At 47.2% G+C, this 128,884-nt stretch overlaps 5 protein-coding genes and 1 pseudogene across 7 annotated transcripts; 2 read left to right on the forward strand and 4 right to left on the reverse strand.

Annotated features, from left to right (window-relative positions):
• The window catches only part of LOC111175411 (hypoxanthine-guanine phosphoribosyltransferase pseudogene), a 6,588-nt pseudogene extending 4,971 nt beyond the window's left edge, over positions 1-1,617 (reverse strand).
• On the forward strand, positions 885-5,409 carry C1H1orf210 (chromosome 1 C1orf210 homolog). Of its 2 annotated transcripts, XM_089894760.1 has the most exons (4): positions 886-1,790; positions 2,993-3,070; positions 3,905-4,021; positions 4,168-5,409. In XM_089894760.1, exons 3-4 carry the CDS (start codon positions 4,003-4,005, stop codon positions 4,485-4,487), a joined length of 339 nt encoding a protein of 112 aa, XP_089750886.1. In that variant the 5' UTR covers positions 886-1,790; positions 2,993-3,070; positions 3,905-4,002; the 3' UTR covers positions 4,488-5,409. The 2 variants fall into 2 exon arrangements, with proteins under 2 accessions (XP_089750892.1, XP_089750886.1); XM_089894766.1 differs by lacking the exon at positions 2,993-3,070 and having other exon boundaries at positions 885-1,790.
• Positions 5,410-12,369: 6,960 nt separating this feature from the next.
• TMEM125 (transmembrane protein 125) lies at positions 12,370-15,669 on the reverse strand. 2 transcript variants are annotated; one of them, XM_089894775.1, is made up of 3 exons: positions 15,525-15,669; positions 14,069-14,218; positions 12,370-13,828 (listed from the first exon to the last, which is right to left on the reverse strand). In XM_089894775.1, exon 3 carries the CDS (start codon positions 13,684-13,686, stop codon positions 13,027-13,029), a length of 660 nt encoding a protein of 219 aa, XP_089750901.1. In that variant the 5' UTR covers positions 13,687-13,828; positions 14,069-14,218; positions 15,525-15,669; the 3' UTR covers positions 12,370-13,026. The 2 variants fall into 2 exon arrangements, with proteins under 2 accessions (XP_089750901.1, XP_030615804.2); XM_030759944.2 differs by lacking the exon at positions 14,069-14,218.
• Positions 15,670-20,975: 5,306 nt separating this feature from the next.
• Positions 20,976-98,973, reverse strand: CFAP57 (cilia and flagella associated protein 57). The gene is made up of 21 exons (XM_089894796.1): positions 98,534-98,973; positions 90,522-90,838; positions 88,539-88,825; positions 86,372-86,579; positions 83,200-83,352; positions 72,821-72,960; positions 71,868-72,033; positions 71,058-71,171; positions 62,002-62,214; positions 60,544-60,717; positions 57,686-57,847; positions 54,079-54,234; positions 52,503-52,596; positions 51,682-51,872; positions 47,935-48,108; positions 46,750-46,908; positions 43,557-43,700; positions 37,169-37,285; positions 35,488-35,886; positions 27,267-27,399; positions 20,976-21,207 (listed from the first exon to the last, which is right to left on the reverse strand). The coding sequence occupies exons 1-21, from the start codon at positions 98,688-98,690 to the stop codon at positions 20,993-20,995; spliced, it is 3,873 nt and encodes a 1,290-aa protein (XP_089750922.1). The 5' UTR covers positions 98,691-98,973; the 3' UTR covers positions 20,976-20,992.
• A 142-nt stretch (positions 98,974-99,115) lies between these two features.
• On the forward strand, positions 99,116-105,904 carry EBNA1BP2 (EBNA1 binding protein 2). The gene is made up of 9 exons (XM_022575464.3): positions 99,116-99,339; positions 99,423-99,506; positions 99,710-99,879; positions 100,479-100,602; positions 101,689-101,778; positions 103,437-103,512; positions 103,747-103,840; positions 105,409-105,571; positions 105,718-105,904. Exons 1-9 carry the CDS (start codon positions 99,274-99,276, stop codon positions 105,766-105,768), a joined length of 918 nt encoding a protein of 305 aa, XP_022431172.1. The 5' UTR covers positions 99,116-99,273; the 3' UTR covers positions 105,769-105,904.
• Positions 105,905-109,217: 3,313 nt separating this feature from the next.
• Positions 109,218-118,144, reverse strand: CFAP144 (cilia and flagella associated protein 144). Its single transcript, XM_022574975.2, has 4 exons — positions 117,809-118,144; positions 115,026-115,085; positions 112,924-113,027; positions 109,218-109,564 (listed from the first exon to the last, which is right to left on the reverse strand). Exons 1-4 carry the CDS (start codon positions 117,939-117,941, stop codon positions 109,457-109,459), a joined length of 405 nt encoding a protein of 134 aa, XP_022430683.1. The 5' UTR covers positions 117,942-118,144; the 3' UTR covers positions 109,218-109,456.
• Between the last annotated feature and the right edge of the window lie 10,740 nt (positions 118,145-128,884).

Raw genomic sequence — 128,884 nt, forward strand, 5'->3', positions numbered from 1 at the left:
ATTAAAACAACAACAACAAAACCACCTGGCACAGTGCCCAGGACATGGTAGGTGTTCAACGAATATCTTTTGAATCCTGTGATTTCCTTGCTTCAAAATCAAACCAAAACCCTAAAACTTCCTTGGCTCTTCACTGCCCCATCCAGGATAATCTCCACTTTCGTCTCATTTATTTCAAGAGTATTTATTGTTGTCATTTTAGACATTAGGGATTTGAAGGGGAACAAGACAGACACAGACCCTACCTCCAGAGTTTACAGGCTCATAGGGCACTGTGACAAGTAAAGAGAAAATCACAATGCTGTGTGGTCAGGGCTATGGGGGAGAAGGGCCAGGGTCTTCAGGGGGCACAGAGCGGGGAGGAGGGATCCAGGCTAGGGTGCATCTAGATAAAGAGGACCTAAGCTGGGGCCCATGTGATGGGAGGAACAGTCAGCCAGGTGGGAGGTGGACATGTGGTGGGGAGAGGATGAGGTTAAGGTTGGAGGAAAGCAGGGGTCCCAGGAAGCGCGCATGCAGAACCTGGGAGATGAGAGCATGGCGGGTTCTAGGAATAGGGGACGGTTTGGTTGTGACCGCAGCAGAGTGTGAGGTGCAGGTGGGAGAGTTAGGAAGGGGCCATCGGCGGCAGGAGCTCAGACTGGGAGCCAAGATCTTCGAGGTCCTGCATGAACTGGCCTCCACTTTCCAGCCACAGTTCTACCGTGCCCCACTTGCAAGCCTTGGCAGCAGCCCTTGCTCCGCTGTGCCCTGCGGGTTCCTGTGAACTCCTGTGCCAGCATGGCTTAGCTCATGGAACCCTTCCCCCCTTATTTATTTACTGAGAGCCTGCCCTGTGGCAGGTGCTGGGAACCCAGAGACTGTCAAACTTGGCTCCACCCTGGGAGAGCTCCCCTGCTAGTCCAGGTGGGGAGGCAGCACAGGAAGAAACAATTACGAGATCGTGAAAGCAATGCTGTGACAGACGGTGCTCTGAGGATGGAGGAGGCGGGGCTTGCCAAGTGGAGGCGGGGCTTGCCAGGGTGGAGGCGGGGCTTACTGGGCTAGACGGAGGGCTCTGGGAGCGTGACTCCATGAGGGTCTGAAAGGACAAGGAGGCGCTCGGCCTGGGGAAGAGGAGTAAGGCAAAAGGTAGAGGTTCAGAGCCTAGCTTTGTGGGGTCACAGGATCCTTGAGATCCAGATAGAGGCTTGTACCCTGTCCAGGTAAACACACATACACACAATAACCCCCCAAGGGCACATACACACTCCTCAAAAGGCCTCTGAACTCACACTCCGCATTGACCTACACACACACACAGACTCGCTTACATACTCTTGCAGGCAGTTTTGCGTCTTCTTGGTCCCTCTGGCTTTGCCTGGAGAATGCCTACCCCCCTCCCGTCTGGTTCCGGCCGGCCGCCTACACAGGCGGTCCCTCTTCAACTCTGGACTTCGTACCTGTCACCGGAAATTCCCTTGTTTATCAGGGCCGCCAGCTTGAGCGGCTGCCTGCTGAAGCCTGCCCCCTCTCTGGATCCCAGCGGCACTAAACCCCCAACCGCCCCCGCCCCCGGCACTGGGGGTGGGGGTGAGGCCTGCGCCAGAAGGTTCTCCGCAATTCTTGGGAAGGTGTAGCATAGGTCCTCCCTATTGGAGGCTCTGCTCTCCGCCCTCATCTGCGGCTTCGGCCCCGCCTGGCTGCTGCGCCCACAGGTGAGTCGAGCTGCAGTTCTGGCCCGCCCACCTGGCCGGGTCCTGCCGGCTCTAACTGGAAGCTCCTCCGCGGACTGTGCACAGTTCCTACAGGTGGGGAGCAGAGGGAAAGACACTCGGGGGGCCTGGGGTGGGGAACCCACAGATCCCCGAGGGCTCCTGGGAGCAGGAAAGGAGCTACAAATCAGGGTGGGGTGTGTTTCTGTCGGTGGAAGAAATGTGACCAGAAGGGGTGGGGTGACAGCCTGAGGGTGTGTGTGTGTGTGTGTGTGTGTGTGTGTGTGTGTGTGTGTGTGTGTCCTTGGGAAGAATTCACCGGGACAGGGCAGGAAGGAAAGGAGTAGGAGTAAAATCTTAAAAACGTCAGGTTGAATTCAACTCATTTCAATTTAACAAAATCCTTCTTTTTTTTTGAGGACCCAGTGCCTACTGCCGGGCTCGTGGTAGGCACCCAATGAATGTTTGCTGATGAATGGATGAGTGAATGATTTACTCCTCCTTTCTAATGACCCCCCGCCCTACCCCCATGTCCACTCATCTCACAAACATGTACGGAGCAGCTGACTACTAAGCTCTCTGCCAGCGCCAGGACGCACGTTATTCAGCCCAGTCCCTGACCAGGGAGCTGCCCATCTAGTAACTGGCCAGTTCTGACTGGTGGCTGACTGGGCAGGGCAGTGAAGGGGGTGATGAGAGGGGCCCTGGGATAACCTCACAGTCAGGTATGGTCTGATTTGACCTTGAGGGATGGGGGACTCAAAAAACAGGAGGGGGTGGCTGGGAAACAAGAGGGCAAGGCAGGGTGTGTGTGTGTGTGTGTGTGTGTGTGTGTGTGTGTGTGCGTGCCTGCGTGTAGGTGCGTGTGTGTGTGTGCGCGCATGTAGGTGTGTGTGTGTAGCACGGGGAGGGAACTGGAGGCTGTGTGCTGGATTGCGAGGACTTGAAGGATGTGCTGAGGAATCTGCACTCAGCCTTGCGGGCCTGGGGAGCTTGTGCAGGATTTTTAAGCAGGGGAGTAATGGGGTCAGATTTGAGCCATAGGCCCATCACTCTGAGGAATGGATGAGAGGTGAGGAGGAGGTTATTGCAAGAGTTGAGGTACAAGATGAAGGTGGCTTGGACTGGGGCAGTGGCGGCGGGGTGCAGAGGAGGGGCATAGGCATTCTAGGGATATTGAGAGCAAGAACTCATGGGGCTTGGTGGCAATGTGGAGTTGAGGAGCGAGGGCATCATTACAGTATTGATATTAAGGAGTATGGCCGGGTACTCCCCTAAACTAGGTGCTTCTCTCTTAGGTGCTTTCCTAGCCTGGACACTCCTCCCAGGTCCTCCTCTGATTCAGATACCTCCAGCCCCAGCTGTTCCTCCTCCAGGTACTTCTGTAACCCAGATGCTCCCCAGAATCAGGTGCTGCTCCCCCAGACCCTCCTCTGGCCCAGATGCTCTTCCTCCTCTAGGTCCTTCCCAGCCCCTAGTGATTCTCAGCCAGATATTTTCCTGATCCAGTTGATTTACATTTGGCTACTCCTAGAATACAGCTCACCACCCCCTGGGGCAGAGGTGAAAGGACAAGGAATGTGCCTGAAGGGCTGAGGGTAGCGGTGGTGGGTGTGGACGCAGGGCTTCTGACTCAGGAGCAGAGGGGCCAGGCTGTGTCTGGAGTTTCCTGTCCTGGGTGGAGCCCAGCACCGTCCTCCATGCGTGGTCTCCACTTTGCCCATTAGCTCCCAGCAGTTGCTGTTGCCCAACCTCTGGAAGCCAGGACTGCCTCTGCCCCACCTACCATCCTCAGCTTACCAAGCAGGGGAGCAGCCTGGGTCTGGGCCCTGGCATCAGAGACCTGGGTTCAAGTCCTGGGACTTTGGCTGAGTTAATTCACCTTTCTGGGCCTCAGAGTCCTTACCTGGAGAGTGGGGATAATGTTTATGCCCTCATTACAAGGTTCTATAAGCACGTTGCCTGGTGACTGAATCATAAGTTGTGCTCAGTAAATTCCAGCATTGAGTTATTTTTCCAGCCGCTTCCAGGTGTTCCCTTACAAACAGCCAATTCCCGTGGCTCGGCTTGTTTTTCTCCTGCGGGCAACTGGTTATGGTCAATTTTCCAGTCTCCGGAGTTTGTGCAGCGCCCTCACACAGCTGTGAGTGTGGCCTGGAACATGCACCCTGTGGCCATCCCTGACATCCAAACGTGTGTGTTTGTTCCAGGACTCTGTGCCCTGGGGCTGCCTGGCGTCTGGGAGTCTCCTTAGAGCCAGGGCTCTTCTGGCAGAGGCTGAAGCTCACCAGTGTCTTCCGGCCCCTCAATGAGTGAGGCAAACCAAAGTGAGTGACAGTGGGAGGGAGGCTGAGGAGGGGATTGGGTACCCCTTAGGTGCTGAGGTTGCGGGGAGGAACTTGCCCCACGCCTCTCAGTTTCCCCAGGGAGCCAATCGGGGGCCCCATCCCTAACACTTTCCCTTTCTCCGCAGCCACTGTGGAGCCCTCGGAGCTCCCCACAGCATCGGCCGTATCCCCTGGACTGGGCAGCGGGGCCCGGGCATGGCCTGTGCTGGTAGGGGTCGTGCTGGGGGCTGTGGTCCTTTCTCTCCTCATCGCACTTGCTGCCAAATGCCACCTCTGCCGCAAATACCGTGCCAGCTACCAGCACCGCCCGCTGTCTGGGACAGTGAAAGGGGTCCGCCCCGAGGTGGGCGAAGACGATGATGATGGTTTCATCGAGGACAATTACATTCACCCTGGGGTTGGTGGGCTGGGGACGGAGGCCAGTAGGGACCACTTCTCCCTCTGAGCCCTCATCTTCGGACCCCCCCACCCCTATGCCCGACAGCTTAAGGACAGGAGATACTTTGTGGGAACCACAAGCCTCAGGGACTTGGTGGCTAGGGCTTAAGGGCGGAGCAGGGGTAGATCAATCCCCCCTCCCTTGACACTAGCCACCAAAGTGAAACACCCTCTCTTGCTCAGTAACCCTCAATGGCTCCCTCCTGTTCTTGGGATAAAGCCTACCAAGGCCCTGGCTGTGAAATCAGGTCTCTGTCAGCCTTTGGCTTCCTTTCCTGCCTTTCCCGACTTTACTCCCTGCTTAACCAATTATTTGTTATTCCTCCCCCACCTACCATGCTGCTTCTCCATGGACCTTTGCTCACACTCTTCCCTTGTCTCCCTGCCCTTCTCTTCTCCCAAGTCCTTTATGACAGTGATGAGAATCCCTGGCCAGTAGACCCCATGTGGGCTGCCTACCTGCCAGCATTTCACATGTGCCCAGGTGATAACGTCTTAGCAGGTGAAAATCACTGTGCCAAGTTTCTCAGGGAGATTTTTTTCCTATCAATCAAGTGGTAATCTAAATAGTTATAATATATTATGTTTTTCACAGATACTAATAAATCTATTTTCATTTTAAATAAAAATAGGAAGAAGTCACTCATTTTTTATTTTCCTGAACTGAAACTTGTGCACAAACATGTCCCTGTCACTCAAAGCCATGACAGTGCTCGGACATCCCCTCCCTGGGACACCTTCCCGGAGCCCCTCCCTTCCATAACACCTGTGAGTTTCCCTACCAGTCTCTTACCACGTTTAAATTTAATCTTTATTACAATTTGCACTAACCCCTTACTGGGCTAGACTGTGAATTCTCTTGAGGCCACAGTCTGCGCCTTGTTCTGTGTCAGAGTCTCTCACACGGAAGATGCTAAATAAATATTTGTTGACTTTGTAGAACTCCCGTGGGCTGACAGGCGAGTGGATGAAAGGTGAGGGCGTGGAGTCTACTGTGGAAGACTTTATCAAGAACCTTGGCAGAGAGAAGGACAGAGTCATGGTTGCTGGGGGGGGAGTTTGGGGCAAGGGAGGCAGTTTCAAGACGGCAGAGACTTGAGTTAAGCTTCTTTGGTTGCAAGCAGTGGAAAGGAGTTTTGGGGGTGAATTAAAGGGACAGCTGACTCAGGAGGGCAGGAAGCAGGTGGTCCCAGCCGCCTGAGGTCAGGCATGGGACCTCTAGTGCTTTGTCATTTATCGGCACTTATGAGGCTCCATGCCTGGGACTGCCAAACTCTTGATTCTGGGTCTCAAGCATTCAGGTGCTAGAATCTGATTGGTCCAGCTTGAGTCAAGTATCTACTACTGTGGGGCTTCCCTGGTGGTGCAGTGGTTGAGAATCCACCTGCCAATGCGGGGGACACGAGTTCGAGCCTTGGTCCGGGAAGATCCCACATGCCGCGGGGCAACTAAGCCCGTGCGCCACAACTACTGAGCCTGCGTGCCACGGCTGCTGAAGCCCGCATGCCTGGAGCCCGTGCTTCACAAGAGAGGCCACCGCAATGAGAAGCCCATGCACCGCAACCAGAGACAAACCCACGCACAGCAACAAAGACCCAACAAAGCCAAAAAAAAAAAAAAAAAAAAGTATCTACTACTGGTGCAACCAGTTCTGACCAGTGGGGGCAGGCTCCTGTAGTCCACTTGTGATTTGGGGATCCCACCTGTTTGTTCCAGGTCAGTCCCAGCCAGAAACGGGGAAGTCGTCGGGAACCAGGCAGCCACTCACATGTGTCCACCGGATGCAGTGTTAGCCTTTGAGGAGAGAGCCAGTGGAGAAAGAAAGTGATGGCTGACTAATATAGGGGGGTTCTTGAGGAAAAGGCAGGGGGTCCAGGAGGGCTGCAGTGTAGGGTCCAGGGTGCCCGCGCCAGTGATGAAGCTGAAGAGGGGGATGCCGTGCGTGGGGATGGATTGCAGGGGAGAGACCCAGACATGACGAAGGTGTGGTACAGGGAACAGAGAGATTCCAGAGGTGTGACAGAGGCAGGGTCACATCTGGAAGGGATGGGGGCGGATGGCAGGTGTGGTTGGCAGAACTTTCGGCTGCTGGACGTGGGGAGTAGGGAATCAACGAAGCCACCCTGGTTTCTGACCGGCTGGCTGGGCACTTGAGGAAGAGCAGGTTTGGGGGGAGTGAGGGTTCAATGCCAGACATGGGATTTCCAGGGGAGAGATGCCTGGGGCAGCTGGATTCACAGGGCGAAGGCTGGTCTGTAGATGTGGGCTAGGGAATCATTGACAGTAGGTTCCCTGAGTCCCAGGGAGTGAATGAGATCACCAGGGAGGGGCCGGGGTAGCGGAGGCGCTGAAGACTGAGCAGGGAAACACTGGCAGAAGAGGGTTCGACTGCAGAGGAGCACGTGGCAGGAGAGCTTGGCGAGAAGCCGCCAGGGAGGAGGGGAGCCCAGCCGCAGCCATTGTTCCTCAGTCCCGAGACAGCTGACCCCCTCGCAGGCCCGGGAAGGCCCTGTGTGGGCCCCAGCCCGAGAGCCCGCAGAGGAGGCTGAGTAGCAGAGCATGTCCTGGCCTCTGGGGGAGGAGCTGCTGGGAACCCAGGTGGGTCTGTCCCCTGCCCTCATGCGTTCCCAAGGTCCACCTGGAGGGGCTGCCCTGCCTGAAGTTCGGGGCTAGGAAAGAGCTCGGCCGTCCCCATTTTCACATCTTCTAGGGGACTTGAGTGAGAACCTCTGAGGGATCCAGGAGAAGGTAAGGGCCCAACCCCAGATTAGAAGTCACTTTTCTGAGCCCAGCACCAAGAAGAGTTGGAAGGGAAGGCTTCCTCTCAGAACCAGCTGTGGGTGGCAGGAAACTTGGACCCTGAGAGCGGCCCTGCTGGATTCCCCTGAGGAATGGTTCCCACTGAGCTCCGCATGCCTGGCCCCAGGCACGAAGAGGGAGCACCACCTGGGTCCACAGGTTCAAAGGCCCGGGGATGCTGGAACTGCTGGGAGGCCTCCCTCTGGTCTGCCCTCCTCTGGCTTCAGACCCTGATCCCAGCCCGTCTCTGCCCCCGGCCCTGCACCCTGTCCTTACCCCTCAGCAGCTGGTATCACCTTCTCTTCCCAGGGAGCCCCAACCCAGACCTGACTGCAGAGGACAGCCTAGCTTCCTGGCTGCCTCATCCTGCTGCCCCCAGAGTAAGGCCACATCCATGGTCCTTGTGTGGAGGCCAAAGACAGGGGTCACACAAGCCACGGACATGAAGTTGAAGAAGCCCAGCAGAGCAGTAAACTGAGTTGAGAGCACAGACTATCTGGATTCAAATCCCAGTTCTGCCATCTACCTGCTGTGTGACCTTGGGCAAGTTACTTACCTCCTCAGCGCTCCAATTTCTTCTCAGTAAAATGAGGATGATAATAGTACTTGCCTCACACAGTTTTAGAAGGATTGAATGAGTGACGTGTAAAGTAGAACCGAGCATCTGCAGGTATTAGCCATATCTGTATGGGCACCGCTGGGGCAGTTGCTCCGCGGGACAGGTGATCAGTCTTAATCCTGAAGGAGGAGCTTGCCATGCCTCCTCCTCCTCATTCTCTCCAGGCTGGGATTTGAACTTCTCTGTTTCCCAGGACTCAGGTCAGAAGATCCAGTTCAGAACAGCAAAGGACTTGAATTAGAAGTTCTGATGCCGTAGAATATAAAAATCACGACAACAATAACAATAATAATACTGATGTGTTAGCACTTCCTGACAACCTCCCTGCTGGGCAGGCATCCCATTTTATAGACTGAGAAGTTGAGGCTCAAACATGTTAACTGCAACTTGCCTGCTTCACTCAGCAATAACGCCCTCATCTCACCTCTAAGTCATGATCAAACAGACCCAGCGAAGGAATCTCCTGGTAGCTGGACTTGTTCCCACCCTCCCTGGGCTGGAGCCCCTCTGCCCCGTGTGAATGGGGGCCAGGAAGTTCCAGGTTTGGGAGAGCAGGCTGTGAGGGTAGAAGTGGTATGTCCCATCCCTGGCTGGGGAGGGGACCAGAGTGGGCCGGTCTCTGCCATGCCCAGGGCAGTCTCACATGTCCCGGGGAGCAGTCCGGAAGGCAACCCAGTCAGTGTGCAAGAACTGAGCTTGTGTTGGTCCCCCGAGGCCCGGAGGAAGCTCCTCGAGGGGGGCCTGAGGTCTCAGGTGGGGTGTGACTGGATATGATGGAAGGACCGCCTGGACTGGAACACATTTGGAAATTTCAGGAACATGTTCTTCCAGGATCCAGCATCCAGGTGGCCCAGGAGGAACATGTGGCAGGTCTCTCTCCCTCCACCTCGCCTGCCGCCCAGTGGGAGCTTCTAGGAGATCCAGACCTCTCTGTGCCGTCTCCAACAGCTCCTCTTGTCTTTTCCCCCAACATCAGTTTAGATTACAGGGCCCTTTATGTCAGCCTCCCTCTTGCTAGTATCCTCAGCTTACCTGCCCTGTCATGTCACCATTACACACTCCAGGTGACACTCCAACCTGAGGCCTGCATCCCGCCCTCCGCGTGCTGTGGAGGAACGCCCCCCTCGCCGCCCGCCTTGCCCAGGCCGTGCTTGTGCTTCCGTTCCTGCCTGTTCTTCAGCCTCCCGCGGGCTCTCAAAGCCTTCAGCAACCTCGCTGTTTTCTTGGTCATTCTCGGCAGCAGCTCCTTAAAATGGCCTCTGCCTCACAAAGAGAGTAGTCGTCAGTTTCCTGCTACAAAACCCACAAACATTCCTGTCCACATTCTTCCTTCTCTCCTATCAAAATAGCATTGTGAGCCCAATCCCTCCACTGTGGGCTCGATCCACCCTCCCCGCCTCCCCGCTCAGGGACTTGAAGACTGGCCTCTTCTCTGCCTTGTGTCTTCAACTTCTCTTTCAATCATCATGGACCCATCACATCTGTCCCATCCTAAAACTCCTCCCGGTAGTTAGTCACAAAGACCTGTCGGTCCCACCTTCTGAGCATCCATCGAACCTGTCCTGTCTGACTCTGTCCCAGCAGCCACCCCCACCCTTGTCCGAGCCGCATCATCTCGCATCTGGAGGTGGCATCAATCCACCAACTGATTTCCCTGCCTCCATTTTTACCTCTTCCAATTAATTCTAATTGTCTTAAAATACAATTCCGGCCAGGCCATCCCTCTCCTTAAAATCCTTCACTGGATTCCTCTTGGCCTTAAGAAACTGTGCTACCTGCTAGGGAGCCTCTGAAACCCGGGAGGGGCCCAGGGATCCCCCCAGCTTCACCCTTGCCTCTTGCCAGCTGATACTCCATGTTCCCACCACCCAAACCTTCTGTGGTTCCTCGAAGGAACCAATTCTTTTGTCTCTGGGCCCTTCTGCGATTCCTTCTTTCTGGGATTCTCTTCCCAACCTTCTTGACCAGCTGCTTCTCATCCCTCAGGGGCCAGCTGAGATGGCATTTCTGGGGCTCTTTGGTCATTTTTTTTTTTTTTTTCTGCTAAGACCAATCCCAGCTTCACACTGCAGCCAGCGAGTCCCCAATCCTGTTCTGCTCAGAGTACCCCCCTAATTAAAATCTTTCCATGTTTCTCAGTGTCCCGAGGACAAAGTCCGAATTCCTCAGCTGGGCTGACAAGACCGTTTGACAGACAGGAGTAAAGGAGGTGTGATTTCGCAGGAGCAAGGTGGAGGCTTTCCTCCCCACGACTCTTATTTTCTCATGGCGAGCGAGGGAGGCCAAGTCATCTGCAGAGAGCAGTGTTGGGGGCTGTGAGGGGGTGATGTTGTGGTGTGAAGGGAGTGGAGAGAACTTGAGGGCGCTGTGGGAGCAGCAGCTGGCCAGGGAAACAGTGTAACTGGTAAGCTGAGTTTCAGACCTGGTTGAGGTTGGTGATGGGGAATCACGGTGACACCAGGCTGCCCGGCTGTGCAGATTTCTCTCATAGCTGGTTGGTGTGAGGGTTCATCCACGGAGGGGATTTTGCTGGGAGGGTGGGACCAAAGGTCAGGGGGCTAAGTTGTTGAGGACTCTGTCAAGGAGTGGGTGACACGATGGGTCACAGGATCTGAGCCAGATGGGAGATGAAAACAGAATGCGCTGCTTTAGAGGGACAGAGAGAGAGCAGAGGGGCCAGTGGATGACTGGTTGCCATGGGGACCAAGATGGGGTTTCGTGCACAGCTTTGAGCACTCAAGCTGGAGGTGGGAGGTTGTGGGGGTCAGCTTTAGTGAATCAGGAAGTATTAGCATTTCCGCCCCACCTGGGCCTCCACCCAGCTCCTACCATCCTTCTCATGTTGTAGTTGGGTGTGTACATGCCGACTTCCACTGCCCTTTGGAATAGGTCCACAGTGTCCTCTGTGGGCACTAACCATGCTCTTCATCTGGCATCCTTCCCAGGAGAGCCTGACACGGGCCTGGCCTACAGTAGCTGCTCATCTAGACATTTTCCTGTGTAACTCTTCCCCCCCCCAATTTTCTGTGTTTCTGTTTTCCTTTAGTTTCTTAAAAGAAATATCGTGAAAGAGTCTAACCCCGTCTTAGCTGAAAAGAAACAGGATTTATCCCTGTTTAACAGGAGGAAGAGGCATTCTGTGGTCCTCTAATGGCCCAGGAATTGGGTGATAGTGAGAGCTCCCTCTTGGGAGCCCAGGAAGAATGAGAGTTTCTAGAGAAGACAGTGCGGGGCCTCAGGAGGGAAAGATTCAGGGCCAACAGCGGACAATGGGCTAACTTCCCTACCCTTCCCAGTTATAGGTGGGTCTCACCAAGCCGAGTCCTTCATCCGCCCATCCACACCTTACTATGTGCCCAGGCCCGTGCCAGGACCGCCCGTGGTGGAGTCACGACAATGGTGCAGCGTGGCTGGCTCGTGGGTGTGTTGAGGAAAGAGGGAGGCCTGTCGTGTTGGGGAGTCTGCACACTAGCCTGCAAAAGCAAGGCGGAACCTCGGCACCTGAGGTCTCTAACCTGGATGCTGGGTGGAGGGTGAGACGGGGACCTAGTTCAGGGTAGAGAGGAGAGGGGCTCACATTTGAATATGTGGAGTCTGAGGTGCACGGAATTCCCGGGGCACCTGGACTTGCCCTACTCTCTGCTCACGTTTCTCCCTCCCAGGCCTGGCAACACCCTTTCCCTCATCCATTGGCTTAGTGTTTTCTCCAGGAAACTGCCTTGATCTCGGCAAGCCGAAAGCAATCTTCTCCTGTCAGAGCCTCTGTAGCTCCGCATTTAACACCTGTTAGGCAACACGTCTGTCTGGCTTCCCGGCCTCTCTCGGTGCCCCCCGTGGGGCTTCCTATAACCTTCACTTTGTGAAGCAGCAAGTGATGGAACAGTAACTGGCGCTCCTGGGCATTCCTCCAGTGGACCTCTGTCCTCGTCACACAGGAAGTGCCCCTGCCTCCAGAAAGGGAGAGCCCTTCCAGGGCTGACCCCAAGCAGGCAGGTACTCTCATGCCCAAGCGGGCGTCCAACACCCCTCCCGTGCCTGGAAACCCAGAGGCGGGTCCGCCAGTGCTGCAACTACACAGAAGAGGATGTCCTGGTTTCAGAGGTGGGGTTAGGAGCTGCAGCCTCCAGAGAAACCAGGCGATAAAACCCCAATACTTCAGGCTTCATCTGGAACCAGCACATAAGCAAATGAGGACTCACCATCCTCCCTGCCCACAACACCCTCTCCCTGGGACCAGAGACGCACTACCTTCCTGAAGCTAAGCATCCCCTCATCCCGTCTCCCCTCAGGCTTCCTAGTACCTATGAGGAGAGACCACAGGTCTGGCTGAGGATACCTTCAAGGCACCTTAGGTCAGCCTGAGGTAGGCACGATGTGTTCCCTTTGGGAGGGGTGGCTGGGGGTGGGGAGGGGAGGGGGAGGGGAGGGAAGGTCTCTTGGTGAGATGGTGAGATAAAGACAATACCACTAATAGCAGCCACCACTTTTATTGCACATCTGCCGTGTGCCCGGTCCTTCTATACGTAAATAATATCATTTGATCCTAACAATTGATGACCGTGACCATGACGCTCAAGAAACCGTGGCTCAGAGAGGTTAAGCCACTTGCCCAAGGCCCCCACCTGGTGAGTGGTAGGGGGGGGACTGCAGCCCAGGCCTGTCATGCCGGAGCCTGTGCTCTGTCCACTCTATCACCATTCAGTCTCCTTGATAAAAGGGCTCACTGGCGCAGTCTCTGGGGCAGGCAGCAGCCTCTCCTGGGGAAATCCCTGACAGGTGTTACAGGGCAGAGTTGCCTTTGAGGGGTGTTAGGGATAGGGGCCAGGGATCTTCAGGGATCCCAGACCCTTCTCTGCCTAGAGGCCCCGGACACAGACAGGCAGACTGACGGTTCCCCGAGCTCCAAGGAGAAGCAGTTCCCGCCTTGTGACGTGGGTGTGTGGGTGCAAATCGGCCCCTCATCACAGTCACACAGTCACTCAGAGGGCTGAGCAGTCCTGGGGACACCCATGCAGTCACTCTCCCCTTGGTGCGTGTGCACACACGTGTGTGCACACACCCTCACTCGCGCCCGGGCACGGCTCTGTGGAGGCTGAGGCAGGTCACAGGAAGGAGGGCCCGGGCTCCGTCAGATGAGGCTGGCGATGCTGGACGTGGTCTCGTGATGCTGGCCAGCGGACAACCGTCCTGAGATGCTGAAGACGCTGCCATTCCCACTGTGGTCGCTGCGGGCGGAGGGGGCGGCCGCACGGGTAGGGGGACAGTGCCCGCTCACGGCCACCTGATACAGCAGCAGGCCCAGCAGCAAGAGCGCACCTGAGGCAGCCAGGGTGACGCCCACGGACAGCATGGCGGCCAGCGGCCGGGCGGGGGCAGGGGCGGCGGCCAGCCCTGCCAGCGTCAAGCCGGTGACCAGCAGCACCAGGCCGCTGAGCAGCACCACCAGGGCGTCGGCCCCGCCGCCGCTGCGGAGCAGGGCCACGTGGCGGGGCTGGCGGATGCAGTTCATGTCCTGCACGGCCGAGCTCATCAGCTGTTTAACCAGGACCAGCAGGGCCAGCAGGCAGAGAACTGTGCCCACCGCCAGACGCCACTCGCCCGAGCGGCTGCTGGTGGAGGACAGCAGGGCCACGCCACCCGCCCCACAGCCCGCCACGAGGCCCACGGCCACGGCGAAGCAGAGCACTGAGCGCCGCGGCTGCTGGGACCACCACAGCTCCACCTGCTCTGCCAGCACATCCGGCGGCAGCCCCCGGCCCGGCGGGGCCCGAGCCTCTCCCTCAGACATGGCTGATCCGGCACGAGTAAGGGCAGAGGGCCGCGTCAGGGGGCAGAGGTACGGATCATAGCCTGGAGCCCCCACTACCTGCGCGGCGGCCAGAGGCCCAGAGTCCTGTTCCTCGCACGGTCCAGGGGATGGTCACCATCACCTGCAGGGGGGAGAATCACACTTGCTATCTCCCTGGCCCACCTGCCCCTTATGGTCTCTCCTGGGAGCCTTGGGGATGGTCCCTGGGAATCTTCCCATGTCCCCTGCAACCAACACCCCCCCAGGGAAACCTCCTCCCTAGCACTGCCCCCTCGGGAATGCGTCTCCAGAGATCTCAGGAGAGCTCCCTCCACCCAAAGCATCCTCACCCATCCAGGGAACCCCCTGCCCAGTCCCTGACCTCTCTGGCTCTGGCTGTCTCAGTTGCCTGTCCCATCCCGGCTGGCCGAGGGAGCTGGTGCCACGGTGGACGATGGGACTGGATGGAGACCCGGAGATAAAGCCCCATTCAGGATCCGACTCACATGGCCTCAGCTGTCACCGCTGGCTCCTGGGGGGAGGGTTGTGGGGAGGGAGGGGGCTTATGACTTAACCCTTCTGCAACCAGCTGCCTGACCCTGAATCTTCTCTCTTTGGGCTGCGACTCCTTCTCCGTGAGTCAGGATCTGACCCCCAACACCCCATCCCACCTCACAGGCATGGCTGCTGGTTCCCAAATCCCTCTCTCTCTCAAACCCAGATCTCCCTCCCAAGCTCCAAGACCCATAGGCAATTGTCACCTTGATGTCCCACAGGTACCTCTGATGCAACGGCTTCCAACCCAAGCTCGTCATCTTACCGCAAACCCACTCCTCCTCTTGTGTCCCTCCCTTGTGCGTGTCACCTCTAAACATGTCTCCGTCCCACTCCCTGCCCTCGTCCTCCTGCTTCTGCGTTTCAACCTCCCTCCCCCCAACTTCCTCACCGGTCTTCCTGCTTCCCCCACTCTTCTCCCTCTCACCGCACTCCCATGCCATCCTCCTCCACGATTTCTCTAAAGTGGTACAAAGAGAAGGAGGGCTTTGGACTGGACCCCCAGCTGCAGTCCCTGCCACCGTGGGTATGTGGACGAGGGACCTCGCAGTGTTTCCTCATTGAACACATCCTCCAGAGGCCAGTGAGCATGACTCCCACTGGGCAAAGTATAGCAGCCCGGCCCCTGCCCTCAGGGAGCCCCAGTTTATAGCAGGTGTGTTCCTGTGATGAGTGCTGCCTGTGGGTTAGTCAGAAGAGGGGCTTGGGGGAGGTCAGAGAAGCCCCCAGTAAGTTCACCTCTTGGAGCTCAGGACCCTTATCTGAAAAGTGAGGATGATAACTTTTATCTTGAGGGGTGGGGGCATTAAAATCTCCAGGTCAGAATTCCAATGGGAATAGATGCCCAGAGCATGCTTAGATGCCCAGAGCATGCTTTCTGAATAAAAGAACACAACATTCTCTCCTCCCGTTTAGGACGGGACTCCTGCTTTATATATAGGACGCAGGTCCTGGATCATTCGGGACTATGACTTCATGGCTGTACGTGGGTTACACCTCTGATGAGGTATCCGTCCTCCACGATCCCTCAGCAGGGGTTGCCCCGCACACGAGGTAGGACGGGCAGCTGCAGGTGCCCCCAAGAGAGGTGGGGGAGGGGCCGAGGGAGGGGCCCTGGAATCAGTCCCAGCATTCCCCAGGGCTGTGACTTCACGGGTCTGAAAGTGCTTGCACAGGTGTGCCGGGACCATGGAGCCAGGCTGGGGGTGGGGTGGAGGCTCTCAGGGGAAAAGCCAGTGGGAGACGGTGAATGGTGGGGGTAGGGGGGACCACGGGGCACTCACAAGAAGCCTGGAGGTGCTGGATCCGATCTGAGCAGGCAGGGTGGGCAGGTGGGGCGCTCCAGCTCTGTTTCCGGGGAGGCGCTTCACCTGCCTGACCTGCACCTGGGTGAGCTCAGGCGGGGGTGGGGGGTAGGGGGGGAGGATCAACAGGTGTTTCCAAGGCAGGGCCTGAGACGATTGGCTGACGTGGCGCTGCTCCTTCTGCTGGGCTGAGGCATTCCTGGGAAGGGAGGGGCTTCTGTCCCTTGCTGTTAGGGCACGAAGACAATTTCCAGACCCGGGCAGCAGTAGGAATGTTGTCCATCTGCCCCAGAGCCCGGGCCGGGGCCCATCCCCCAGCTCCAACCCAATTTAGCTTTAGTTCCAGCCTTAAACCCAACCCCAGCCCCAGCTGCAGTTTCAAACCCTAACTAGAACTCCTAGCTCCAACCGAGGCCCCTACCCCACATCTCAGCCCCAACCCTGAATCTCAAATCCCAACCCTGACCCCCCAGCCCCATTTCTAAATCCAATTCCAGTCCCAGCCCGAGATCCCAACCCCAAATCTGGCTTGAAACCTCAGCTCCAAATGCTGGAATTAGATCTTAGATGGCAGCCTCAGCCTTGGCCCCAACCTTGACCCATGTTCCTGAATCCAGCCCCCAAATCCCGACTCCAAGCTCAAATCCTGCCTCAGCCCCAAACTCCAACACCAGCTGGCCCCCAAACCCAGCCCCAGTACCTCCATCCCTTGGCGCTTTCCCCTGGGCCGGAGCCCCACAAGCCCCTTGCCCATTCTCCTTCAAAGCCTCAAGGGCCTGACCAAGGGAGGTTTGTCCCACGTTTTGGCCCCCCTGAGGAGGCAGGATTTGAGTGCACAGGGAGGAGGGGGTAAAGGCTTTTCAGGTGGGAAACAGGAGCTCCCTAGCTTAAAACACTTGCAGAATAAACACTTCGGGATAAATGCCATATTCCTTTACAAGGCTCACAGAACCCCTGCTATCCACCGCAGGCCAGTCATTTGCCCCTGGCCCCTGCCCTCCAGCCAGAATGCCTGTCTTTCAGTTATGTATGCTCTGCACTGCTCTGCCCTTCCGCTTGGTTTTTGAACTCAGAGTTCTCTCTCCCTGGGATATTTACCACGCCCCACCCCCAGCCTTGGTCTGGCTAACTCAACTTCTTCAACTGAGATGTCACCTCCTCAAGGAAGCCCTCCTTGACCTCTAGGCTGGTTCAGGTTCCTCTTTGGGGCACCTATGGCCCCCATGCTTCCCCCACAACTGCTCTTACTGCATGTGCTGTGATTGCCCTATTTATTCACCTGTCATCGCCCACTAGATGTGTGGTTCCCAGTGGGTGCAGGTTTAGTGGCTGTTTCGCTAACCCTCGTGACCTCAGCAGCCAGCACTGTGCCTGGCACATGGGAAGTATTCAGTAAACATGTGTTGAATGAATGAACTGTGAACTGCCAGATGTGGGGCTACACAGGGAGCTTGTGAGATGTAGCTGGAAAGGCAAGTTTGGCTCAGGTGGCACAGGGCCTTGAATGCCTTGGTGAGGCATTCGGACTCATCTGAGGTACTCATGGAGGGTTCCAAAGTATAATGAGGACATGGCCAGGGCTCTGCTTCTAACAAGTGAATCTGGCACCACACGCTACACGATGGGCGGCGGCGGGTGGGGGGGGCTAGTTGGAGGTAGTTGTCGGCTGGATTGAACCCCTTGTAATGCCTCCTGCTGTCTCTCCTTTTGGTGTGTATGAAATAGACAAGAAAAACAAAATCAAAGTTATCTTTCCATTATGAGCTCACAAAATAATTTTGCGGGACCTGTCCATGCTTCTCTTTGCTTTGCTCGGTGGAGATGACTGGGGACCTGGTCATAACTCTAGAGCAGCACGGTCCAGTAGAAATATAATACGAGCCACATATGTAATTTAAAATGTAAAATCGTCTAATAATCATGTGAAAAAAGGAAAGAGAAACAGGTGAAATTAATACAGTGAAATTTTAATTTAAGCCCCAAATATTTTCATTTTAATACACAGGTGATTGAGCTCTTTCAGTCTTTTATTTCGTCTTGAAAATTCACTGCGTATTTTATGCTTACAGTATGTCTCAGCTCAGACTAGCCACATGTCTAAAGCTCGCCACGTGTGGCTTGCAGATCCCTTGCTAGATGGTTCTTCCCCTCAAGGAAAGGTTAGGGCAGGTTGGATCTTGGGGACAAACATGTGGGTTTGCCACTTTGCAAAGCATTATAAAGGAGTTCCCTGCCCTGGGGTGAGCGGGGAAGAAAGGGCCTGGCAGGGCTCAGTGGCTTTGTATTCCTCTTGCCCCTCTGACATTTATTTTCCTCCTGGTCCCAAGGAGGGGCTGGTCCCAGCCAGACCCATCCATGTCCAGCTGTCCTGGATAGAGCTGGGCAGGGGAAGTCATGAGATCCACGCCCCCCTGCCCTCCACCGGCTTCCCTTGGGGGTTTGAAGGGAATTTTTTGGATGGAGGGAACAAAGCCTAAAAGCTTCCAGTTTAAACATTGATTGGGGCTTCCCTGGTGGCGCAGTGGTTGGGAGTCCGCCTGCCGATGCAGGGGACGCGGGTTCGTGCCCCAGTCCGGGAGGATCCCACATGCCGCGGAGCGGCTAGGCCCGTGAGCCATGACCGCTGAGCCTGCGCGTCCGGAGCCTGTGCTCCGCAATGGGAGAGGCCACAACAGTGAGAGGCCTGTGTACCGCAAAAAAAAAAAAAAACAAAACATTGATTGGGTGAGACTTTGTTCTCATTCTGGGTCTTATCGAATAACTTGGAGTTAAAGTGGACAGCAGGCTCCTTGCAGGGCTGTTGGACTCTGTCCCCAAAGCAGAGGCTGTTGAGGCAGCTCAGATGGGCGGTACTGAAGGCGGGGGAGGAGGTGGCAGTGGGCAGAGAGCCTGAGGTGTGGATTCTAACTGATCCCTTAGAACAGCGGTCCCCAACCTTTTTGGCACCAGGGACTGCTTTTGTGGAAGACAATTTTTCCACGGATTGAGGGGTGGGGCGGGGGATGGTTCCGGCGGTAATGCAAGCGATGGGGAGCGATGGGGAGTGGTGGGGAGCGGTAGGGAGCAATGGAGAGCGGCGGGGAGCAGTGGGGAGCGGTGGGGGGCGGTGGGGGGCGGTGGGGGGCGGTGGGGGGCAGCAGATGAGGCTTCGCTCGCTCTCCCACTGCTCACCTCCTGCTGTGCGGCCGGTTCCTAACAGGCCTTGGATATGGCCTGGGGGTTGGGGACCCCTGTGTTAGACGGTGGGAGGACCCAGGAGAAGGGAGAGCTGTAGCCCAGCCTGTAGCCCAGCCTCCCTGCTTTGGCCAAGTTCCCACCTCAGGCTATTCTCCACCCGGTAGCTAGAGTGATCCTGTTATAAGGTAGAGCAGGTAAAGTCCTCCAATGGCCTGTCTTACCCAGAGAAACAGCCAGAGTCTTCCCACAGTCTCTAAGGCCTTCTCCGACTTCACCTCCTGCCTCGCTGTCCCTCTTCTGCTTGTGCTTGCTCAGAGCCTTTGCACTGGCTGTTCCCTCCGCCTGGAGCTCTTTCCTCCCACGTGGCTCCCTCCCTCACCTTTCTTCAGGAAGGTGCTCAAATGTCACCGCCTCAGTGAGGCTTCCTTCCTGTGTCTAAAATCACAGCCTTCCCCCTACTTCCTACCTCTCTGCCCTTCATCCTTTGATTTTCTTTATTCTCTCATGTTTCTCCTTAGCACTTGTTGCTGTCAAATATGCTATATATTCTTATCTGTCTGGAATATTGTCTGTCCACTGCCCTGGAAGATAAGCTTCATGAACGGAGTGATTTATGCATCCTGGCTCCTAGAACAGGCCTGGCATATAATAGGTGTTCAAGGAATGCTTGTGAATGAAAGCATGAACAGTGGAGAGAATATTGGTTTTGGAACTAGATTGACGTTGAAGGTCCCAGTCCCAGCTCTAGCCCTGCAACCTTAGAAAAATGGCTTAAACTCCGTGTGTCCCAGTCTATTCATCTGTAAAATGGGGACAATAATACTTAGTCTAAATAGTTGGCGGGGGGGCGATAAGTAATATAATTCATCCAGCAAACATTTACTGTTTCCTTCCTCTGGACCAGGGATTGTGCAGGTGCTGGAGACGGTGGTGAGCGAAAGAGGTCCCATCCTTGCCACCCTGAAAGGCAGTTGGAGAATAAAGGGCTTAAAGCACAGGTGCAACACCAGGTCTTCAATGGCTCCAGGTCCCCTGCCCCCACCCCATGTTCCATGACTGACAGCTGCCCCACACAGACATCTTTTGGAATATCTGCTCCACTCACAATGACCAACTTCACTACAGGGATGAACCCCAGTAACCAGCATTCTGTCCTGTGACCCACCCCTATGGGTACAGTTGATTGGATAGTGGTAAGCTCCAGATTCAAGCTAGGCCCCAAATATTCTCCTTGGGCAATTTAAAGTTAGACTAGAGACTCCATGTCAGCCTTGGGGCATCTACTCATGGGATGCTAAGGGTCCCCTTCTGCCAACTTACTGGCAATGGGAGGCTGGTCTGTAGAGAGGCAAGAATAAGAGAGGGAGAGGGGGTTCCAGCCATGTCCCAGGTCTTAGTTCAAGTCCTTCTCGAGCTCTGGTTGTATCTCAGCCCTGAGATTCCATGACACACCAGGAGAGATCGGGGGCTTAATATTTGTTATTTGGGTATTAGAAGGGTGTCTGGCTTCTGCAAGTGGGAAAAGACAGGCACATCTGGGTTCTTAGTGCATAAAAAACCACCTCTCCTGGTATGTGTGGCTGGGCCACCCAGTATGGGGTCTAGAGAAAGAGGTGGCCCCCAGAAATTGAGGAGCAGGACAGGGCCCTGCAGACCGAGGATGACAAGTCTAGAGAGGCATGGAGGTAAGAGAAAGAAGGGCAGAGTTCTGCTTATAGTCCTGACACCAGGGTCTGCAGATAATGGAAGATGTGGGGGAACTCTACCGACTTTGCCATGTTCATGATTTTACTCTCACCTTCACACAGCTGTGAAAATTCTCAGAAAACCTCATTATGTTTCATAAGTAAGAAGAAAACGTAGGAGGCTTTGTCTGGTCCTGACGTGGCTGGCAGAGGAGCAGGCAGGTCAGAAGCGACAGGCAGCCCTGCCCTTGAGGTCCAGAAAAGAGTGGGGAGGGGCGTGGGATCTCTGCAGTGACAGGCAGCCCTGTGCCTGGACAGGGACTAGCAGTGGTGGCTTTGGATGAGCAGGAGCCCCCCGGGCCTCAGGGCCCCTCTTCCCTTCCTCCCTCCCCAGCTCCCTGGCTAAGCAGAGAGTTGGATGTGATTGTGGGAGAACACCTTTATTCTGCCCGTGTCCCAGGTTCCCCAGGGCAGGAGGGAGAGGCTGGTGTGTTCAGGGCTGCAGGAGCTGCAGCCCAGAGTCAGGCTGGGGATGGGAGCACCGTGCTTCTTCCGGCGTGGCTGGAGACGGCTCACCAGAGTGGGTCACTTGGTCTGCAGTTTTAAGTCTGCTTCTGCCCCCAGGAGGGAAGGCAGCCGCATCCCAGTGAAGGGGTGGAAGCCTGGGACCTGCTCTTGCTCTTGGATCTGGTCTCTGAGGCGCTGGATCTCCAGGCGCTGCATCTCAATGATTCTCCCAGTTTCTTCTTGTTCATTCAGTCTCATGGTGGGAGGCAAGCCTGGTAAGTCTTTGCCGGACACTGTAGGGGACAGAGCAGGACTAGTGTGGGCCTGTTACTGGGCTGCTGCAAAGCTTATCCTCCCTTCCCCCTCTAACCTCCATCCCCGCACACATTTATGGAGCACCTGCTATGGGGTAGACACTCCAACCCAGATGCTAGGGAGATGGAGATGAGCCATTTCACTGTCTAGCAGAGAAGGAGAAATGAAGAGACATGCTTTGGAGCGATAAGGCAAATGCTAAACCTGACCTCAGCCCGGCCCCTCTCCTGAGCCCGGCAGTGTGCCTGCCCCGAGCCCCCTCCACTGGGGGCTGCTCAGTCCCCACACCCCAAGCAGAGTGGCACTCTCCTATTGACCCGGGTTGGCCTCCAAGCTGCCAGTCCTCCTCCTCACATAAACCTGCTCCCGGAGACCCCTCTCTAGCCCTCCTGCTGTGGCCATTCACTCATGTTCCCTGGGGACGCCCCTCGAGACTCTCAGCCATCCTCCTGTCTCAGTGCTGTCCTGGGTGATGCTGGTGTCCACGAAGGTCCACGGCTCACCCCACTTCCCGGCCTCACGAGGCTAAACTGTCAGCATTAATTGTTTGGCCTGCACGTCAGCTCCACACCCACTCTGTGGCTTCCCCTCGTCACGCCCAGGATCTTTCACTCTAGTGCTCCATTCACCTCTTCTTAGACTGAATTTAGACCTCATCTTCCTGGACAACTCCATTTTTTACCTACTAAATGGGTTCCTCTTAGATTCACTCCTTTTCTGACCAGGTAGACCCACAGTGAGTTTCTTCTCCCATCTAGATGCCTCATCCCTCTGCCCCAGGTACCCTGCCCAGCCTACATCCAAGATAATCTGAGCATCCAGGGTCGCCACTTTCACATCTGGCCTGCTGTGCATTACCGATAAAAGTAACACACGAGATTCAAGTTCTTGGTTTCCAACCCCAGACGGACTTTATGTCCATAGTCAGCAAACTCTCATTCCCCACAGAAGCACTTAGGAACTTCAATCTTTACTCCAACTCCTCTGCCCTACTTAGAAAAAAAAAATTGTGGTAAAATCTATATAGCATTTACTAACTTAACCATTAAAAAAAAATTTATGTACTTATTTATTTATTTGGCCGCACGGGTCTTAGTTGCAGCACTCGGGATCTTCGTTGCTGCGTGTGGGATCTTTTAGTTGTGGCATGCGAACTCTTAGTTGCAGCATGTGGGATCTTTAGTTGTGGCATGCGAACTCTTAGTTGCGGCATGTGGGATCTTTAGTTGCGGCATGAGCACTCTTAGTTGCGGCATGTGGGATCTAGTTCCCTGATCAGGGATCGAACCTGGGCCCCCTGCATTGGGAGCGCAGAGTCTTAGCGACCGGACCACCAGGGAAGTCCCTTAACCATTTTTAAGTGCATGGTTTAGTAGTGTTAAGTACATTCACACTGTTGTGCAACTAATCTCCAGAACTCTTCTCATCTCGAAAAACTCAAACCCCATCCCCATTAAACAGCTCCCCAGTCCCCCCACCCCCAGCCCCTGGTAGCCACCATTCTGCGTTCTGTCTTTATGAATTTGATGACTCTAGGTATCTCAGATAAGTGGAATCACACGGTATTTGTCCTTTTGTGTCTGGCTTAGCATAATGTCCTTAAGGCTCATCTATATTGTATCATATGTCAGAATTTCCTTCCTTTTAAAGGTTGAATAATATTTCATTGCATATATAGACCACATTTTGTTTATCCATTCATCTATTGTTGGAAATTTGGGTTGCTTCCACCTTTTGGCTACTGTGAATAATGTTGCTATGAACATGAGTGTACAAATATCCTCTTTGAGACCCTGCTTTCACTTCTTTTGGGTATAAACCCAGAAATGCAATTTCTGGTTCATATGGTAACTCTGTTATTAATTTTTTGAGGAAACACCTTACTGTTTTCCATAGTGGCTGTACTGTTTTACATTCCAATCAGCAGTGCACCAGGGTTCCAATTTCTCCAGACCCTTGTCAACACTCGTTACTTTCTGGGTTTTTTGTTTGTTTGTTTGTTTTTGTTTTTTCTTTTTGGTTTGGTTTATTTTGATAGTAGCCATCCTAATGAGTGTGACGCAGTATCTCATTGTGGCTTTGATTTCATTTCCCTAATTGTTAGTAATACTGAGCATTTTTCATGTGCTTCTTGGACATCTGTGTATCTTCTTGGAGAAGTGTCTATAGTCCTTTGCCCATTTTTAAATCAGGTTTGTTTGTTTGTTTTGGAGTTGTAGGAGTTCTTTATATGTTCTGGACATTGACCCCTTATTAGCTGTATGATTTCTCTCATTCCCTAGGTTGCCTTTTCACTCTGTTGATTCTGTTCTTTGATGCACAGAAGTGTTAAATTTTGACAGTCTAATTTATTATATATTTTCTTTTGTTGCCTGTGCTTTTGATATCATATCCAAGAAGTTATTGCCAAACCCATCCTCTCCTCTTCTCTTAATGGATGACATTGCCACCCTCTTCACTGAGGAATGGTGTCCCCAACTCCCTCACCACAGTCAATCTTCTCTCAGTGGAAGAGGGGTCTCTTTCCTATCTGCTGCCAACCCCTTCCCTGGAGGAAAAACTAGAAAAGAACAGATGATGGTGGCCAAGGAAGAGAGTATTTTAAAGAGGAAGTGGTCAGCAGTGGCCAGTGGCCAGCTTGCCTTGGCCTCTAATTGACCTGATGAGGCCAGCATTCAGAGTACTCAACTTATCCCATCCTTCCCAGGAGAAGTCTGGATCCTTCTCTGTCTGCCTTTGCTCCTTGCCTCTTCTCCTTTACTGCAATTTCTAGACTCTTGATCTTTCTAGGCTCTTGATTTCTTCTCTTTTCTAGGTCTTGACCCTTCATCCACCTTCTGCTACTGGTTGTCCCTGGTAACCATCTCCTCAGTCAAGCTGTGGCCTAGCCATGGAGCCCTGGGAAAAGTAGCACCCCTGGGAAGGTATAGCACACAAAAGCCTACCAGCCCATCCACCTACCAGCCCATCCACCTTCTTGGGCCTGCATCACTCGCCTCTGCCTAGTTTCTGTTTACCTCCCCACCTGCTTTTTTCATATACTTATTATAGGCATCTGTATATTTTCTTTGGAGAAATGTCTATTCAAGTCCTTTGCTTATTAAAAAAATTTTTTTTGTTGTTGTTGTAGTTAAGTTGTAAGAGTTCCTTATATATTCTGGATGTCAACCCTTTATCAGATATGTGATTTTCAAGTATCTTCTCCCATACCATGGGTTGCCTTTTCACACTTTGCGATAGTGTTCTTTGATGCACAAAAGCTTTAAATTTGGATGTAGTCCAATTTATCTACTTTCTTTTTGTTGTCTGTACTTTTGATGTCATATCTAAGAAATCACTGCAAAATCTAATATAATGAAGTTTCCCCCTATATTTTCTTCTATGAGCTTTATAGTTTTAGCTCTTATGTTTAAGTCTTTGGTCCACTTTGAGTTAAATTTTGTATATGATGTAAGGTAAGGGTCCAACTTCATTCCTTTGCATGTGGGTATCCAGTTTTCCCAGCACCGTTTGTTGAAAAGATTGTCCTTTCCTCATTGAATAGTCTTGACACCCACATTGAAAATCATTTGACCATATATGTGAGTGTTTATTTCTGGGCTCTGTATTCTATTCCATTGGTCTATATGTCTATATTTATGTCAGTATCATACTGTTTTGATTACTATAGCTTTGCTGTAAATTTTGAAATAGGAAGTGTGAGGCCTCCAACTTTGTTCTTTTTCAAGAGTTTTGGCTATTTGGGGTACCTTGAAACTCCCAATGAATTTTAGAATGGATGTTCTATTTCTGCAAAAAAATATCATTGGGATTTTGATAGGGATTACATTGAATGTGTAGATCACTTTAGATAGTATTGACATTTTAATAAATCTTCCAGTCCATGAACAAAAGATGTCTTTCCATTTGCTGGTCCTAAGCCAGACTTAGGTTCTTCATGATCAAGGCAGACAATTGGTAATACCTGTCTTCAGCCACTACTGATGAAACCTCCCTTGAGTAAAGCTCTATGACACAAGTGGCATGATATTTGGTTTGCTTCAGAATAATCTGCTATGGGTGTGGGAGGGAATAATTGGTGCGGGGGGGGCGTGGCGATAGCGATGAAACAAGAGCGACCGTTGCTCAAGTCAGGGAATGAATTCATGGGGATTCATTAGAATTTCTCTCAATTTTTGTCTATGCCTGATAGTTTCCAACACAGTAATAAGAAGAACCTGGCTATATCATACAGCATCCTGAGGAGGTCTCAACTGGTTATTTGCTAGGCCACTGGGGCATATTTGAAATAATTTTTTAAAAGAGAAGTTTTGTGATTGTTCACAGACACATCTATGCTTCACCTCCAACTGAAGATGGTTTCACCTCCAAGAAGTCAAGTTCTGTCTTTTTTTTTTTTTAACAGATTGATTAATTAAATTAATTTATTTATTTGGCTGTGCCACGCGTCTTGTGGGATCTTAGTTCCCCGACGAGGGATTGGACCCTGGCCCTCGGCAGTGAAAGCGCAGAGTCCTAACCATTGGGCCGCCAGGGAAGCCCCCAAGTTCTCAGTCTTTTTAACACATGCTGTGCTCTTATGTCAGTTCTTCAGAGTTAATATTGTTCTTCGGGTACTACTCACAGAGTTTACCCTCTCAACTTCAACTCTAACGACAATGGCGTATGAGACAACAATTTTATATATATATATATATATATATATATATATATATATATATATATATATATATATAAAATTTGTAACAGTTCAAGGCTCACAAGCAGTTATGAAAATAGTGCAGAGAGTTCCTGTGTATCCTTCAGCTACCCTCCGCCAATGATAATACCTTGCATAACCACAGTACCTGAGGTGGTGATATTTGAACGACCCAGTCCACAGCTGTGGAATGTTTCAGTTCATTAGGGTTTCTAAGCTTTATTCCTGAAGGTAAACCACCAGAAAACAATATACTTGAACTATGTTGGCTTAATTTCCCACAGTAATACCTTATGCTCTTGTTTTTTTATTGACTGTCCAGATAAGAAATGGACACCTGAAGAATGTTTTTTTATTGTCTGAAAACCTACCGTTAAAGACTGTCAATTACGTTGTTCAATATCCCTTTTTTCTTTTTCTTTGTTTTTTTTGTTTTTGCAGTACACGGGCATCTCACTGCTGTGGCCTCTCCGGTTGCAGAGCACAGGCTCTGGACGCGCAGGCTCAGCGGCCATGGCTCACGGGCCTAGCTGCTCCGCGGCATGTGGGATCTTCCCAGACCGGGGCACGAACCCGTGTGCCCTGCATCGGCAGGCGGGCTCTCAACCACTGCGCCACCAGGGAAGTCCCCAATATCCCTTTTGTAAGGCTCCATGTATTTAGTTTCTCACAGAACTTAGTACCAGGGAAAGGTTTTTTTCCCCCAGAAAAAAACTTCCTTTCCCCATATGAGAGCTATGTAAACCATCATATTTTTTCCCTTTTCGTCTTGGCTATCAGAAATTCAGAGGAATTTTATAACTGCAATAACTAACTCATTTAACAGTTTTAATGTAATTCTTTCCCCTCTCCCTTTAAATTGTTTCTGGTCCTTATTTTTGCCTTTATTTTCATCATACAGGTCCACAATCCTTGATCCACAATTGTAAAATGCAAAAAGCTTTAAAAATGGAAAGCATTTTTAAATTCATGAAGTTTAGTGCGAATATTCATATGTTTCACTACAGAAATACTAATGTGTTTGATTTCAGGGCACTGCCCCAGACAGTATATATAGTATGTTCCTCCTAAGATCTGAAAGATTCTGAATTCCGAAACCTTTGCTAACCCCAAGAATTCTGGATTTGCAAGTGTTTGAATGTGGTAGGGTCCTCACAAATCCTTTGAAGAGCAGGCGCGTGGCATGCAGAGGTGCCCAGGAGGCCATAGGGTGGATGTGAGCTGATACAGGAGGAAACTCAGGAGAGGCAGCTTTGAAAGCCAAAAGGAGACCTGCTCGCGGCTGCCATTGGTCCCTGGATCCCAGTGCCCATCTTTCTTGACCACTGGTGACATTACCTGTCTCTGGAACGTCTTGTGGTTGAATTTTCTTGGTCAGTTTCAGGGCTGCTTCAAGGTCATAGACTTGGGAGCGGGTGAACTTCAGCTCTCTGCGGAGCTCATTAAGCTCCTTGATCAGGGAGACATTTTCCTGTAGAGGAGGAGGAGGAGGAGAGAGTGAGTGTCGATGGATGAGTGGTCAGTGGGCACAGGACCTGCTCTGGCCTCTGGGGCTAAGGGTGTGGGGAAGAGTCAGGGCTGGTCCTGGACCCAGATTATATCTCTGGTGCCTCTACTGTGGCATGAGTCTCTATCCTGGCTCATGGATCAGCCTCTTGAGGTACCAGCTGACTTACCTTCAGGTGGACTCTGGCAAAGTTAGCTACAGGCAGTGTGCACCATTCCCATCCAACCAGGCTCTTCCCATCCGTAGCAACAACAATGCTTTTCTAAGCACTTTTCATGAACTTAACGCATTGAAGTTGCATAATAACCCTATGCATAGATTCTATTACAACCACGGTTTTAAAGTAGAGAAAACTGAGGCACAGAGAGGTGATGTAACTTACCCAAATTACATAGATAGCAAGTGGCAGAGCCAGGATTCTGACCCAGTCTGGCTCCAGAGCTCTGAGCTCTTAAGTACTGTGCTACACTTTGTTTTTTCCATTCATTTGTTGAACCTACATTTACGTGGTATCTGCTGCATGCCCCGGATGCAGACAGAAATAAGACGTGGTTTCTGCTCTCAGCAGCATACAGCTTACTGAGGAATAAAGAAAAGTAAATGGATAATTAGCATTTGCTACATCCACTGCAAGTTCACTTCTCTCAGTGTTTGATGAATATCCATCCATCCATCCAATATTTATTGAGTACTTATTTTGTGCCAGGCACTGTGCTGATCCTGAGGTGTATATATAGAGAAAGTAAGACTTGGCCTCTGTTCTTGAGGAGTTTAGGGTTTAGTGAGGGGTCTGGGCACACTTTAGTGAGGTGGCCACCTTGCTGGGATGGAGGAGTGGGACACAGAGGAAAGGCACTTAGCTCTGCCTGAATGACCAGGGTGGATTCCTAGGAACTGACCCCTGGGCTGAGGCTTGACAGAGTTAGCAAGGAGAGGGTAAAGGGGGTCCCAGATAACTGGAATGGCAGGAGAAAGGCACAGAATGACACGGCAGGTGTGTGGGGTGACCTGCAGCAGTTCTGTGTCACGGGAATACGAGGTGAGAGGAGTAGAGAGGCATGCAGGGCAGAGCCTGCTGCAGGCCAGGTGGAGGGGCTCTGCGCTCTGGGACCAAGCAGTCTCTTCTCTCTTGCCTTGCCTTCCTTTTCACACTCAGCACAGGAGCCCCAAGGGAGGCGTCCCTCTCACCATGGACCGCTCTGCTCTTGGAGCCCACGGCCTCAGTACTCAGCACGTCCGCCACAGCACCTCTCATAGGACTGTGCAGGAATCGCCTGAGGATCCTGTTTAAATGTGGCTTCTGACTCAGCAGGCCTGGAGCTGCTCCTGAGATTCTGCATTTCTAACCAGGTCCCAGGAGATGCTGCTGTGGGTAGTAGCAAGGCCCTCGAGGGTCTGAGTACCAACAAAGGCAAACACGGACCAAATCTATATAAGACGAACCTGTGCTGGAAACAAACTGTGCTTCCCCTTGGGACACTGGCTCTGGGGTGGTGAGTGTGGAGTCTGAGCCCAGAGGACAGGGTGATCCCAAGCACTGCTGTCAGCGAGCAGGACAAGCCTTCTCTGTCATGGGAATGTGAACTGCAGACACCCCGATAATCCTTCCCTCCAGAGCCTTTTTAATTAGGCAGATCAGATCTACCTTCAGATTTTTGTATTTCACTTAATTTCACTCTTCCTCATTAAAAAAAAATGTTCTCTGGATGAAATGCCCAATTATTACCAGTCCCACATTGGATGAAATGCCCAATTATTACCAGTCCCACATTGGATGAAATGCCCAATTATTACCAGTCCCACATTGGATGAAATGCCCAATTATTACCAGTCCCACATTGGATGAAATGCCCAATTATTACCAGTCCCACATTGGATGAAATGCCCAATTATTACCAGTCCCTCATTGGATGAAATGCCCAATTATTACCAGTCCCTCATTCGCAGGCTCGGCTTTGCGCCTGTTTTTCTATAAAGTCAGCAGGTTTTCTCCTTCTGATTTTTGACCCTTTTAACCAGCCCAGGCCTTGGTGATACATAGCCCACATTTTCTTTCCAGATGCTCTGTTTCCTCCCCCTGGAATTTCTCCATGCTGACTTTATATCATGACATAATCACTTAAGTGCGTATTTATTGGATTCTAAGACCTTGGACTCTGCCTGGCCTGTAAGAGGTGCTCAATAAATATTTGTGGAAGGGATAAGCAAATGAATAACTAGCACAGTGGATACCAAGTTGAATAAGATGAATCCTGTAAACCAGCAAATTACAAACCAGGGGGTAAATGTTGAGCAGGGGAGACCAGCCAGAAGGGAGTCTTAGGAGAGCCACAGGGAACTCCTGGGCACACCAGCCCACTCAGGGGCTCTCTCCACTCCTCCGCTTAGCTGGCATCACTTAGGTTCACTTCCCCTGCTTCATTCAATAAAATAATCGTAATCAGAATAAAGATTAGAGACTGACTGTCATACAGAGTGAAGTAAGTCAGAAAGAAAAAGACAAATACCGTATGCTAACACATATATATGGAATTTAAGGGGAAAAAAAATGTCATGAAGAACCTAGGGGTAAGACAGGAATAAAGACGCAGACCTACTGGAGAATGGACTTGAGGATATGGGGAGGGGGAAGGGTGAGCTTTGACAGGGCGAGAGAGAGTCATGGACATATACACACTAACAAACGTAGTAAGGTAGATAGCTAGGGGGAAGCAGCCGCAAGGCACAGGGATATTAGCTCGGTGCTTTGTGACAGCCTGGAGGGGTGGGATAGGGAGAGTGGGAGGGAGGGAGACGCAAGAGGGAAGACATATGGGAACATATGTATATGTATAACTGATTCACTTTGTTATGAAGCAGAAACTAACACACCATTGTAAAGCAATTATACCCCAATAAAGATGTTTAAAAAAAAAAAAAAAGATTAGAGACTGAAAGTGCCATTTCCCCAGTTCTCTCCAGAAACTTCTTCCCGGTCAACCTCCATTCATTTTGTCACTCAATCCTGTCGACTTTGTGTCTGGACTGAATCTCATGTTCATTCATAACCAGCTCTCAGCATCTTTCACCTCTACTACTGTAATGGCCCCACGTGGAGCCCCCGCCATTCTCTCCACCCTGACAACCCTGTCGCCATGATTGGGACTTCAGGCTCCTAGTACCTTTTGATATGCATGTTTCTGACGCCACTGCCAGCCCTGGACACCTTCACGAGGCTGGTCACCTAAGACATGTCTCCAGAACACGACTCAGGCCCCACTAGAGTGTGATTGAGGCCCAGGACTCAATGCAGCCTGATTCCTCTGCTCCGTTGGTTCATTCATAAAAACAGAAACCCTATTAGGTGCTTATTGTGCCAGACGTGGGAGGCCAGCTTGGATCCAGTGCAGAGAGATGCCCCGCAGGGCGGTCACGTGAGGAAGCCTCCCTGTGGAGCCTGGGGGAGGGGCGGTGCAGGGAAGAGTGTTTCAGGCCCCGAGCCAAGAGGGAGCAAGCAGGGTCTGAGCCGCCAAATGCTTGATGACGATGATAATAACAAGATAACAACTCCAAGCGTGGACCGGATTCCTGCACTGTGTCAGACACTTTGCATACCCAACCTCGTTTAATCCCTACAACCACCTCAGGAGGAAGGTATTATGGGATTCAGCTGCCTATGAGGAAGCCGAGGCCGTGCATGGGTGGCAGAGCTGGGATTCGAACCTGGTGGCGTCCGCCCCCAGGTGCCTAGATGCCTCTGACTGCTGCCTCCCAGACTCCACTCTCACCTCTGCTGTACGTCACCTCCGTCAACACCTCACATATGGAGGACGAGGGAGCCCCTGAAAAGTACAAGTGGGGCTGCCTTAAGAGGGCTTTCTGGGGTGGTCCGTGTTCTGAGGGGTCCAGAGGCCACACTGAGGTCGACTGTAAGTGCCTTGGGTAGTTTTGTGAAGTCAAAACGTGAATGCAGCAGGTTTGCTGAGCTTTTCTGTTCTTGATCCCCCCTTGGTCAGAACGGTCTACAAAGGCCCCTCTGATCCTCCAGACCCCCAGCCAGCTCCTCTGCAGGGAAGATCTGACCTGAGTCCATCGAGCGCCAGGACTTGGGGCATGTGAGAGAGGCTGGCTCGGGGATACTAAGGTCTGTTTATATAGAAAGGCTTCTGAACAAAGAGGCTACGCCAAGCTGTCCAGCACTGCCTTTGGTTGAGGGGCAATGCCAGAGAGCCTCACACGGGAACCTGCTGACAGAACTTCAGACTCCGAGGGAGAAGGCCGCAGAAAGGAAATGCCTAGAGCACCCCCTGCTGGCCTACCTTGAGTTGACACCTTTAAGAATACAGCAGGGTCTGGTTAGTGTGGAAAAAGCAGGCAAAGGATTTATTCCGATAACTTGGGAGCCCCACTCAGTGGCGTCTTTCCGGAGCCCACAGTTGGTGGGATCGCCATCTGCCTAACTGCACAAATGAACCATTTCTCCACTCCTCTTTCAGCCTTCCTCTCACATCTAACCACCCACTTCTATTCATCACCTCTACTCTGAAACATCTTCTGACATCACAACTTTCCCCTCCCAAGGCCTGTCATCTCCCTTTAACATGGGAGTCATCTTCGAAAGGGTTTTCCTGCCACTTGCCTTTCCCCACTGGTTTTTCCCCCCTGCCCACTGAAGTAACCTTTCCGGAACAGATAACACCCCTACCTACATAAGAAACCTTAGGGGGCACCAGCTAATAAAATAAACTTCATGCTTCTTGTGTGACACGGAAAGCCTTTTCAACGTGACCCTAAGCTACCTACCGTTCCAAAGGGCCCTTCCTCCTTGCCCCCATGCTCTGCAATAAAGTTACGTTGGGGGATTTCTGGGTCCCCAAACGCCCCACGGGCCTCTCTGTTCTCTGACTGTTCTCAGGTTTTGTCCTCGGCTTGGAAGGCTCTTCCCCCATTGCTCCCTGACCCCCTCTACTCACCCTTCAAGGCCCAGCTCAAGTGCCATGCCCCCTAGCTGAAGCCCCCCTCTCCGGTGAGCTTACCACCCTGGATGCCCTGCACGGAGCAGTGCTTATCTGTGTCTGGCTCAAGTTCCCTAGGTGAGCTTGCTGAGAGTAGGCAAGCCATCACATTAATCTGGGAATCCTCCACGGCCAGCTCGCAGCTTGGCATGTAAGAAGCCCGCAAAATACGTGTCCTGAATGAATAAAGTACGTGTCCTAGATGTTTGTATTCCATTGCAACTCTTCTTTTAGTATTGGCAGTCATGCTGGAGAATGAACGAGGAGGCCCCGTGCTCCTATCTGAACATATAAATGAGACAGTGACCTCATTTTCTGTGTTTTCTAACAAGTTTCTCTCAGATGCCATGTCTGCCCCAGCCTTCCTCAGCCTTTTGAAACTTAAGTGTCAGGGCCTTGGTACCTGCAGATGCAGCTCCTTACCAACGCACACCAAAGCAATGGGCACCCCGGGCCACCAGCTGGGGGGCCTGGGATCAGCTGTACTGTCCCGTCTTCTGTGCCTCAAGCCCATGGGCACTCCCAGTCTGTGCTGTGATGGCCTTTCAGGCTCTCCTACTAGATCTTGCCTTGGTTCTTTTTTTAATTTTATTTATTTATTTTTGGCTGCATTGGGTCTTCGTTTCTGTGCGAGGGCTTTCTCTAGTTGCGGCGAGCGGGGGCCACTCTTCATCGCGGTGCGCGGGCCTCTCACTGTCGCGGCCTCTCTTGTTGTGGAGCACAAGCTCCAGACGCACAGGCTCAGTAGTTGTGGCTCACGGGCCTAGTTGCTCCGCGGCACGTGGGATCTTCCCAGACCAGGGCTCAGAACCCGTGTCCCCTGCATTAGCAGGCAGATTCTCAACCACTGCGCCACCAGGGAAGCCCTGCCTTGGTTCTTGAGTAAGTCTTTTGCTCGGAAGAAGGGAAGGAAAATAGCATTTTTGGAGCACCTTTTCTGTACAGGGCCAGTGGCCAATGCTTGACATTAGTTAGCTCACTCAGTCCTTGCAGTAACTGGCTGAGGTCGGTGTTTTCTTCCTCTCTTACAGATAGGAAGGCAGCTCCTGGACAAGTTCAGGACCGCCCCCCCCCCCGCCCCTCCCCTAGCAAGACTGGCCAGCAGGAGGGTAAACTGGGTCTGTACAAAGACAGGGCTGTGCTCTTCTCTCCAGGCCCGCCACCTTGCCTGGCCCTTAAGACCAAAGAAGGAAACAATTTTTATCATCCAGAACAGTAGTTTTGAAAGTTTTTCTTTTTTTAAGTCTTCCAAACAAAATCTTACACAGAGCCCACCGCAATAAGCAAGGAGTCTCCCTGGTTGAGCAGGTGCTGGGAACCCAGAGCCCTGCGTCCTGACACCCCTCTGGCCCCCTGCAGTTGTCTGTGGCACTTCTGTGCATCCACAGGGCTCCGCAGCACACAGGTTTACAATGCTGCTTGAGCAAACACTCTCCGGATTCTCCCTGTTGATGGCTCCCTCTGCCAGCCACCAGGGAGTGGTAGCGTTGGGCAGAAGCCCTGCTTGGGTCTCCTCTGCTCCCGCTACCCCAACTCTCACCCTGGCCCAGCAGGAGTGCGCATGTGGCCCCTGGGGAATGGGGGAGCAAACGAGGCCCTTCTGCCTGTCCTGAGCAGCCTCATGCTGACGCTTACACCCTCACCTAGGCTGTGGTCTTTACTCTCTTTCCTTTTCCTTCTTCTCCTAGGATTGACATTTGCTTTGGGAGTCTGGTTGGCATGGAGAGAGGGACCCAGCCCTTGGAGGACCCCTCAGGCCTGTGCCCTGGTGGCAAGTCACAGATGAGAGCTCAGCAATGTCACCAGTTGACAACCACTCCTACAGTCTCCCTGGTCCCCCTGCCCCGCAGGCTGCACTGCAGTGCCCCCAGGGACTCTCCATGCTCAGGAGCACTCGAGACCCTTAGCAATGGCTCTGTGTATCAGCTGCTGGTGCCTAAGTGTCCCAGCAATTGAATCTACTCCTATCTCTGGGCCTCTGACTGCTTTCATGGCTCAGGAGCTGGGCAGTGGGCTGCTTGATGGTGTGGGCTGCTTTTAAGCAGGGGCTGGTTGTAAGGTGGCATGAGACCTGCCGTGCCTGGGGCTGGCCTGAATTGCAGTGTGCTCTGCCCAGCTGTGTTCAGAACTGATTTGTTTCAATCCAACTGCAGCCCATCCCCATTCCAGCATTTTAATTACAGCATTAAAGAAATAGGAACATAAAAAGGTACATGCCTTATAAATGTGATTCGGACGTTCTCTTTTGATATTAATTCACATTAACTGCCTCAGGTGAGACTGATACCCAAAGAGAAATTGGCAGCAGAACCCTGCCTGGGAGTCCGACAGTGTGTAAGTGGAGGTGGCAGTAATGGGGTTAGGCTCTCTGAACGGCCCTAGGAAGAGTCCGGGGAGGTGGGCGTGGAGAGAGCTCATTAAAGTGAGGGGAGGCCAACACTTAGGGTGGGTGTGGTTGGCTCTGGACCCGAGAGATAAGAGTAGGGACCTGAGGCACCAGAAAAGCCGGAGGAGGTGGGAGGAGATGGGCATGTTCCCAGGAGAGAACTTGGCCAGCAGGGACCATGTGATAACAGGTAGCAGAATAAAAAGCAGCAAAACAAAGTAAGGTGAAACAGAAGCTGGAAACAGAAAAGAGGAGAAGGAAGAGAGTAACTGGGAGAGCTAAAGTCACGTGGCCAAAGTCCAGAGGGGACAGGGGTCAAGGAGAGGAGTGAGGCAGGATGCAGGAGTGCTTTGGATAAAGATGGGAGTAGAAAAAAGAAACGGGTGGCTGGTGAAGTGAGATGGGGCAGAAATGAACGAACCTTGGAGGGGCAGGAGTGGGCACGGAAGTGCCTAGAAAACCTCCTTGGCGGGCCTCTGGGCCATGGTCACCGCCAGGATGAGCTCTGAGGGGGACAGAGGAGACAGGTCAAAGAAGGAGCTTTGGAGAAAGCTAGTGGGTCCCTTGGACATTTGGGGAACCCTGAGGACAGTGGTCTTGGAGGGGCCCTTGACAGGCTCTCTTGTCTCTGACGGCCCAGCCTCGAGGGAGCTGAGGGGCGCATGCAGGTACCTGCATGATGCGGACGTAATCCGCGCGGTGCAGCTCACTCTCCTTGACCACCTTCTTCTTGAGGGTGGCCAGGCTCCTCTCCAGGTGCTCCCGCTGACGGGTGTACTCCTGCTGCAGGTCCGAGTTCAGCCCTGTGATCTCTACCTGATGGGGCAGGAGGGGCTCATCGTGAGGGAGGGGAGAGCCTGGAGGGCAGGGGAGGGCGGAAAGGGAGGCAGAGCTCACCATGTCTGCCCGCTGCACGTACTTCTCAAAGAGAGCGCGAAACTTCTCCTTCAGCTGCCGGGGTTCTTGGATGTAGGCCACACAGTTGTGAAGGTCCATCTTAAACCGTTTGACCAGAGCCTCCAAGTTCCGCTCCTGCAAGCAGAGGCATTTACTTCTAGCCCCATAGGGACTCTCCAGGGTCAGGGGCTGCAGCCTTGTGACTGCATAAAGGGACAAGAGACACCTCATCTAGGACTTCACCGTTGACCACCAGGGGCCACACAGGGCCCAGAGGCCTAGATGGGCACCTAGCCCAGAGGGAGAGGCCCTAAAACTCCTGTGTCCCTGGCCTGAACAGTTGCATTTTTAGGAGGCAGCACACACTGATTCCTTTATTGGCTCTAGATTCCTTCCAGGACCACAGGCCTTAAAAGGCTAAAAGAGGCGCAAGTGGTCACCTACTCCTTTCGGAGCCAAGATGGAGAGCATCGATTCTTTCTTGCAGATCCCCGCGCCAGGGCTTCCCTGCCCCTTTGTTAGCTCATCCAGTGTTTCTCCTTCCTGAGGGCTGCTGTGAGTGGGTAGGGAAGATAATGACAAAATCGAGCAGACTGGTTCATCTGCAAACTTGGGCTACGTCCTCCCTCTTCCATCATGCTTTCTCAGATACCCATCTTCCCCTACCCCTGACCTAGAGAGACTCTCCTTTTTCTTCACTCTCACAGCTCTTTATTCACGTTCCATAATTTTCAGCCTTGGCTGGCTGATAATTACTATGCACATGCCACAAATCACCTGTCAGTTTGTGAAGGGCAGGATCTGTATCAGTTCATGTTGATAGCTCTGCAGCTTCTAGTATTACCTAGTACAGAGTCAATCCTTAATGTGAGGGGTGGAAAAATTCAATCTGATTCTACCAACATTACGAGGTGCTCTGTGCCAGGGGGTGAGGGTGCAGCCAAGTCCTGGCCCAGGACCAGAAGACTGGGTTCCCAGCCCTGGCTCTGTATGTGCTCACTAGCTGTGGGTGCTGGGTGAGGTTTCTAACTTCCTAATCTCTCTGACCTTGCTTTCCTTGTTTATTACATAGAGAGACCGGAATACGCGATTTCTGAGGTCCTCTTAGCTCAGTATTGTTTTGGCAGTCAAGCCTTTAACCACTGACTACAGATGATCTCTCTGAACATGTTCCTTCCCAGGCCACACAAGCCAATGTTGTGAGCATTCCTATAACACTGGCTTCCCACCTCCTTGATCACTATACTCAAAGTCATTTTATAGTCTCAGATGGATTCAGCTACATAAATTTACATGAGCCTGAAATAGGGCAGGGCTGTGAACAAGTAAAGAATGCGAGTTAAAATAGGTGTATCTTAGCTACGGGCTGGCTCTGTCTCTTGAAAGCCAGCTGCCCATTGCAGACAGGCACCGGCTCCTGAATCCAAGAGCTGCCAGACTCTGAAAATCCTCACACCTTTTGTCTCTCTCTGCGCATCTCCTGATCAGTAGCTCTTAATTTCTGCCACAATTCTGTGATGTTCAGCTCCAGCTGTGTGTTCTGCTTATGGAAATGCTCCAGTTCAGTTTCCATCTACAGACAACAGGGGAAAAAGAGTCAAGAATAAGAAAGTAAGCCAAGGAAGTCATGCAGATGGCCAATGGGCACATGAAAAGATGTTCAACATCACTAATTATTAGGGAAAGGGAAATCAAAACCACAATGAGATATCACCTCCTGCTTGTTAGAATGGCTATTATCAAAAAGGCAAGAAATAATAAGGGTTAGAGAAGATGTGGAGAAAAGGAAATTCTTGTGTACTATTGGTGGGAATGTAAATTGGTGCAGCCACTATGGAGAACAGTACGGAGAGTCCTCAAAAAATTAAGAATAGCTGTATAACAGAGGATCCAGCTATCCCACTTCTGTGTATTTATCCAAAGAATGCAAAAACACTAATTTGAAAAGATATATGCACCCCTATGTTTATCGCAGCATTATTTACAATAGCCAAGATATGGAAGCAACCTAAGTGCCCATCAGTGGAGGAATGGATAAAGAAACTTTGGTACACACACACACACACACACACACACACACAAATGGAATACTATTCAGCCATAAAAAAGAATGAAATCTTGCCATCTGCAACAAGATGGATGGGTCCCTTTAGGGTATTATGCTAAGTGAAATAAGCCCAACAGAGAAACACAAATACGGTATGATTTCATTCACCTTTGGGATATAAAAGACATGGAAGGAACTTAAATGTCCATCGACAGATGAATGGATAAAGAAGATGTGGTACATATATACAATGGAATATTACTCAGCCATAAAAAAGAATGAAATAATGCCATTTGCAGCAACATGGATGGACCTAGAGATTATCATACTAAGTGAAGTAAGTCAGACAGAGAAAGACAAATATCATATCATATTACTTATATGTGGAATCTAAAAAATAGTACAAATAAACTTATTTACAAAACAGAAACAGACTCACAGACATAGAAAACAAACTTATGGTTACCAAAGGAGATAGAGGGGGTGGAGTGGGGGGAGATAAATTAGGAGTTTGGGATTAACATCGACACACTACTATATATAAAACAGGTAAATAAGGATAGCACAGGGAACTATATTCAATATCTTATAATAACCTATAATGGAAAAGAATCTGAGAAATATATACATGTATGTATAACTGAATCACTTTGCTGTACACTTGAAACTAACACAACATTGTAAATTAACTGTACTTCAATTAAAAAAACAACAAAAAACAAACAAAATAAATGAACAAACCAAACAAACCAAAGCACATAGATACAGAGAACAGAGTAGTGGCTACCAGAGGGAAAAGGGCGGGGCAAGGGCAACATGGGTAAAGGGGAGAAACTGTACGGCGACGGATGGAAACTGTACACGCTGGAAGTGGAAGTATAATGCTGTTGGGTGGGAGGGAGGGAGATGCAAGAGGGAGGAGATATGGGAACATATGTATATGTATAACTGATTCACTTTGTTATGAAGCAGAAACTAACACGCCATTGTAAAGCAATTATACTCCAATAAAGTAGTAAAAAATAAATAAATAAAAGAACAACAACAACAAAAGAAATATAATGCTGCACACATGAAACTTACATAACATTATAAACCAATGGTACCTCAATGAAGAAAGTCAGAGAATGAAAATTATATTTGAGAACTGAAGTCTTTTAGTGGGAATGTTTCCTCTGCTACCAGGGCACTTCCCTTCTAGTTCCCACACTGGAAGGAACATTTCTTCTTACGCCTCGCCGTCCCCAAAGCTCCCCACCCCTTGGCTGATATGTTAACCCAGATATGTGTTTCTATAGCCCGGCTATGAACTTTTTGCCCTTAGTTTTCCTGTTCCTTCCTTCTTTTCTTGAATTCCTTATAAATTGACTGGAACCTGTAACCTGAGGCAAGGTTCTGCAGAAAAGCAGCTTCCTCGTTCTACTTTGTGAAGTTGTGTGAGTGAATCTTGACCCTCTGGGGCCACAAACCATCAGGGCCGACCCTCAAGCAGAAAGTTTTGAGGGACCAGCATGTAGGTGTCTCCAGTCTAAGGCATAAAACAGAAAAGAGGAGGCTGAGAAGGAATCTTTGCCTCATCATTCTGTTGAAAAGGTCTGAAAAGTACAACTTCAGAGGGCCTCATCTTCAAAAGAAAAAAATAAAAGCTACCCACGAGCTTCTGACTCTTTATTCATTGTTACATGGGTATCAACCAAGGACATGTGAGTAACAATCGGAGTTTCTGATTAGAATGTCAGCTGTAGGTGAGCTCGCCTTTGATTTAACTCCTGCCAAAAGCAAAGGAGTGCAGTCTGACTGACACGCCAGATCTGGTGGATCTGGGGGATAGAGAGGTTTGCTGACTATTTTGACGGGGATGGGGAGTTCACGGGGTTTTTTCCTGGCTGGATGGAGTAGCACCTCTAGCTTAACGCAGGCCCTTCGGCCAGATTTCAAGGCTCCCGGCCAGCTTCTCAGGTACCAGGAGGCCCTAGGGAGCCGTATCCTGGACAGGAAGGGGCAGCGTTTGGAAGAATGTTAGCCTAATTAGTGGAAGCGTTTTGTACGAACAGAGTAGCCCTTTGACCCAACGCCTGGCATAAAAGCGGCTCTCAATAAATATTCATATGAATAAATGAATGCATCACAGGTATAGAAGGCCAAGGGAAGCAAGACTGAGGGAAGGGAGGAGAGCCTGAAACAACCTGCCTCTGGAAGAATGATAAGATAAACATGCAATGTTGGCAGAGCTATGTGGAGCCACCTGGTAGAGGACACAGAGCAAGTGTGGATGTTTACACAGCTAACGAAAGAATGTATCCCTTAGAAAGGACGGGCAGGCTGAAGCCCCAGGTCTAGAGGGATTAGAGGGAAGTAAATGAGAAGTTCACGTGCAGTAGGATCAACACCATCAGCAGTCAGGGCGGAAAGGCCCCTGTGTGTGCACAGTGGAGCTGAGGGGTGGCACCTAGGGAAGGGATGCTCAGTCGGGTTTTGTAGGAGGCATAGGGTTTAAGGACAAGTTGGGAAGGAGAATCTCAGGCAGAGAGAGCAGCCATGCACAGAAAGGACCAGAGGCATGGGCAGCCTGGCACATCTCTGCAGGCTGCAAGTGGTCCAGCGACCCCTGGACCTTGGAGGGGTGCGTGTGAGGAAGTGGGAGAGGAGCTAGAGAGGTCAGCTGAGCTGGGTCACGCAGGACCCTGGGGCTGAGGCTCGAATGGTGTGAAGCTCAGCCTTTACCCTGCCCAGAAGTTTAAATAGGTCAGAAGTTTGGCCCTTATCCTGAAAGTTCAGGGAGCCACTGGCAGGTCTTACCCAAGGAGTGGCATGATCTGATTTGCACATTAGAAGGCCTGATGCAGAGGCTGTACCTGGAGCCAGGTAGCCTGGTCAGGAGGCTGCCGCTGTGGCCCATGTGAGATGCTGGTGCCCCAGACAAAGGAAACGGCCGCTGCAAGAGAGAAAGGAGCTTCTCCAAGGCCTGGGTGCTTGCAACTGGCTGTGCCTCTTTCTCTACAATCTTAAAGTCAGCAATGACCAGGTTAGGTTAGAAAGGAGGATGATATGAGCAAAGCCTCAAACCATGCTGAGAGTAAAAAGAATCTATTTCATAGAAGGATTGACATAGAAATATGTCAAATTTGAGTAGCTGGCTGGTCAGCCAGGAGACTAGCCAGTGAATGGGAACAAGCATCCTTTTCCTGGAGTGGAAATTCCGTCTACTCGTCCAGGTGGTACTAATCACATTCAGAGATTCTTAGTGGGGAGCGGGGGCTGGGGAGAGGCATCTTGACCCCCGCCCCACCAGGGGACATGTGGCAACATCTAGAGACATTTTTGGTTGTCATATCTGGGGGAGGGGGAGGACAAACCCCTGGGGGAGGATTGTCTCTACCTCTAGTGGGTAGAGACCAGGGATGCTGCTAAATATCCCACAATGTACAGGACTGCCCCCTAACAAGGAATTATCCACCCCAAAGTGCCGAGGCGGAGAAAACCTGCACTAGATGAGGAAATAAAAGAGTGTGAAGTAAAATGATGAGGTTCTGGAAACTCCTGCCCTAGGAAGGAGATAGTCACGTTTCAACAAAGAGAAGCTGGAAGAGTGTCTGTGAGGGGAGGCACTTGAGTCAGGGAAGTTTTCTGTTTTCAGGCATGGATGTCTCAGCTCTACAAAGGAGCCAAGGGCTTGCGGCTTCCTTCTTGCAGGGAAAGGAACTTCACAGGAGGTGCACAGCAGGTGGGCCTAATGTGTCTGACCCACAGAGGGAAGCCACCAGGTCACAGGCCCCTGGGGAAGGAACTGGGCCCAGACATCAGCCCTGGCAGCAACTGGCACCTGGGGTGGGGCAGGAGGGGTCCTGTTTGACTCGTTCCCAAGGGGGTGGCGTATTCCCTGCTGAGGATCAAAGCCGTGGTTGGTCCAGTTACTGAAGGGAACGTGAATAATCTCTCAGGTGTGTTGCAGTGGAAGGCAACCAACCCAACCTTAAGTGCAGTTGACAAATATGTCAGATGAGGTGGGAGAAGTGAGGCCGTGACTGCCAGGGGCCTGCGGCGCATCCGCTTCCCAGGCAGGTAGGGCCCCTGCTCTTTCTCATCTTCTCAGGCTGCCATTCTTGGGCCCTGAGGTCACTCAAGAATGGCAGGAGGGCCAGAGGAGGCAGCTCTGTGGTCAGCTGGGAACATCCTTCCTTATCCCAGAGGCCAGGGAGAAAGTCATCCTCACAGGACATATCCTCTCTGGATGTCCCAGCCCTGGACTGATCCCACCACGTGGCCTCTTTTCTGGGCCTCCTGGAGAAAAGGCTTTGCTTTTCTCCACGATAGCCCTTGTGGAGCCAATTCTAATTGGGCCATCGGTACACCCTCCTACCCTTTTAGCTTTGCTCAGCACAGTTAGAGAAGATGGAGGGGGAGTAGGAGGCTGTTTTGGATAGGGTGGCAGGGAAGACCTCCTTGGAGAGGTGACACACGAGCTGAGACGTGAAAGACGCAAAGAAGCCAGTCGTGTGAAGATCTGAGAGCCTTCTGGGCGGGGGGAGCAGCGCTGCGAAGGTGCTTGTCCTTGGAACTGTCAGAAAGCCTGCAGGCTGGAGCCGGGGAAGGAGCCTGGAGATATGGCTAGAGAGGCTGGTTGAGGTGGGATCACGCAGGGCCTCTGTAAGGAGTCTGGGCTTCATCCTAGGTGGGAGGAGATACCACTGGGGGTTTGCTGTGGTCTCTATGTGGAGACCAGACTGGAGGCTGGAGTCAGGACCAGAAGAGAGATGATGTAGGCTTGGACTGGAGTGATGGCAGCAGAGGGCAAGGAGGGTTGGATCTGAGATATCGTTTGGAAATAGATCAGATAGGCATCGGTGACTTGGATATAGGAGTTAAGAGAAGGGAAGAACCGAGATGGCTTCCACACTTCTACGTTAAGCACCTGGGTGGATTGTGGTGCCACTGACTGAGAAATGGGGAAACTGGACGAGGGGGAGGTCAGGACCACCCTCGTTTAGATGAACCGTGGACCCCACTGTCAGCTGCTCACTGCCCAGTGTGGGGAGGCTGACAGGTAAACACGTCATAAGGAAATGCCCTGTGTACTGGGCAGAGAGGCCAAAGGGGAACATTTGTACCCCACTGGGCTCTCAGAAGCCCTCGTCCCTTGCTTCTGATCTCTCTCCTCTCTGCCTCCATCCTGTTTGCTTCCCAGAACACACTCTTAATTTTGCCACTCTCCTGCTCAAGAGCCTGTGATGACTTCCTACACTCCTTATATCAGACAAAGTCCAAACACCATGGCCTTGTATAGGGCCCCCACCAACACGTTTAGTCTGAGAAAAAAGTGTTGAATCCGGAGGGGGTGTACTTTCTGGTGGACAGGCTGGTGGCTGAGTACACATCGCCCCCTGGTGGCTGAAGGCCCAGCAACCGTGGTCCAAATAGGTCCAAAGCCCACCCCAAGGCCCCGGGGGAAGCCAAATCCCAAAGCACTTTGCTTTTGCACCACCGAACCCCCGTTGGGCCTTCCCGTGGCTTCTTCTGCGGAGTGGATGCGGCCCACACCTTGGGAGCAGGGAGGGGCTGCAAGGAGAGCTTCCTTTCTTTTTTCTTTTCTTTTAAAAAAATTTTTTTTTTGCTGTGCTGAACAGCATACGGGATCTCAGTTCCCTGACCAAGGATCAAACCCACACCCCCTGCAGTGGAAGCATGGGAGTCTTAACCACTGGACCGCCAGGGAAGTCCCAGGAGAGCTTTCTTTCATTCCCTCCTGGCCAGCCAGGAATGGTTGGGAAGGAGGCGGGGGGTCCAGATGGCTTCTCACCTTTTGAATCTGTTCCTTCATCACCTTGATCTCATTCTCTCGAGGTTCTATTTGCTTCTTCAGCTCCTTTATTTTGTAGTCAAGCACAAACTTGAATTTCTCTAGTTCTTGATTTTTCTTTTTCAGGTCATAGATTCGCTTCTCCTGTGCATGAGAGGAGAGAGAAGTTGAGAGAGCTACCAGGAGGCCCTGGCACGGAATCCCTTTAGGCAAAGTGCACAGATCCTGTGACCTCCTGATTGAGGAAGCCACAGACTGCTCCCCTTGCCGGGGACACAAAGGCCGGATCCCCCACCAGAGGGAACCATTGACTCCTTGGCTTCTGTGCCAGGACTACATTCATTCACTCACCCATTCAGACATAGGTTTTGGTCAACTGTGTTTTCCAAAGCTCACCTGGGCAGCATCTCCTGTCGTACATGCTCTTCTACAAGAGAAGAGCGTGCTTCTTATGCTTCTCCATCAGGAGGTGGTGCCTAATTCCCTCCCCTTGCATCTGGCTGAACTTATGGTTTGCTTGTATCCAACGAATGAAACTCAAGTGATGCTGCATAGCTTCCCAGGCTAGCTTGGAAAAGGCCGAGCAGATTCCACCTGGTTCTCTTGGAACACGTGCTCTGGGAGGCCATCTGCTATGTGAAAAGTCCTCCTACACTGAGACCTCCAGGCTGGAGAGCATGTTTGGTGCTCTGTCAACAGTCCCAGCTAAGCTCAGCCTCCCAGCCATGCTGGTCAAGGGGCTGGACATGGGGATGAAGAAGCCACCTTAGAGGCTGGTCTTCCAGCCCCCTGCTGCGGGAGTCACCCAACTGAGGCCCCACTAGGACCCAGACATCGGGGACACAGACAAGCCATCCCGTTGTACCCTGTCCAAATTCCAGACCCACAAAATCTGCAAGCATAATAAAACAGCTGTTTTTCACCACTACGTTTTGGGGTAATTTGTTGCAAGGCAATTGTAGTTGGAATGTAGGTCTATCCATTACCACACATTTACTGCACAAAGATCTTTTGCCAAGGTCGGAGATTCCAAATAGAAATACGCCACAGTCCCTACCCTTACAGGGAAACACACTAGCTGGGAAAGCAGATGTGTCAACAAATGTAAACCTACACTGTGACAGGTATTGTGGAAGAGGGAGGCACATGGAAGGCGTGGTGTGTATTGAGGGTGCTGAGAACAACTTGTGTGAGTCAGGGTGGTGGTTCATGGGGACAGTGAAAGGTGAGCCTGGAGGGGAGGAGGGGAGAGAGGCAAGGGTCTTCCATGTTGGGTTAAAGAGTTGAGAATTTATCCCGGAGGCCAGGAGTTGGTAAGCTATAGCACTCGGGCCAAATCTGACCTGCCGCCTGTTCTCAGAAAGTTTTTTTATACTTAAAAAAAATTATTTATTTTCGCTGCGTTGGGTCTTTGTTGCTGCGCGCAGGCTGTTCTCTAGTTGCAGCGAGCAGGGGTTACTCTTCGTTGTGGTGGGAGGGCTTCTCATTGTGGTGGCCTCTCTTGTTGCGGAGCACGGGCTCTAGGTGCACGGGCTTCAGTAGTTGTGGCACGCGGGCTCAGTAGTTGTGGCTCACGGGCTCTAGAGCGCAGGCTCAGTAGTTGTGGCACACGGGCTTAGTTGCTCCACGGCATGTGGGATCTTCCCGGCCCAGGCCTTGAATCCGTGTCCCCTGCATTGGCAGGCAGATTCTTAACCACTGCGCCACTAGGGAAGCCCATGTTTTCATAAAGTTTGGTTGGAATGTAGCCAAGCCCATTCATCGATGTCTTGTCTATGGCTGATTTTATGCTACTGTGGCAGAAGAGACCACACTGCTTGAAAATATTTACTACCTTGCCCTTTATAGAAAAAAAAATTTTGCTGCCCCTTGCCACAGGCAGTTGGGACGTGTGAAAGAATTTTAAGTGGAAGAGTGACAATAATTACAGAGTGTGGTGGCAGGGAGCCCGGATGGGAAGTGGGAAGGAAGGCCGTTAGACCCGTTAGGAGGCTGGTGCAATTTTCTAGAGGTCTTAACCTCTTTCTTGTCAAAAACCCACTTTGAGTTGGGGGGAGCAGTAAATTGGGAGATTGGGGTTGACATAAACACACTACTATATATAAAATAGATAACTAATAAGGACCTACTGTATAGCACAGGGAACTCCGCTCAATACTCTGTGGTGACCTATATGGGAAAAGAATCTAAAAAAGAGTGGGTATAGGTATATGTATAAGTGAGTCACTTTGCTGTACACCTGAAACTAATACAGCTTTGTAAATCAACTCTACTCCAATAAAATTTAAATAAAAAAAAAACCCTTTGAGAGTCTGTGGAGAGCTTTGACTCCTCCCTAAAAAATGCCCAGATACAAATGCAAATGCTCACTTGCCGAAATGATATGTGTGCACTGTCTCATTTCATCCTTATCAGAGCCCCTGAGGGCCGCATCCACAGGTGGGGAAACAAGGCTTGGATCAGTTGCCTGAGGTCCTGTGGCCAATTGCAGAGGCTGCCCTGGCACCTAGCTCACTAGGCTGAAACCTGCGTTCTCAACCACCCAGGAGTTGTGTCCAACTAAGGCAGCAATGGCAGAGGGGCTGGAGAGGAGGGCACGGAGCCTGGATTTGCTCAGGAGGAGGATATGAGATTTTGGATACGGAGGTGGTGTGCCTCACAAAATGTGATGTGTTTGTTTTAGTGTTTTGTGAGAAAGCCATCCAGAAAAATGATACCACTTTCTGGGGTATCCAGTGGTTACAGGGCCAACCACGGGGGAGTTCCTCTCTGACCAGGGGGACCACATGGGCGATGGGGTGAGTGAGCTGCCCCCAGTCCATGGGATAGTCACCCTGGGATGTCTGGCGCAGTGGCGAGCAGGGGCCTGGCAGTCAGCACTCAGGTTGTTACCCCAAGTCCGTCATCTATGAACTGTACGAGCCTGGGCAAGATACTTACCCCTCGGAACCAGTTTCCTGAGCTAAACAACTGGGTGGCTCATGGTCCCTGGGGCCGTTGGGGGAATTGAATGGTATGTGTTTACAGCAGTTAGCCCAGTGCCAAGCACACAGTAGGCACTTCACCCCACCCCCCTCCATCAAGTTCAATAAATGGGTTCCAGGAAGGCAGGGACCCTGTCTCTTGAGCTGTGTCCTCATTGCCTGGGTCTGTCTAGGCGGGAGTTGAGGCGGGACACAGGATATGCCTTTACCTTATCCTGAATCGTCTCGTCTCTTTCCTGGATCTCCTGCTTGAGACCCAGGATGTCCTTCTCCAGGGATTTGATGACTCCTTGCAGCTTCACCTGTTCTCCCTTCAGAATCTCAGTGTCGTTGGTTCGCTCTTCAATCTCTTTCTGCAGGCTGCTGAACTAGAGGAACAAACAGCAACGACAGAGACCACCAGAGCCTGTGAACTCATCTCCATTCCTCCTGACTGCCTGTAGACTTTAAGAGCTCCCCATCAGAATTTGGGACAGTCAGGAATTTCCCAGGGGACAATTCTGTCCGACAAGATCCAGTCCCATCCCCTTATGTGAAGAAGGGCTGTCTGCCTTAAGAGGCTCCAGAGAGACCAGTTCTCCCAGCAGATGCAGAGTTTTCCATGACCACACTGACCCTGAAAGGCTGGGATCCATGCCCCATCGAGGTTGCAGAGGTTGGGCCCTAAGTGATGAGCCATCTTAGTCATGTCCAAGAAGGGAAGATGTGATTGTCCCCTGGATTGACTAGTAGTGTGATTTCTAATAGGAAAGAACATGAGCTTGCTTTGAACTTGGCCTCTCTAAGGTTAAACGTTTCGGGGCAACTGGCAATTCTATAAGGATCTATGAATTGAATGCCTCCTCACTCAGCCATCAGTGACTACAAACATCTCCCCTGCCTTATAACCTAAGCATCCTATACTCCCAATCTTTCTCCCGCCCACAGAGTCTGAGCAGGAGCACCCCTGAATCCCTGCACTGAGAGCCTGAGGACACCTCGAGGTGAAGACTTTATCTATCTCACCTCCAAAGACTGCATGTCCACTTTAAATGTTTAGCTCTGTAAACTCTAAATCCCACTTGCCAATAAATGAAAGCCCAGGGTGTCCACCAGTGTCACGGTGAACCTCACCGTCCCTGCAAACAGGAAAGAGGAGGGGGAGCCCCGATGGTTACCCCATCAGACGATGTGGTAAGGATCTGTCTGCCTGTCTGGGCAGGGGGAACCCTCACACCAGCCAGTGCTGTTTTCCTAACCCGCTTGCTGGAGATGAGGACGTTCAGATGGGATCTTGCCAGGTCATCCCGGGGCAGAGCCGCCATCAGCCGGCTCCGTGTCCGTCTACCCACCCCATGCTTTCTCTGTAGTGAGGCCCTGGTCCACCCCCAGGCCTCTCGGGAACAGCCCGGTACCTTCTTCCTCATGATGCCCGTTTCTCCTTTGAGCCGCAGGTTTGATTCCTTTTCATCCCGAAGCTTCTTCTCATACTTGGTTTTGATATCTTGGATCTCACGGTCTTCATCTTCTTCAATCTGCTTCTTGGTCTCTTCAAACTCGCGCAGCTGCTGCCTGACAGCCTCCTGGGCCTGGCTCGGAGAGAGGGAGAGTGTGTGCCCAGGGCAGAGGGGACACGCGGCACCCTCGTGCTCAGAGGGACTGGGACGAGGTGAACGTACAAGGCCTATCGTGGGGAGGGGAGGCCGAGTGTTGGTACGGCAGTGGAAACCAAGGCCATGGGTCCCTTGACCCTTCCACTTTCTTTCTGTCCTTCTGTTTGTCCCCCTTTCCCTACCAGATCAGGCCTTGGGCTCTATCACTTCAACCACTGTCCCACCAACACCCCCCAACCCTGTTCCACCTCTGGTCTTCTTCATACTGACACCAGCCCCCTTCTATTTTTCCCTCACTAAACTTGTGACGCTTGTAGCTTTATATTTATTTGTGGAATTACTTGATTGTCTCTCCCATTAGATGTAAGCTCCTCGAGGGTAAAAACCCAGTCTACCACGCCCACCAGGAGTTCCCAGTGTACAACGCACACTGACACACAGTAGGTACTCAATAAATATCTGAATGAATGAGTGAAGCTCTAATTCCACCCTCCCCCTCCTTAATCCAACCAATCCCGTCCTTTTCACCTCTTGAATCCATCCACTTTATGCCTCTGTCACTGCCCAGGCCCCTGTCATCTCTTGCCTGGACTGTTGTCAGCCTCCTAGCCAGCCTCCTGCCTCTGGTCATGCTTCCCTCCAGTCGGATCTCATTCTCTAGTCGAGGGGAGCTTTCTAAACCACACACCTGGTCATGCCAACCCCCACTTGCAAGCCTTCTCTGGCTCACCCTTGTCCTCATGGTAGAGTCCAGACTCTTGAAATGGGTCCACAGGCTCTCAGGAGGCAGTTTTGGTGCATCTCCCTGGCCTCAGCCATCACTCCCACCCCAAGCTCTCTCCAGTGTGAACTAACTTCAGATCCCCCAGTGTGCAAGGTCCTCAGCTGCTGAGCCTTGATACCTGCTGTCCCTCTGACTCCAGCGTCTTCCCGTGGCTCTCTCCCATTCTTCCTCCCGCTCTTGGTTCAGCTATCATTTCCCGTGTGAACACTGTACGTCCCCCATCACTTTACATTATATTGTAAATGCCTGTTTGACACGGAGGCTCCTTGACGGCAGGGCCACATCTCCACCCACTGCAGTGAACACCCAGCACATATCTGGTACATGTCGGTGCTGAATGAGGAAAAGCCTAGAGCCCAGATGCTGGGAAAACGAGCTCTGCCTGGTGGAGTTTGGGGAGTGACTGGGGCAGGGCTCCTCCTTGCTCACTGCTGCCCAAGGGTGGACATTTAGATCACGGTAGAGTCAATGTCTTTCTTCTCACACTGACCCTGGTATTCTCCCAGGCTGCACGTACCATCCCTGGACTGAGTGTTTTGGAGGTTGAGTGAGACAAGGTGGTTTTAAAACTGGGCTCAATGGCCTCCTGAGAAAGGCTTCTCTTTGCCCATCACGTCACCAGACCCTTGCTGGACAGAATCCTGGCCAGGGCGGCTCCGACTGCAGCCTAGAGGGGCCCGCAAGCCCCTGCTCTTGGTCTGGGAGATGTTGCTAAAAAGTAGAAGCAGCCCAGCCAGTAGTAAGATGGCACTTGGAAGGAATCTCCCTAGGAATGTTCTGAGTTGAAATCTTACTGACTCAAAAGAAGAAAAGCCTTGTCATCACTGTGGGAGGAAGGCTGGCCTCTCTCCCCTCTGCGAGGATCGATCCATTCACCCTAAAATCAGAGCCCAGCAAACCACGATGTTGCTGTGTAAGCCACATGGGCGAAAGGGGCCCGGGGGTCCTGAGAACACAGAGGAGGGATGCTTAGCCCTGTGGGAGGGAAGGGTTAGGGAGGAATCATCAAGGAGTTAGCTCTTGTCCTGAGTCCCTGAGGGGGCAAACAAGTGCCTAGATGAAGAGGCATCACCCTGAGCAGGGGCTCAGAGGTTGTGCAGGAAACTCCCAGAGGCTCCACATCACTGGACAGGGGCAGCTGGAAATGGGGCTGGGGAGGTGGGCAGGGCAGTGAAGGAACATTCCTCACACCGTGGAACTGGAAGCAGCTTGGGCTCAGGTGGGGGTGGAATCTCTTAGCTCCCCCTCTGCTATCGGAGCTCAGCCTCTGCCAGGTCTGCGGGACCTCCACTTTACTTCTCACCACCTATATATCCCCCACTGCCTGGTCACCCTCCCTGTTCACCGAAGACTTCTGGATGTCAACTCACCATCTTCCCTGCCATCACCAGGCTGGTTACAGAGGATCCTAGAACGTCTCCTGGTGCTTTGACCCTTATCTTCCCGCACCCACTCTCAGGTCCACCCCCTGGAATGGTGCCGCCTCTGAAGTCTTAAAATACAGGGCCTGCTCTCTGAGCACAGGTGACTTCTCTGTTGGATCCCAGGTGTGCCATCCCAGCTCTCAACCTCATCACGTCCCCTCGCCTGGTCGTGATTCCTCCACTGACTCTTGGTGCCTTACTGAACCTCTCTGGCCTGGACCCCGTGGCAGGTCACCAGCCAACATTTATTTTCACCACCAGAGAAGCCCCAGCTCTGGCTCAGGGCGGCTCCAGGCCTTCCTCTCTCACACACCTATTTGCTGAGCCCTGCTGTGGAAAAGCGCACAGCCTGGTGGGTGAACGCCGCCAGAATTCGCCTCTCAGACCTCAGCTGGGCCTTCAGCTACAGACCTGCCCGTCCCCTTCTTAGTCTCTCCCTTCCTCATTCCCTTCAAAAATCACTCCATACTTTCGTGACTCTCCTGCCCTCTCACTGTTAGCAACAACGTCTGTCAGAATTTCGTGCCAAAAAGGACACCATCTGGCCTCTCTCATTTTCCCTTCATCTTGGGAAACGAGATACTTTGGCAACCCAACTGCTTGAATATTCGATGACTTTGCCCTGCCTGTATGTTCTTAACCTCCTGCATTTCCCAGTCTCCTGGTTAATTCCAGCTTCCAAGCCTCCTGGATCTCGGTAGCTCCTGCCAGCCTTTCCAGACCTTGCAGGCCAGGGTGGGTGCTCTGTGTCTGCATTCCCCACTGTCCCGTCTACACCTTGATGAATATCAGCCTGTGTGACTGCCTTTCTTACCCACTGAGAACCTGGCCCCATGTTTCACTTCGCTTCACCACCCAGCACTCAGGCTGGTAAACCAATAAGACACAGTCTGTGTTTGTTGAGTCAGCGCAGGAATGATTTCACTGGCTTACAATGTCTTGCAAGACATAAGAAGTTACGAAGGGGTTTCAGGCAACCACCTTTCCCATGGTTCAGGTCCCTGTTCCTCTACAGTTCTAGAGGCTTCTTCTAGAAAGCTCTTCCCAGTGCTTAAGGCTCGAAGGTACAGTTAGGAGAGAACAATAGTTATGAACTTAGTCTATCCAAGGAACTTTAGTTTCAAAAGCTGAGCACCTCCCAGCTCAGGGAGTCCCTTGGCCGCCAGGGAAACAAACATATAAACAGCACAAAACAAGGCCAAACGAAACACACTTGGAAAGGAAGGTGGGGAAGGAAATGGAGGTCAAGTGAGGCTTCCCACAGCTCTCTGGGCTGTTCCCAGGCCAGGTCTGCAGGATGGCACCGTGACAGGGAGGCACAGCTCGGCTTCCTGCGAGTACCTCTTCCAGGAGGGTGGTTTTCTCCTGCAGTTTGGTCTCGTAAAACTCAGTCAGCTCCTCCAGGGCCTGGCTCTTGGTCTCATCGTTATCCCGAAGCTGTTTCTCATACTCTTCCTGCATCCTCTGGGACTTGAGCTGCAACTCCTGGTACTTCTCATATTCTAGAAGCAACTTTTGGTTGTTGCAACATTCTGGAGAGAAGCAAGGAAGGTTATTTCAGGAGGGACAGTAGCATCAGCCTCAGGGACACCCAGGGGAGCCTTGGGTGCTTTTCCAGCCTTGGGCCCCCTTCCAGCACCAGCTAGAGCTTCTGCCTCCACAGGCGAGATACAAATGCACACCTGTCTTCCTCACAGGCCCCCCACGCCATCGTCTTGTCTGGCAGCCCGATTTCCTCCCTTCACCGTCTAGGCAGAAAGGTTTCCAGGAAAGTGCAGAGGGGTATTTGGGGGTTCAGGGCCAAGAAGAATGCCCTGAGTGTGCAAAACGGGTACTAGTACCCCCATTTTATGGGATAGTAAACTGAGGCTTGGTGAGCTTAGGTGATTCCCTAGAGCACCCAGCAAGTCCAGGTGAATATGGGACCCAAGGCAGCCTATCAGGCTCCAAACCCACACTTTTCCTATCTCCTACTGGCATGCAGTAGGTGTTTAATTTGTGTTTAATCAATGAGTAAATACACAGGAGCAAAAACCATGGTGAGTTCCAGGGGATAAATGTAGGCTGTTTATAGACTGGGGCTTCTGCTGAATCTGGAGGACTCTCAGACTTTGCTCCCAGTCAACTGCCCTCTGCCCAGTGGCCTCCACTGATGGCCTCACCCAAGTCCTGCAGTTCCCGGCTCTGTTTTTCCAGGAGGTCTTCCATGCGTTCACGATGGAGTGCATCCTGCTTTTCTTTTTCTGCTCTTAAAACCTACGACACAGAGTAAAATGCTCTCATTTCTACACATCTGCTGAAAGCACCACCATGAGAAGCACCAATTGTACAAGTGAGAGCCTCCTTCACTCACAAACATTTCCCAAGCCCTTACTTTGCACCAAGCACTGTTCTACAATCAACATGCAAGCTATCACTTTTATTTGCATTATATTCTGCTCTGAAAGTTCTATGCTACCTCTATTTATATCCTTCTACGAAATGAATCTTGTCAATGATGAGTTCAGTTTTGGACATGCACCAAATGGATTTCTGGGTGGAAAAGGTAAGGATTGATTTGAATTCTATGTTGTCAGCACATTGCTCTCAAGGAAATCCTTGGCTATGTTAATGTATCAGCTTCTAAGAAAGTGTTTTCTTTAATGGAGCAGGAAAGCTCCTTGCAGGAAGGGGAGGTATCTAACTTTGTGCTCAGATTACAGAAGGCACCAATGTTTGTTGATTAAATGAATGAAATAATAAAATTAACTGCCAGGGTGTTTTTAGACCCATGGAGATAACATAAAAGAACAAATATCACTTGAGCAAAAAACTGGCTGTTCTGGTGAAGGGCCAGGCAGATTTGTACAGAACAGAGAAATCATTCTGGGAGAGTCCTGGACCATCTTTAACTACAGGAAGGCCATTTAGACTATATATTTTTTAAATTAATAATTATTTTATTTTTTGGCTGCGTTGGGTCTTCGTTGCTGCGCACGGGCTTTCTCTAGTTGCAACGAGCGGGGGTTACTCTTTGTGGTGCACGGGCTTCTCATTGTGGTGGCTTCTCTTTGTTGCAGAGCACGGGCTCTAGGCACACAGGCTTCAGTAGTTGTGGCATGCGGGCTCCGTAGCTGTGGCCTGCGGGCTCTAGAGCGCAGGCTCAGTAGTTGTGGTGCACAGACTTAGTTGCTCCGAGGCATGTGGGATCTTCCCGGACCAGGACTCAAACCCGTGTTCCCTGCATTGGCAGGCGGATTCTCAACCACTGCGCCACCAGGGAAGCCAATTTAGACTAATTTTATTTAACCTACTGACAATTCTGAGGTCAATATCCTGCTAGCTCTTCTCTTTCCATACTTTATTTTTCTTGTTACTTTTCATTTTGCTTTTAAATAAGTTTCTCTTGACCACAAAGGTAATATATTCTCATGGTGGAGAATTTGGAAATTATAGAAAAGCATAAAGAACCAAATTTAAACTATCCACAATCCCAACTTCCAGAGATAATCATACTGCTAGCTATTCTCTTAAAAATTGTTCTATGTGTATTTATTTTACATCATTAATAGCATTCACTATAGAGAGCTCTATATTCTGCTTTTTTTCCCCACTTAGCACTTTGTTGTAAGCATTTCTGATGTTATCAACTATGCTTTAAAATCGCACATTATCATACGTCTTATTGTTTGACCGTGTGCCAGTTGTCTTGAGTGAGCAGGAAATTTCTTGTTATTCACCGTTGTTGGTTCAACAGACCTGGTTTTTCATTTCCAAGGACTCCATTTCCTGGAGGAACTTGTCTGTTAGTTCCTTAACCTTCTCAGAATAGTTCATATCCTTTAGTCGAAGTTGATACTCATTCTCCATTTTTAATTCTTCCACACGAGTCTTCAGCTCCAACATAATCTGAACCTTTGGGAGAAGGACACAGAATCAACAACAATCACAGTGCGGGTGAATCAGACTATTTAAACCCGTGGCCTTGAGCTCTCTGAGACCTACAGCTCTGATCAGCCTCCAACGCATGTGTCATCTTTCTGCACAAGACACACAGACCAGACACTAGGAGAAATATGAGCTTCTTCCTCTACCCTCAAAACGTGTCATCAGTGAGCTCCACTGTGCAACAGGCAGTATGCTAATAATGCACATCTCCTTCAGCTATGCTCAGATGTCACCTCAGTGAGGTCTACACAGACCACAGGACTTAATCCTGCTTCCTTCCCCTTCCCATTCCCGGCACCTCTGACTCCCCCCACCCCCTTACTCTGCTCTACTTTTTATTATTCCCTTAAATCTTGGCACTTTTAAATGTTACTTATTATTTTAGGGTCTTTTGTTTTCATCCCCCACTAGAATTTAATCTCCAAGAAGGCTGAGATCTTTGTTGGTTTTGTATGCTGATATACCCCAAGTACTTAGAACGGTGCCGGACACAGAGTAGGCACTCGAAAAATATTTGTTGAATCATGATTCCTGACCCCATGGAACTTACAGTCTACTGAGACAGCCAAGGAGACTTAACATTACCAATTGTTATAAGTGCCCAAAGCCAGGGAGTGTGCACACAGGCTAGGGTAGAGAAGGACTGAAGGCAGATGCATTGGTTGGGGGGTCTGCATAGTTCAGGTGGGGGACGGTAAGGGCCTGACCAGAGGTGAGGAGCAGAGCAGAAGGGAAAGATTCCAGAGAAAGAGATTTTAGGGAACGTGGTGCCTGATGGGTTGTGGGGTGAAGTGAGAGGACTGTGGATGGAGACCGTCTCCCCGGCCCAGACAATTCCTTGAGGGTTGCATTGGCCTGTCTTGCTTCACTGCTTTATCCTGGGAGCCCAGCACAGGACCGGCACTAAACAAATATGTATCAGATGAATACATGGCCCTGGGAGCCCGCCGCGGATGAGTGGGACACATTTTGGTGGGAATGACCTGGTTCTGACAGGTTGCATTGGAGGCACCTGCTCATTGCCCTTCTCCATCCTTCTCCACATTGCTGCTACAGAGCAGTCTCTTCAGACACAAATCTACTGAGTCATCCCCTAACTTAGATCATCAGTGGGGCCTTAGGAAGCATTTCCAAAGTCTAAAACATGGTGTAAAAGGCCCCTCACTATCTCTCTGTTTCACCTCCAATGCTTCTCTCCGGCACCCCCTCTACTCTCCAGCCCCAGCAGCTAGGAGCATCCTCCCCAGAGCATCCCCCCTCATCCGTTTGCACACACTCATTCCTCGGGGTGGAAGGTCCTTTGCAACTTGTTCTGGAGGCTCCATTCAAGGCTCACTTCCCCTGGCGCCAGCTGGCCTGGGTCAGGGTCCCTTCCCTGTGTTCCCACAGCACAGTTCCTTCATAACACTCATTACACACTTGGTTCCCTTTTAAAATTTTACCTATACTTCTTCCCATGATATAAGCTCCAGGACCATCTATGTCTTTCATTTCTGTAATCCCAGACCTAGTACAGTGTCTGGTACATAGCACATCTTTCTGCAAATACTAGTTAGGTGCATGAATAAATGAATGACTGAATGAGTGGGTAAATCACGATAGTTACATAGAATGTCATAGAATGTAAAGAAAAAGAGAGAGCTGGGAATTCTGGGCAATGTGGCTTTTAAGGCCAGTTGAAGGAAGAGCCAGGAAGGGAGCTGGGGAGGAACAGTCCGAGAGGCACACAGGCAATGATGTGGTGTGGTCTCCTGGAGCCCAAGAGAGAAGGGAATTTCAAGAAGTGAGCGGAACATACACTAGTCACTTCCAGCTTGGCAGCCGTGCTGTCAGGCCTAGCTGGGGGCTGGGGGCTGAGGTCAGGAGTCAGCCCAGACACCTCAGGCTTTTGGTGCAGCCTGGTGTCTCCTATTTGGTGTCTTCCCCTCTCCTTGGGGAAGAAGAGAGAAAATAGAGAAGAAGGAAGAGGAGGAGACACATTTGCCTGCAGGAGGTCAGACTCCTAACTCTCACAGCCTCTCCCTCAGCCTTTCCTCCCACTTCCCTTTCCTGCAGAAAGTTCCAGGGAGCTCTAGGAGGGCTCTCCAGCAATCGCCAGGGGCCTATCATCCTGCTCTGGGGCCATTGTGGTCCTGTTGGCTTCGCTTGTCTCTGCCCCACACTTGGAGTTTTTTTTGTTTTGTTTTGTTTTGTTTGGTGGTACGCGGGCCTCTCACTGTTGTGGCCTCTCCCGTTGCGGAGCACAGGCTCCGGACGCGCAGGCTCAGCGGCCATGGCTCACGGGCCCAGCCACTCCGCGGCATGTGGGATCTTCCCGGACCGGGGCACGAACCCGTGTCCCCTGCATCGGCAGGCGGACCCTCAACCACTGCGCCACCAGGGAAACCCCTCTGTCCTTCACTTGACTGTGAGTTTCCTGATCACAGGGCCCATCCTGTCTTCTCCCACATGCATCCACAGTGACCAGCAAACAGTAGGTACTCAATGAATGCACTTTAAACTCTGGATGAACAGCAGTGAGCTCGCAGCTGTGCACCCTCTGTGAGCCCCGTGAGGTTACCACCCAGTCGGTTTCTCCCTCGGGGAGCACAGCACTCAGAGCGCTCAAGACACATCTTAACGGACTGTTAGCTGCATCAACAGGAGGGAAGGTGCTCTGAGGTCACGATTAGGAGAGTGCGCTCCAGATGAAGTCTGGATTGGAACTCTGGGCCTACACCTAATTAGCTCAGAGACTTTGGACACGTCACCCAACCTCTCCAAAACCATTTTTTGAAACGTGGGGAAAACAACAGTATCTTCTCCATAGAGATATTGGGAGATTTAAATGAGAAAATACTTATAAAGTAATTATCACAGTGTCTGCTTCGTGGCTAACCTAAAAAAAAGTTGGTGATTGGTTGTTATTACTGTTATTGTTTTATTATTGAGAGGAGTGGGTTTCAGGACTGTTTTATAAATAACTTTGTTTTCTTTTTAAAGAAGTTTCCAGATACCAGCAGTTATTAAGTTTCACAGATACAACTGGAATATACAAGTTTGTCACTTTAATTTTGTAAATATTTATTGGAAATATTTATGTAAATATTTATTTATGCCTTGCACGAGCTGGAAACTGCTGGTCATACAAGCGAATTATATGTCGTGGTTCCTGCCCTCAAAGAGTAGGAGAGGAAAGATAGGTCATAGGCTAGAAGTAGAGCTCAGTGTAAGTCAAGACGATCACGTGGCAGAAGGACAGGTGGGGTGGGGAGGACACAGAATGCAGTGGTGGTGGTGTGGGCGAGCATGTACAGGGAGCTGTGGGAGTCTGTGCTGGGCACAGGGGAAGCCGGGCTACAGAAGGGCTCTATGCCCTTCTTTGGATGCAGCCTGGTACGGAATTTCCATGTCCCTCTTCACTAGATCCAATTCTTACCTTCTCTTCCATGTCCGTCTTGGTAACCAGCACCTCTTCAGCAAAGCCCACCTCCCTCTCTCGCTTGATTCCCGGACCATCCTTATCAAAGACCTTCCAGGTGAACAGGCAGCCATCCTCGGCGACGCTCAGCAGGAACTGGTCATCAAAGGTGAGCGACATCTGAGGAGACAGAGCATGGACAGGAGGCTTTCACAGGCCGTGGAGAGCAGGACTGAGCCAGCTGTTGTGCAAGCCCTCCCTCCATGCCAGCCTGGGTACAGCCTCCTGGGGAGGAAGACTCTATCTCAGAAAAGACATGAGACAAGAACCCTCACGGGCTTCTGGGAATGAATAAAAGAATAAGACTATGTATATGTTCTCTGTGGATTTGGAATCTTTAGAGTCAATTATTATGTACACTATATAAGAACTCTCAAAACTCAGCAGTAAAAGAACCCGATAATCCAACTAGAAAGTGGGCAAAAGACACAGAGACATTTCACTGGAGAAGTTATACAAATGGAAAATAAGCACATGAAAAGATGTTCAACATTATTAGCCATTAGGGAAATGTGAATTAAGACTATGATGAGATGTCACTATACACCTATTAGAACAGCTAAAATAAAAAATAGTGATAATACCAAATGCTGGCAATGATGCAGAGAAACTGGATCTCTCATGCATTGCTGGTAGGAATGGAAAACAGCTTGGTAGTTTCTTAAAAAACGAAATAAACACACTTGTAATATATGATCCAGCAATAGTATTCCTGGGCATTTACCCCAGAGAAATGAAAACATGTCAACATAAAAGCCAGTACATAATTGTTCATAGCAGTTTTATTTGTAATAGCCCAAAACTGGGGGAAAAAAAAATCAAATATCCCACAAGAGGTAGATGGTTAAACAAATCACGGTACATCCTTACCATGGAATTCTACTCAGCAAAAATGGAATAAAGTATTGATACATGAAATAACTTGCATGGAGCTCAAGGGTATTATGCTGAGTGAAAAAAGCTCCTCTCGGGGTTTCCCTGGTGGCGCAGTGGTTGACAGTCCGCCTGCCGATGCAGGGCACACGGGTTCGTGCCCCAGTCCGGGAAGATCCCACATGCTGTGGAGCGGCTGGGCCCGTGAGCCATGGCCGCTGAGCCTGCACGTCAGGAGCCTGTGCTCCGCAACGGGAGAGGCCACAGCAGTGAGAGGCCCGCGTACCGCAAAAAAAAAAAAAAAAAAAAGCTCCTCTCAAATGGTCACATACTGTATGATTATTTATATAAAATTCTCAAGATGTCAAAATTATAGAAATGGAAAGCAAATTAGTGGTTGCTGAGGACTAGGTATGGTGTTGGGTGACTATGAAGGGTAGCACGAGGGAGCTGCTGTGGCGCAGGAATAGTTCTGTGTCTTGCGTGCAGTGGTGGCTATACACATTTATGCATCTATGTGAAAAAATGATACAGAACCCCACACATAATGTACCAGTGTCAGTTACATTAGATGTAACTATTTGGGGAAATTGGGTGAAGGGCACACAGGACCTTGATGCTATCTTTCAGATTTCCTATGAATCTATAATTACTTCAAAATAAAAAGTGAAAAGTAAAGAATCAACTATGGAAACTGTCCTCTCACAATCACCAATATGTGTCAAGAACCTTAAAAATGGCAATGCTCTTTCCATCAGGATTCGCTCTTTGCCTAGGCATTTAGCCTTAGAAAATAATCAGAGATGCTCAGAGAAATCTATAGGCTAGGATATTCATGAGTTCATGATAATTTAAATGCCCAGTTGTAAGAGAAGAGTTAAATAAGTTACGTTCCATCATTGTGATAGGATATTTGAATAGCTACTAAAATCATGCTTTTGAGGAACATTTAATCATACAAAAAATGCTTACAAGAGCATAAATTTAAAAAAAGCAGCCTACAAGAGCATACGTACAGTATGGTCTTAATTTATTTAAAGCATATGCACAAAAAAGTAGAAGAAAATGCATCACTATATTAATGATAATGCTATTATGAGGATTTTTATTCCTAAAATAAACATGTATTGCTTTTATAATCAGAAAAGTAAACATCTTATCCACAAAACTTAGTAGCTCTGAAGCAAAAGGGGGGAATATGTGATAGTAATTTACTTTGGACCCAAGACTCATGCTCAGTATAGGAATGTTCCAGTTTATAATGAAAAAGCCTTTCCTAGTAAAGATGGTGTCTGCAGGCAAGCCGGTATAGAGTTTGGGACATAATTAAAAACCTCAGGTGTTGGTATTGTTCAGTTGGGGATAAGAGAGGCGAGGAGGGAGAGAAAACATATCTTCCCAGTGCCTGTTCTTCAGGAGCCCATGTGTACATAGACACTGCTTTTTTACAAGGGGGAATGGAAGGACAATTTACAAATGTGTGCTCATGCTATGACCCCCAGGGACGGGTGGGGGCTCATCTCCTGGGCCATGGCTCCTTTTAGTCCAGAGTGACTCTGTGGAGGGCGAGGAGACCTGTGAGCCTTTAGTAGCCAACACTCGGCAGCTGGGACACGAGGGCCCTGGCTGTGGCCAGGGGGCCTATAACATCTCTCGCATGGCCCATAATTATGCGAAATATTATGATGAACAACCTTGTACCTCAATCTTTAGGTGCATCTCTGATTACCTCCTAGAACAAATTCCTGGGAGTAGTTTAAACAAAGAGTATTAAGAGCCAATAAATGTTTATTGAACATTTGGCTGGAGGAATAAATAAAGGGAGAGAAAAGATGCTGGGAGTTTGAAGGGATAAAGGTGGTATGTGGAGGGCAGGACCAGGTGGATCTATTTATTGAGAGCTGGATCTGGGACTGGGCCCTAGGGGAGACGGTTGCCCTCACCTTGGTGATAGGACCGCAATGGGCCTGGTACTCGTTGAATTCTTTCTGCAGAGGCAGCGGGTACTTCATCGCACGAATGGTTCCCACCGAGGTGCCCACGAACATCATGTGTCCGGAATGGGAGATGACGACGGCTGTGTAGGTGACATCAAATGCTGACATCTCTCGAAGGACCTGGAACACAGCCAGCTCTGTTCAGGGTGAGGGGCTGAGCCGTGTACCCACTGTCCCCATGTCATTCTCCTCCTTGCTTCTAATAGCAACATTAGGGCAAGTTCTGGATTTAAAAATGTGCTTTTTCCATTTGTTTTAGCATCTGGCATACCGGCCAGCACATAAGGGGCACAAACTAAATATTTCTTGGCTGCTTGACCGATGAGTAAGCAGCTCTAGGAGTTAGGAATAATACTAAAAAAGGGAAACCTTCATAAAGCATGTGCCAAGCAGTGTTCTATGGCTTTTACAGGTTGTAACTCATCCAATCCTCACAAAAACCCTTTAAAGATGGTGAAACAGTCACAGAGATACTAGGTAAGTTGCCTCAAATCAACCACCTCCTAGGTAGCAGTCAGGCTCCCAGGACTATGCTCTTGACTGCTATTCTACCATGTATCTCAAACTAAGAATGGGATGTGGATCATCAATTTATTTAGCAAACATTTATTAATGTCCATTATATACACAAAAAACTATTCTATCAGGGAATTCATTCATTACTTTGCTCTTTAATTCACTCATCAACCCACCCACCCATCTAGTCACGAAATATTTACTGAATGTGTGCTGTGGGCCATGCATTGTGCCAGCTAGTAGGGATACCAAGAGGTGTGAACCATGGCCCTGCCCTAAAGGAGCTTTGTCCTGGTGCAGCACTGTGGAAGCCACCACAGAGTCAGGACCAAGCTACTTGGGGGCACACTGGAGAGACACCCTACTCTCAGCTGGGCTTGTGGAGAAGGACACAGCCACATTTGCAGGAAGTGTCTTTGCTGAGCTCTTCTCTTCTCCCTCAACTATCTGGAGCCAACATGCTAATTCTAAAATTTCAGAGTGGTTTGGGGATTTCCAAACAAATATGGTAGCAAGCTTAGGTGATAGCAATAACTAGAGTTCTGTTTTTACCCCACGAAAGCATGTGCAGATCAAGGGTTAGAGCACAGTTTAGAGATGCTGCTGACCTCCATCCCTGGAGGGTAGGAGAGAAGTTACAGACAGCAAGCAAAGTAGAAATGGAAAAGGGCCCCACAATGTAACCCAGTCAGTTGGACGCTGGGCAGGAAATGCCAGGAGTAACAATTACTGAGCTGACCCTATAGGAATGAGAAGCCAGGTGTTATCCCATGAAGAAGGGACGCTGTTCTCACAGGCCCCCTTTCCATCCCTTTCTGCTGTAAACACAGGAGGCTGTCTTCTGCAAATCAGGGCAGCAGCCCAGAGGAGGGACAGGGGCAGACTTACTGAAGAATCTGCGATCTCCTTGAGAGTCTGGTCTGAACCAACAGCAAAGATGATTTTGCCATCAGGGGAGATGGCAACACAGTTGTAACTGCAGGACTTGAGCACACATTCTGTCTCTCTCTTTCCTGTGGACAGATTCCATTCATATACAGCACCATCTGTGCCACAAGAAATCAGTTTGCTGTCATCTGTATTCCATGCAACTGAACGAATCTATGGGGGATGAAGACATACCCAATTAGGAGTGTGCACACACACACGCCTTTCACGGAAAGAGGATAACTTCTTTCTTTTTTTAAATTATTATTTTTAACATCTTTATTGGAGTATAATTGCTTTACAATGATGTGTTAGTTTCTGCTTTATAACAAAGTGAATCAGTTATACATATACATATGTTCCCATATCTCTTCCCTCTTGCATCTCCCTCCCTCCCACCCTCCCTATCCCACCTCTCCAGGCGGTCACAAAGCACCGAGCTGATCTCCCTGTGCTATGCATCTGCTTCCCACTAGCTATCTACCCTACGTTTGGTAGTGTATATATGTCCATGCCTCTCTCTCGCTTTGTCAAAGCTTACCCTTCCCCCTCCCTATATCCTCAAGTCCATTCTCTAGTAGGTCTGTGTCTTTATTCCTGTCTTACCCCTAGGTTCTTCATGACATTTTTTTCCCCTTAAATTCCATATATATGTGTTAGCATACGGTATTTGTCTTTCTCTTTCTGACTTACTTCACTCTGTATGACAGACTCTAGGTCTATCCACCTCATTACAAATAGCTCAATTTCGTTTCTTTTTATGGCTGAGTAATATTCCACTGTATATATGTGCCACATCTTCTTTATCCATTCATCCAATGATGAACACTTAGGTTGTTTCCATCTCCGGGCTATTGTAAATAGAGCTGCAATGAACATTTTGGTACATGACTCTTTTTGAATTATCGTTTTCTCAGGGTATATGCCCAGTAGTGGGATTGCTGGGTCATATGGTAGATCTATTTGTAATTTTTTAAGGAACCTCCATACTGTTTTCCACAGTGGCTGTATCAATTCACATTCCCACCAACAGTGTAAGAGGGTTCCCTTTTCTCCACACCCTCTCGAGCATTTATTGTTTCTAGATTTTTTGATGATGGCCATTCTGACTGGTGTGAGATGATATCGCATTGTAGTTTTGATTTGCATTTCTCTAATGATTAATGATGTTGAGCATTCTTTCATGTGTTTGTTGGCAGTCTGTATATCTTCTTTGGAGAAATGTCTGTTTAGGTCTTCTGCCCATTTTTGGATTGGGTTGTTTGTTTTGTTATTGAGCTGCATGAGCTGTTTATATATTTTGGAGATTAACCCTTTGTCCGATGATTCATTTGCAAATATTTTCTCCCATTTTGAGGGTTGTCTTTCCGTCTTGTTTATGGTTTCCTTTGCTGTGCAAAAGCTTTGAAGTTTCCTTAGGTCCCATTTGTTTATTTTTGTTTTTATTTCCATTTCCCTAGGAGGTGAGTCAAAAAGGATCTTGCTGTGATTTATGTCATAGAGTGTTCTGCCTATGTTTTCCTCTAAGAGTTTGATAGTTTCTGGCCTTACATTTAGGTCTCTAATCCATTTTGAGCTTATTTTTGTGTATGGTGTTAGGGAGTGCTCTAATCTCATACTTTTATATGTACCTGTCCAGTTTTCCCAGCACCACTTATTGAAGAGGCTGTCCTTTCTCCACTGTACATTCCTGCCTCCTTTACCAAAGATAAGGTGACCATATGTGTGTGGGTTTATCTCTGGGCTTTCTATCTTGTTCCATTGATCTATCTTTCTGTTTTTGTGCCAGTACCATACTGTCTTGATTACTATAGCTTTGTAGTATGTCTGAAGGAGGATAACTTCTTACGTATTCCACTAGACTGAGGCAGAATGTCCTTTCCTGGTACATGCCCTTCAGTAAACACTAATCATAGCTTTGTGGGAAAGTTAACATTCTATTTTCTCATATGCTTGCAAAATACTGAAGATGAAACATTCCCATTTCCATTTCACTTTATGAGTGTAAAGATGGAATCATAATAGCTCCTCTAACACTACAATCAACCATTGCTATGTTTTACAAAACCTTTTATTTTGAAATAATTATCTATTCACAGGGAGTTGCACAAATTGCACAGAGAGAGGGTTCTTCCAGATGGCAGAGTAAGTACCTCAGCTGACCTAACCCCCACACAATAAGGTAACTGTTAAAAACGATAAAAACAGTTATGTAAAGTCTTTGGAAATTGTCCTAAGGGCATGCAGCAAATGTAGAAACATTCATTCAGGAAAATCTCCTCAATCTCAGTAGGAACAGAGACTGTGGCATATGAGCCATAATCGGCTCCTTTACCCTCTTCAGCTTCAAACACTTTATTCCTGTGTACTCTGGGCAGGTGTGGCTCCCTTTCTTCCTGGATCTCAGCCTTTGGGGCTCCCTTTCCCCCTGGATCTCAGTCTTTGGCTATGGTTTCACCCTGGGAAACCTGCTGGTGTTTCTTATCCCCACCTAGAAGCTCTATTCCAGGCAGGCGTGGCCAAGAAGACCTCATCTTCCTTCCCCCAGCCAATTCCCACCTGTTGGTGGAAGCTCTACTCCAAGTGCAGGAGCACGAGAATACCGGTGCCCCGACTACCCCGCCCCAGCTAACTCATAGGGTGAGGGTTCCGCACCATGAGGGGGGAGCTGAAAAGATGAGGGATTCCACCCCCTTTCCACCTGCAAGTGCCACTCACGGAGTAGGGATGTCACTCTTGGAAAAGAAGGTCCCTACCCCCGGCTCTGGTGCAGTGGAGCAGGGGCTCTTCCCAGAGGGAAGTCAGCCATAAGACAAAGGAGCCCTACAGCTCTGCCTGAGGAGACTGGCTTATTTGGAACAGAGCATGGAGAATTCCATCCACGGGCATCATCTAAATCAATGGAGATCTAGGTGGAGGGCGATTAAGAGAAGGCTGGTAACTCCTTGATATAAGCAAGATGGCAGAACAACAGAATTGTAATAGAGAGGACAAGGGAAAGAGACAGTCAGGAGAGCCCTTCTGGGATCATAGACAACTCTGGGGATCGGGAAGGCTGTATGTATGTGCAAGGCTGCACCCACTCAAGAGCAATCAGAGCAGGATATGGGGAACACTTGAAAGCATCTCCTAAGCTGCACAATGACTCATTAACACAGGGCGGAAGCATCACAGGCACAAGGGGTTTAAACACATCTGACCAAACACTAACTGAGTACTAAGCAGCTGACCCAGGGGCATTTCCCAGGAAGTCAGGCTTACAAATAAAACCATGCTTATATCTGGCAGCCTGGAAGGCTGTGTGCATGGCTAAGGCTGCACCCTCTCAGGTACAATCAGAGAGGGAATCTCCAAACCGCTAGTCTCTGGCTAAACATGGAGCAAAAGCATAAACTCAATGAACTGTGACAGCAGCCTCTAAGCCAAACACAAATCCAACAGTAAAGGGTGAAAATCTAACTGGCTAAGGGGCCTTAAGCACCATCTTAGGTCAACCAGGGGCAAGCCCTAGGTAGCCAGGCTAAAAGATCAAAATAGAAAAACATCCAAGCAGAGACATCCGAGGCTGCCCACTGTAGGAGAAAAAAAAGATTTCTCAGAATTAGTTCAGCCAAGTTGCTAAACAAAACAACCAAATAAAATCTTTCTAGCCTTTTCCCCTTTTCGTATTTGTAACTCCGTTCTCCCATAGAGAGAGACTGGCTCCCATGAATTCCAATACGTTAATGGATTTTCTCAGTCTCCTTGTAAGTAACAAACCTGCTGACCCACTGGTTACCTCTTTGGGTGTTCCCATGACTACAGTCCTGTCAGCCACATCTCTGTCCTAGCTCTACCCTGTCTCAGTCCTAGCTCTACCTCTTAAATTGCATTTTCTAATTGTTTTCTACTATCATGTAAAAATGCACTTAAATATAGTTATTTCCAACAATATTCTTAGATTCACTAATTTTAATAGTTTATCTGCAAATTCTCTGAATTTTCAACATACCTGATTATGTCTGTGGTGATAGTTTTATTTCGTCCCGTCCAACCTTCATGCCTTTTATTTTGCTATGGCCTGAATGTCTGTGTCTCTCACTACCTCCTCACCCCAAAATTCATATTTTGAAATCCTGACCCTCAAAGATGATGGTATTAGGAGGTGGGGCCTTCGGGAGGTGATTAGGTCCTCAGTGCTTCCCTCATGAGCCCTTATAAAAGAGGCTCCAGAGAGCTAGCTTGCTCCTTCCACCATGTGAGGATACAAGAAGTCTGCAGGCAGGAAAGAGGGCCCTCTTCTGACCATGCTGGCACCTTGATCTTGGACTTCCCACACTCCAAACTGTGAGGAAAATTTTCTGTTGTCTATAAGCTATCCAGTCTATGCTATTTTGTTATGGTAGCCCCATGGACTAATACATAGTTCATTTCCTTGCCTTATTGCACTGGATAGGACTCAGTACAAGGCTAACAGAAGGCATCATGTATTGTCCTCTATCTCACAGGGAATGCTTTCATAATTTCATAATCAAGCATGCTGTTTGTTGTAGGTTTTCTGTGTCTTTTTTTTCTCCAGGCTGTATTTTTTTTTTTACTATTTATTTATTTATTTGGTTTCACTGGGTCTTAGTTGTGGCAGGCGGGCTCCTTAGTTGCAGCACGTAGGCTCTTTGGTTGCAGCAGGCAGGCTCCTTAGTTGTGGTTTGCCGGCTACTTAGTTGTGGCCTGCAGGCTCCTTAGTTGTGGCATGTGAACTCTTAGTTGTGGCATGCATGTGGGATCTAGTTCCCTGACCGGGGATTGAACCCAGGCCCCCTGCATTGGGAGCGCAGAGTATTACCCACTGCGCCACAAGGGAAGTCCCTGTAAATGTCTTATATAAGATTTTTAGGGACTTCCCTGGTGGTCCAGTGGTTGAGAATCTGCCTTTCAATGCAGGGGACATGGCTCGAGCCCTGGTCAGGGAACTAATATCCCACATGCCTCAGGGCAAAAAGCCTGCACTCTCTAGAGCCCGCGTGCCACAACTAGTGAGCCCGTGCACTGCTACTGAGCCCGTGAACTCTGGAGCCCACACGCCACAACTAGAGAGAAGCCTGCACGCCACAACAAAGAGCCCGCATGCTGCAATGAAGATCCGTGTGCCACAGCTAAAGACCCAGTGCGGCCAAATAAAATATTTTTTTAAAGTACCTAAAATATTTTTTCTAATATAATAAGTTCCCCATTATTTTTAGTTTGTTTTTTAAAATCATGAATGCATGTTAATGGTATAGATTTTTATTATATCTGGATTTATAGAGATAAGCATATGCTTTTTTATCCTTACTACGTTAATGTGGTATTCACTAATTGATTTCAAAATCTAAAATAACCTTGCATTCCTGGAATAAATCAACATGGTCATGCTGTATTATCCTTTTAATATATTGCTTGATTGGTTTGATGATAATTTATGTAGGACTTTTTATGTTCATACAAAAGACTGGCTTATCATTTTCCTTTCTTGTGATGTCTTTGACAGGTATCACAATTATGCTGACCTCCTAGAACAATGTTGGAAGTATTTGCTTTTTTTTTTTTTTTAATTCTCTAGAAGAGTTTTTTCAAGATTAGTGTCATGTTTTCCTTAAAACTTGATATACTTCTCCAGTGATAGTTTTCTTTGTCAGAAGGTTTTAAATTACAGATTCAATTTTTCTAGGAATTGTCAGTTCATCTATGTATTCACATTTATTTACATAAAGTTGTTCATAATATCTTCTTATGATCATTTTTAATGTCTGTAGGACCTGTACTGATATCCCTTTTTCATTCCTCACATTGGTTACTTATATCTTCTCTCCATCTTTTTTTCCCCTTAATCAGCTATGCTAAAGGTTTGTTCATTTTGAGTTTTCAAAAAATCAAGTTTTGTCATGTACCGCAATGTTCATTGCAGCTCTATTTACAATAGTCAGGACATGGAAGCAACCTAAGTGTCCAATGACAGATGAATGGATAAAGAAGATGTGGCACATATATACAATGGAATATTACTCAGCCATAAAAAGAAACAAAATTGAGTTAGTTGTAGTGAGGTAGATGGACCTAGAGTCCGTCATACAGAGTGAAGTAAGTCAGAAAGGGAAAAACAAATACTGTATGCTAACACATATATATGGAATCTAAAAAAAAAAAAAAAAGGTTCTGAAGAACGTAGGGGCAGGACAGGCATAAAGACTCAGACGTAGAGAATGGACTTGAGCACATGGGGAGGGGGAAGGGTAAGCTGGGAAGAAGTGAGAGTGGCATGGACATATATATACTACCAAATGTAAAATAGATAGCTAGTGGGAAGCAGCTGTATAGCACAGGGAGATCAGCTCAGTGCTCTCTGACCACCTAGAGGGGTGGAATAGGGAGGGTGGGAGGGGAGACGCAAAAGGGAGGGGATATGGGGATGTATGTATATGTATAGCTGATTCACTTTGTTATACAGCAGAAACTAACACACCATTGTAAAGCAATTATACTCCAATAAAGATGTTAAAAAGATAAAAATTTAAAAAAAATCAAGTTTTGGCTTTGATGATCTTCTATTGTGTGAATGTTCTCTGTTTCATTAACTCCTGCTCTTATCCTGATGACGTCCTTTCTTTTGTTTTCTTTGAATTAATTTGCTGTTCTATTTCTAATTTATTGAGCTGGATGGTTATATCACTGATTTTCATCTTTTTCACTTTTCCAATACATGTATTTAATGTCATAAATTTCCCTGTATGCATGGCTTTAGCTGCATGCTCCATCTATATTTTCTTTTGTTTTTGTTTTTTCTTGCAGTATTACACATGTAAGCCTAACATATATCCCTGGTTGGAGACAAGTGTTATAAATTCTTGTAAAGTGATGAAACATGGCTGCTCTCCTGGGTTGGTGAGGTAGGGCCTCCTATGGGAGTGTGCATGGTCCTGGAAAGAGCATCACATTCACCTGGCGTGCTTTCCTCCGCATCTCCACAGTCACACTGTTGGAGCTGAGGAAACGCAGCAACTCTCAGTACTGCTTGTGCTTAACAGCACTTTTGCTTGTGACCTGTTAATTGCTAAACTCAGTGGTCACTTTTTAGTATTCACACCCCACTCTCTGACATTTAATACCACTGACTACTTTATCCTTTTGGAAACCAGTTCCCCGGCTTCTTTGATACAATTCCTCGATTCCAGGTTCTCTTTGTACCTCATTTGCAGTCTCTCTCTTCTTTACCAGTCCCTTAAATGTTGGTCATTCATCTCCTGCCCAAGATCTCAGATTCCGCATGAGCCCTTGGTGATCTAATCTATGCCTCTGACTTCTACTGACTACCACCTAATCCCCTGAATTGGAATTTTTAGCCTTGACTTCTTTCTGACCTCTGCACTCATATATCACACTCCTGGACACATCAAATATAACGTGTCCAAAATGGAGCTTAATATCTTTTTTCTCTCTGTCCCTACTACTAAAGCCATGGTTTAGTTCCTAGCTCCTTTTTCACCCTCATTTCCTAGCTGATCTCCTTCACTCCAACTTCCCTCCCCTCTAATCCATCCTCAGTACTGTTTGGAGAATTATCTTTCTGATACCATTACTTCCTTTCTTAAATCCTTCCGATTGTTTCTCATCACCTACAGACTAATGTTCAATTCCTTGGCATGGCATACACACTCCATGGTGCAGCAGACTTCTCCAGCTCCTCCTTCTATCACTCTTTAAATGTGCCCTATAAACCACAAACCACCATCCTATTCTATACTCCCATTCCTTCATCTACAACACATCCTGCTGCTTAGAATGCTTTTCTTTTCCCATTGCTTGTTCTCTCCAAATTCATCTGCTGACTTCTTACCCTTTCAATCTTTAGTCTCTCCGTTTTCTGCATGCTCCATATCTACTTTATCTTTAGGAACTACTGGTTTTACTTCCTAAATATCTTTTGAATCCATCCATTTCTTCCTATTGGTACCACCTCCATCCTGGTCTAAAATACTAATCATTTATCATGTAGATAACAATCTCCTTACCATTTCCACTCTCGTCCTTTTCAATACAATCTTCATTCTGCAGCCAAAGTAATGTTTTAAAATGTAGATATGGTCATATCATTTCTTGTCCTAAAAGTCTTCAATGATTTCATGGAACAGGAAGGATAAAGTATAAAATCCTTAAAAGGCCTACAAGGTTCCATGAACAAGGTTCCATGAACTTGGGTCGCTGCTAACCTCACCAATCTCAGTTTCATTGCTGATACTTATGCTTCAGTCTCACAGATGGTTCCTCCTATACCTTTAGAAATCTCCCATCTCAGGGTCTTTGTTTATTTATTTATTTTTGGCTGCTTTGAGTCTTTGTTGCTGAACATTGGCTTTTCTCTGGTTGCAGTGAGAGGAGGCTACTCTTGGTTGCGGTGCGTGGGCTTCTCATTGTGGTGGCTTCTCTTGTTGTGGAGCATGGGCTCTAGGCACGCAGGCTCAGTAGTTGTGGTGTGTGGGCTTCAGTAGTTGTGGCACGTGGGCTCAGTAGTTGTGGCTCACGGCCTCTAGAGCACAGGCTCAGTAGCTGTGGCACACAGGCTTAGTTGCACTGCGGCATTTGGGATCTTCCTGGACCAGGGCTTGAACATGTGTCCCCTGCATTGGCAGGCGGATTCTTAACACTGTGCCACCAGGGAAGCCCAGGGTCTTTGGATCTCTATCTGCAATGATTTTCCCCACCAGCTCTGTCTGATTAATTCCGAGCCACTCCTTAGGACCAAGCCTTCGTGAACATCCCAATTTCCCTCATCATGCCCACTCCTCACCACTTCCTCTCATAACAACCCATATTTTTCTTTCATTGAGTTTACTATAGTTAGTACTTAAATCTGTCTGTGCATTTGTTTTATTGTCATTTCCCCCAACTAGACAGGGACCTTCGAGGGAAAGGAATCACTTCTCTTTTGTTCACTTATACCCCATTGGCTAGCATGATGCTTGGCTCTGAGTCCTTGTTTCCTTGGACGCTGTTCACTCACTTACCTTCCCTGTGTGTCCTTTCAGATTCGAGATGTTCTCCAGGCTGGTGGTGGAAAAAATGTGAATCACATTCCCATTGACTGCAGCAAACAGGTGACCTCCATTGCTAAAGCAACACTACCAGGAAATACAGGAAGAGAGCAAGAATGAAAGACAGTAGTCTCTCTGGAGGTTACAGTTGAGTTCAGGGTGAAACCATGCGTAGGATTGGGAATCAGGGGAAGGTGCAAATAGGACTGAGAAGTGCTGACATCTTCACTTTCACTATTCCTGTAGCTCATATTGGCCAAGATGCTGACATTACCACGTGCACGAATCATGAAGGTGCTTGGGTCAGAGAATAGAACACTCATTTTGTCTGCAGAAGTTTCAGAACAGGGGAGCAATTCCTCAAATCACTGTCTTGATTCCACAACTCATCTCAGGGGGAAATCTGATGGGCTATTTTCTCTCCCTGTTGCTCATTTTCCCTGGCCCCTCCCAATCGCCAAACTCGCCTTCCCAGCTGTGACTCCGATTCTGTGATAACTTTCTTTTTAATGTTTTTTAAAAAAATATTACTCCACAGTCACAGAGTGGACTGATCACAGGTGGGATCTCACATGGTTTGGTTCAGTGATATATTTGGTGGGCATAAAAGAAAGAGGATAGAACCAACATACTCAATAAGTTTGGTGGGAGAATTGGATTTCTTTTTAAGCCACCTGAATTCTCTAAGACAGTCTTTGGTCCTACCTCCCCAGTTGTGCTAGTTCTTGATATTTCAACTCTGGCTTTCCAAGAAACTGGACCTTTATCTCCAGCAGTTCTTACCTCTTTGCACCCTCTGACAGAGTATTCTTTGAAAGAACGTATATCATCAATGAGTAGATTCATAAGGCGTAGTTTGTCAGCAAACCCTACGACAACGTAGTGTCCAGATGGGTGAAGGCTGATTGTATAAGCTTCTTCTTGGTATTCCTTAAATAGTTCCAGGGTGCTGTGAAAAAGATAAATTATTGAATATAAGTCTAGCCCGCTGAGTCCCTCAAGTCCTCCATTGTATCTGGTACATATTTTTATCCTAGCGTTTGAGATACTTTATTACTTGCAATTATTGGTGCCTCTTTTTCTAGATTTTGGTTACTTGAGCATAGTGTCCAGCAATGAGTATGGCAAGTAAGGGGACTGAATATGGCATTGTCTAGACATGTTGAAGGCACAGCTCCATTTAGATTTCCAAATCAGAAGTATTGCACAGTTTTTTTTCCAGCAGCCCCAGCAGCTATATACAAGAGCAAAGAAGTTACGTCATGGGGCCAATCTAGGCTGGAGATTCTCAAGGAAGCTGTGCCAGGAGGATAAAATCACTGGGAGCTGAAGGTGGTTGGGGCAGTGATCTGGATTCAAAGGGCAAATCAATGGTCTGGAGAGCTCCGTGGGGCAAAAAGCAGGTCTAGTGGGGGTGAGGGGATAGGGAAGCTAGAAGGACACAGGAGGGTATGTAAGGACGGGAGATATTGGGATGTTTCTTTATGTCCCACGTGCCAAGCATGGTGTCTGGCACGTAGCAAGCACTGAATAAAGTATAAAGTGATTTTCTAGCTCATGCAAGAGTGAAAAGTAAAGAGAATAAGGTAGTTTGACTGACTTGATTAAAAAAAAACTTTTCCAACAGAAAGCTTCTAAGTAATTAAAATTTCAAACCTCTAATTAAAATAATTCGCATGGAAAATTTAACAACTGAAATCGTGCATATCACAGTAGCAAAGCCTTTCACTCCTTACTTTGATTCGTAATTCCAGATGCGAACAGACCGATCCACAGAGCAGGTGGCAATGAGGGGTTTGCGGATGCAAGTAGCTAGACCAGTGATGGATGCTGAGTGTAACGGGTACATCAGATACTCAAAGTGGGCAGGCTCCCCCTGGAGAAATCATACAGAATGAGATCGGGCAGAGGAAGCAAAAGGCTGGTAATGCACTCCAGCTCTCATTACTACTTATGGACGTCCATTAGCCCAGATGCACAGAAATCAGGCTGTGGGCAAACTGCTTTAACATTATGCATATTTTCCTATACCATTATTATTTTAAAACATCATTTTAATGGCAATAAAGTATTTTATTCTATGAATATACCAGAATTTAATTTATCTATCCTTCTACTGTAGGAACGTTTAAGCGGTCTCTGATTTTTGTTAGTTAGGGGTAACACTAGGCTAAATATTCTTACATGTAAGTCTGTGCTCCTCTCTGATTACTTCCTTAGATACTGTAGGGTAAGTGCCTGACATTAAGCTTTTGAGTCTCAAGGCAACTATTTCAAAGGACATCCATCTTGAATAAACATATTGCCAGTTGTATGACACAGCTACCAGCCAAATAATCTGCCAAGGAATTAAGCCGTCCCCACCCTTGAAGATCCCTTTTGCAGAAAGTCCTGGATAACTTAAATAACTGACTTCTTGAGTGACCCCACTTTTCTCTTCCTGTGGCCTAATTCTCACTCTCATGGCTAAATGACCATTAAATCAACAGTGAACTCGCAAAACCCTAGACACCCCACCTTCAAATCTTAATAAATGCAGAGCCCCAGGCCCACCTCTCTCTAACCATGGCCTCACTGTGTGGCCCTTGGGCTTGCTCTGTACCCTCCAGGACCTGTGAGTAAGAAATCTTGTTCCTCAAAGTTCCCTGATGGCTTTTTTTTTTTTTTTTTTTTGTGGTACGCGGGCCTCTCACTGTTGTGGCCTCTCCCGTTGCGGAGCACAGGCTCCGGACGCGCAGGCTCAGCGGCCATGGCTCACGGGCCCAGCTGCTCTGCGGCATGTGAGATACTCCCGGACCGGGGCACGAACCCACGTCCCCTGCATCGGCAGGCGGACTCTCAACCACTGCGCCACCAGGGAGGCCCCCCTGATGGTTTTTGATGAAGTACATCCTACAATCACAATAGGAACCAAAGGGCCAGTCAGGCCACAGCATTGGCCCTGGTTGGGGGAGTGTATGTGGGGCCTTTGCTGGGAGTAATACCGCTCCCGGGGAGGGCCTCCGGCATTCCTAGCTGATGGCATCACCACCAATAGGTTGGGACCCACACAACAGATATATTTCTAGAAGTGGAATACAGGGCAAAATGGTGTGAATGATTTTCAAGATCTTAATGAGAACTCCCAAATTTCTCTGCAGGGAGACTATGTTACTCCACAAGCAGCAGCAAGGAGAGTTGGGTGAATGATTTGAAGTTAATATTTATCCTATTGCACTGCTTGTGTAGATTCCAGGTGTCTGTCATCAGAGACATTACACCTGGGACACCTGAATGAGGAGTGATGACTGGGGAGTTTAATGAGGTGTACATACTTTGTTCACAGGCCAAGGCAAAGGCTGAGCTGGCAATCCCCTCAAATTCAGACGCTTCCCTTCTCTACTGTGTCAGAAAGAGGTGCTGGGCTGGGGTGGGGGTAGGCACAGATTATTCCCATTCTTCTCCATCTGCTTCCCCTTCTTTCTCCAATATCTTCAATCTTGCTGTCTCTACTAGCACATTTCTATTAGCTTTTTTTTTTTCCCCTGAAGGATGAGCAAGAACTAATGTGGGGAAGGGGACAATATAAGAGTGCCCCAGGCAGAGGTAGGAGCATACTGAAGCCTTTTGGCAGAGGGAACATGCAGACTCATGGTGATCAGAAAGGCCAGTCCTATCAGGTGGAATGATGGGATGGGGCTGCGGAGGGCAGCCTGGGCCAGACATTGCCCAGCCCTGTGCACCTAGTTCAGTTCTTCTCAGAGCACCAGGAAGCCAATGAAGGATCGCAGCTGTGATGACGGTGGAGGTGGTGGAGGATGTGTATTTTGCGATAACCACATCTGGGATTTGAAAAGATCACTCTGGCAGCCAAACAGAATATAAATCAGGTGCTGGAGGGCAGAGTGTACACGCACAGACAAGCAGGAAACTTTTCCAGCCTGGGAGAGAGAGTGGAAACACTCCCCTCCACAGAAGGTCCCACTCTCTGGTCTAGTTCTCTCCTCCCTACACAGCCTTCCTTCTGAGAGGCCCTGCCCACCAGCAGGGAGAGAAGCTCTATGCAATGAGCTCACCCTTCTGCACAGAGAAAGTGGACAGACTGGAGATCCAGCCATCAAATTAGTCCTTTCTGAGTCCTTGTGAATGAAGTGTCCCCAGGTGAAATGATAAAAATGTCTTAGTTTGGGGTATACAACATAATGACTTATATATTACCCGACAAGCTTTTAAGTACACTCAAATTCCTGTTATGTTAAAACAAAAGCAATTCTCTCTTTTCCGCCATGTCTCTGCACCTCATTCTATGAGGCCAGTATTACCTGGATACCAGAAGCAGATAAAGGCATCACAAGAAAACTACAGAGCAACATCCATTATTAATGTAATTTGTTTTTGAATTTTATTTTATTTATTTTTTTATACAGCAGGTTCTTATTAGTTATCCATTTTATACATATTAGTGTATACATGTCAATCCCAATCTCCCAATTCATCCCACCAGCACCCCCCGCTCCCCACCACTTTCCCTCCTTCGTGTCCATATGTTTGTTCTCTACATCTGTGTCTCAATTTCTGCCCTGCAAACAGGTTCATCTGTACCATTTTTCTAGGTTCCACATATATGTGTTAATATACGATATTCGTTTTTCTCTTTCTGATTTACTTCACTCTGTATGACAGTCTCTAGATCCATCCACGTCTGTACAAATGACCCAATTTCGTTCCTTTTTATGGCTGAGTAATATTGCATTGTATATATGTACCACATTTTCTTTATCCATTCATCTGTCGATGGGCATCTAGGTTGCTTCCATGTCCTGGCTATTGTAAATACTGCTGCAATGAACACTGGGGTGCATGTGTCTTTTTGAATTATGGTTTTCTCTGGGTATATGCCCAGTACTGGGATTGCTGGGTCATATGGTAATTCTATTTTTAGTTTTTTTTTTTTTTTGTGGTACGCGGGCCTCTCACCGTTGTGGCCTCTCCCTTTGCGGAGCACAGGCTCCAGACACGCAGGCTCAGCGGCCATGGCTCACGGGCCCAGCTGCTCCGCGGCATGTGGGGTCCTCCCGGACCGGGGCACAAACCCGTGTCCCCTGCATCGGCAGGCAGACTCTCAACCACTGCGCCACCAGGGAAGCCCTATTTTTAGTTTTTTAAGGAACCTCCATACTGTTCTCCGTAGTGGCTGTATCAATTTACATTCCCACCAACAATGCAAGAGGGTTGGTTCCCTGTTCTCCACATCCTCTCCAGCATTTGTTGTTCGTAGATTGTCTGATGATGCCCATTCCAACTGGTGTGAGGTGATACCTCACTGTAGTTTTGATTTGCATTTCTCTAATAATTAGTGATGTTGAGCATCTTTTCATGAGCTTCTTGGTCATCTGTATGTCTTCTTTGGAGAAATGTCTATTTTGGTCTTCTGCCCATTTTTGTATTGGGTTGTTTGTTTTTTCAATATTGAGCTGCATGAGCTGTTTGTATATTTTGGACATTAATCCTTTGTCCATTGATTCGTTGGCAAATATTTTCTCCCATTCTGAGGGTTGTCTTTTCGTCTTGTTTGTAGTTTCCTTTGCTGTGCAAAAACTTTTAAGTTTCATTAGGTCCCATTTGTTTATTTTTGTTTTTACTTCCATTACTTGAGGAGGTAGATCAAAAAAGATCTTGCTGTGATTTATGTCAAAGAGTGTTCTTCCTATGTTTTCCTCGAAAAGTTTTGTATGCCCAGCCTTACATTTAGGTCTCTAATCCATTTTGAGTTTATTTTTGTGTATGGTGTTAGGGAGTGTTCTAATTTCATTCTTTTATATGTAGCTGTCCAGTTTTCCCAGCACCATTTATTGAAGACACCGTCTTTTCTCCATTGTATATCCTCGCATCCTTTTTCATAGATTACTTGACCATAGGTGTGTGGGTTTATCTCTGGGCTTTCTATCCTGTTCCATTGATCTATATTCCTGTTTTTGTGCTAGTACCATACTGTCTTGATTACTGTAGCTTTGTAGTATAGCCTGAAGTCAGGGAGTCTGATTCCTCCAGCTCTGCTTTTTTCCCTCAAGAGTGCTTTGGCTATTCGGGGTCTTTTTTGTCTCCATACAAATTTTAAGAGTTTTTTGTTCTAGTTCTATAAAAAATGCCATTGGTAATTTGATAGGGATTGCATTGAATCTGTAGATTGCTTTGGGTAGTATAGTCATTTTCACAATATTGATTCTTCCAATCCTAGAACATGGTATATCTCTCCATCTATTTGTATCATCTTTAATTTCTTTCATCAGTGTCTTATAGTTTTCTGCAAATAGGTCTTTTGTCTTCTTAGGTAGGTTTATTCTTAGGTATTTTATTCTTTTTGTTGCAATGGTAAATAGGAGCGTTTCCTTAATTTCTCTTTCAGATTTTTCATCATTAGCATATAGGAATGCAAGAGATTTCTGTGCATTAATTTTGCATCCGGCAACTTTACCAAATTCATTGATTAGCTCTAGTAGTTTTCTGGTGGCATCTTTAGGATTCTCTATGTATAGTATCATGTCACCTGCAAACAGTGACAGTTTTACTTCTTCTTTTCCAATTTGGATTCTTTTTATTTCTTTTCTTCTCTGATTGCCGTGGCTAGGACTTCCAAAACTATGTTGAATAATAGTGGAGAGAGTGGACATCCTTGTCTTGTTCCTGATCTTAGAGGAAATGCTTTCAGTTTTTCACCACTGAGAATGATGTTTGCTGTGGGTTTGTCATATATGTCCTTTATTATGTTGAGGTAGGTTTCCTCTATGCCCACTTTCTGGAGAGTTTTTATCATAACTGGGTGTTGAGTTTTGTCTAAAACTTTTTCTGCATCTATTGAGATGATCATACGGTTTTTATTCTTCAATTTGTTAATATGGTGTATCACATTGATTGATTTGCATATATTGAAGAATCCTTGCATCCCTGGGATAAATCCCACTTGATCATGGTGTATGATCCTTTTAAAGTGTTGTTGGATTCTGTTTGCTAGTATTTTGTTGAGGATTTTTGCATCTATGTTTACCAGTGATATTGGTCTGTAATTTTCTTTTTTTGTAGTATCTTTGTCTGGTTTTGGTATCAGCATGATTGTGGCCTCATAAAATGAGTTTGGGAGTATTCCTTCCTCTGCAATTTTTTGGAAGAGTTTGAGAAGGATGGGTGTTAGCTCTTCTCTAAATGTTTGATAGAATTCACCTGTGAAGCCATCTGGTCCTGAACTTTTGTTTGTTGGAAGATTTTTAATCACAGTTTCAATTTCAGTGCTTGTGATTGGTCTGTTCATATTTTCTATTTCTTCGTGGTTCAGTCTCAGAAGGTTACACCTTTCTAAGAATTTGTCCGTTTCTTCCAGGTTGTCCATTTTATTGGCATAGAGTTGCTTGTAGTAGTTTCTTAGGATGCTTTGTATTTCTGCAGTGTCTGTTGTAACTTCTCCTTTTTCATTTCTAATTTTATTGATTTGAGTCCTCTTCCTCTTTTTTTGACGAGTCTGGCTAATGGTTTTTCAATTTTGTTTATCTTCTCAAAAAACCAACTTTTAGTTTTATTGATCTTTGCTATTGTTTTCTTTGTTTCTATTTCATTTATTTGTGCTCTGATCTTTATGATTTCTTTCCTTCTACTAACTTCGGATTTTGTTTGTTCTTCTTTCTCTAGTTCCTTTAGGTGTAAGGTTAGATTGTTTATTTGAGATGTTTGTTGTATCCTGAGGTAGGATTGTATTGCTATAAACCTCCCTCTTAGAACTGCTTTTGCTGCATCCCATAGGTTTTGGATCATTGTGTTTTCATTGTAATTTGTCTCTAGGTATTTTTTTTTTTCTAGGTATTTTTTGATTTCCCTGATTTCTTCAGTGATCTCTTGGTTATTTACTAACGTACTGTTTAGCCTCCATGTGTTTGTGTTTTTTATGTTTTTTCCCCTGTAATTGATTTCTTATCTCATAGCATTGTGGTCTGAAAAGATGCTTGATATGATTTCAATTTTCTTAAATTTACTGAGGCTTGATTTGTGACCCAAGATATGATCTACCCTGGAGAATGTTCCGTTTGCACTTGAGAAGGAAGTGTAATCTGCTGTTTTTGGATGGAATGTCCTGTAAATATCAATTAAATCTATCTGGTCTATTGTGTCATTTAAAGCTTGTGTTTCCTTATTAATTTTCTGTTTGGATGATCTGTCCATTGGGGTAAGTGAGGTGTTAAAAGTCTCCCACTATTATTGTGTTACTGTCGATTTCTTCTTTTATAGCTGTTAGCAGTTGCCTTATGTATTGAGGTGCTCCTATGTTGGGTGCGTATATATTTATAATTGTTATATCTTCTTTTTGGATTGATCCCTTGATCATTATGTACTGTCCTTCCTTGTCTCTTGTAACATTCTTTATTTGAAAGTCTATTTTGTCTTATATGAGTATCGCTACTCCAGCTTTCTTTTGATTTCCATTTGCATGGAATATCTTTTTCCATCCCCTCACTTTCAGTCTGTATGTGTCCCTAGGTCTGAAGTGCATCTCTTGTAGACAGCATATAGAGGGGTCTTGTTTTTGTAACCATTCAGCGAGCCTGTGTCTTCTGGTTGGAGCATTTAATCCATACACGTTTAAGGTAATTATCTATATGTATGTTCTTATGACCATTTTCTTAATTGTTTTGGGTTTGTTTTTGTAGGTCCTTTTCTTCTCTTGTGTTTCCCACTTAGAGAAGTTCCTTTATCATTTGTTGTAGAGCTCGTTTGGTGGTGCTGACTTCTCTTAGCTTTTGCTTGTCTATAAAGCTTTTGATTTCTCCATAGAATCTGAATGAGACCCTTGCCGGGTAGAGTAGTCTTGGTTGTAGGTTCTTCCCTTTCATCAGTTTAAATATGTCATGCCACTACCTTCTGACTTGTAGAGTTTCTGCTGAGAAATCAGCTGTTAACCTTATGGGAGTTCCCTTTTATGTTATTTGTCATTTTTCCCTTGCTGCTTTCAATAATTTTTCTCTCTTTACTTTTTGCCAGTTTGATTACTATGTTTCTCAGCATGTTTCTCCTTGGGTTTATCCTGTATGGGGCTCTCTGCACTTTCTGGACTTGGGTGGCTATTTCCTTTCCCATGTTAGGGAAGTTTTTAACTATAATCTCTTCAAATATTTTCTCGGGTCCTTTCTCTCTCTCTTCTCTTTCTGGGACCTCTAATAATGTGAATGTTGTTGCCTTTAATGTCCCGGAGGTCTCTTAGGCTGTCTTCATTTCTTTTCATTCTTTTTTCTTTAGTCTGTTCCACAGTAGTGAATTCCACCATTCTGTCTTCCAGGTCATTTATCCATTCTTCTGCCTCAGTTAGTCTGCTATTGATTCCTTTTAGTGTATTTTTCATTTCAGTTATTGTATTGTTCATCTCTGTTTGTTATTTAATTCTTCTAGGTCTTTGTTAAACATTTCTTGCATCTTCTCGATCTTTGCCTCCATTCTTTTTCTGAGGTCCTGGATCGTCTTCACTATCATTATTCTGAATTCTTTTTCTGGAAAGTTGACTATCTCCACTTCATTTAGTTGTTTTTCTGGGGTTTTATCTTGTTCCTTCATCTGGTACATAGCTCTCTGCCTTTTCATCTTGTCTATTTTTCTGTGAAAGTGGTTTTTGTTCCACAGGCTGCAGGATTGTAGCTCTTCTTGTTTCTGCTGTCTGCCTTCTGGTGGGTGAGGCTATCTAAGAGGATTGTGCAAGTTTCCTCATGGAAGGGACTGGTGGTGGGTAGAGCTGGCTGTTGCTCTGGTGGGCAGAGCTCAGTAAAACTTTAATCCACTTGTCTGCTGTTGGGTGGGGCTGGGTTCCCTCCCTGTTGGTTGTTTGGCCTGAGGCGACCCAACACTGGAGCCTACCCAGGCTCTTTGGTGGGGCTGATGGCGGACTCTGGGAGGGCTCACAACAAGGAGTACTTCCCAGAACTTCTGCTGCCAGTGTCCTTGTCCTCATGGTGAGACAGAGCCACCCCCTGCCTCTGCAGGAGACCCTCCAACACTAGCAGGTAGGTCTGATTCAGGCTCCTGTGGGGTCACGGCTCCTTCCCGTGGGTTCCAATGCACACACTCCTTTGTGTGTGCCCTCCAAGAGTGGAGTCTCTGTTTCCCCCAGTCCTGTTGAAGTCCTGCAATCAAATCCTGCTAGCCTTCTAACTCTGATTCTCTAGGGATTCCTCCTCCTGTTGCCGGACCCTCAGGTTGGGAAGCCTGATGTGTCGCTCAGAACCTTCACTCCAGTGGGTGGACTTCTGTGGTATAAGTGTTCTCCAGTTTGTGAGTCACCCACCAGCAGTTATGGGATATGGTTTTATTGTGATTGCACCCTTCCTACCATCTCATTGCGGCTTCTCCTTTGTCTTTGGATGTGGGATATCTTTTTTGGTGAGTTCCAGTGTCTTCCTGTTGATGATTGTTCAGCAGTTAGTTGTGATTCTGGTGCTCTTGCAGGAGGGAGTGAGCGTAATTTAAAAATCAGATAAGAACAAATGTTGGCAAAAATAGAGAGAAATGAGAACACTCGTACACAGCTGATAGGAATATAAATGGTGCAGCACCTTGGAAAACTATCTGGCAGTTCCTTAAATGTTTAAATGTTGAGTTACTACGTGACCCAGCAATTCCACTCCTAGGTATACACCCAGAAGGATAAAAACATATGTCTACAGAAAAACTTGTACACAGATGTTTGTAGCAGCAGTATTTATAATACCTATAAGTCAGAAACAGCCCAAATGTTCATCAACTGATGATTAGACCAACAAAAGTGGTACAGCCATGCAATGGAATATTACTTGGACATGAAAAGGAATGGAGTACAAGGGACTTCCTTGGTGGTCCAGTGGTAAAGAATCTGCCTTCCAATGCAGGGGACGCAGGTACAATCCCTGATCGGGGACCTAAGATTCCACATGCTGTGAAGCAACTAAGCCCATGCGCTGCAACTACTGAGCTCATGCACCTCAAGGAGAGAGCCCACGTGCCGCAAACTGCAGCACCCACGCGCCCTGGAGCCTGCACGACAGAATTAGAGAGGGAAAACCCACATGCCACAACTAGAGAAAAGCCCGAGCACCACAATGAAAGATCCTGCATGCCAAGCACCACAACGAAAGATCCTGCATGCCTCAACGACCCGACGCAGACAAAAATAAAAAAGGAGTGGAGTACTGATACATGCTACCACACGGATGAAACTTAAAAACATTGTGCTAAATGAAAGAAGCCAGTCCCAAGAGTCCACATATTGGTATGCAATGTTCAGAAAAGGCAAATCTATACAGACACAAGACAGTAGTGGTTGGCTACAGCTGGGAGGGAGGCAGATGGGATGGTGGGAGCATAATAGCTAAAGGGCACATTTTTTTTTTAAGTGATGAAAGTGTTCTAAAATTGATGGAGGTAATGGCTGCACAACTCTGAATATACTAAAAACCATTGTATTGTACACTTTAAATAGGTGAACTGTATAATGAATTATAACTCAATACAGCTGTTATTTAGAAAACCACCATTACTGAGAAAGATATATTAAAATCTCCTACGATTGTAGGTGGTTTATTTTCCTTGTTGTTTTGCCAAAGTTTGCTGGATATATTTTGAGTCCATGCTATTAGGTGCATACAAATTTAAAACTAATGTCTGCTTGATGAAGTGAACCTTTTATAAGTACAAAGTGCTTCTTTTTATCTTTAATACCGCTTTTTTGTTGCAATGTCTGCAGTGTATTCATACTGGCTTTCTTTGTTATTTAAAAACAAAAAGCAATGATAAACCTTTACATATATACATCTCTGTGCACAGAAGCAGGTATAGCCGTACATTAAATACCTGAAGTACACTTGCTTGCTGGGTTAAAGACAGGTACAATTTAAATCTGACAGATGTCTCCAGGGTGTTCTCCAAAGAGGCTGCAGCAATCACATTCCCGGGCACCCCTCTGCCCGCCGCCCAGGGTATCGGAGCGCTCCTTACATGGACAACTTGAAATTTGAGTTTCTTTTGCTCTGTTATGAAGTGGTGAGTGAGCCTGCACTCAGGAATTGGATTAAAATTTTCCCACATGGTGACCAGTCCCCGGGCTGGAAGGAAGCGCTGCTGGGAGACTCACCTTGCTGATCTCCATCAGGGACATGGTGATGCTGTAGAGCTGGTTCTTGCTGGTGCTGGCGATCAGCGTTTCCTCAGAGGGGCTGAAGCACATGCAGAGCACGTCCTGTTTGTCTGACTGACTCGGGTCATTGCTCTGTGGGTCCACAGGAATCTGCCCAAGACACAGAACAGCGGTCAGCAATGCCCTCACATTGTCAGGGTGTCCTTGGGCTTTCAGATTCTCTCAGATACTGTAGCTTATAGACTCCTGACCATGCTTCCAGGATCCTCCTCAGATGTGGAGAAGGGAGGGCTTGAGGGGCCTCCGTTCCTGTGGGTTTCCTACTCACCTTTAAGTGATTAGTGGCTGAATAATAAGGCAGCAGCACAGGTGAAACTGATCCATCTGTACGTCTCAGTTTGAGATCCCCCCTCACAACAAGCGTTAGTCTAACCCCGACTCTCGCCCAGCTGTTGGGAGCCCAGTGTGGGCGCCCACCTGCACCAGGTACACAGTGTGTGCTCCAGGGCAGTAGAGGGGAAGGTGGCAGCCCTTCTACCATGTGGAGTGGGTGACAGGGCAGAGAGAAGAGAAGGGGTCACACAGCTCCTGCAGCGGTCTCAGAGGGCCGGGAGCTCCTAGTGGACATTATGAAACTAGATTTCCTTTTCCCTGCTATTTCTCTCCTTCCACTAACAACCAAACTTATTGAAAGGCTGGTCTGCACATACCATCTCCACTTCCCTACCACCCACTCAGTTCTTAATTCCTTATAATGTGGCTTCCACCGCATCATTTACTGAAACTGTTCTCATAAATATCACCAAAGCCTGATGTCCCTGCTCGGCCCTCATCTTCTAGGCTTTTCTAGAGCCTGCAGCAGTGACCTTGGCACCTTCCTCCCTAGAAGGCCCTGGCCTCCTGTGCCGCCCTCCCCCTGCCTGGAGTCCTGTCTTCCTATGTACCCCCTAACCTGTCCTCATGAAGTCTACTCTCACTGCCTCACCAGAACGGCAAGGGCTCTGGGAAGCCCTCCCTGACCACCCCGGGCTGAGTGGGCCCTGATGTTCCCTCAATGTGCCCACAGCACCCGGGGTTCCCTCTGCTGTCACATGCATCACACTGTATAAAGTAGAACGGGAGCCCGCAGACCGAGGACCGTGTCTGTCCCCACGTCTGTCTCCTGGTGCTTGGAGCAGTGCCTGACACATAGCAGGCGCTCAGTGACTGCGCGGTGTGGCCTCACGGTCCTCCCCCAGACAGCGAGGTCCACGAGGGAAGTGCTCATGTCTGATTCACCCACCGCAGGCCACACCACAGAGCCTGGCCCATGATAGCTGCACGGCGGACGTTTGTTGACTGAATGAGTGAAGGACGACACCTTCTCAGTGCCCTGCTGGATTCTCATCCTGTCTCAGTCTTGAAATTAGGAAATGCTAAGTTTTGTCCTCAGTTCTCTTTTTGGCTCTATATTTTTCTCTCTCAGTGATTTTACCTAATATAAGGGTTCAGTGAAAACAATAGTAGTAAAGTAATTACAATAATAAATACTTAAAATAGTATTGACTATGTGCCAGATACAAGCCAAGCGCTATGGGTGTGTATGGGTGTGTGTGTGTGTGTGTGTGTGTGTGTGTGTGTGTGTGTGTGTGGTGGATATATCGATCTCACTCCCAAGGTCTAAACCACATATCCAACTGCTTCATTTTATCCTTGTCTCTGGTCAAATGTCAACATTCCTCAGTGAGGCCTCCCCAGGTCACTCTCTCTAGAACAGAAGCCCCTCTTGCACCCCGTCCTTTCCTGGCTTTATTTTCTTCACAGAATGGATCTCATCCAACAATCTGTTCATATTTGTTTGTTTATTTGTTGACTGAGTTCTAAGGGCAAGTCTTAGTGTGGTTACTTCTCATCTGTATCCCAGCCCCGAGCATAGAGCCTGGCACATAGTAAACACTCAATAAATATTTGTTAAATGAATAAACACACAAAAGAATGACCTGTTTTATAGGCAAAGTAAACTCACAGTGGTCCCCCCGAGTCCCCACCCACCTTGCTCTCACCTCCAGTTTTCGTGCCGTGGCATCCTTTCCCAGCATCCAGCACAGAGCCTGGGCATCTTCCCTGAGAGCTCCTTATCTCTGGCCTCCCACATCTGCTCAGGGAACGTCCTACAGACTTAACCTTCACAAAGGCTCTGTCGGCTTCCCACTGCTGTGATCCTAGACCTCGCTGCCTTTTCGCTTCAGTAACAAAAAAGCCTCAGAACTGATTCCTAACGGTGGCAATAATAACTTGTATCATTTATTAAGCACAGGCACTGCATCAGTGATTACAGAGATGTCGTTTAATCCTTTCGATAACCACAAGGGATAGGCTAGTTCCTTAACAAAGAGACACAGGTTTGCTAGATTCAGCAACTCATGTGAAGTCACTCAGCCAGTAAACCTCAGAGTCAAGTCTAACTCATTCATTGTGTATTTAACCACTTCATATCCAATGCCCCCGAATGGCCCGCACCATGCATCACAGGCAGATAGATTACTTTTCTGAAGCATAATGCTTCTTTGCTGAAAACAGGATGCCTGCCGACGTACATACACACTCCTCAGGCTGGCTTTGCCATCTTTCACCAGCCTTAGCTCCTCTCTTTCCCTTCAAGTGACTTCAGGCTCTTCCACGGGGCAACAGGTGTCTCACAAACACACCACCTGCTCCCTGTCAGTGGTGCCTTTGCTTAATTTTGTTCCTTTCACCTGGAATCCCTGATCTGTTTCTTCCTCTACGACCCTTCCTCAAAGATTATCCTCAAACACCTTGAAGCCTTCCTGGTTCTTCCGCAACCAGATAAGCTCTCTCTCCACAACAGTTTGTGTCACTTATTCCCCAAATATTTACTGAATGCTTGCTGTGTACCAGGTAGTTTTCTTGACATTAAATATCAATATACATTATGGGAACACTGAACTTCAAAGAGAAAATAGAATTTGCCAAAGCCCTCTCCCAGGAGTCAGATCTGGATCTCCTTAATTCTATACCCCAATTCTGTCCAACCCATCCTAAAACTCCCCTCAGGACAAATGGCTCAGCCCTCAGCCCCTCTCCCCGCACCAGACGCCCTGTCAGTGCTCTGCTGTCAGAGAACAAATGCCAGTTGGATCTCAGTATTGCTTCTTCCTCCCCTCCTTACCCGGATTTCCCTGCTCTCACGGTAAAACTCCTTCTCTTCTATCTTCTCAAACAGTAGAACTCTCCCTGGCCCAGCAGAGCAGGCAAATCCCTTGGAATAGGCTGCGATGGCAGATACCTGGGGCAGGGACAGCTGGTGGTGGCTACTGGCCATCACGACCTGCTTGTAGGAAGGGACTGGGGAGGTGATTGTTGGAAATTCGATCAGGCTGGAAAAGAAGACAGCATGTAAAGATAACAGAGACGATTCCAAGGAGATGAGTCCTGCTAGGGATGAGAAAGAAGGGCTGTCCTTGGGTGTGGGAGAAACCAGCGTGAGCCCCTTTCCCACGGCCCAAATGCTCCCCTTTGGCTGGGAATGCTACCTGAGCTCCATGGAAGATGGAAGGTTGTGCATTTATGTGGAAGTCTCACAAACCTGTGTGGTCACTGTTTTCATTGTTATTATCATATTCATTTTGTTGTTTGGAAAAAAGTGGCTCAGAGGGGTTGTTTCCAAGGTCACAAAATTAGTAAAGGGAAGAGCTGAGACTTGGGTTTTTTTGTTTTGTTTTGTTTTTGTTTTGGCCTTGTTGCAAGGCATGTGGGATCTTAGTTCCCTGACCAGGGATGAAACCTGTGCCCCCTGCAGTTGAAGCGTGGAGTCCTAACCACTAGACCACCAGGGAAGTCCCAAGAGCTGAGATTTGAATCCAGGTTTCCATTTCCTCCCTGCCTCCCTTCTCCTTCCTCCCTTCCTTCCATTGTTTCTCTTTCATTCATTCACTCATTCATTCATTCATTCATATAACATTTACTGGAGTTATGCTGTGTTAACAGCTCTGCGAAACAATGGTAAATAAGTTGACACAGTTTCTGCCCTGAGAAGCTGATGGTCTAGGGGGCATGTGATAAGGACTGTTAAGGGCGGCTGAGTAGGATGGGAGCAACCAGTCAGCAGCTAACGAGGGTTTTCTGAGGACAGTTACAGAGGAGCACCACCTATTTGAGATGAGCAGAGGCTGAGAGCTCCCAGCTGAGAAGTGAAGGACAAAGAGGACTGTGTCAGGCATGTGTCTATGTCCGGGGGAGTGGGGTCGGGGTGGGGGCAGACCAAGCCCAGAAGCAGGAGAGTACACGAGGCATGTGCGGTAGACAGGGGTAAGAGCTGATGCTGCAGATGTAAAGAAGGGTCCGAGCAGCAGGGACATGTGGGCCAGGCTCAGGAGTCTGAGCTTTATTCTTGGAGCTCTGGACCCACTGAAGGATGGTGAACCCAGAAAACTGGAGGGCATATGGTCTTATTAGGAAGTTCTCAACATAATCACGATAAGAAAAGGAGACGTCAGTGGCATGGAGGGTGGTGAAAATGGGTGAAACCAAAGTCACTGAGGAAGAGGCATCTACAGTGTGCCATTGTGGTTGAGGGCTCAGGCTCTGGGGTCAGACAGGTCTGGGTTTGAATCCTGACCTGTCATTTAACAGTGCTGTGATACTGGGTGAGGCACTTAACCTCTTTGAGCCTCAGTTTCCTCATCTATAAAACGGGCATGATAATAATATATACTTTTTAGGGTAAGGCTCAAATGAGGATATATATAAAGTGCTTAAGGCAGTGTCTAGAACACACAATGGTACTTTCCAATATGGGTGAGATACGACTGTTATTGGTTGCAGTAGAGGTGAAATAGACAGCTCTATCCTGACCCCCCACTTTAGCCCATATGCTTTGTCAGATTGACCGACAACATTTCCTTGAACTTCCTTGTTGGTCTGGTGCCTCCCACTGAATTGTAAGGTCCGATGGACCTGTGTCCCCAGCACCTAGCAAGATGTCTTGCACACTGCAAGGGCTTGGTGGACATTTTTATTTAATTGATTCAGTAAATTAGGCAGCCATTAGAAAACATATTTTTGAAAATCTGTTGTTTTGAAGACATCATACTAAAACGTTTATAAAATGAGGTTAGGTATAAAAATAAAAAGGATTGTATCTAGGTTACGGTCATAACTTTCAAATTTGTGCTTGAATATGGAAGAACACTAGAAAGACAGAGGGAAAATGAAAAGCATTGATTTTTAAGGTAGAGGGGATAGGAGTGATTTTTAAGGAATGCTGTTTTTGGTGTAATGCTATTACCATGATGAGTGTATTTTTCCAAGAGCTCCTGCCCAGAGGGCGCCGTTACCTCTCGGATTCCTGGATCACCCCCAGGTTCTTCATCTCGCTGGTGGGCTCCCTGACCATGATACTTGTCTCCCAGCGTTGATCTCCAGACTCAAAGAGGAAGAGCCTGCCTGTATCAGTGCCAGCAACAATCTTGTCATCAGACACCCAAGTGTGGGCAAGATAGTTTTGGGGTTCTCCCCTCTGAAAATTAGTTTGCTTCAAGGTTCCCTCAGCAAAACGGAGAAGCTTAAACATCCCATTTCCAGTGACACAAATCTGAGTGTTATCCTGGGGATTGAAGCTCACCTGTAAAATGGGAAGGAATTAAAGAAAAAGATACATAAAACTAAACTTGATGGCATTATTTCCCATTTTACTAATTACGAGTTATCCCAGGTAGCTCATAGGATCTTTTAAATGTCACTAAATCATATAATTTTAAGACCATATTTGACAAGAGGACAGATCTATATCCATTGTATTTGTACAGCCCATGAGTCTTTAACCTAGGAAACCTTCAAAAGTCATCTGACAAAGGCCAAAAAGCAAGATGAGCAGGTCTTGACAATCACCAAACTCTGTGCCAACAAAATGGAATGAAGGCTCAGTTGGAAGCATAAAATGAGGGTTTGGCAGGTTTACGTGCCCTGTTCAGGGCAAAGGAACCACATGTCAGGGACTAAACTTCCTTTATCCCTACCCTCATCTCAATGCGCAGTCATGGGCAGTCAACCTGTCACCTCCACTGGATGGTGAGCACCTGGTGGGGCTGTGGCTTTTTCATCTCTGTATCCCCAGTGCCGGGTTCAGCGCGGGCATCCAATGAATGTTTCCTGGATCTGTTTGAGAGGAGGTGCTCCCTGCTCTGAATAGGATGCCATATCATGCCTTACTGTGACCTGGGTGAAATAACCTTCAGGCTCTACCTGCCTTTGCTCTGATTCCGTGATCAGCAAGCAACCTTCTGACTACTAATTTCATCTCCCAAGGACTCTGTTACCAGGGAGGAAATACACTGGATAAATGCTGTGTGTTCTGGTTGTGACATGCTGGTTCACAAGCCAGACTCTTGTGAGAATAACGGAGTCTGTGCCTGAGATGCTGACTAGCAAATATCTCTGAACGTGAACAGAACTGAGTGCTTGGACTTGGCAAACTGAGCACTAGATCCTAGACCAGGTTGACTGCTCCAAGAAAAGCCTCCTTGGGCCCCAACCAGCCCCCCGACACATCCTCTTCATTTTGCCCTCAAACCACGATAGAAACTTCTGCTCCCCACGTAAGTGCGATTTCATGGACAGCTTCCTAAAGACCTACCACTTCACACCACCTTCCTGAAGTCTTCCCACTGCCCCGCAATGCTGCCCGGAAGAGGCCAGGATCAGGGAGAGACAGCAAGTTTGATCAACCTGCCTCTGGGCTTGACCTGGGACCAGAAAGCAGTTCTGGGCCAAAGTGAAGAACACAGTCCCTGGAATCAGGGAGCCCTGGCTCTGCTAAGTCCTTGGAGCCTCAGTTCCTTCATCTTTAAAACAGAGACAATAGGGGCTTCCCTGGTGGCGCAGTGGTTGAGAATCCGCCTGCCAATGCAGGGGATACGGGTTCGGGCCCTGGTCTGGGAAGATCCCACATGCCGCGGAGCAACTAGGCCCGTGAGCCACAACTACTGAGTCTGCGCGTCTGGAGCCCATGCTCAGCAACAAGAGAGGCCACGATAGTGAAAGGCCCGCACACCGCGATGAAGAGTGGCCCCCGCTTGCCGCAAATAGAGAAAGCCCTCACACAGAAACGAAGACCCAACACAGCCAAAAATAAATAAATTTAAAATAAATAAATAAAACAGAGACAATAATTATGCATACCTTTTATGGTGTTGTGAGGCAAATTTTAAAATGCATTTTAAGAAATTAGCACTATTCCTGACACAGAAAAAGCATTTAATGAGGGACAGCTTGTACTATTTTTTAATAATTTGCACCATACTTCTCGTGCTGGGTGGTACCTGGTAGACAGCATTGTTCTGAGTATCAGTTCTAACGATGGCCATTACTTTCTGTTTTTCCCACAGCCAATAAACAAGGTTTGACTCTGGAGGTGAGGTCTGGGTCAAGAGGTATTTGGAGTCTGGAGAAAAAGCCATGCAAATGAACTTCTGAACTGGGAAGTCAAAATTATTAAGGACTTTGCGCTTTCGGCAAGGAACGGCGGACAGTTCATAAATGGTGATGACGGGTTTTTCTTGCACAGTCTCGGAGATAGCGAGGTATCGCCGATTGGGACTGATGGACAAGGCCAACATGCCCTGACTCTTGTCTGAGCCTGCAAACAAAGGAGAGGGGCTGGTGAGGGGAGATCATGCATTCACCAAGATTCAGCATGAACCAGGCACCGTGGTGGGCACTGCCGAGGCAAGAGGAGAAAAGTGCAGAAATAGGTCATTGTCAATCCCTGTGTCCCTCGGGGCAACTGTGTCTGGGCTATTATGAAAATAACTAGGATGGGCACCTCACTGAGGCCGTGGTGGGAGGATAAGTCAGGGAAGGATTCCTGAAGGAAGATGAAGTGTGGTGGGGAGGTGGGGGTGGGGCACGTCAGGAAGGGCAAAGGTGTGGATGTGAGAAAGGGTATAGATGGAGGGGGAACTGCACATGGTGGGAGATGGCTGAGCATCCCCTGTGAGCCAGGGGTGACCAAAGATGGGTCTGGAGCATGCAGTAGGGTCAGATCAGAGGCCTTTATGCCCTGAGCAGTCAGCACTCAATACTCTTCCTCCACTTTCCAGGCTGGGACGCTAACCACTAGATTCCTCAGCCTCCCTTGCAGTTAAGTGATCTATGTGACATTCTGGCTGAGAGACAGATGCAGAGGTCTGCTGAATGGGCTTTATGGTAAAGCCCGTGCTTCCTTCGAAACCAGGAGGGATGCATTGTATCCATTTTTCAGGAATAAAGAGGCGATATCTGGTGGTCAAGCACTCTTCTTGTCCATGAGGTAACAAGCATGAGAATGAAGTCCATCGGCCTCTAGAGAGCAGAGCCTGATGTAAAGATTAAACTGCAAATGCTTTATTTGGGTAATGTAATCAGGTCTGCGTTATAATTTTCATGGGCCCTAGGCACTTCTGCTTTCATGGGCCCCTTCCTCCATTAAAATATGGTAAAAATTAAACTTTATGACTCACTGGTTTAAAGAAGAATATAATCCATGCTAGATTCACTAGTATTATATTCATTTTTCCCTGATTTTAAAATAAATTAAAATTAAAATATTTTCTTGGGTCCCTAAAAGCATCACGGGCCCCAGGCTGTGCCTCACAGTAATTTGGCCTGATACAAGCCCCGGGCGGGGCGGGTGAGAGAGGCAGGGGAAGCTGTGCTAGAAAGTGACACGTTGGACTCCATGCTGCTGCGTCACACAAGCCGCAGCAAGTTGGACCAGCCCGCGGGCTTCTCTGGAAGGGCTGCAGAGAATACCTGCACCTCTGAGAAGAACCCAGGGTTTGGGTCACTGAGAGCCTTGCATGAGAGTTTGGACTTTACCAGGGAGGCCAATGGGAAGGCCCTGGGAAATTTTAGGAAGGTCCAATGTGTGTTGTAGAAAGATCCCTCTGGCAGCTGTATGGAAGACAATCCTGGAGGGAAGGAAACTTCAGCATGTTATTTCAAAAACCGGGACACATGGCAGCAATGAGCAACAGGAAGGCAGTAGGGGCGATGGGAACAGGAGGTTAGAGAAATGCTAAGGGGTAAAACCAGGAGGACTCAGTGAAGGTGGGGTGAGGGGCTGATGGAGAGAGAGGAGCAATGAATGACATTTAGGTTTCTGGTTTGGTGATGGGAGTGGTGGTGACAACTGGGATGGAACACAGGCTAAGGGAGCTAGGGGCCATGGTGAAGGTCACGTCCACTGTTTTTCACTGAAAATAGCCCATGCAAATATTTCTGATTTAATCATGCTTATTTGCTTTCAGTTTTTTATGATTTCTTATTTAGTTATTTATTTTTTTGCACTGAAGTCTTTAATCCATCTCAGGTTCATGGTGACTCCCCTTTCCCAAACATCAATACCTAACTGGTTATCCCAGCACTAACTACTAATGCCACCTTTATGTTGTATTAAATTCATTTATCCATTGTGTTCATTTATGTGTGTATTACTGGGTTCTGGGATATTTATACTAGGACTAGATTATTTTTGTAATCATATCCTTATCATGTGTTTGGATAGCTGGCATAGTAGGCTCTTAAGGAAAGAGGGAGAAAAAAGGAAATGATAAATTCCATTCTGGATATATTGTGTGTGAGGTACATACTGCAGAACTTTAAAGAGGTCTAGCAGGCAGCTGGATATGATGAAAGCTGGGGGAGATGTTTGGACTGAAATATAGATTTGAGATAAAAGTCATGGGGCTATAAGATATTGATGAAAGAAATAAAAGATGACGCAAACAGATGGAGAGACATACTATGTTCTTGGATTGGAAGAATCAATATTGTGACAATGACTATACTACCCAAAGGAATCTACATATTCAATGCAATCCCTATCAAATTACCAATGGCATTTTTCACAGAATTAGAACCGAAAATTTTTACAATTTGTATGGAAACACAAAAGACCACAAATAGCCAAAGCAATCTTGAGAAAGAAAAACAGAGCTGGAGGAATCAGGCTCCCTGACTTCAGACTATACTACAAAGCTACAGTCATCAAAACAGTATGGTACTGGCACAAAAACAGAAATATAGATCAATGGAACAGGATAGAAAGTCCAGAGATAAACCCATGCACTTATGGTCACCTAATCTATGGCAAAGGAGGCAAGAATATACAACAGAGAAAAGACAGGCTCTTCAATAAATGGTGCTGGGAAAACTGGAGAGTTACATGTAAACGAATGAAATTAGAACACACCCTAACACTATACACAAAAATAAACTCAAAATGGATTAAAGACCTAAATGTAAGGCCAGATACTAAAAAAACTTTTAGAGGAAAACATAGGGAGAACACTTCTGACATAGGTTGCAACAAAATCTTTTTCAATCCACCTCCTAGAGTAATGAAAATAAAAACAAAAATAAACAAATGGGACCTAATTAAACTTAAAAGCTTTTGCACAGCAAAGGAAACCATAAACAAAAAGAAAAGAAAACCCTCAGAATGGGAGAAAATATTTGCAAATGAAACAGTCAACAAGGGATTAATCTCCAAAATATATAAACAGCAGCTCAACAGCAAAAAAACAAACAACCCAATCAAAAAATGGGCAGAAGATCTCAATAGACATTTCTTCAAAGACATACAGATGGCCAAGAGGCACAAGAAAAGCTGCTCAACATCACCAATTATTAGAGAAATGCAAATCAAAACTACAGTGAGGTATCACCTCACACCAGTCAGAATGGCCATCATCAAAAAATCTGCAAACAATAAATGCTGGAGAGGGTGTAGAGAAAAAGGAACCCTCTTGCACTGTTGGTGGGAATGTAAATTGATACAGCCACTATGGAGAACAGTAAGGAGGTTCCTTAAAAAACTAAAAATAGAACTACCATATGACACAGCAATCCCACTACTGGGCATATACCCTGAGAAAACCATAATTCAAAAAGAGTCAAGTACCACAATGTTCATTGCAGCTTTATTTACAGTAGCCAGGACATGGAAGCAACCTAAGTGTCCATCGACAGATGAATGGATAAAGAAGATGTGGTGCATATATACAATGGAATATTACTCAGCCATAAAAAGAAACGAAATTGAGTTATTGGTAGTGAGGTGGATGGACCTAGAGTCTGTCATACAGAGTGAAGTAAGTCAGAAAGAGAAAGACAAATACCGTATGCTAACACATATATATGGAATCTAGAAAAAGAAAAAATGGCTCTGAAGAACTGAAGAAGGGCAGGATAAGAATAAAGACGCAGATGTAGAGAATGGACTTGAGGACACAGGGAGGTGGAAGGGTAAGCTGGGACGAAGTGAGAGAGTGGCATGAACATATATACACTACCAAATGTAAAATAGATAGCTAGTGGGAAGCAGCCGCATAGCACAGGGAGATCAGCTTGGTGCTTTGTGACCACCTAGAGGGGTGGGATAGGGAGGGTGGGTGGGAGACGCAAGAGGCAGGAGATATGGGGATATATGTATACATATAGCTGTTTCACTTTGTTATACAGCAGAAACTAACACATCATTGTAAAGCAATTATACCCCAATAAAGATGTTAAAAAATAATCTGCAAACAGTAAACGCTGGAGAGGGTGTGGAGAGAAGGAACCCTCCTACACTGTTGGTGGGAATGCAAACGGGTACAGCCAGTATGGAGAACAGTATGGAGGTTCCTTAAAAAACTGAAAATAGAGTTACCATATGATCCATCAATCCCACCCTGGGCATATAACTGGAGAAAACCATAACTGGAAAAGATATGTGCACCTCAATGTTCACTGTAGCACTATCACAATAGCCAAGACATGGAAGTAACCTAAATGTCCATAGAGAGAGGAATGGATAAAGAAGATGTGGTGCATGTATACAATGGAATATTACTCATCCATAAAAAAGAACAAAATCATGCCATTTGCTGCAACATGGATGGACCTATAGATTCTCATACTGAATGAAATAAGTCAGATAGAGAAAGATAAATAACATATGATATCGCTTATATGTGGAATCTAAAAAAAGGCTACAAATGAACTTATCTATAAAACTGAAATAGAGTTACAGATATAGAAAATAAACTTATGGTTACTGAGGGGTAAGGCAGAGGGAGGGATCATTTGGAAGACTGGGATTGATACATACACACCACTATATATAAAATAGATAACTAATAAGGACCTACTGTATAGCACAGGGAACTCCACTCAGTACTCTGTATTGGCCTATATGGGAAAAGAATCTAAACAAGAGCGGATATATGTATTTGTATAACAGATTCACTTTGCTGTACACCTGAAACTAACACAACATTGTAAATCAATTATACCCCAGTAAAAATTTAAAAAAAGAAAAAAAGAAAGGAAGGTGGAGAAACAAGAAGGAACAGTTAACAAAAAGTTGGTATACAAACAAACACTGTATAAAACAATAAAAGAAATATTTACTTTTGGCCTTTAGAAAAAAATTTTTTAAAAAGTCACGGTGTGGAGTTTAAAGTGTGCACATAGATGAGATTGCCTGGAGGACGGAAAGGGCAACAGTTCACTCCCTCCTCTGCGCTTTTGTACCAGGGCTGTACTTGGCCTAGCAGGTGTGCTGCTCATTTACATAGTCCCGCTCATTTGAATACATACCTGTCTCCACTACAATACTGAGAGCTCCTGGTCTGGCTTTCTTGCTTATTCATTCTTTCAATCACCAGCGCCTGCCACCAATATACGCTGACTGCAGAGTCTGTAAATGCTTTCTCATTGTTTTAACCCAGTCAGTGACTGATTCCTCCTTGAAATACGTTCACCTCTTGCATGGATTTCCTCTTATCTTTCTGGCTACTCCTCCAAAGACTCTTTTGCAGGTTGTTCCTCATTTCCCTGGCACTATATGTCGGAGGGCCCCAGAGCCCAATCTTTCACCTTCTCTTTCATAAACATATTCACTCCTTGGGGGATCCAATCCATTCTAAGGACCTAATATTTCACCTCCATGCTAATGACCCTCAAATTTCTATCACCAGCCTGGACCTCTCTCTCTCTTGAACCCAAACCTGACATCAAAGTGCTTGCTTAGGATCCCATCTGCATATTTAGCAGGCATCTCAGTCTTCCCATGTCAAAAACTAACCTCCTGATACGCTCCACAAAGCCTGCTCATTCTGAAGTCTTTCCTGCTTCAGTTAGCAGCAACTCCATCCTTCTGGTTGCTCAGGCCAAAACCCTTGCTTTTTCCTTTTCTCTTCCACCTACATCAGGTCTATGAGGAAACCTGTCACCTTCACCTTCAAAATACAGGCAGGCTTTGATCTCTTTTCACCACCCTATTGCCTGCCACCTGCTGCGAGCCACCATGTTCTCTCAGCTGGATTATATTAATAGCAATGGTCTCTCAGCTGGTCTCCTGCTTCCTCCCTTGCCCCTCCTTAAATCTATTCTCTGTACAGTAGCCAGAAGGAACCTGTTGAAACATAAGTCAGATCATGTCACTCTGCTCAGAATCCCCCCTCACCCCCCGCCCCCACCCCCCCACCTCTGCTGGCTTCTCACTTCACTCAGAGTAGGAGCCCTTGACCTCAAAGCCCATGTGACGTTGCTCCCATTACTCTGCCTCACCTCTCACTCCTCCTCCATTTACTCCACTCCAGCCACACTGGCCTCCTTGCTATTCCCCTAACACACTCAGCACCCTCCTAACCCAGAGCCTAAAAGGTGAGAGGCAAATGTGTAGAGCACCAAAGAGATAATACAGGAGAATAAGCTTGGGGTAAGGGATGATTCCTTAACAAGACACAAAAGGAAAAAGTTGACACATTTGACTTCATTAAAACTAAGAATTTCTGTCCATCATACCATAAGGAGGAAGAAAACACAAGCCTCAAACTGGGAGAAATTATTTGCTTTATATATATATATATATATATATATATATATATATATATAATATATATATATATATATATCTGACAAAGGATTAGCATAAACTATAAAGTGTGCCCATAAATCAGTAAGAAAATTACCCCCAAAAAACACAGAATATGGATAAAAGACTTAAGACATTTCACAGAATGAGTAGCCCCTTAACCGTGTGAAAAGTTATTCGTCCTCATTTGTACTAGATAAATGCACATTAAAACCACAATAAGATGCCCTTTCTTAAGCATCAGATGAGCAAAAATTAGGAAATAGAAACTAGAAAGATAGCAAATGGGGGTGAGGTTGTGGAGGAATGGCAGTGTGAATTGGTACTGCCACATTACCCAGTAATTTTAGTCCTGGTGTGTGCCCTGGAGAATCTCTGCACAAGTGGATAAGTACACATGTGCAAGAATGTTTATAGTGGCATCATTTGAAATAGCAAAAAAAGTTCATTCCCAAATGTCCATCAACACTAGAATGGATAAATATACTTGAGAATTAGAGTCCTATGAGTAATAAAATGAACTCACTTAATATGTATCAAGATGCATGAATGTCAAAAGTATGTCGTTGAAAAAAAGAAGCAAGTCACAGAATACATACACTATGGTTACATTTATATAAAGTTGGTGAAGAGCACAAACAAAAAGGATACCTTACATAAGGCCACACAGATAGAGATGTGGTAAAATTACGTAGAGAAATAAGGGAATAATTACAAAGTCCAGGATGGAGTGAGAGTCTGCATGTGTGAGAAGAATGAAGTCAGGGAGAAACACTGGAACTGGTAATGTTCTATTTACTCTCCTGTTGGTGGGTTCACAGATCTTCATTTTATTATCGTTCTTTAAATATTACATATATGTAGTGCACAGTCTTTTGTATGCAAGTCACAATAAAACATGTTGAGTGCAAAAAAGAGTGGAAAAAGAGAGTAGGTGGTTAAGCTGTGGAAATCATGTATATTATTAGCAGCACCAATGCAAACGAAACCAAATGTTACAGTATACAGACGGTTATGTGTGACTTGGGCTGAAATCTCCAGTGTCTTCACCATACATGGGTTCAAAAGGTGCTGTCATGAAAGTGGTGTACTCTGGAAAACTGTTAGAAAACTCAAAAAGTGGCCCTGGTGACGACAAAGACAATGAGACTGAAGATGCATGAAACTCTTTAAAAGAATTTTTTCATTAAATCACAGTGAAAAAACGTACTTTTAAATTAACATGATTTTACATGTGATTTTAACTATGTATGATTCATTAATCTATACATTAAATAAGGCAAGTAGACATGTATTTCTTCTACATTTATAGAACTATATATATATTCAAGTTGGCCAAAAAAGTTTCCTTTCAATCGTCGTGTCGGTATTATGGGGTTATATTTGGCATACACGGTTATGTATGCGTCAGATTGGAAAGCGTTTTACCTGGAATGAATTTTTGCCACTTCTGATCCACGTTGTACTTCACACAGTGATTTCCTGAAGGAAATATAATGATCTGTTCATCGAAGAAGAACACATTGTTGGACACGTGGGATCGAAGACCAAAAACATGCAGCGACTGAGCTACCACAGTGGACATGGTCCCAGTAAGGAGTTTCGCTGAAGATGCAGCGCAGCTGGTGAGCCTGGAGAAGCGCGTCACCCCGCCCACATTACCGTCCCCGCCCCCGCGACACGCCCCTAGATCCTCCCCTGGACTCCTCCTCCGCCCCCTCCCCCCAGCAACCTTCTCCCGCGCCCCCGACCCCTCTCCTGCCTCTCCTCTTTCCTTTGGCCTTCGTGGCTTCCTGCTCCTCCGGACGACCCCGAGGGACCGTTCCCACCTGTCGCTTCTGCTCTCTAGATCATCAGAGCATGCGTGTATACAGGGTACTACGCCTACGAATCCCAAGCAACGCTGCACTCACAGACGCCGGAGCGGTTCCTATAGCAACGGGAAACCGGAAGTGTGTCAGCAGCCGGAAGCGGAACTCCTATCAGAAAGTTCAGCTGCGTCTGGGGGCTTTCGGGAGCTGGTGCTGTTCGAGTCCACGTGGAGCAGCGGGCGGGAGGGCAGGGGGCTGAAAGCGGGCGGAGGTGGCGACGAGGGGAGCCCTTTTCCAAGCGCGGGGGCCTCGGGCGCCTTCGCTTCCTCCGGCGGGTGTGGACGTGCGTGCTGCGAGATGGACACTCCCCCGCTCTCAGGTTCGGACTCGGATTCTGACGACCCCCTTGTCACAGACAGAGAGGTAGGTGTCATCCGAGCTCGTGGGGCTGCGCGCAGGAGAGGGGTCCTCACTCCCCGGTACTGACCGCCGATCGTGCCCTGTAGTTGCAGGAGGCGTTTTCCCGAGGGCTTCTGAAGCCAGGCCTCAACGTGGTGCTAGAGGGGCCGAAGAAGGCCGTGAACGACGTGGTGAGCTCGGGCGCCCGGTTGGAGGGTGCTGGACTTGGGATGCGCGCGAGGCACCGTTGTGCTCGGGAGGCTGCGTTCTAGTCCCAGGAAAGACACAACCTGCGTATTGCCAAGAGGGTCAACTACCTGTCGGGGTCTTGGGGGTTAGATCTTCGTCCACTGGCCTGTTACTGTCTTGCGAGCTTAGTGTCTGAATTTCCTAGAATGGCCTGAAGCAGTGTTTGGCTGAATTCAAGCGGGATCTGGAATGGGTTGAAAGGCTTGATGTGACCCTGGGTCCGGTACCGGCAATCCGTGGACCGCAGGCAACATCTCAGAACAAGGATCAGAAAGCTGTTGATCCAGAAGATGACTTTCAGCGTGAGATGAGCTTGTATGTATGTTTTCAAATGTGGCAGAGGTTGTGGGTTCTTGTGCTGGAGAGGGGGAAGCCGTGAGCCCGTACTCCTCAGAGGTGTCGTAGGCCGGGGTGTAGGGAGGAAGGCTTCTTTGGACTGAAGAGCTAGGAGATTCTCCCTGGTTGAGAGAAGAGCCCCTTTGTCCAGCAATCACAATTTAAAGTCCAGTTTATTTTCAAATACCCAGTTTTAAAGTTTGTGTGTGTGTGTGCAGTTAATTATTAGAACAAAAATTTGCTTATGGAAGGCCCTTATATAGGCTTTTCTTAGTGACCAAATAAGAATGTGTAATTAGCATTTGTTTGTAAGTTAATGGGCACTTCTAAAGTGGTCATTCTCTTAAACTACTAATTTATTTTTAGCAATACTCCCCACTCCTTTTAAAAAGAGTGTACATCTCAATTTCTCCCATTAACTTAATGAGGTTTTATTACTGTTTTTGTTTGTGTGTGTGTTCTTGCTGGTGGAGGTCAGATGTTGAGAGTCCTGACCTTGGATGCCTCATGAGAGCAGTGAAAAGGATGTAAGGCCTCTCTCCCTTAGCTTATTTTACACTTTTGTCCTACATCCTCAGCTACTGTCAGGCCCAGGCAGCAGTGCTTGCAGTATTGCCCCGCCTCCATCAGCTCAAAGTCCCTACCAAGCGGCCCACGGATTATTTTGCAGAGATGGCCAAGTCTGATCAGCAGATGCAGAAGGTGAGAAACAGAAATGGTTTTCTCTGGATAGCTGAGGCGTTGTACTTAAGTGTATTCAGCTGGCTTATCTCCTTTAACATTTACACATAGGCATAAGCCCACTGATAGGGAATGGGTTGTCAGTGGACAATTATTATCTCAGTTATCTACATCAGATTTGTGCCAATCGCCACCAGTTGGATAAATGTAAGGGTGACATTTTCCTAATTTAAACAGTTAAGGGGAGGAAAGTACTGTAAGAAGTGTGGTCCCTGAAGTAAAGATGGCCTTTATGCATTTCCTAACTGGCTTGGTCATGGCATGATGCGTGGAAAAGACAATAGTTCTTTCCTGCCAATGCCTGGGGGCAGCACTATAACTGGTAGACAGTTACCTTTCTCTGGGCCTCAGTTTTCCTCTTCTGTGAAATGAAGGATTAATATGTGGCTCAGATTTGATATAATTTAGAGTTAGGTAGAATTTGCCCTCATTCAACTTTGGGAGGCAGAGAATTACCAACATCTAATCCAAGATATACCTAAATAATTCCCTTGGGTCTCAAGCTGGATTTTCTTTTCTCAGTGTACTCAGGGAAGCTAATCTAGAGACGAGCCCAGACCCATCTCTGCACATTCAAACTGACAACTGCTCATCCTTTAACTGAAATGTGTATGTTTAATGCATGCTGCTAGGTACCTGATATCTGTTTGAGCCTTTATTGTGTATGTGGTGTATTGGAGAAGGGGGCCGAAGCTGCAGACTGGTTTCACCACAGTCTGCCGACAGTAGGGATGGAGAGAAGTTAGTCTTCTCTCCTGGTACCATGCCATTTTGCGTAATGGATCAAACAGCACACTGGGAGGAGGGAGGTCGCTTTGATATCCTGGTTGCAAGGCTGAGACTTCTGGTGTCTTGGACAAAGTGGTCAGCCTCTGGGCCTTATTGTCCTTGTGTGTAGAATGCAGGGCTTGAAGTAGATGATTCACAAGGTCCCTCTGAGCCCCATAGTTTGCAGAGCTGGGGATAACTGCTCCCTGCTGCAGTGCGTCCTAAGCAGCAGTCATCCCATTTTCAAATAACATAAGCTGATAATATTTTGTGTTTTAGATCCGGCAGAAGCTGCAGGCTAAACAGGTCGCCGTGGAGAGGTCGGAAAAGGCTAAGCAGCTGCGAGCACTTAGGAAATACGGAAAGAAGGTGGGAAGGAAAAGGAGCGGGCTTGGGACGGGGCCGAGTGTGTTTGTCAGTAGATTGCTTGGTCTGCGTTGGTTCCGTGCCCCGTGTGTGTTCCATCGTGTGTTTACTGTTTCACAGTGGCATGGGTGCTAGTGTCCGTGAGCACAATCCCTCCTGGACACCTGTGTGTAGCCAGAGGTAGTGTGGTCACTACCGGCAAGTCATGCGCTTCTCTGGGCTGCAGTTTGCACACCTGTACAGCAGAGAATTGGGTCCAGATCAATGGTTTCCCAACCTGACCTCACAGCACAGTCAACTGGGGAAACTTCAAAACAGATTTCTAGGCTTTGGGAACTTTGGGAATCTGTATGTTTTCATCCCTTGCCCCTAAATCTTCTCAGATGTTTCCAATACACATCCTGGTTTGAGAATCACTGGCCTAGATGATTATAAAGTCCTTGAAGGAATCAATCATATTATTGATTGTTATCCAATCAGAAAAAATGGCACCAGTATGTTTGAACTGTGACTGAGTTCTAATGTAAAGCCAGAAGGCATATACCATGAAACTTTCCTTGATTTCCTTATTTATTTCATGGTTACTTAAGAAGGAAGATGACAGGAACTAAACTTAGGGTTGTGGGAAGAAATGACTGTAAAGAGGATCAGCATGGGTGTTAAGACCTTGTTAACATTTTGGACGTAAACACTTGTGATCTGGGTGCTGAGCTGCCGTCCACAGTTGCAGTTATTTCCCTGATGGATCCTCAGCAGGGTATGAGCAGATTAGCATCCTGGGCTCTGCACAAGGGCAGCTGTGGATCTATTGGATGGATGTGGTTGGTGGTTGAGATCAACTCAAAGACTTGGGCAATTGGTTTAACATAACTTAAATTATCAAAGGAAAGAATAACTTAGTCGGGTCCATTAGCCCCTTGTTTCTAATGTGAGGAAACCTCAGGGCTGTGTTTCTCAGTGGGGGACAATTCTGCTTACCAGGGAACATTTGGCAATGCTGGAGACATTTTTGGTCGTCGCGTCCTGGTGGGGAGCATCCTGTTGGCAGCTAGTGGCTAGAGGGCAGGGAGGCTGCTGAACACCCTACGGTGCCCAGGGCAGGCCGTGGCCCCACACACACACAGTGATCCTGCCGCAGCTGTCATAGTGTTGAGATGGAGGAGTGCTGCCTTAGAGTTTAATCATCTCTTTTTGTCCTTAAAGCTTTTTTTCTTTGTTTTCTTTGTTTTTCAGGGAGATTGTTTTCTCTGTTGGTACTTTCATGCCTAGCAACAGTAGGTTAGATATTTAATCTGCCCAAATATAATTAGTGGGAGAATTGGATGTAGACATAAACATGATTTGTGCAGTTTTGTAGGCAGGTTGTGTCATGGGGTAAGGGTGCAGACTGCCTGGGTGTGAATCTCAGCTCCGCACTTTCTCGTGTGTGACTCAGTCAAGTTGTGTAACCTCTCTGTGCTTCAGTTTCGGGGTCATAAGAATTTCTACTTCACTGGGTGGTTGAGACGAGAAATAGAGAATATACTTAGAGCTTTAGTGTAGTTGTGGCACATAGTCAGTGTTCAGCGGTGGTGGTAATGTCACAGCGTGGCTACTGAGAGAATGTAGACACTTGTAGTGCCGGCTTGGAGTGGGTTTGACAGTCCTGTGTCCACGTCCAGGTGCAAACAGAAGTTCTTCAGAAGCGGCAGCGGGAGAAAGCACACATGATGAGTGCCATTAAGAAATATCAGAAAGGTGAGTATATTCTCTCCTAAGGCTGCAGAGGAGCAGGGGTACCTGCTAATTCTAACAAACACGTAGCGCTCTAGAGGCTTGATTGATTGGGAACTATTGGACCTGAGGTTTGGGAATGGTGTGGGGAGCAAGATGGGCCTCTTAATACCAATTCCATAAGTAACATCCTTCTTTCGAAGCTTAATCTTTTCTTAAAATGTGATGGTGCTGATCAAAGTACTTCTTCACTCCCAGGCTTCTCTGATAAACTGGACTTCCTTGAGGGAGATCAGAAGCCTGTCGCACGGAGCACGAAAGAAGGAGCCAAAGGCCAGCAGATGAAGCAGGGGTATGGGTGCCGGGTTCTGTTCTGGTGGTGGTGCATGCAGGGCCACAGTTCACAGTGTGACCTCAGTGCAGAGACTGTGGCCACAGCTACAGGCCGTGTGATGGGCCCGTTCAGCCTCATCAGTCTTTGAAGTTTAAAATGAGGCGATTTCAGGATTTGGCACATTTTGAGTGAACACTCAGAAGTTGATTCCTCACGTGTGACGGTTAAGTGTACAGACCTAAGGTTCCCATCTGGACTCTGCCGCTCATTAGGAGGGTGGCTTTGAGCAGGTTACTTCACCTTTCTAAATGTTAATTTCCTTATCTATGAAAATGAGAAAATTGTAAGTGCCTCTTAATATTAGGAAGATTGAAAGGGATAATGTTGGATATTATTACTGGTTCTTTTCGTTTACCTTTATGCATTTCTGGACACCCGTCCTGGGGGAAATGGTCATTTCTGTATAATATAGTACATGCTGTGATAGAGGCATTAGATATAGTAGTCTGGAAGCACATTTTAGAAATATGTGACATGGTCCAGGGGTCAGGGTCAGGTGATGACTTCCTGGAGGAGGGTCCACCTGAGCTTAGTCTGAGGCATGAGTAGGAAGGAATTAACCAGGAGAACGGGAGAGACACGGGGTTTCGGGAAGAAAGAAGAACACTAATGAGCAGGAGCGTAGAGATGAGAGCAGCCAGCATTCGGTTACAGGGATACAGCGTGGGCAAGGAGTGGCGTGGTGCAGCTGGGGGGACCTGGGCCGAGTACAGGGCAGTGTTTGTTGGCCTTGTGAGGAGCCTGGGCTGTATCCAGCAGTCAGTGGGGAGCCGCTGATGGGCTTTATTCAAAATAGCGAGCAGGTCACGTTCATATTTTAAATATTTCAGTGTTGCTTGTGTAAGTGAGGGAGGCGGGGACTGTTACAGAAGTCCAGAGAACAAGATAATGACATAGAAATGTTAACGGGGGTAGAGAAGAGACAATGGGTTGAAGAAATATTCAAGAGGTTAAATTAGCAGGTCTCAGTAACTGAGCTGGGTGTAGAAAATGAAAGAAGGAAGAATCAAGGCCCACTCCAGGTTCATAGTGTGGGTGGCTGAGTAGATGGTAGGACCACCAGCCTCAAGTTAGGACATAGATACAGGAGCTGAAACCAGTCTAGAAGGGATGTGACGTGTGTGACTTTGGATATGGTGAATTGAGATTCCTGTGGGACGACCAGTTTTAAAATGTATGGCACCTGAATGTTAACTGCATTTAATATACTTGAGAGGAGTTGAAACAACTGAGGATGATTTAGCAAGATTTAGTGTAAGTAGAAAGGTTTCTGAAGATAAGTGGTAAAAGCCACACGATATATCTGGGTCTTTTCCTGATTCTTGCTTTGTTTTCCTGCTTTGGTGGTTAAGACTGTAAAGAGATGAGCTTGCCTGGGGAGTTTGTAGAGTAGAAATGTAGGGCCAAGGATGAGATTCTAGGTACAGTAGTCCCTGTACAGATAGGAAACTGAGGGTATTCTTGGGTCATTACATTCATCAGGATTTGCAGTGCTGAGGGTAACGTGTAAGACCGCTTTTTTCCAGGCCCAGTGCCAAGCGACGCTATAAAAACCAGAGGTTTGGTTATGGTGGGAAGAAGAAAGGCTCCAAGTGGAACACTCGTGAGAGCTATGATGATGTATCCGGCTTCCGGGCCAAGATAGCTCATGGCAAGGGCCTCAAGAGGCCTGGAAAGAAAGGATCAAATGTAAGTGAGCTGGGGGCGCAGGTGAGGGGCCAGAGCAGCTTCCTCTCCCACCCCGCCCCTCCCCTTCCCTTTCTTTCCCTGTATCCTGACCCTGGGGCAGAAGGCCAACTGCTGTGTGAATACATGTGGTGTTTCCTTTTCTGCAGAAGAGACCCGGAAAACGGACAAGAGAGAAAATGAAGAGCAGAACACGCTAAATAGGCAGCATCTTTGTATACAAAGACCAAGAAAAAGGGATGGAGACTTGGGATTTCACAATGCAGTTGGATCCCTTCTGTTGGTTTCCTTTTGTAAAAATTCTTTCAATAAACTAAAGAAAAATTTTCAGAGAAATATATATTCTTGGTTAAAAACTCAAGACTAAAAGATTTAGAAGTTACTTTTTACATATTAAATAATACTGCCACTTATTGATAATAAATAAGTGAGCCCTGTTTAAGTTAAAAGCATGGATTCTGGGGCCAGACTGCTCGGTTTGACACCTGGCTCTGCTGCATACTTGCTGCTTGACCTTGGGCAAGTTAATTTTTCTGTGCTTTGTCATCTCCACGTAGTCATGATAATAGTATCTACCAAAGAGGGTTCCTTTCCGCATTGAGTGGATCTGTGCAAAATGCTTAGGACACTGCCTGCCGTGTGAGAGTGTATACCTGCGTAGGCTTATTTTGCTGGGTGGGGTGGCTCTCCCTAATGTCTGCTGAGCCATGGTGGTGCATGTTTGAAGCTTCTCCACTGCTGGCTGGGAGCTGTGCACAGGTTGGATGTGGTGGGCGGGCCATGTTTGGGCTTTCCTGTATCTTGAAAGGTGGGAAAGGAAGACAGCTTCCCTGCCCTCCTCTCTCTATTCCAGTTCAGAAGCCATACTTTAAGGAGGCTACAGATATCTGAGAACTCTATATGCTTAGGCAGAAAAAAACAACTGATTTTCACATTGTTTCCTTGTAGCATCATTGGGACTTAAAAAAGGATCTCTCTGGTTTCCTATGATATTGAGTTTCTAGAACAAAAAGAATGAATTTAGCTTTTGTAAACTAATTTCAATGAGCAAAATTCCAAGCAAACAAGTCATGTTCTCAGAAGACCACCATGTTTAACCCTGACCTATTTTGACAGTCTGTACAATGGCAGTGAATGGGGTAACGTATAGTAATTCCAATAAGGAGCCTCAGCTCAGAGACTTTGAATTATATGTGGAACATATTGAGAGCTTTAAGAAAGGTGAACACAGATTGCCAGAGTTCACACTGGTAGGGACAAAAGTAAATTACTGATTTGAGTACTTCTAAAGGTTTTGAAAACAATGTACCTTCTTTCCTTTTTTTTTTTTTTCTTTATAGCAAATGGAATCACTTTCCTTAATTTCAGAGGTATACTTTATAGAACTCAGCATTAGCCCCCATACTGCTTTAAAATGCAGCTCCATGCATTGAAAGATAAGTAGGAGCTAGCAGTTCCCATTACCGAGTCCAGGCTGTTCTTGCTTTGCTTTGTTCCAATATACGTGGACTTCAGCTATCAAGGTGCAGTTATAGCAGCAGTGTTCCTCGACAAGACTGTTCATGTTTCAGTTACTAAAGTATTGTTAACCAAGTAATTGCAGAAAGTAGAAACTTTGCTGCTGGCTCTTCAGTTCATAAACCACTGCATAAAAGAAACATAATAGTGGCCAAATATCACTGCTTTTGAAGCATGTGGGTGATTGGCCACTGCACACCTGTTATTTAGTTCATGCACAGGTGGCAAGGAGTGCACTTGTGTTGTCTCATCTCCAGCGATAAACCCACATGGCGTTTTACAAAAGTAAGTCATTGAAAGAGGGAATTGACCAACATGAAAGTGCAGCAAAGAAATGAAAAGTGGTAAGGTTGGAAGTAAAATGGAATAGAATGCAAATGGAGTTATAGGAGAGACAGGTGATGGGGGGATGGAGACAAGGCTGCTGTTGTAGAGACTAGATAGAGATGCAGCCAGAGAAATAGTGAATGTGAACTTAACAGAATGAGGAAAATGATGGAAAGGATGATGATGTCCCAGAGGAAGTGACACTGGCAGAAAACTTCCCATTAAAGGGACTCTTGGAGATATTTTGTGGCATTGAAAGTACAAATGATAAAATGTTGGAGGTGAATCTGATAGGGATAGAGTAGGATAATTCGTTTAGAAATCCCACTAGGGGATCAAAGACAGGGAATTTTAAAGGCATTCGGGAGACTGTTGTAAGCTAATGACCACTCAAGAAAATCCAGTAATCTAGCAATAATCAGCACTACCTTAAAGGAAGACCAGGTGCATCCAAATGCCAGGCACACTCAAGCCACAAATCCTGATATTTAAAACACTGCCACCCCCCAGCACCTTGATGTGTTCACCCACCCGGAAGCTCTCCAAACCCTGCAGTCTAGGGGTCTTTGGAGGTTTCACTATGTGGGCGTGATTGATGAAATCATGGGCCATTGGTGATTAATTCAATCTTGAGCTCCTCCTCCCTCCCCAGAGGTTGGGTGGTGGGGCTGAAAGTTGCAAGTTTCTAACCAAGGCTTGGTCTTCCTGGGGAGCAGCCCCCATGCTGAAGCTGTCTAGAGGCTGCTAAGGGTCACCTCATTAGAACAAAAGACCCTCCTACCACCCCTATCCTTTAGGAAATTACAAAGGATTTAGGAGCTCTGCATCAGGAACCAGGAAAAGACCAAGTCTCTTTCTATGATATCACAGGTCACCCTTTGGTCATTGACCATGGATTCCTTAGAGCAAAAAGTTTGTAACGGTTACGAGATACTGGCCCCCTTCTAGATTCCCATGTAGTCACTAATAATTGGTCTAGTCCAGCCTTGTATGAAAATGGCTGTCAGGGTGAGGCCACTCAGCATTGGAGCTTCCATTCAGTCTTGGCAGGATACAAAAGCAGGAGTGACCGCAGCAATATATGGCTTCACCCTTCAAGGCATAAGTCAGGAAGAGCCAGATGGAAGAGATACAGAGAGCAAGGGATTTGGGGGCAGGGTGGGGGGCAGTGCACAGAGCGTCCATGCCCTCCCTGGGCGAGTGACTCTCCCAGCACCTCCGTGTGTTCACCTGCTTGGACGTTCCCCGGTTCTTGTTTCCCAGGACCTTCAAATGGTATCGTGTGTGTGTGTGGGGGGGGGGGTCTTTTCTTTAGAGCTGTTTCGTTTTTTCAGAAAGGAGCCCTCTAGCTTCAAACCCGGGGTAAAAATGCAGCATGTGCGAGTGAGAGGTTCAACCTCCTTTTCACAGATGGTCATTGTCTTCAGCCTTACACCTCACTCTGACCCCACGTCTTACTTAGTGTCCCTGAGCCCTGGGCTTTGCCCATTTCTCCAAGAGTAAACCTCCAGCGTGGGAGCTGTTACACGCCTGGTGCTGGGGTGTGTGGAGGAGACTCCCTGCAGAGCCCCCCTCCCAGTGGCCATTTCAGTTCCCTCCCACACACCCCAGTCTGTCCAGAGTCCTGACCTCCCTCCAGAGTTCTGGGGGGCGGAGCTCTGTGCTCAGAGGTGTCCCGCTCGCATTTTGTGGTGTCCTCCACCCTCTTCCATCAGCTTTCCGTCTTTTAAACATGGCTTCAGTCTTCTTGGCTGCTAAGGTTTCTCTCTCATTTTCTCTGTTGTGGGTTCATACCTTTTAAAAAATCCATTTATTATCCTTTACTGGGGTCTGGAAGGCAGAGGAGATATTGTAGGCCTTTAGTTTGCCATCTTTAACTGGAATTCTCCCCCTAGTTTATTAAATTAAGGATATGAACCAGAAGGGAGAAATGTGAGACTCAGGACGGTAAAAGTCAGACCTAGGCTTTAAAGTGTCTTTTTTTAACCTGGGAAGCACACACTCTGGGCATTAACGACAGCGATTGACAGCACTGCGGGAATACTACTTGTGACCATCTTCTCCCAAGCTCCACATTTTAGCCTTGTATAGAGTGATGTCATTGTAGACCCTGAAGTGGTTCAGCCTGTGGTCATCGCGTTGTGGGTTGACCTAGAGGGGGGAAGGCAGACATCAGAAAGAAGCCAGTGGGGAAGGAGGAAGACCTGGGCTTGTAGGGACCTGGACTTGAATCAGGCCTCAGTCTCCTGATGTGCAGCCTCTGGTGCTTTTCCTTGCTAAACCTGTTTGTGAAATAAAGACAACATTTCCACCAAAAGACTTGCAGGGTTGCATGAGAATCTCAACTGTGCAGAGTTGCTGCACTGCCCTTTCCCGCTGCCTACGGTGGAGGCCTGTGGACTCTTCCCTCCACTGGCATGGACGCTCCATGAGGGGAGGTGCTGCATCTATATCCCAGCACCCGGAACAGTATCCAGCACACACAGGGGACTCAAGACATATTTGCTGAATGAAAGATTGGATGTTGTTGAAGTAGTTACACAGAGAACTGAGTAAGAGTGAGTCCCGGGACACACAAATCTCACAGAAGCTACACTGTGCCATTAGCTAAAAGGTTATACTTTCAGCAAATGTTACCAGGAGACCAGAGGCTGAGCGATACTCACTGAGTGTGGCTTCCCCAGAGTCCCAGTATTGGGGTTGGAGTTCTCTGCCTGTGTGGGGCGAGGTGCCGCTGGGGGCAGGAGCCCTGTGTTAAGTTGGGGCTGATCAAACCTCTTCTGCCCCCAAACACGTCATTCTGAAAGCTTAATTACCTTTTATGGTTGCATGACCCCTGGATCTAACTTTTCTGGGTACGCTTTCTTACTTTGCCACCAGTGCCATCTGATGGCATTGTCCCCAGGTTTAAAATGAACAGGTGTGGTGTATTTCCAGACCCTCTGAAACCCCACAGTGACTAGTGATCTGGGGGCCCACGCAGGGCAGGGCTAGCCGAGCCAGTCTCCTATCATGGCTGGTGGGCCTGCCCTGAGATGTGCTGGTCAGAGATGCAACACTTCTACCCATACACTTTGTACCCATGGGAGCCAGGCCTTTTCTCTTTAAGAAAATGAAGAGTAGTAAGTTAAATGACTTGTGCTTTGTGATATTTTTCTACATTGCTTAGTTATCTAACTTGGAGGATTTTTTCTTCACTCCGCCTTCCTTCGTTCACAAGCCCCCTCTCCATTCCCTTAGTCACTGTAAATTATGTGGCCCCGCCTCCCATCCTCCTCCTTTACCCTTTGAGCGTTTATCTCTTCCCCAGCTGCCCAACAGCGCCTCTCCCTCTGGACTCAGTTCTTGGGTAAGAGGTGAGGGCTCCTGCTGGAAGCCTCTCCCTGTCTTGCACAGTCTCCTCCCTCCAACGCGATGCCCCATATCTGAAGAGGGGCTGTTACAAGTGAGCAGCTATTTGCGCTCTTCACTGGTAAAACCCGACTCAGTGAGATGTTTATTCCAATCTCCATGCAGTAGCCCTGCACAGAACCAGGGGTTGCAGAGCCATGCCCAGACTGGAGTTGTATAAATGGGTGAGAAAGGGCTTCCCTGGTGGCGCAGTGGTTGAGTCCGCCTGCCGACGCAGGGGACACGGGTTCACGCCCCGGTCTGGGAGGATCCCACATGCCGTGGAGCGGCTGGGCCCGTGAACCATAGCCGCTGAGCCTGCGCATCTGGAGCCTGTGCTCCGCAATGGGAAAGGCCACAACAGTGAGAGGCCCGCGAACCACAAAAAAATAAAAAATAAATGGGTGAGAAAGACAGGTGCCTGTAGAAATATGAGGACTACAGGGTGTGGGGAGTTCTTGGGAAGGGAGCACACTAGAAAATTATTCACCAGATAAAGACAACAGGGATTAAGCCACCAGGCCAGGAGAAGCACTGAGCTGGTCCTCAGTTGGGCCCCATGCCGTCTTGTCTATTCTTCCCCCTCAACATCACAGTAGCCTGCATTTACTGAGCACATGCTGTGTGCTAGGTACCATTTTAAGCAGTTTATATATGTCTCAGTTCATCCACACAACAAACCTTCAAGTGTTGACACTATTATCCCCATGTTAAGGCAGATGAATGGAAGTTAAGAGAGGTGAAGTTCACAAAGCTAGAGAACATTGGAGCTGGGATTTGAACGCAAGCTGTCTGGCTCCAGGGTCACCAGGTTACATTGATGCACTGATACCGAGCTGCAGCTCAGCAGGAGCACATGGTGCTCAAGAAGCCCAGGGGGAGTGGGGGACAGAAGTGTCTTAATGGGCTTTAGGGAGGAGGTGACTCCTGGATTTCATGTAGGGTGAGTGGGACTTCTCAAGGAGTGAGGGCTGGGGGCCAGGAGGCATCGGCAGGGCAGCAAATATAAAGACAGGGTGTGCAGGTCTTGGTGCCTTTGAGGTAATGAAGGAAATTCTGACACAGCCGAGGAACAGTGTCTCCAGCCTCACATCTTCCACAAAAGAAACAGATGGGCTCAGAGCCAAATCTTAACAACAACAACAGTAATAACAACTTAGGGGGAAATACAGAGCAAAATTAGGTGTTTTGTAACTCTGGTTTTTGAAGGTTTTCCTAAATAAGGTACAAAACCCAGAAGTCAAAATGGAAACAATTGACACATTTGACTACTTAAAAATTAAAACCTTCTATATGAGGAAAGACATAATCAGAGTTGAAAGACAAGTGTAGCAGGAAGCTCTTCAAGTTGTCTATTCAAAACCCTGCATTTGGGCTTCCCTGGTGGCGCAGTGGTTGAGAGTCCACCTGCCGATGCAGAGGACAAGGGTTCGTGCCCCTGTCCGGGAGGATCCCACATGCCGCGGAGCGGCTGGGCCTGTGAGCCATGGCCGCTGAGCCTGTACGTCCGGAGCCTGTGCTCCGCAACGGGAGAGGCCACAACGGTGAGAGGCCCGCGTAGCGCAAAAAAACAAACAAAAAAACGAAAACAAAACCCTGCATTTCTTCCTCAGAAACAGAAGCCCTATATCATTTAGGGAGATCCCATGCTAAAGACTGCGTTGGCCAGGCTCCTTGCACCTAGGATTGATTGCTCCAATCAACGAGGCAAATATGTTACGGGCATTTGCATTTTCCAGAGAAGGGGACAGAATTTAGAGATGTAGGTGATGTGCCCGAGACCACTCTACTAACACCTGGGAGAGCAAACTCAGGCCGTCTGTCATCAGCAAGCTTTGCTTAATCCACACTTACCAGCATTCACTACATGCCACGCGCTGTTCCAAGCACCTTACAAACACCACCCCATTTAAGCCTCGGAGCAATCTTATGAGATAAGTGCTGTGATATCTCCACTGTACTAGGAGGAAACTTAGTCCCAAAAGAGCTTAGTCCCTTACCAGGGTCACACAACTAGTACATGGTAGTCAGAGGTCAAAGCCCAGGCAGTCAGCTCCATACTCTGTTCTGAGCCACCACTGGATTACCTCTGACCTTCCAAGTGAAGGAGACACACTTACCAATGGCTCTGAGTCCCATCCAATCTCTTGACTTTCAGTCTGTGTCTCGGGGTATTTCCTCCTTGGTCCCTGGGCAGCATGGTGGATAAGACTTATGAACCTGGCTGGGAGACGAGGCATGAGTTATGAAGGCGTCAGGCTTTGGGACCAAACGAGAGATCCTGTGCCCTTGACTCTGGCACATCCTTTCTTAGAGGCAGAGCATCGGCCTCAGACGCTTGCCTAGACCTCACGACACAGGTATCTGGCTCCTCCGCTCGTCTCTCAACAAACATCTGTTGAGCACAAACTCTGTGCCAGGCACTGTTTGGGCCCTGGAGGTAGAGCAGAGTGAGATAGACATGGTCCCTGGTCTCCTGGAGAGGTAGTCTAGGTGAGGGGACAGGGGACACAATATACACCTATAAAAACAAACCCAATGGTGGCAGACAGTGATGCAAACTCTGAAGAAGGGAGTTGGCAAAGGGGCATGTCGGGGCAGGGCTGGCTACTCAGTAGGAAGGCTCGCAGGAGCCAGCTCTGAGAGAGGCAGAGGAAAAGCACGCCACAGGCGGCAAGAACAAATGTCCTGGGGCATGAGCGAGTTTGGGCGATGTAGCTGCAGCACAGAGAGTGAGAAGCTGGGCTGTACCAGGTGAGGTCAGATCCTTCTGGATTGAAATCAGCATGGCTGTCAACACCAGGTATATCTGTAACTCCACGGCTTAAGGACTTAGACACATTTCATTTGCAATCTATCCTATCCAGTCTCAATTTGAGAGAGGCAGTCTGACAAGGGGAAGAAGCTGGCTTGGTAGTTGGGTATTCGTGGCCCTTCCACTACTAGCTTGACAGGTGGTTTAATTCTCTGGGCCTCACTTTGTTCGTCTGCAAAATGGGAGGAAAATATCTACCTCAGCAAGATGTCTGAGAAGTAAATGAAGGACTGTGAATACAGGACCTGGCCTCGGGCCGAGCTTATCCTGAATACAAGGCAGCTAGTAATGAACTCCTGCCCAGTGTTTGAGCCCCTCACCACCTGTTATTTCCCTTATTGCTGCAAGTCCCCAGCTCCTATCCTTCATTCTAGCCAGGCTGATGTCTCCACTGCAGATAACAACCTTACTTTCTTGGATTGTCCTCTATTAGTCTATTTACTTGTCTGTCTCTGTGATGCTATGAGATCCTCACGCCTCCTTCCCACCCCTCACTTCCCACCCTGTCCTTCTACAAAAATCACACGTCTATCCTCTATCAAACTCCACTCTAAGAAGGTAGAGGGGAAGGAGTAGAGCTTGCCAGAAGGATTAGGCTTCCCATCAAGTATCTCTCTTCCCGCACTCCCAAACGTGGCCCCCACTCACCCGTACATGCCAGCCATGCCAAACTCCTCACAGTCCGTGGACCATGCTGTTATCTCATTTCTGTGCTTTTCCATATACCTGGAATGTCCTTCCACATTCTTCTCACCCTGACATACTCCACCTCACCCTCTTATCCCCTCCTCCAAGAAGACTTCCCAGAACTCCACCGCCTGAGGTGGGCACCTGTTTTCTATGCTGCTGCCACCCCAATCTTGTTCTCTGTTTACCTGTGTATTTACTAGTCTGTCTCCTTGACTATGGTATGAGATCCCCAGCCCCATCCTAGTGACTATCACATGGTAATAATGAAAATAATAACATGTTCTGATCACCAGTGTACCAGATACTGTTCTAAGCACTTGGGTTATTTTGTTTAATCTTCACAATGCCCCTAACAGATAGGCTCAGAGGGGTTAAAAAACTTTCTCGAAGTCACACAGTTAACAAGTGGCAGAACCAGGATTTAAACTCAGTTAGTTACTAGGACTCCAGAACCTGTGCTTGTAACAGCTAAGTATTGGATGGATGAATGACCGTAATGTCAGGGCCACTAGGAACATGTTTTTGGCTTGACAGTTAATGAACTGGCTGTTTATTTGAATGTGTCAGTCTCTTGTGAGCTTTGTCAGTATGAGCCCTGTTTTCAGATGATCAAACAGAGGACTGAGGTCTGCCCCAAAAAACCACTGCCCTGAGAGACTCCCAGCCGGCTGCCTCTCCGTGCTCTATCTCAACGGTATTCTCAGACCCCAGACTTACCATCTGCAGGTTCCTCCAGGTTATCATGCCAAGACATGGGCTTTCTGGCGATTGTGTGAACTAGAGAAAAACAGCATCACAGATTCAAGTTAAAAAACGATCTTCCTGGCCTCTCTGAGACCCACCCTAGGCCAGACACCCAGTCAGCATTTTCTGAGTGTCTGTCATGTGTCAGGTATTGTGCTGGGCACTAGGGCATTTAAGACCTTCGGGGACCTCACAATCTGAGAGGCACTGTCCTGTATGGTGGCCACCAGCCACATGCGGTGACTTGAATTTGAATAATTTAAATTTAATACAATTGAAAATTCATTCCTCAGTCCCATCAGCTGTATTTCAAATGATCAACAGCCATATGTGGCTACTGGCTACCATTTAGGGCAACACAGATAGAGAACATTCTCATCATCACAGAATGTTCTCTGGGACAGACTGGTCTATGGGGATGCAGACATACCAGGCAGCCAGAGATAGTGATATATACCCAGCAGGCCATGCGGTAACAGAGGTGTAGGATCCACGGACATCTATTCAGCCCGTAATTACTGGTGCACTGGAGGTAGGGCTGCAAACAAGAAAGAGGAGGTCCCCGTACTCCCTGGGCTTCCACTCTGTTTGTGGTGATACTCAATAAACAGATATATAATATCAAGCAAATATAAATGGGATGTACAATATAAAGCAGGTGACATGGGTAAACCCACGTTGATGGTGGGGTGTAGTGTGGGTGATATGTCTCTAAGGACATACCTTAGAGCAGAGTCCTGAATAAATTTGCTGTGTGAGGATATGTGGGAGGGATCCAAGAGTGAGGTTGGTGAGTTAGAGAAACATCGAGAGGCAGAGTAGCTCTAGTGGAAGGAGCTAGGAGGAGAGTAGTAGTAAATGAGCAGAGGCCAGAAGGAGCCAGTGATCTCCAAGTGTTTTATCTCAAACTCCTACCAGTAAAAAAACTTCCGCATATGAATACTTATATAGTCTCTATGCACTGTTGTCATATATTAACAAAGCATCATTTCTTTCTTTATACATAAGTGTAAACATAGATACAAATTCTGATATTTCCTCACTTAATCCCAATGGATCATATTAATCATGTACCCAAGGACCATGAGCTGGGAGCCCAAGCGCTTTTCCTAGGAAGCCTGGATGCCGCTTGAAGGGGTTATTTAAATCGTTGAAACAGACCAAGTTTAAACAGAATTGGACGTTAAGTGGTTTTCTTGGAATTAGTAGCTGGCGGCTCCAGAGGAAAACCAGGTTAGTTATAAGCTAAATGAAGACATACATTTTCTGTACTCTCACCCCGCCCCCCGCAAATGTAAGTGTGTGAGAAGGTGGATATAGCTGTCGTCATCACTTCGCTGTGTATACGTATACGGATATCTAAACATCACGTGGTACACCTTAACTATATGCAGATTCTATTTTTAGAAATGACATTACATTTTCTTTACAAAGCTGGGCTGCAGTGGACTGCAGTTAATCAGGCCCAGGACTGGGGGAGAAGTTCGGAAAGAAGGAACAATATTTATGAAACTGAAGATGATTTAGGAAATCCATGCATCTAAATATGGTGGGATAGAAAATCTGTGGCTGGTGCAGACCAGGCACTAACATTTTTATTAAAGGAAGAGTGTGCGGGTTGGGAGGGGAGTCAGGATGAAGCTGGGTGGGCAGCAGAGCTAGATCCACGGGGGCCTTAGGTACTGATCAGGTTAAACCTTAGCTCAGAATCTGTGGGACCACTGAGGATTTTACAGAGGGACTGGATGATCAAATCCCCTTTAGCACAGCTTTCGCCAGCAGTGGTGTAGGGGAGGGTTGGAGAGCTGGGCCTGGAGGGAAAGAGAGAGCTAAGAGCCCATCAGACCAATGCAGGCAGGATTGACGAGGGCCTGGGAGTGAGGATGGAGAGAGAGCGGAGACAAATGAGGTGAGGCAGAGAGACCTCGCCATGCATGATGGTGTTTCCCACTGAGGCGGGAACATGGGAACCATCATGTGAGAGAAAGGATAAGGAACAAACAGGACAGTGCCTACTCAGCTGTGTGGAGGGAGGGAGAGAGAGACTGAGGATGACTCCCAAGCTTCTAACTTGGGAGAGAGAAGGGCTGTGGTGCCTTTGGCTAAAACCAAACATTCTGGAGTAGCTGCAGGTGGGGGAGGGGTGCGGGGCGAGCCCGGTTTTCTGAACCAGTCCGTCTGAGGTGCCTAAGGGATGTCCCGGGGAAGGGAGCCGGGAGGTGGATGGGGACGTGGGTCTGGAGCTCCATTTGAGACTCGGTAGCATTTAGGGGGAGCTGATGTTACAGGACCAGATGAAACCGGCCCAGGAATGTGCAAAGTGAGGAGTGGGGGTGTGGCCATTTTATCGGGGGGGCACGTTGGACCCTGAGTCTGCTCCCCTTGAACTTTCTGAAGGTCTTAAGACAATGTTAGAAGAAATCCTTTAATAGCAGCAAACCAAAACACATGCAAAAGAAAACATAAAACCTGCAAAATATTTCAAAAGCAATTTATAAAAAGCCTTTCAAATTTTTTACAATAAAATGTTATTTAATCAGGACGTGGATGCATTTTAATGTATCTAATACTTTCGATGTGATGGGGGGTGAGACCCCTCTCCAACCCCAAAGTCATAGTTCCTGAAGGCTATGAAGGGATGAGAGGTCACAGGAGGCGTCTCCTACTGTGCTCCACCCAGCACCCCGCCCGCATCTCTGCCGGCTCCTTCCTGGGGGCGCCCCCTTTCCCTTCCTCCATCCCGCAGCTCCCCTCACCCTTGCGGAGTGGATTCACATGATACTGCGTGTGGAGTTTCTGGGTTCGTAACTCTTTGAGGTACAATTCCCGCAGGATCTGGTTCTGGTGGACCTCATCTGCGATCGCCTTCTCCTTCTGGTGTCCAGCCATGGCCTTGGCTCTGCTGTGTCTGGTCAGTACCTAACCCCCTCTCACCGCCCTTTGGACGCTCACCGGCTGCCAGGTCTCCAGGCAACAGAGTCCCAAGCCGTCTCCAGGCAACACATGTTAGCTCACCCTCCTCCCTTGGACCTCACTCCTGCCCGTCCACCCCAATCCTCCCCAAACCTTATAACGCGCGGCCCGCCCCTTTGGCTGCTCAATTCACCTTCCCAGCTTCTCTGGACCTAGTCTGGTTACAGAATCGCGGCTGGACACCGCCAGAAAACGACTGGCCGTGAAGTGATAGACCCGAGAGGTAATGAGCTTAGGACTGGACCTCACCTTGGCCAGTCATTTCCTAAAAAAGATTTTGGAAGTAGTCAGAAACCTCTCCCACTTGTGTTTTGTTTGTTTGTTTTCTGTTTTTGTTTTGGAGGCGCTGTGGCATGTGGGATCTTAGTTGCACAACCAGGGATTGAACCTATGCCCCCTGCATTGGAAGCTGGAGTCTTAACCACTGGACCACCAGGGAAGTCCCATCCTCTCCCACTTTAAAGCAGTTGCCCAGAACTGAGACCCTCTATGTCTGTCTCACAAACAGTGGAGGTTTCCTATCTGAGAAGACATTCTGGCCCATATCAGCCGTGTGATAATATAGACAGAATAACCCTAAAAGTACCTTAGGGACTTTACAGTTTATTTATTTAAAATTTTTAAATTGTGATAAACACACATAAAATTTACCTTCTGAACTTTTTTTTTTTTTCTCGGTATGCGGGCCTCTCACTGTTGTGGCCTCTCCCGTTGCGGAGCACAGGCTCCAGACGCACAGGCTCAGCGGCCATGGCTCACAGGCCTAGCCACTCCACGGCATGTGGGATCTTCCTGGACTGGGGCACGAACCCGTGTCCCCTGCATTGGCAGGCGGACTCTCAACCACTGTGCCACCAGGGAAGCCCTGAACCATTTTTAAATATTGTAGTTCAGTAGTGTATAGTCACATACACTATGGTGTGAAACCCATCTCCAGAAAGTTTTTATATGCATTAAACAGCTCCCCATTGCCTCCTATCCCTAGCCCTTGGCAGCCACCACTACTGAGCCTGTGCTCTAGAGCCTGCAAGCCACAACTACTGAGCCCACGTGCCACAACTACTGAAGCCCACGGGCCTAGAGCCCATGCTCCACAACAAGAGAAGCCACCGCAATGAGAAGTCTGTGCACCTCAATGAAGAATAGCCCCTGCTCGCCTCAACTAGAGAAAGCCTGCATGTGGCAACGAAGACCCAAGGCAGCAAAAAATAAATAAATAAATAAAAATAAAAAACAAAACAAAACACATAAAGCAAAAGTTGTAGAACTGCCAACGTTTCTATCTTAGTAATTGATAAAGCAAGTAAACAGAAAATCTGTAAGTATATAGAAGACTTGAAAACACTACCAATCATTTGAACTAATTGACAATTAGAGCACATTGACCCATTGATATCAGGCTACGCATTCTTTTAAATTGCATGTAGACTACTAACCAATATAGACCATATGTTATGCCAGAAAACAAGTTTCAGTAAATTTAAAAGGAATGAATCATACAAATATGTACTCTGACCACAACACATTTAATTTAGAGGTCAATTACCAAAAGATAGAAAATTCAAATTACTTGTAAATTACACAACACATTCCTAAATGTCTTGAATCAAAGAAAATCATGATAAATTAGAAAATATTTTGAACTGATAAAAAATGAACACACAGCTATTAAGACTTTTAGAATATATATAAACCAGTGCTTAGAGGGGAATTTATAGCTTTAATTGCTGGTACCAGGAAAGAATCAAAGTGCAATATTGATGGATTAGGCTTATACCTTGGAAGGTGGTAAAAGAAGAGCAAATTTTAATAAAAAATAAGTAGAATTAAAGAAATAATAGAGTGGAAATGAATAATATGGAAAACAAGTACTCAATAGATAAAACCAATAAAATCAAAAGCTAGTTTGTAGAAAATTCAACAATACAAATAAACTAATCAAGAGAAAAAAAGAAGACACAAATGATCTATATAATGAAGAAAAGTGGGACATCACTACACATCCTACAGACATTAATTGGAGAGAAAGGAAATATCATAAAGAATTTTGTCAATAAATTTGACAACTTAGATGAAATGGATAACTTTTGTGAAGATATAAATTTCCAGAACAGAAAAGAGAGAGAGAAAGGGAGAGAATATGCATAACTTTATATGTATTTAAAAAATTGAATTTGTAGTTGAAAAACTTCCTGCAATATACCTTCCAGGGCCAGATGGTTTTTCTGATTAATCTGTCAAACACAAATTGAAGAAAATACCAATACTACACACACCCTCTCAGAAAACAGAAGTTGAGGGAACAATTCCCAACTCATTTTATGAGGTGAGCATTACATTGATACTAAAACCAGACAAGTTATTACAAAAAGGACAGCTAAGGATAAATATACCTTATGAATATAGATGCAAAAATTCTTAACCAAGTATTAGAAAATAATATCCAGTAACATAAAAAAAGAATAATACATCATGACCAAATGAGATTTTTCAGAGATGCAAAGTTGGTTCAATATTTGGAAATACTCACCATATTTTGAATATCACCATATTAACACATAAAAGAGAAAAGCCATATTATCCCCTCTATACAGCTGGCAGATGGGGAGGAAAGTAAAAGTGGAGAGCTTCTGGGTTATGAGAGATCCTTGCATTTCCCTCCTGGCACCATAAATTGTCAGAACTCAGACTTCCAAGTTAGGAATTCTTGATAAGCACTCACATTTAAAAAACAATATAAAACAAAACCTTTTTCTTGTGAAATATCACACATAGACGTAGAAAAGTGTTCTTCTCCAAAATGTACAGCTCACACTGATTTACGACAAAGTGTTAAATCATTTGTCACCATCACACAAGCCAAGAAATCGATATTGACAGCACCCCAGAAGCCTCTCTCATGCGCCTTCCCAAACACTGTCTTCTTTTCTCCTCAAAGGTAACCACTGTCCTGACTTCTAACACTATAGATTACTTTGGCTGTTTTTTCACTTTCTATAAGTGGAATCATATGGTATGCATGCTTTGTGTCTGGCTTCTTTTGGTCAACATTATGTTTGTGAAATTCATCATTGCTGTTGCATGTAGATAGCTATGGTTTCATTACTTTTTATTTCTGTGTGGTGCTCCCTTTTGTGATTGTACCGCAATTTATTTATTCATTTTAATACTGATGAACATTGGATTTTTCAATACAAGCTATAACAAATAATGCTGTATGAACATTTTAGTAGATGTCTCTAGGTGCACACATACAAACATTTTGTTGAAGTGGAATTACTGGATTGTAGGGACTGCCTATGGTTCAGTTTTAGTAGGTGGTATCAAGTTGTTTTACAAAATAGTGGAACTGATTTACTCCACCAGGGTTCTTATTGTTCCCATCTTTGCCAACACTTGACATTGTCAGTCTTTTTAATTATGGCCATTCTGGTGGGTATGTAGTGGCATCTCACTATGGTTTAATTTGCATTTTCCTATTGAGTGGTGAGATTGACCAACTTTTATTTATTTATTTATTTGTTTTTTTGCGGTACGTGGTCCTCTCACTGTCGTGGCCTCTCCTGCTGCGGAGCACAGGCTCCAGGCCCGCAGGCCCAGTGGCCATGGCCCACGGGCCCAGCCGCTCCGCGGCACATGGGATCCTCCTGGACCGGGGCACAAACCCATGTCCCCTGCATCGGCAGGCAGACTCCCAACCACTGCGCCACCAAGGAAGCCCCAACTTTTATTTTTTGTATATTTATTGTTCATTTGAAAAGCCTCTTTTGTGAAATGACAGTTTCAAATCTTTTCCTATTTTCTTTTGGATTGTTTGTCTTTTTTTTTTTACCAACTTGTTGGAGTTCTTTATATATTATTGATATAAGCCCTTTGAGAGTTGCATGTGCTACAAATTTATTTTTCCCACTGCATGGCTTGCCTTTTTAATCTGTTAACATTGTCTTTTTGATAACTTAGAAGACACCTAAGACTGTCTTTTAAAAACTTACATGTGATCAAATGTATCAGTCTTTCCCTTTGTGATTAGTGCTTTTTAATGTCACTTAAGAAATTTTTTCCTAATTTGACATTGTGAAGATATTTTATTATATTACCTTCTAGATCAGTGCAGTCCAATAACATGAAGCAAGCCACAATTTAAAATGTTCTAGTATCTAAAAGAGCAAAAACAGGGCTTCCCTGGTGGCACAGTGGTTGAGAGTCCGCCTGCCGATGCAGGGGACATGGGTTTGTGCCCCAGTCCAGGAAGATCCCATATGCCGCGGAGCGGCTGGGCCCGTGAGCCATGGCTGCTGAGCCTGTGCGTCCAGAGCCTGTGCTCTGCAACGGGAGAGGCCACAACAGTGAGAGGCCCACGTAACGCTAAAAAATAAAAAATAAAATAAAATAAAATAAACACACACACACACAAAAACAGATAAAATTTAAAAATGTTTTACTTGACCCAATATATTCAAATTATTATCAGTTCAACATTTCAATATAAACATTAAGGTATTTTATTTTTTCATACTAAGTGTTTAAAATCCACTTAATAGCACATCTCAAGTGCTCAATAGCCAAGTATCACTCCAGCAATTCTAAAAGATTTATGTTTTTATCTTTTCACTTTAGATCTACATTCTACTTGAAACTGATTTTTGAGTGTAGTGTGAAGTAGGAAACTAGCTTAGTTTTTTTTCCATAAGAGTATCCAGTTGACCCAGAATCGATGTATTGAATAGATAGTCCTAGCCCCACTTTTCTTCTGTGATACTTTTGTCTTAAATCAAGTGTTCATGTAGGTATGAATCTGTTTCTGGACTCTATTCTATGCCATTTGTCTATTTTTGGACCAGTACGACACTATATTAATTACTATAATTTTTATAATAGGTTATGATATCTCATACAGAAATTTTTCCTACCAGTTCTTGGCTATTCTTGGCCTTTTGCCTTCCAATATAAATTGCTTTTTGAGTTCCCTGAAAATATCTATTAGGATTTCGATTGGCATCTGAAGAGGATTGATAAGATTAGGATGAAGGCAAAATACAGATAGTAAGATAACTAGGATCTGCTCATGGCTGAAAACACCATCATGGAAAAGGACTCCTGCAAGGAACTGAGCTTACCTTCTAGCTGAATGTTGCTTGGCCATCATCTTGAATTCTCTAGGTCTACCAGGGAAGGCTTCTGGGAATCCACAGTCCTGGCAATTCTGAATTGTACCAGATCTGTCCCAGTAGTAGAGTAACTATCTCTCCAGAATGAGACTTGTGAATCAACAGGTCTGGTTGGGAGTGGCTGGAGTGTAGGTGAAGACCAGAGTTCAAGGGACTAGAAAGAAGGGATAGGAGGGGGGATAGGGGCACAGATAAAGGAGTAATAGGAAAGGGAGCAGGATGAACAGGGTGGCAAGTAGATGGTATGGAAGGGACAGGGGAAGAGCTGGGCATGGATGTCATTAAGGTAGGGTGGCAGGAAGGGATGACACTTCCTGTGGCAGGAGGGAAATGGGTAGGGCTGAAGTCTGAAAGAGGTGGATGGGGCTGGGGAGTAGGCTGAGGGCTAAAAGGTTGAGGAGACAAGGGAGGAAGCGGCATTGGATAATGAGAACAAAAGGAACAGAAAGAGGAGGTGGAAGCTGGGGTTGAGATGGGGAAATTAGAGGTAACTTCCTTGTCATTATTTCAAATGGCATATGTCTCATTAGTCATCTTGTGAAAATGAGAAACTGGCAGAAGCTCACACACTACCACTCACATCTCCCCATGTGGGAATGCCCATTATGAAGCATACATACTCCTCCCTTTGGAGCCAATAAGAAGGCCCCACAAACCAGAGCAATGGTCCCAGTTTCTAGGTTGAAGAGTGGTTATGGGAAATGGCAAAGAGAAGAAATGGAGCTATAAGAGTAGTCCCTATTCCTTGGGATAACATGTAGTTTTTCCCCTCAGTAGGCAGAGATTGATCCAAGGGCTAGGATAGAGTTGTGGGTTGGGACCAAAGAGAATGGATCTGAAGTAGAAATGACCAAAGTGGGGAAAAGTCAGTGCCCCCATGTACTTAACTTACTACATTTTCCAAAGCCCCTTCACATCATTTATATCACTCCATGAAGATGAGGTAATCAGAGTGGGTGACAGAGTCAGGAAGTAGGGGGCATGCAGGAGGGAGCACAAAATGACACAGAGCACTGATAGTCAGCATGACCCCCTCCCATGTTTCTGGACAGAATCTTGTAGGGGTGCTTCAGAGCAGAACTTTACAATATAGCTTTCCTCTTGGTCCTTGTGATCCCTTGGTATTTTGCCTGACCCTTATATGGAAGCAGAAACACAAGGCCAACGCTGATAGGATGACTGGCCATTCCTGAGTGCCTAATGAATAGGTTTGGACTTTCCTGTTCACTACCTGAGACTCCTAACTCCACGTCAGATGATTTAGGAGGCTACTGCAACTCCCTTTTCCCTCTGTCTGATTTAGCAATTCTCTCTGCTTAGCATTCCTTGTTTCTTTGATTACCATCCAAATCATAATTCCCATTTGGTCTCCTATTCTCTCTTATAGCATTATATTCTGATTATTCTCCCTTGACCCAATAACTTTGCCTCCCAGGTTTCACAAAACTTTTCCTTGTACTCTCTGGAAGTCTAGCTGCATGACTGGAAAACTACCCTATTCCTTAGATTGTTTCTTCATTGACTGTTCTTTGCATCTCTTGGCTTTAACAGTAACCTGGATCTCCCTTGAGGACGTTGTTTCCCTGTATATCTCTCAAGTAGAGACTGTTCATTCTCTCAAACTCTAAGGTACTTCAGGGTGGGAATGGGGTGTATTCTCCTTGTTCCTTCTGACTCCTTCTAAACCATTATTCCGCTCTTCCAATTAGGAGATCCCTTGTTCCTTAGAAGCTGGTGCTACCCACCACCATTTTCCTGGTATTGTCACCTTTAGATCTCCTGGATACACTCTTTTTCTATGAAAACTTTGTACTTGTCTCAACGTCTTAGTCTTGAGTCCATCATCCTGAGTGACTTCAGTGTCCATGTAGATGACCCCATTCAATGCTCTGGCCTCTCTTTTCTTTGATTTCTTTATCACTAAAGACTCCACCACTGATATTCTACTTCAGCCACCTATGGTCACACCTGGTCTTTTCCATTACTGAAAAATTATCCCATTTGTTCAGACATTCTATTCTCTGACCACTACTTCCTGTACTTATGGCGTAATCATTCCATTTCTCCCATTTCCCTGGGGACTCTAACTCACTGATTCTTACTTTCTTCTAATCTACCAACTCTGATTCCTCTGTTTTTATTTCCCTCCTTACCCACTTCAGAATCTATGATTCAAAGTGTCAGTGACTTTCTTACCCTAGTTCTAAACTCTCTTGCCAGAATATCTTTTTATTGCATTTTCCTGAGTGGGGAACCCCTACCTGGATGATTCCAACGATTTGACTTCCCTGTGTTGCTGAATGCTGCTGGGAAAAAAATCTCATACAACCTGAAATATTGGTACTAAATTAATAGTCTAATTTCAACTCTATGCTAAACAATATCCACAAAAACCAATGCCCATCAGAATAGTTATGTCAATACTGCTTAATAGAGTAAAGAAAAAGGAAAACAACCTGAATACTTATAAATAAGGATTTAAGTAAATTATGGTGCAGCCACACCATGGGATATGAAAAGGAAATATCCAGATGCAAAAAATAAAAAGATGTAAGTACTTGAGGTGATATTATGGCAGCCTAGAATGGGGTAGGTGGTGGATTAGTGAATTTGAGTTTACCAGGGGCTTGGCTTTTGTTGCCGATCTAGATGGAACTAAAAATCTATTCACATCACAGGGAAATGATAAAGTCTCTGACTGGGATCCTAGTTTTAAAAAGTTTCTCTTGAGATATTGAAATTCTGTGCCTACCTCTTGCCCTGGTTTTGAGTCCAAAATTTAAACTACATTATGTAGAAACCTATAGCCAGTGATTACATTAGTTGCAGGTCAATATTACCTCTGAGGTGTTAGAAAGATGCAAAGCTTATCACTCTGTAGGAACACTACCATAACTCAGGCCACAAAACTTCTCATAGGAAAATCCGTCTTAAGATGAATTCACAATCCAAAATTACAAGACACATGAGTAAGCAATTCATATGAATGACAGTCAGCAGATACAACAAAGAATATTTATACATACTTCACAAAAATTTTATATAATTAAAGTCATAAAATAAGGACTTGAAATTCTAAAAAAAAAAAAGGAATAAGATACTAAAGAGCAGATGGCAGAAAAAAATTAAGAATGAATGATATGGTCATTGAAATAAAAAACTCAGTGGACAGGATAAACCTTAGTTTGGACAACAATTTCTAATATCAGAATGAAAAATATGGTCATTGAAACAATAATAAGAAAACCTCAGTGAACAGGATAAACTTGAGATTAGATGCCATTGAAGAGAGAAAGAGGGGATAAATAACAAGATATAGAACAAAGAGACGAAAAGAAGTAAAACATATGTAATATTGTGATTTATAAGGAATATATATTTGGTCATTCAGTTGACCAAAATATATTTCTTAGATATATTTGATCTTCGTCCACAGTTCCTGGATCACAGCTCTCAAAACCCTTGGGTTTTCCTGAGCAATAAGAGCAGTGGGATTATCTTTTGTTATATTTAGCCTCTCGTCCTCAGGTCCTGAAATCACTTTAGAGCCATGAAGTGAAATGGGTGTCTTGTCATTCAAGATCCCCCTTTCCACCACAGCTTGGTTTATGTTAATGAGGTGACTTTTGGAAAGCACCAAAGGATAGGTGCTGGTTGCCAGGGGAACCAATTATGTGACTAGAGGAATGAAACATTTAGTCCCATTCCCTTGACCTCTGGGGTCAGGAGAGGAGTTGGAGGTTGAATCAATCACCAGTGGTCAATAATTTAATCAATTTTGCCTATATATTGAAGCCTCAATAAAAACCTAAAAGAACTGGGCTTGGAGAGCTTCCTGGTTGGTGAACACATGGAAGAGCTGGGAGAATGGTGTGCCTGGAGAGGGCATGAAAGTTCTCTGCCCCTTCCCACATACCTTGCCCTTATACATCTCTTCCATCTGGCTATCCCTGAGTTATAACCTTTTATAATAAATTGGTAATCTAGCAAGTAAAATGTTTCTCTGAGTTCTGTGAGTCACTCTAGCAAATTAATCAAACCCAAAGAGGGGGTTATAGGAATCTCTGATTTCTAGCCATTTGGTCAGAAGCATAGGGGATAAGCTAGACTTGCCATTGCCATCTGAAGTGGAGGTGGGTGGTCTTGTGGGATTGAACCCTCACCCTGTGGATTTGGATGCTATGTATGGGTGGACAGTGTCAGAATTGAGTTGAATCATAGGACATCCAGCTGGTGTTGGAGCATTGATTGGTGGTGTGGGGAACCCCCAGCCTACACTGGAATTTGGTGATCAGAACTATTTAATATGAAACATTGAGAGTTATGTAGAATAGAATTTTAAAATCCAACATATGTCTAATAAGAGTACAAGAAAGATAAATGAGAGAGAATGAGACTGAGGTAATATTTGAAGTGATAACTGAGTTTGTTCTAGAAATGATAAACTCATTAATCTTCAGATTCAGGAAACACAATGAATTCTTAACAGAAAACATAAGAAATCCACATCTAGACATAACAGACTGGAACTGTAAACATTAAAGACAAAGAGATCTTAAAAGTAGTAAAAGAGAGTAAACAGGTTATCCATAAAATAATTTAACTAAAAGCAGAATTCTTAAAAAAAAAATGAAAGAAGATAGTGGAATGTTATCTTCCAAGTGCTGAGAAGAAAGGATTATTAATCTAGCATTTCATACCCAGCCAAATATCATTCAAAAGTGAGTGCTAAATAAAGATATGTTCATCATTTAAGACCAAGTGCTGAACAAAGACAGAGAGTTAACCACTCAAGCTCTTACGAAAAGAAAAACCAAAGGATAATGTGAAAAAACAAAGAAATTTGACCCCAGGAGGAAGGAAATGCAAGAAGTAAGGCCAGACAACAGGGAATCATGAGCTAGGATTGGTAAGTAGGGACCTTCCACTGGAGTGTCAGGAAATTTGCTGGAGGGGGCGTACAAACTGGTGGCTATCCCCTTGCTTTTGGAATAAGGAGAAAAGAAATGGAAACTCATTGGAACCAGAAAGACAACCCCCTCCTGCCATGGTGAGCCTCTGGTGTCTGCTACTGACAAAACTTAACATTACATTTTGCCAGCAGGAAAAGGATAAATGTTTACAGGATACAGCTCCATTATCATTAAATGGGGCAATGAAGAGTAGGATTGGAGCCTAGAGGCAATAAATGGGTAACTGACATGACAATGAATGAACAAAGAAACTGGTAAACATAGGTAAATCTAAACAAGCCCCATGAGACTATAAAAACAAAGAGACGAAACATAATAATAATAATAATTTAGGGAACAGAAAATCTGAGGTGAAACAAAATGCTGGACAATACTAACAAGGAAGAAAAGAGAGTGGAGTTAAGTCACACCTTATAAGGCCCTTATAATATGTACCTTTAGAATGAAAATTTCTAACAATTTGCTGCTAGTAGATCCACTTTCAAGATGGTTCACTATATCTCTTTGATGAGAGGTCTCATTTTGTTTGCGGAAGGCCTCAATTCCTTGTCATGTAGTTCTCTTCCCAACTAATTTTATAAGGTCATAATAACCTTGATACCAAAATCTAAAAAGAGCATTACAAAGATGGTAAACTATAGGCCAATATTAATCATGAACAGAGATGCAAAAATCCTAAACATGATATTAGCTAAACTAAGCCAGCCATACATACAAA

This window comes from Delphinapterus leucas, chromosome 1 (genome assembly GCF_059928025.1).
Source record: "Delphinapterus leucas isolate spDelLeu-1000000601 "Yukka" chromosome 1, BTC_Dleu_Yukka2, whole genome shotgun sequence".
Taxonomy (NCBI): Eukaryota; Metazoa; Chordata; class Mammalia; order Artiodactyla; family Monodontidae; genus Delphinapterus; species Delphinapterus leucas.

What these genes read in the sequence shown, in the direction of transcription:
- CFAP144 (XM_022574975.2), bottom strand. Translation starts at nt 117,941, where the DNA reads ATGGCTGGACACCAGAAGGAGAAGGCGATCGCAGATGAGGTCCACCAG. An exon ending in TGTGAATCCACTCCGCAAGG is followed by an intron (nt 115,086 to 117,808) that starts GTGAGGGGAGCT and finishes GTTTTTCTCTAG; the next exon opens with TTCACACAATCGCCAGAAAG. An exon ending in GATGGGACTCAGAGCCATTG is followed by an intron (nt 109,565 to 112,923) that starts GTAAGTGTGTCT and finishes TCCCCCCTCTAG; the next exon opens with GTCAACCCACAACGCGATGA.
- TMEM125 (XM_030759944.2), bottom strand. Translation starts at nt 13,686, where the DNA reads ATGTCTGAGGGAGAGGCTCGGGCCCCGCCGGGCCGGGGGCTGCCGCCG.
- CFAP57 (XM_089894796.1), bottom strand. Translation starts at nt 98,690, where the DNA reads ATGTCCACTGTGGTAGCTCAGTCGCTGCATGTTTTTGGTCTTCGATCC. An exon ending in GTGGCAAAAATTCATTCCAG is followed by an intron (nt 90,839 to 98,533) that starts GTAAAACGCTTT and finishes CTTTGTTTGCAG; the next exon opens with GCTCAGACAAGAGTCAGGGC. An exon ending in ATTACGTCCGCATCATGCAG is followed by an intron (nt 27,400 to 35,487) that starts GTACCTGCATGC and finishes CCTCCTCTACAG; the next exon opens with GAAAATGTCTCCCTGATCAA.
- EBNA1BP2 (XM_022575464.3), top strand. Translation starts at nt 99,274, where the DNA reads ATGGACACTCCCCCGCTCTCAGGTTCGGACTCGGATTCTGACGACCCC. An exon ending in AGAAGGCCGTGAACGACGTG is followed by an intron (nt 99,507 to 99,709) that starts GTGAGCTCGGGC and finishes TGAATTTCCTAG; the next exon opens with AATGGCCTGAAGCAGTGTTT. An exon ending in CTGGAAAGAAAGGATCAAAT is followed by an intron (nt 105,572 to 105,717) that starts GTAAGTGAGCTG and finishes CCTTTTCTGCAG; the next exon opens with AAGAGACCCGGAAAACGGAC.